The 144,179-nt window shown below is 37.1% G+C and overlaps 8 protein-coding genes across 35 annotated transcripts in view; 5 read left to right on the top strand and 3 right to left on the bottom strand.

The window, feature by feature from the left end:
• Window positions 1-19,012, bottom strand: part of ptpn3 (protein tyrosine phosphatase non-receptor type 3) — a 32,931-nt gene extending 13,919 nt beyond the window's left edge. The window contains exons 1-10 of one of the 2 annotated variants that reach the window (XM_047808440.1): window positions 18,495-19,012; window positions 4,601-4,763; window positions 4,219-4,326; window positions 3,558-3,600; window positions 1,687-1,765; window positions 1,482-1,526; window positions 1,163-1,215; window positions 744-861; window positions 459-546; window positions 240-328 (exon numbers count right to left, since the gene is read on the bottom strand). In XM_047808440.1, the coding sequence (XP_047664396.1) occupies window positions 240-328; window positions 459-546; window positions 744-861; window positions 1,163-1,215; window positions 1,482-1,526; window positions 1,687-1,765; window positions 3,558-3,600; window positions 4,219-4,326; window positions 4,601-4,744 (767 nt within the window). In that variant the 5' untranslated portion in view covers window positions 4,745-4,763; window positions 18,495-19,012. The remainder of the gene's footprint in view (window positions 1-239; window positions 329-458; window positions 547-743; window positions 862-1,162; window positions 1,216-1,481; window positions 1,527-1,686; window positions 1,766-3,557; window positions 3,601-4,218; window positions 4,327-4,600; window positions 4,764-18,494) is intronic. The other variant, XM_027172379.2, reaches the window with a different exon arrangement.
• A 6,999-nt stretch (window positions 19,013-26,011) lies between these two features.
• sgk2b (serum/glucocorticoid regulated kinase 2b) lies at window positions 26,012-30,342 on the top strand. Of its 4 annotated transcripts, none has more exons than XM_047808370.1 (12): window positions 26,012-26,204; window positions 26,571-26,646; window positions 27,237-27,300; window positions 27,564-27,601; window positions 27,707-27,764; window positions 27,885-27,968; window positions 28,051-28,182; window positions 28,290-28,402; window positions 29,301-29,520; window positions 29,652-29,807; window positions 29,891-29,980; window positions 30,106-30,342. In XM_047808370.1, the coding sequence occupies exons 1-12, from the start codon at window positions 26,138-26,140 to the stop codon at window positions 30,247-30,249; spliced, it is 1,242 nt and encodes a 413-aa protein (XP_047664326.1). In that variant the 5' UTR covers window positions 26,012-26,137; the 3' UTR covers window positions 30,250-30,342. The 4 variants fall into 4 exon arrangements, with proteins under 4 accessions (XP_047664326.1, XP_027026458.1, XP_047664325.1 ...); XM_027170657.2 differs by having other exon boundaries at window positions 27,561-27,601; XM_047808369.1 differs by having other exon boundaries at window positions 27,234-27,300.
• Window positions 30,343-32,989: 2,647 nt separating this feature from the next.
• On the top strand, window positions 32,990-48,388 carry l3mbtl1b (L3MBTL histone methyl-lysine binding protein 1b). Of its 7 annotated transcripts, none has more exons than XM_027172304.2 (21): window positions 32,990-33,142; window positions 35,785-35,901; window positions 37,155-37,326; window positions 37,485-37,659; window positions 38,473-38,587; window positions 38,682-38,733; window positions 39,580-39,674; window positions 39,782-39,886; window positions 40,951-41,086; window positions 41,411-41,502; window positions 41,601-41,752; window positions 41,835-41,911; window positions 43,348-43,433; window positions 43,528-43,638; window positions 44,037-44,151; window positions 44,332-44,431; window positions 44,825-45,061; window positions 45,146-45,207; window positions 45,471-45,619; window positions 46,874-46,936; window positions 47,048-48,388. In XM_027172304.2, the coding sequence occupies exons 2-21, from the start codon at window positions 35,791-35,793 to the stop codon at window positions 47,174-47,176; spliced, it is 2,334 nt and encodes a 777-aa protein (XP_027028105.2). In that variant the 5' UTR covers window positions 32,990-33,142; window positions 35,785-35,790; the 3' UTR covers window positions 47,177-48,388. The 7 variants fall into 7 exon arrangements, with proteins under 7 accessions (XP_027028105.2, XP_027028113.2, XP_027028078.2 ...); XM_027172312.2 differs by having other exon boundaries at window positions 37,482-37,659; window positions 45,474-45,619; XM_027172277.2 differs by having other exon boundaries at window positions 37,482-37,659.
• A 2,795-nt stretch (window positions 48,389-51,183) lies between these two features.
• On the top strand, window positions 51,184-56,085 carry LOC113659507. Of its 3 annotated transcripts, none has more exons than XM_047808446.1 (2): window positions 51,184-51,437; window positions 53,901-56,085. In XM_047808446.1, exon 2 carries the CDS (start codon window positions 53,911-53,913, stop codon window positions 54,688-54,690), a length of 780 nt encoding a protein of 259 aa, XP_047664402.1. In that variant the 5' UTR covers window positions 51,184-51,437; window positions 53,901-53,910; the 3' UTR covers window positions 54,691-56,085. The 3 variants fall into 3 exon arrangements, with proteins under 3 accessions (XP_047664402.1, XP_047664403.1, XP_047664401.1); XM_047808447.1 differs by having other exon boundaries at window positions 51,184-51,455; window positions 53,898-56,085; XM_047808445.1 differs by having other exon boundaries at window positions 51,186-51,437; window positions 53,898-56,085.
• A 431-nt stretch (window positions 56,086-56,516) lies between these two features.
• Window positions 56,517-77,432, bottom strand: epb41b (erythrocyte membrane protein band 4.1b). Of its 14 annotated transcripts, none has more exons than XM_027172246.2 (31): window positions 77,286-77,432; window positions 75,850-75,922; window positions 75,662-75,766; window positions 75,443-75,485; window positions 75,275-75,350; window positions 73,927-74,145; window positions 73,617-73,704; window positions 73,355-73,507; window positions 73,164-73,258; window positions 72,830-72,954; window positions 72,398-72,502; window positions 72,165-72,302; window positions 71,846-71,965; window positions 70,538-71,266; window positions 68,584-68,754; window positions 67,708-67,917; window positions 67,476-67,637; window positions 66,850-67,020; window positions 65,892-66,101; window positions 65,648-65,809; window positions 64,847-65,191; window positions 64,040-64,201; window positions 62,834-63,004; window positions 60,483-60,686; window positions 60,009-60,212; window positions 59,823-59,915; window positions 59,468-59,640; window positions 59,166-59,195; window positions 58,948-59,010; window positions 57,604-57,786; window positions 56,517-57,481 (listed from the first exon to the last, which is right to left on the bottom strand). In XM_027172246.2, the coding sequence occupies exons 2-31, from the start codon at window positions 75,910-75,912 to the stop codon at window positions 57,452-57,454; spliced, it is 4,803 nt and encodes a 1,600-aa protein (XP_027028047.2). In that variant the 5' UTR covers window positions 75,913-75,922; window positions 77,286-77,432; the 3' UTR covers window positions 56,517-57,451. The 14 variants fall into 14 exon arrangements, with proteins under 14 accessions (XP_027028047.2, XP_027028021.2, XP_027027990.2 ...); XM_027172220.2 differs by having other exon boundaries at window positions 62,813-63,004; window positions 65,904-66,101; XM_027172189.2 differs by having other exon boundaries at window positions 62,813-63,004; window positions 65,892-66,098.
• Window positions 77,433-82,221: 4,789 nt separating this feature from the next.
• On the bottom strand, window positions 82,222-87,913 carry trim35-28 (tripartite motif containing 35-28). The gene is made up of 6 exons (XM_027176975.2): window positions 87,237-87,913; window positions 85,886-85,981; window positions 85,533-85,763; window positions 85,343-85,365; window positions 85,144-85,265; window positions 82,222-83,085 (listed from the first exon to the last, which is right to left on the bottom strand). The coding sequence occupies exons 1-6, from the start codon at window positions 87,660-87,662 to the stop codon at window positions 82,559-82,561; spliced, it is 1,425 nt and encodes a 474-aa protein (XP_027032776.2). The 5' UTR covers window positions 87,663-87,913; the 3' UTR covers window positions 82,222-82,558.
• Window positions 87,914-92,773: 4,860 nt separating this feature from the next.
• On the top strand, window positions 92,774-132,308 carry megf8 (multiple EGF-like-domains 8). The gene is made up of 44 exons (XM_027172171.2): window positions 92,774-93,181; window positions 96,070-96,244; window positions 97,088-97,251; window positions 99,307-99,522; window positions 99,934-100,114; window positions 100,661-100,749; window positions 100,845-101,058; window positions 101,628-101,808; window positions 102,106-102,251; window positions 102,932-103,042; window positions 103,470-103,621; window positions 105,841-105,942; window positions 106,064-106,211; window positions 106,423-106,586; window positions 106,759-106,962; window positions 107,167-107,370; window positions 107,524-107,766; window positions 108,390-108,508; window positions 111,067-111,198; window positions 111,874-111,987; window positions 112,471-112,554; window positions 113,510-113,755; window positions 116,426-116,610; window positions 116,716-116,929; window positions 117,061-117,301; window positions 117,452-117,584; window positions 117,692-117,945; window positions 118,139-118,249; window positions 118,587-118,705; window positions 119,131-119,368; window positions 119,464-119,635; window positions 119,721-119,884; window positions 119,970-120,105; window positions 120,304-120,535; window positions 120,703-120,829; window positions 121,317-121,527; window positions 123,368-123,582; window positions 124,933-125,128; window positions 125,397-125,565; window positions 125,692-125,884; window positions 126,054-126,224; window positions 126,309-126,439; window positions 128,585-128,717; window positions 128,985-132,308. Exons 1-44 carry the CDS (start codon window positions 93,158-93,160, stop codon window positions 130,443-130,445), a joined length of 8,619 nt encoding a protein of 2,872 aa, XP_027027972.2. The 5' UTR covers window positions 92,774-93,157; the 3' UTR covers window positions 130,446-132,308.
• Window positions 132,309-136,600: 4,292 nt separating this feature from the next.
• On the top strand, window positions 136,601-140,222 carry LOC113662146 (zinc finger protein 501). Of its 3 annotated transcripts, none has more exons than XM_047808780.1 (3): window positions 136,601-137,009; window positions 137,135-137,594; window positions 138,248-140,222. In XM_047808780.1, exons 2-3 carry the CDS (start codon window positions 137,144-137,146, stop codon window positions 139,651-139,653), a joined length of 1,857 nt encoding a protein of 618 aa, XP_047664736.1. In that variant the 5' UTR covers window positions 136,601-137,009; window positions 137,135-137,143; the 3' UTR covers window positions 139,654-140,222. The 3 variants fall into 3 exon arrangements, with proteins under 3 accessions (XP_047664736.1, XP_027032635.1, XP_047664737.1); XM_047808781.1 differs by lacking the exon at window positions 136,601-137,009 and having other exon boundaries at window positions 137,549-137,594; window positions 138,248-138,337; window positions 138,442-140,222; XM_027176834.2 differs by having other exon boundaries at window positions 136,602-137,594.
• Window positions 140,223-144,179: the final 3,957 nt, after the last annotated feature.

Below are 144,179 nucleotides of genomic sequence, written 5' to 3'. Positions count from 1 at the left end.
TTTCTTTTGGGAAAACACCCTGAGGAAAAGCAGCTGAATATTTAATACATCCACAGTTAGATTGTGACTCAGTGTTGGTTATATTTAACATTTGACTATAGCAATAGCACAGAACTGTTGCCAAGATATATTTATAAAATGGTGTACTGTTTCTAAAAATATTAATACTCATTTATCGTAAAACATAAGCAGGCTAAAACAACGTTATCAAGAAAAGAGGCTACTAGATTATAACCCACCAGGGGAAGAAACCGGAACAAACCAAATTGCAAAACATGGCCACGCCTCCTGATGCAATCCCAACCCAGAGAGATGAGTTACTAGCATCCTAAGAAATAATCATTTTGGCAATTAGTCATACGCTTTTAACTGTTTTAAATATATTCTCTTTCTCTCTTATTATTGAGTAATGAAAGCACTGAAACAAAAGCTTTAATACAATGCGATGGACGTGCTACCTGTGCACTATGAAGCTCTACTCCATACAGGTCTAAAGTTCTAGCTGTGTTCAGGTAACACAACTCTGCCTCACTCTGAGATATGCCTCTGAAATAATGCACATGAACATACAGTTAGTCACTCTTGCACTTTCCTGCATACAAGTGGAAAACACACCAAGTATTTGCACATAAACATCTATAAATGCAATCACTATTATTATTATTATTATTATTATTATTATTATTATTATTATTATTATTATTATTATAGTACGAGTTCTGCATACATGTACATGTACGTACTTGTGCTGAGGATGCAATGACTCTACTTTTAAAAGGAAGTCCTTGTCTTGATCAGGAATAAAATGGATTTGGTCTAGATATCCTGGAGGAGACTGAGGAACATGGTCTCCAAATTCAGCTGTTTATAAAACAAAAAGTGTTATTAACTAGCATTATTAGGGTTTATTGTTCAGCATTCATTTATCTTCAGTAAACAGTTATCTTGATGAACACTATGCACACATATTCACACCTCTGGCTATTTAGTCATGATCATCCTAAACAATCCAGAGGAACTGAAAGTGGACATAAGGACCACATGCAAAACTCTGCACAGACAGTAACCCAAGCTGAAGATCAAACTATGCCTCTACTATAGGGTTGAAAACTAGGAAATACAACTGATCATTCAATAAGCATGTTTAAGATTTCAGACTTACACTGAACCGCATAAGATGCCAGCACCACAGCAGAGCTTAATGGACACTTTAACCTGCAAGTAAAAGATATTAAAATTACATTTAAAAATACAGATATTTCTATGATTAATACTTATGGTGGATGTGCAGCCTTTACTTTAAGCTTAAACTAAATCCGATTATGTAAAGTATGTACTAAGAATTTGACTACTATGTAAATGTATTATATGAAAGCCAGCTATGATCACACAGAAAGAACAGGCTGACCTGAATCAAGTTCTATGGAGCACACTGGATTCAAATAAAGTCAATGACAATAAAGTGATTGAATCTGAATTACCTGCCCTCCCGAATGTTTTTCTTAATTTGCAAAAAATAAAAGTGTCTGCAAAGAAAATGTACAAGGTTATAATTAATGTCTTTAGATGAAGACTCCAACAAACTGAGTAATATAGGCAAATATAAATACACACACATGTATATGTAGAGACCAGTACATATGTATGTAGGCACAGAAACACACACATTTACGCACATACACACACCTGGTCTGTTCCTGCTGAAGAGAGTTAGGGTCAGAGATGAAGAACCGTACTTGGAATATTAAATAGAATGGGGGAGAACCTGAGAGAATGAGAGATAAGAAAGACCTATGAGAAGAAAATGACTCAGCTGTGACAACATTTATATCCATCTATTCAGTTCAGTATTGATTAACTAAAAGGGATTCTGATTACATCTATGCTTTTATGAAGTTGATGTATGCTGCCGTGCTCATGTTAACATGGAAACATGTTAGCTGAGTTCATGCTTTGCTTTCCTCCAAAAGGTGTGCTAGATATTATTTTGTTTCATTGACGATTTTTTTTTGTCAAATTACAAAAACTGTAGAAGCTGTTAATGTTCAACCACTGAATTGACAAAATATTAGGTACTGTAATAGGATGTTATCCAGGCATCACTTATCTAGATGATTAGGTTTCTAGTTAGGTGTTATTCATGAAATAAATCTGCTATGGTATATGCTTCTATCTCAGCTTTTATGTTTCAGCTTGCAGACCCTCCAGACACAGCAGATAGTGAGGACAAGCTGAGAAGATCATCGGAATCTCTCTTCCCTCCATCATGGACATTCATAACACACGTTGCGCTTGCAAAGAAAACAGCATCGTGGATGACCCCACACATCCCACACACACACACCATCAGGCTTCTCAACAAACAGAACTGAACTGTACCAAACACACACACACACACAAACAAACACAAACACACACACAAGTATGAACTACAGTGGACTGTACAAATCAATCACTCACTCAATTGTTGTTTTTGATATACTTTCAATACCTCATTTAACTGCTGCTAGTACATACGTTTGTATACTGTATGTTTGCAATTGGTGCACAATGTGCCATATAAAACAGTATGCACACTGGTCAGCGCTATTTTGTGTACTGTGTGTATTTTGTCTTGTAGTGTTTTGTTTGTCCCTTTGCACTGTCTTTGTCTTACACATGTTGCACTTCATGTGGCTAGGACTTAAGTCAGCTATATATGGTTGAAATGACAATAAAAATAAACCTTCCTGACTTGACTTAACTGGATGTTGTTGGTGTTTTTAGCACAATACTAAGGAAACTCCAGAGACAGTTATGTGTCAAATTCCTTGGAAGTTCAGCAGTTATTAAAACACTTAAACCTGTATCAGCATACAGAGATCACACTTATTCCCAGATTGAATTTTCCAAACATTAACTGAAGGTCTTGACCTGTATCTGCATGTTAGATGATGATGATTGTTTGATCATATAACTGCATGAAAGTTCCTAATAAAGTGGACAGCATTACATAGATACAGTATTACGTAGATGTATTACATATTACTTTTTAATAAACAGGACTGTGATTCTACAGTTACTGACTGACCTTCCCATTGATATTCGACAGAGAGGAGGGCTGACAAATGGCAAATCGATTAGCTTCAGTAACAGAAACTGTATCCATATAAAATGCACCTTAGGTACAAGGTATCTGTTACCTAATAAACTTTAAATAAGTGCATGAACAATTAAATAGTGTATAAATACAGACCCCTCTAAAAATATTGAAGCAGCAAAGCAAATTCTTTTCTATTTGGTATACAATGAAGACATCTGGGTTTCAGGATCAAAAGAGGAATATCAGCATTTCAGCTTTCATCTTACATCAAACATAGATATGTTAAATGACATAAAACATGGCACCTTTTAAGGAGAGCACCCGATTTCTTTTGTGCACAAAATGACCAGAACAGATAGTTTTAATGAACATTAAATTAAATAACACTTCAGTGACCCAGTGACATCACTGGGCCTTAGGATATCTGGAAGACAATTTTTACTTATAGAACTATGGAAGTGTGTTTTGTTCTTACCTTTAAGCTGCTTTTTGAAAGTTTTGCTAGAGTCCAGCCACCTCTGAAATGCAAGACGTCAAATTTAACCACAGTTAAAGGTGGGGTGCACGATGTTTGAAAGCCAATGTTGACATTTGAAATCACCAAAACAAACAAACACACCCCTAACTCAAATGGGGTCACCCCAGTTTTGCTGCGGCAGCTGGCCTAGGGGATATTTTTATTAATAAATGAACTCAATGAGTAATTCTATGGAAAATGTGTTTTTGTAGTACTGTGTGTTGTACCATGAAAGGTTTAGCTCCATTTCTCAAACACTGTGCACCCCACCTTTAACTACTTTAACAATATTGCTACTGCCTATGCATAATCATTATGAAATTTTGATATCTCTGAACCATAATAAACATACTAAAAATTTTAACCCCCAATAAAATAAATAACCACAGCAATTATTACCATAGCTACTATAGGATATATCGCTCCTTATAGTTGGTGCAAAAATTCTCTACATAAAAGTTGCCTTCTGAATGGTATGAAGGTAGCAATCATTGAGTATAAAAGCACTGTACATAATATAAGTGATTATCAATGCATCTCCAACCTGTATCAATAAACTGAATGATGAAAAGATTTTAAAGCTCCAAGTGTCTACAGTTTAGCACAAATACATACTCACAGGTGAACTAGAAGTATCTTCCTTGATCTGGAGACCAAAGTACTGCTTCTCGACTATGCCCAGGTGTTTAAAAACAAGGTCAAATAACACATGTCCAGCATCATGTTTCTGTACATAAAAAGGACATATATTTTAAGTTTGTTTTGAAGCACACAAACAAAATAAGAAATTCAACTGTATTTTAATAATATAGCCAAAGTATTTAAGTACAGCAGGTGTCACTGTGTGGTAATGTGTGATTGTGAGCTAAAACACGAGTGCATCATAGAGTTATATAGAATATAATGTTCACCACTATAGAAATGTCGGCTCTCATTCTTTTAATTACACTGCACTCGTGTCTTAATCCCTCTGTACTTAATCACTTAAAGTCTGTACTTACGCTGACTGTGAAAGTGTGTGTTTTGCTGTCAGGGAATATCACTACACAAGATATGCCAGAGCTTGACACATGTGTAAGCTTGGGGAGGTCAACCAGACCCAGAGAGGTGATTTTGTTTCCAAGAGCACACCATGCGGAATTCATCTTCTACACTCAAACGGACCTGCCAGGACATAAGACAATACATGGTTTATGGCTTACTTCATACAAACACATACACAAACAAATACCACAGATTATATCATCCAACCTACAATGATCACTGTATTTACTTTTATAAAGTTTCTAAAAAACTATCAGAGAACTTGAGCTTAATTGCCCTTTATAAACTTAATTTATCTATCTGTTCTATTTTAAATTGAGAATTTTAATGATCTGACTTGCCTATATAACAAAATATTCCTTGTCATTTCCATATGCTATAAAAAGCTAAGGTATTTGCATATGATAGAGAAGCATGAGCATTGCAAAACAGGAAACAACAAGGTATTTCAACCTGTATAAAAATATTTGAACAATGTTTTTGGGGGACAGCAGAATTGCATTAGCCTGACATTTTTTTCCCAGATTGTGATATTACTGAATGAGCCTTCTGGACAAAACAAATGATCTGCACAGTATTCAAGGTCACCAGAGCAATTTACTTTTACTGAGTTTAGTTCATTTAGGAGTGCTTATTATTTGTTGCTTATATGTAAAACAAAATAAAGTGCAGAGTAAAAAGAAGTTACAATATGGTTTGCAGAGCCATGTCTTTACATTATACATTACAACTACAGCGTGCTGCATATTTATTCACCTCCCTTGCATGTTTCCACATTTTCTAGTGTTACAACATGGAACTGAACTGGTCTTTAACTAGGATTAAGCATGCTGTCTTTACCATAATTAGTGTACAGGGGTTGTACAATAAATCTGAAAGACTTTCTATCCTGGTCACAAATGTGCCAGCAAAATGCAGACAATATGTCCTCATTTGAACTCTGATGCGTCTCATTAAGTTGTGTGGATTACAGTCTGCAAATTCGACACTTGGAATGTGAAATCAGTGAAGACACTGTGTGTGTGTTTGCATGAAACCTCCAACACTACATTAACCAGTGTTTCGGTTTCTTGTAGTCGGTCAAATTCAGTTAAATATTTGCAATTGTATGATTGTATTCGCACCCAAACAAAATGGCTTCTAGTGCAAGCAGCTGCAATTAGAAATCATAGAATAGTCAACTGTGGGCATTTAAAACAGCACAATATCCATATTAATAAACCTGTTCATGAAAAACACCAGAGTTGGTTAGAGAATTTTAACAAACAGGATCATGAAGGCCAAATCATCCAGACAAGTCAGGCACAATATCAGTTATAAGTATAATCATTAAAAAAAATCTGACCATCCTGCAGAAGAGCATGACATCCATTATTAAAGATGGAAACAATATGGCATAGAAAACAACTGCCTAGAGGAGGTCATCCACCAATAGTCAATTTAAGGAAGGCATTAGTCAGAGAAACAACCCCATGGCCAAGATTAACTCTGAATAAACTGAAGAGATCCACAGCTCATGATACACGCTGCTCACAGTACATATTGTAGGACTTGATGAAAAAGTTGCACACCATATAAACCCATTTGGAGTTTGCCAAAAGACATGTTGGGGTTCAAGATGTTCAAGATGGTTCAAGCAAACATGTGGTTCAAAATTTGGTTGTCTGATGAGACCAAAATTGAGCTTTGTGGTTTTTGGTATAAAGTACTACATTTGGGAGAAACTCATTACTCGACAGTGCTCATCACCCTAAAAACACCAATGCTACAGTGAAGCACTGTTATGGTAGCATCACTCAATGACTCAAAGTTCAATATTTAATACACCTCAGGTAATCATATAGGGCTAAATTTAACTTGGCTAGCTGTACATACCAGCGTCTATGTATACCGACACCAGTGGCACCGATTTTCAAAGCAAAACAAAATTATATATCACACACTTAACCCAAGTAATAAGTAAACAGCAAACATGAACAAGTTACACTCTTGTTTACAGCATGTTTATGGTACAAAATTCAATGAGTACACTACCCGTCTGAATCACATCACTGAACGTGCTAAAGGGCAGTAAGACTTGGAGAAATTTCAGTAATATCGAAGGTCTGACTCACAACATGCAATCCAATCTGGGTTAACACACCTCTCTCTCTCTCTCTTTCACTCTCTCAAAAGGCCAGAAAATTTCCATGTTACCATTTTTTACCATCACAACTTCTAAAATCATCTTTCAAAATGGTTCATTTTCACCAACAGTTTAATATACATTACAAAACAAGACATTTCAAGTGAATTAGTTTTAAAGTATGGCACAGTTTAAGAGTGTATTTGTCCAGATTGCACAACAATAACGCAAACACGCCTACATTTTAAGCCTAAACTTGTCTCTACGTTGTTTTTAATTCTACCCTTCTCACCAAGTACATCTCAGGAATGTAAAACACTTTACTACTGAGTCAGTGAAGCTGCTAGCAGATATCTGTTATCACAGATGAGCAGAGGATCTTCAGTGATATAGGCTACATGACCGCAATTGTCTTCACAATAAACAAACAAACAAACAAAAATAAATAAATAAATAAATAAATGGTTAATTTCCAAGATATATCCTTATCGTGAAAAAATTCCTTATCCGGACATCAAAATTCAACTACAAATGCTACAGCATTTTCCAGAAAAACAAAATGTGACTTACTCGTATTTATATTTACTCACGTAAAAACTTACCGAAAGTTGTCACCTATTAGTATCCACTATGATCAAGCTACTTATACATTTTGCTAACGCTTTGTCCAAAGATAAAGGCTAATAAAAACAGATTAAGATGCATATAAACAAGAATTTTTTTTGTGACGTAAAAGTGTAGCTAAATATAGCAGTGCGTTATAGCATACCTATAACAATACAAAAATACCCCAAACCAGTTGAAGCACACACACCATTGTTAAACAGCCTATAATGCTTTACCATCATATATCAGTGGTATATATTCATAGTACTCCTGCCAGTGAGAAAGCTCAAAAAGCCTTCTTTTTGTGTTAAGTACTTACATTTTGTTGGTCAGAAGGTGTTGATTAACTTCCTTTAATTACAGCTATGAGACCTGGATGACTGTAAGAAGTATAACAAGTACATTAGGAGTAAAACAGCTTGTGCAAAGAAAGTCTAATTTAATAATATGCTGTGCTCCCAGGTTAGCCTTGTGTTCCCCTTTGAATCCTGGTGTGAAAAGGTGCAAAGCCCTGCGCTGCTGCCCTGTTTATGTCCTCATCCCCTTCCACATGTGCTATTTTAACCAAAGGCTTGTTGTAAACTGCATGTTGCAGTATGCACAGAACAGCAGTACTGCACTGCTCAATTCACCAGTGGCATCACACGGTCATAGCAACATTGCTGCAGGCTTTTCCCGATCCACCCGTCTATGCACAACATTTCTCCCCCGGATAGTATGATTCTCTAATATGTTATCTGAGGTTAGATCCATTATTCCTTGTTGAAGCAGGGCATCAGTTTGTGAATAAAGAGCAGGTACATTTGTGTGTTCAAAAAATACAGAATTAAATGCCTTTTAAATTATTCGAGCTCTCTCATTCCCTTCCCAAACCTGGGAAGTGTTACACTGGTGCTAAATGACAGGATAAACTGGATGAAAGAGATGCCATCATGTAGTCCTCACTGCTGGCTAAGATCTCATGTCCCTCACCAACCTCCACCAGACCCAGCATCAGGTACTACTTTAGCTGTGCTGCGATCAGGAGCCGCTAATTAAAGACCAGCTCGATGCATAGATGCATGCATAGCCAAGATTGATATGGAAGCTTTTTGTGTGCGTGTGTATGTGTGTATGTGTACACGAGAGGAAATAAAACCGCTGAAAATCCAAAGGAAATAGATAATAGATAAAGAATAAAGAACCTTTTGATTTCCAAGGCTGCCTCCAGCTTCCTCATTCCCTAGACAAACTTGGGAAGTGTTACACTCCTGTACTAAAAAACACATCTAATAAATCATATCGAGCTCAAGTTAATTTTAAATCAATTTTGTCATGAAGTAGGTACTTCGGAGCATATATAGTAATAATGTTATGTGGCTTATCAGGAAATGGGCCTAAGAAAAAACCCCTTCTCTCCAAAAAGAACATGGCAGCGTGACTTTGCATGATTGCAAAATAGCATCTGAAGCAGAAAAGTTCAGGAACAATAGCCTTTTGACTGATGAAACCAACATGGTGACACCTCACGTCAACTATCAAGCATTTTGGAGGAGGGGTGATGATTTGAGCTTATGGCTTATAGCCAAGTCCAGACCACAACCACACGGAGATGCTGTGGTAAAGGGCTGTGCATAAACAAATATCAAACGTCACTGAACTAAAGAGATTCAGACAAGTTCATACAAAGCTTCCTTCAAGTTTCTGTTGCTAAAGATTAATCCATATTACTGATTTATAAGATAAGACCTCTATGTTGTGATACATGTATGAACATACATGAGTTTATGTATCAAGCACCGTAGAAACGCTTTCAAGAATTATTATACCAAAGTAAACAAATTATCGAGCAACACACTAACTAAAAAACATTCTTAAGATTAAGTCAAACAAAACAAAAACAACAAAAATGAAGAACAATTAATAGATGCATTATATAATAAAGTACATGTTGTCTTTCATTTACATTCACATTTCAGGTTGAATATTAATATATAACATAAGAAACCCATTATTGTTTCCAGCTGTACATCTTTTAAATTTTAAAGTGATATATCTTTGATGTAGTACATAAATAAAAAATACGGAACTATACACCCTTCAAACTGTCTCATAACATAATTATCTTGTTAGGACTTAATCTAACTGAATTGTTAGAAATTGTTACTCAAATCAAGAGCTATCATTGTAACATCATAAATTCTCTGACTCTTCAAACCTTATGCCATCGTTCAAGAACAATTGACTCTTGTATGCAGCTGACTCTGAATCTAAAAATGAATCTAATTGATGTCTACAAAGCAGGAGTAATCTATAAAAAGATATCTGGCACGTGCAGCTCAAATTTGAAATGATGGTGGAACGCAAGATCAGGAAGACCAAAAACTCTAAGATAACACTATCTGTGTGCTGTCCAGACAATTAAAGATAATCCTTAAAATGACAGCGAGAAAAAGCAGAAAGTTTCAACTAACACAGGAGTTGTGGTTGGTGGTAGATGAGCCAGAGTCATTTTGAAATAAATTAAAATAAAGTATAAAAAAAGGAATATAGTTTGTTTACAATCAAAGGTAAAGAAAATTAGCATTTGATAGAATATATTTTGAGTGATAAACATAAGGGTGGATGTACAATGTACTGTGGTTGAATGACAGCCAATCTCACAAGAAACACTGCACTGTTAGATGGAATAATAACGATTCAAGAACCTGAAGCTGAAAGAAGGCTGATGACAATAAAAAAAAAAATAAAAAAAAAAGTGACCCAAAGCATACCTCAAAATCCACCATGAATCATTTGGAACGGCCATCACACACTATAAGAAATGATTGTAAGGCTTAGTAAATAAAAAGTTTTGTTTCATTTAAAGTTAAACTTTAGAATATTAAGTAAATGTAAAAGTGAAAACTTTAAAATATTAAGTAAAATCTATACATGTATTTAATTTAGACTTGCAAACATTAAACAGTCAAGTAAATTTTACTTAAGATTCCTTGACAAACAAACAAATTAATAGAGTACTTGTGTTCCTTTAGAATATCAATCAGAATTTAAGACGACTAGTGAAAAAGAAGATAACCCACGATGATCAAAAAGGGTTTCTCCATTTTCAGGTAAGTTATATTTTATTTTATTTTGGAATTTTTATTTAATGTATTTGGTAATTGTTATAACACTGAACAATTGAGTTGTCATCATTTAATTCTGTATATTTTCTACACATTTGGAAAGTCGAGTCTTTGATGATCTTTAGCCTAAGCCATACGACATCTTAAAATCTCTATGTTTTACTTAAAGATGTGTTATCTTGAATGTGTTACTTTACCCGTGATGTGTTTTTCTTTGATTACATCTTGTTGATTCCAACGATATATACGCATCTTAAAATCTCTAAGTTTTACAAAAGACATCTAAAACTCTTGAACATGTGACTTGTCCCTTGATATATGTCATTTTGTATGATTGTGCAGTGATTCTTGAATAAAATATAAAAATATTATGCGCATGCTTTTGCCTGGAGATGTTGGTTTAGACCAGTCACCAGAGCCGATCCGGACCTCCATGGGACCCTAAGCAAAATTCTGCTAACGGGCCGTCCTACCTGACCCATGAGCCATGTAAACCATTTGCCACACATTCACACTTGCACTGGCAGCACTGCACAGCTAATTTACTGTAGCTAGTCAGATAGAGACTAGAGACAGAATCACATCAACTTAACTTTACTGTTATTTGCCATTGCTGACATCAAACATGAAGAGAACACAAGTTTACCTGATTGAGGTTCTCGCATTTCACTCTCATTTTGTTTCTTTTTTATCTTTTCATGGCCAGATGGATAGCTCCATTTCATATTGTCATCTACACAGTAAACTTGCACTGTAAAATGAGGCAGGGGGAGGCGGGGCCTCACATAATTTGCGTGGCCCTACGCAACTTGTGTAATGAGCGTATGGGACGATCGGTTCTGCCAGTCGCGACTAGCCAGCTTGCACTCGTGGATTTGTGGACTGGATTATCGACAGGGGAATAAAAGGTTTTGTTATATTTTGGAGCTTTTAAGGATTGAAGTCTGAGTAGTGGTGGCTATACAATACATTTTGCATGAGCTCTATAGTATACAGTGTCAAATTCCTCTGTAAATTCGTGTTAGCTGCAGACATGTTCTGTGAAGCTAGCATGTTAATTTTAGAAAACAAAACATTATACGGTACTGGGCTCAAAATGCCACAGAGTCTGGTTTTCAGCCTGAATTAGAACACAATCTTTTAGGAGTAGGGAACTGTGTCCTTAGTTCAGTGTCTGTTTCTCTCTCCTTTTCCTTGGGGAAACAATGCTCTTTCATCTCCTATTTATGACAGCACCTGTTAGTTGAAATCAAAATGATGTGTTTCCATCTCATGGACTCTTACTTACTGAAATTATTCAGACGTCTTTAAACTGGTCACATATTTTAAAACTATTTAAAATTTCAGAAAACGCAAAGGTTGTTTGGACAAAATTTACTATCTAGGTTTTATAACGAATATATCTGAGGTTCAGTCTTTCAATATTGTTTATTACAAATCTCCTAACAGGGCCACAGGATTTAGACGAGACGAGATATAGTAATCCACAGTCTCATTGTGTATCTCGGAGAACCTAGTTCTCAGGTTCTCCCTCTTGGAGTGTTCAAAAAGCAGATACATTCATCACAAAAGTAATCCCTGCTAGTGTTGGGTGATATTCTCCATTGTGAGCTCTTCCTTTCATGAGCCTATGCGATCACTTTACTTGCGAATTACTTGCAAAGGGTAGCGCCGATATGTCAGACTATTTATCATCAGTATGTCATAAGATGTGGGGATTACTTTTATGATGCCAGTAAATGATTCCAGGATGCACCACAGGGTGTGCATTTCATGGACCACCTAGGAACGTAGTCTCAGCTAAAAATCTGTTCTACTGAAAAAACAACTACATCTTGGAGGACTTAGATTGAATAGATAAACAGCAAATGTCCATGCTTGGATTAACTATACCTTTAAGCGATATAATTTCTGCCACATAAGCAATTTAAAGAGTCAGCAAATATTCAGATTTAAAGATATTTACTCGGCTCACTGTCGTTCCATCACTTCTATGGCAGTGGTTCCCAAATTTTTTTAAATTTTCTTCTTTCCCTTTATCCTCCTAATCCCCTCATCTAATTTACCCTTATCCCTCTTGTAAGGATGGCAATTAAGAAGACTGCAGTTATGATGTCATGACAATTCTTGTCCATGGAGATGAGGAGCCAGTCATGTCCATTGTATTAGAGGAAAGCAAAGTCCTAACAAAATGTGAAAATACTGCAAAAGCTTTTGCTCCTATGATGGGTCTGATTTATGTCCTAAATCTACAGTATCCATCAAATCTGAAATACACTTTTGAGGTTTTTCCAAAAACTCTTTCTGGATCTCGATGGACTTAAGTTTTCTCCTTAAGTACGCTCTTTAAAAACCAAGCTGTACACTTGAAATTGTTTTGTTCTCGCTCATAGGCATTAATCTGTCTTGTTTACTCAACATTGTTATATTGTGATGAAATGTATAGCCTAAAATATGCAGAATGATTGTTGCTGTTACCATTTACATTTTTTCTGGTTTCATGTAATGGTTTTATATTTTCAAATACTGTACAAGAGAGTATTTCAAAATAAGCAGTTTGTTAAAGAATCCTTTAACAGTCCTTGATTTCTTTCTTCTTCTTTTTTTTTTTTAAAGAGCACTTGGCCGTAGACTTGCTTAATTTAATTTGAAGATGTGATTTATTTGTAACAGTAGTCTGTTAATATCAGTTTTTTGCTCAGGTTAAGATTATGTCCAGTGTTTGCATTAGGATGGCTTGAATAAACAAAAGTGTCATAATCAAAATTGTCATTGCACTTTACTGCTGCTTGAGCTGTTTAAATTCTTAATCTTATTTTTAAACTTTGATCTGTAAGGGAATCTTAATTCCTTAAAATGAAGATCTTAATAAATAACTCTTGATTGTGCATTTACTGTCACTATTACAGAACTATTTTGTCATATTGTAACAGTGACTTATTTTATTTAACTTAAAATCATTAACAACACTTAATAAAACATGTAAAATTTAATTCAAAGAGAAAATAAAGTTTTACTTAATTATAACAACTAATTACATCAGATCAGTAAGTAAACACTACAACATAATTTAACAGGCCATGTTATGTTTACTTATTTACTTTGTTAATTTTACTCAACTTCCTTAAGTAAATTTAACTTAAGTATAAACTTTACATGAATAACCTGGGCGCAAAAACTTGCAAAAGAAAAATTTAGTAAATGTTACTTATGTTTTCAGTGCAGTCCCCTGATCTCTAGAAACATCCTTCAGGTACAGTAATAATGCTTGAAAATAATTCCCTGATCAAAATAGAAAGACTGTCTGTCTATGGACTTGTTGAGAACTTTTACAGATGCCACAAATAGTTTTTTTATTTTAGTTCATCAGTTATAACATGCCCTAATGATTACAGAAAATGTTAGTGTTCTTTTCACAGCAAAAAAAAAACAAAAAACCAAACAGGTAAACATGTAATTTATAAAAGGGAACAAACTGCAGACTGTTGTAACATTCCCTAACCTTTCACACAAAACCCATCTGCGTGTGTGTGCATATATTAATGTAAACTCTTGGCTTTTTCCATTAACTTTTACACTCGCACATGCTCTGTGCCAACCTGTGGAAGTTAATGTTCATGTTACACAAGGTCTCTTACGCTAGAAGAGATAGTCCATTGTTTCTGATGTGGATATTTAGTCTGGTGCATGTTTACCGAGAGGATCCATCCTTCATGACTGATCATCACAAGGAGATAAATGTAAACAACACCAAATATGACAAATAACATCGGCACTGTTTAATTTCAACATCTTCACTGATTCTAAGACAACCAATGACAAACTCACACATACGCTTACAATTACTGCACTGTATCTACTGTAGTGGTAGCAAGGAGAGACAATTCTAAGTTACACATTCCATGCGTGTCATACTTTCTATGTCCCAAGTAAAGGACAGCTAAATGCAGAGCCATGTCAAGGTAAGGCTAGGGCAACCAACCCTTAGGGGGACCAAAACAAGCACATAACTCATGTCAGTAAATTATATACATTTAAAAAAAAAACCTTGGAGAACTATAGCATTGGAAAATCTAAAATAATAAAATTGTAAATAAATGAAGTACAATAATAAAATAATAAATAAAACATATAATAAAATAATAACATATTAAGAAAGAAGGATTATGAAGACAACCTTTTATTGATCATTAAGGACATTCCCTTACTTACTCATTTAGAAATAAATGATAAGATCACCTACATTTGTTACACTAGGGAACATTACCTTAAAAGCAGAAAAATACCTCTCTTGCATTAGGGTGATATAACTTGCTATGAGAACTAAATACTAAATATAGCCTACATCTTGTTAGCAGAGATTACATTTGAAGCGCTCTATCTCAACTAAAACAACAACTGTGCAGGTTGGTTCAATAAATAGTCTTGCTATTGAATAGTTATTATCAGCATGGCTGTGTTGGATTATAGAAAACTAGCTAGAAGTTTAGCATCATGAAAGCGCTAAAGTATGTGACTGGGCTGGGCACTTACAGGATTCCCACATGATCTCCTTTCTGATCCTGACTGAGGTTGGAGTGTTATGGGTTATGTCTATAAGTTATGGGTTACGTCTATAAGAAATGGAGACCCATTTAAACTTAGAAAAGCATTTTGTCCTGGGAGTCAGTTTTCCAAACAGGTTTTCTTAGACATATAATGCACTTGTGCTGATTTCATTGCTTGTTTTCTCATATTTTACATATTTTTCAGGTTATTGGTTGAAGAAAATGGATGTACACCGATCAGTCTTCAGTCATCGAATTAAAACCACGAACAATCGAAGTGAATAACATTCATTATGTCATTAATGTTACCTAGAAGAGGTGAGATGTTTTGAGAAGTGTGTTGGAAGCAGGAAAATGTGTGTAAATATCTGAGCAACTTTAAAAAGGACCAAGATGTTACTGCTTGACAAGTGGAACAGAAAATCTCCAAAACAGCAGGTTTTGTGTGGTGTTTCCAGAATGCAACGGTTAGTGTTTACCTAAATTGTAACCTATGACAGGTCTATAAGTGCCCAGAGCTCACTGTTGCACATGTAGAGCAAAGGCAAGTTCATCTAGACCAGTCCCACAGAAAAGCTACTATAGTACTGATTACTGATTATGATAGAAAAGCATCAGAACACACTACGCATAGCAACTTTCAAACCAGTGTGCATGTGTAAACATGACACTGGTATTCATTTAACAACAATGATATCAAGCTCATATCATGCTTAAAGTTCAGATGAAAATGCTGACCATCAAAAAAGAGGGTAAGTAATAAAATCTTTGGAAAAATAGATGTTTACCGCCAGTCAGGATCTGCCATTATCACATCCTTGACCATACCATGCCTTAGTCTAGTCTTCCAGTACAATATTGCCAAAGAACCCCATGCTGAAGCTGCCTTCACTCACAGAGGTTATATTCATTTCTACAGCACTGAAATTTCCAGCTCTAATCTTCATGGCGATCACATTTAAGTGATCACTGTTGCCCTAGTGATCCTTGAAAATCTTGGGTCCAGAACACACAAAAGCCTGCTTGGCCAGGATAATTGTCATGAGAAACATGAGAACAATTAAACTCTATATATTTTCTTTTTTTTCTGACCTACAAGTGGGGAAAATTGACTCACACAACTATACTAAGAGTCATACTTGAAACACTGTGCTGTAAGAGGAATTGGTGGTTCATGAGTGAGTCAAGAGGAAAAATGTATGTTCACAGACAGTCTGGATACGCATATGATGGTGATGAGGATATTATTATTATTATTATTATTATTATTATTATGACTTTAAGGAAAAGTCATTTTCAAGGAAAAAATGTCTGTAGCACAAAAGGTACAAAGAGTTACACATGTTGCCCATATCACACCCATATGTGCTCAAATGTTGCCACAAATTTAAAAGCATACATCTCTGTAGGAAGTCTTTGTATACTGTAAACCTAAGACTTCCCTTAACTGGAAAAAAGGTGCTCAAACCTGTTCTAACATGTTAATGCCCCCATCCACAAAGCAAGCACAATGAAGATAGGTTGGTGTGAATGAACTTAGCCTGCACAGACCTAAACCACACTGAACACCTTTCAGGCGAACCGTAATGGTGAGTGAATGCCAGGTCTATCTCAGTGCATCAGGACAAGGAGCCAGAGCCAATTTCCAAAATCTAGTGGAAAATCTTCCCAGTAGAGGAGGAATAACTTTGGAATAGGATGTTCAAATTGTGGTAAGTGGCTGTTAGTGGAAAGTTAAAACACTAACTGTTTTCACTTTACGTGACCCTGTTTTCTGTACAAGCCTGGACCATTCAGACCGAAGACACAAGCAGTAATTGCTATAAAATTCAGGAGAATTTTCTTGTCAGAAAGTAATCTTAATTAATGACAAGTAATAAAGCTTTTTGCATATTTGAACATATCCATGTGTATCCTATTTGCCCTAAATCTCGACATGAATTCAAATAAAATATGTTCTTAATAATACACCCACTCTGTTCTTCACATCCTGTTTCTCTCCCCCTCAGAAAAGAGTGCAGCAAAGTCTTGACAACTACGTACTGTTCCTTACTGAATACCAAAACAATATTTCTATGACTATGAATTTTACTGGATTCCTTCTATATAGCTGTAAAAATCATATGTTGTTTGTAGCTTTGAAGGCTGGTTAAAAATCATAAATGAAAGTATTGCTGTCCGTTTTCTTCACTTTTCTTTCTCAAGCACTCTAATGTGTATATAAACAGATGGCTCTTTAAAAGTAAACCTGAAAAACACAAAATGTGTATATTAAAATGTTTGCGATTGATGGGGTAATTTTGTTAATCCTCTGCGAAGTCAGTGGAGGTTCAGAGAAAGGTTTTAAACAATTACAAACGGATAGAGTTCAGGTTCATGAGTCCAATGTAGAAGAAGTGAAGAGAGAAAACACTTGACTCAAAAGTATGTGGACACCTTACCATCACACCCATATGTGGTATAAGGATTTCCCTTCACTGAAATTCCTTTAACGACCCTAAACATGTTCCAGCATGACAATGACCCTGTACATAAAGCGAGCTCCATGAACACATGGTTTGTCATGATTGGAGTGTAAGAAAAACAAATCTAGTCTAAAAACAAAAAAAAGACTTTCATTACAAAATAAATGACAGACACCACTAAAGAACACACATCATTTATAAGGCTTTTTAAAGTTAAGTGAACCACATTTGATTTTTTTCTTCATGTTACCCAGTCCAGAAACGTTATAGGTAGAATAAAAATCATAAATGGGTTTAAATTAAGATCCAATACCACTTTTTAGTCACTCTTTCTTAATGTGACATGATAATATATGATAATGATATAAACCCAAGTCCCTTATGATAAAAAACAAACCATATATTAACAATAAAATATACTATGTGTAGATTAAAAAAATATTCAAACTTTCAGTATATCAGCTAACTTTAAAAAAAAATCTACCATAACTAAGTATAAGAAAATTCATTTCCCTGAAGTAGATTAATATCTTGCATTTTTATCACAATTTTCTGTTGGTGTTGGAGAGTGTGGAAGAATCCCAAATGTCTCCCTTCTGCCTATACACGTGGGAGACATCGCTGGTTAAGTGTTGGATTCTCACACCCTATCTAGTGCACGATGTTTATAAACGGTTCCCATTTGAAACGCAGCCCATTCTTTACGGTTGCTAATTGGAACGAACCAACCACGCCTTCAAAATGTTCTGGTCCATGGCGAAGAGTTTGACATGCCCCAGTATTTTAACAACACAGAGAATAACTATGAATTAAGAGTCTGTCTGTGTGTGTGTGTGTGTGTACGAGTGTTTTTGTTTTAAATACACTGACTAACGGATGAAATCCCGACCTCGGTTCGACACCATTTGGAATCGTCCACTGCACTTTTGTCAGTAAACTTGTCAACTTTTAGCATGAAGCTAACATGACTATTTTTGATCTGTATGTCTCAAACGACTTACCTGCGTCCACTCCCTCACTTTGCTTTGCGCTGTATCGATATCGCTCGAGTAAAGCCAACTGTTCCCATGTTTAAGAAAGCGTCGTCTCAGGTGTTGGTAAACTTCCGGAAAACGCAAAGTCTTTTTTTACGGCTTCCTTCGGGAGTGTAGTTAGTGTAGTCGTCACCGCGCGCGCACTCGATTCACTGATATCTGACGCGATTCAACGACATTTGACTCGATTCGCCGATATCTGACTCGATTCACCGACATCTGACTCGATTCACCGACATCTGACTCGATTCACCGACATCTGTCGCCGATATCTGACTTCATTCACGAGCTTAGCAATGACTGATTTTATAGCCCGACCCTCGGTCTTTTTACTAAAGCCAGCCTATTTAAATGCTTCCTTAAAAAAAAAACACTTACGGCTGAACATTGTGTACGTTTTTTAGATTAGACACTGCCATTACAAATGAACTTCAGATCATAAATAAGAAGGAATCTGAGGTGCGCGTGCCAGTTTAGGGCGCTGGCTTCCTCGAGTCAACAAACCACGCCCATGTCTACCTGAAGATAAACACTGGCAGCAATAATATAATAAATACCTTGTGTGTAATGGGGTACGTTATACATACAAACCTCTCATGAGCTAGTCCTAAAACCTGCATAATCAAACTGTGCATAATGATAGGTAATAACGATCAAGTCATTAAAAAAAAAACAGTTAATTGTTATGCATCACAGAAGCAAAGATAGGTTTCTTCTATTTACACATTTAACAATGTTGTGAATTGCTATTACGTATGTAATACTGAACAAGTACAGGCACTTTTCACTCACTGTGACTGGGCTTGTGTGTCACACTGCAGCGTATCGATCAGGGGTTATATTTTAAAATGCTCATGTACACATATGAGTGTACGCTGTAAAATAGAGCATTAATATAGTGTTTCTAGCAAGAAGCCATCATCACGTTGCGCAAAGAATGAGCAGAATTTAGTGTAAATAGCACATTGCCAGTGTCTGGTGTAAAGGTAACTTTGATTTACATTAAAGCTTCCCTGCAGTCTGTTGCAGTTTAAGATTCAATTAAATTTGATTTAATTTTATTTACATACTGGTTTTAACAATGGCCATCACAAAGCAACTTCACAGAAATCCAGATGCATATAAACTCAATTTTAAATTATACTCCTTAAATGCAATTTATTGTGCATAAATGTATAATATTTCCTGCCACCCCATCAGCATCTTAGACTAGGCTGAAAACCTTTGAGCTACCTTATGTTTGCATGTAAATATTATGAAAGTACACAAGACAACCCCTATTCAAATGCATCACTCGTTCGTTGCGAAATTACCATTGAGTGATGCAGTAGCCCAGTGGTTAAGGCCTACAGATTGGAAGGTCGTAAGTTTGAACCGTAGGTCCACTTAGGCCACTACTGGGGACTTGAGCAAGGTCCTTATCCCTCAATTGCTCAGGTGTATATAAATGTATGTCACTAATGGTGTCTGCAAAATGCTGTAAATCAGTGAAGAGTAATCTCTGTAATTAATTGTCAAGTTTCAAGTATCTGTTAATATAATTTTCAGCACACTCTTTCAAAAGATTTTAAAAGGAAACATCTAAAAGTCCTAAGGAAAACACTTGGTTCCCTTTTTATAAAAATGTATCAAGTACTAAATCTCTAGAGAAAGGTAGGAAAATTAATAATCCATTTTTAATGTGTAACAGCACAACTAGTGTTCATAATGGGAACAGTAGTTGCAGGAGTATGTTTTGTTTTTGTTTTTTTTCTTTTGGGAAGAGGTCACCTATGACAAAGCAATACAGCATTATAAGTGAGGTCAACATTAGTGAGGTCATGTACTATTATGGGGTAAGGAGTAAGGGGTAAGGAGAGCTCAGTCTGCTTTCAAATTCATCTCCAAGGTGTCCAGTGGGATTGAGGTCAGGGCTCTGTGTAGGCTCAGGTTCTTCCTCTCCGTCCTTGAGGTACTTTGTCTTCATGGACCTTGCTTTTGGCTCCAGTTTTAGGAAATTCCACTTAGAGTAAGGTGTCAAAAAAAATTGGGTTATATATAGTCCTCTTCAAAAGTATTGGAACAGTAATGCCACAAACTCCCAATTAGATGCATTTCACTGTAAGTTGGCAGGCAGTATGCTCCTCTTCCTCAGCTATATCATCAATAAAGTTTCATGAGCTTGTTCCAGAAGCAGCCATGCAAACCCAAGCCATGTCACTACCTCCAATATGCTTAACTGATGAGTACATTTGTTTTAGATCATGAGTAGATTATTTCTCCATACTCTGGCCTTTTCATCACTTCAAGATTGATGTTAATCTTGATTCCATCTCTGTAGTTCTTTTCAAAATCCAGCCTGACTTTTGAGTGGTTTGCATCTTGTGGTATGGTCTCTATATTTTTGCCCTTCAGGTCTTATTAGATACCCTTATCTGTTGATGCCACTGTTTTTTTTCTTCAGGATTTTCTTCCCAGCACTCACAATTTTTCTATCATCAGTTGCTGATATTTTGTTTGAGCAAACTGTTCTGATTGTTGTTACCTTCTTTTTTAGAACTTCTTGTTCTGGCTATGCTCATGCTTGTGGATGGCTCTGACTGATTTTACCTCTTTTCTCTGCTTTAAAATGATTTGCTTTTCTCATACAGGCAGCTCTCTAATAGACACGTGGAACCCACCCAGACCATAAACCAAGACCAGGTGATTCATCCCCAGGTCATGATCTTGCTATATCCTTGCACAACGATCTGATCTCCCCTTCAGCCACAGCTCGCAACCTTGGGGTAACCATGGACAATCAACTGTCCTTTTCCTCTCATGTTGCTAATGTGACTCGCTCATGTCGGTTTCTTCTCTACAACATTAGAAGGATTCGGCCATTTTTGTCCACACAGACTGCTCAGGTACTTGTTCAGTCTCTTGTCATTTCTAGACTGGATTACTGCAATGCACTGCTGGCAGGTCTACCTATGAACGCAATCCATCCTCTGCAAATGATCCAAAATGCAGCTGCCCGGCTTGTTTTCAACCTGCCAAAGTTCTCGCATACCACCCCGCTGCTGTGATCCCTCCACTAGCTTCCGGTAGCTGCACGCATCCGATTCAAAACACTGATGCTGGCCTACAAAGCCAAAAATGGACCAGCTCCCTCTTACCTCAAAGCCCTCATCATTCCTCGCACTGCACCCCACAACCTCCGATCTACCAGCACTGCTCGACTGGTTCCACCATCTCTCAGGGTAAGAGGCAAGTATACTACAAGACTCTTCTCTGTTCTGGCACCAAGGTGGTGGAATGAACTTCCCCTAGAGGTCTGGACAGCTGAGTCACTGGCTATTTTCAAGCGGCGGTTGAAGACCTACTTATTCAGGAAACACTTCAACTAGCACTTCTTTCCTTATCTTTTGCATTAAAAAAACAAAAAAACAAACAAAAAAAACTTTGACACTTTTTCATTGTAACTTTGAACAAATGTTTTAAACTCATGGTATCTTAAGTATGTAACCTAGTGAACCAGCATTAATGTATTCAATGTTAGAGATTTAAGCACTTATGTACGTCGCTCTGGATAAGGGCGCCTGCCAAATACTGTAAATGTAAATGTAAGAGTAAGAGTAAACATTCAGAGCTATTAATTGCTTTGACACTCAATGTAACAGGGAACATATTCAACTTTCGTCTAAAACCCAAAAGTCTCCAGTCTATAGCAAAAACAATAAAATTGGTTTGTAATGTAAAGTTCAACTAATCTTCAATTTGTTATGGTCTAAAACAATTGTACAGTATTTTTTAATACAGCACTGTCAATTCTGATTAGTCAAAAGGTACTGATGGTAATTCTGGCTGCAATTCACACTGGCCTATGTGACCAACATTCAACATAATCCAGTGCTAATAATAAATGGATCATAAACCTGTATAGTTAAATCCATTTATTTATGTTTTTGCTTGTTTGCTTGCTTGCCTGTTTATTATTATATTACTGATTTTACTTTAAGACACTAAAAGGTTGTTAAATTGGATACATTAAGATACTCAAAGGATGTTAAATAGGAATCAAGGAAGGCACATTACTTCTCTTCTTCTTCTTTTTCTTCTTCTTCTTCTTCTTCTTCTTCTTCTTCTTCTTCTTCTTCTTCTTCTTCTTCTTTCAACTTTTTCCGTCTCCACAGTGAAACATCTGTTTCCACCAAACTCTAACCTCGGCATCCTCTACTCTCGCACCAATTACCTTCATGTCCTCTTTTAACACATCCATATATCTCCTCTTTGGCCTTCCTCTTACCTGCAGCTCCATCTCCAACATCCTTCTACCAATACAACCATCTCCCTCCTCTGTACATGTCCAAACCATCTCAATCTATCCTCTCTGACCTTGTCCCCAAAACAGCCAACCTGAGTTGTCCCTCTGATGTGCTCGTTCCTAATCCTGTCCATCCTCGTCACTCCTAAAGAGAACCTCAACATCCTCATTTCTGCTACCTCCATCTCTGCCTCGTGTCTTTTCCTCACTGCTACAGTCTCTAACCCCATACAGCATAGTTGGTCTCAGTACTGTCTTGTACACCTTTCCTTTGATTCTTGCTGGCACTTTTCTGTCACACAATACTCCTGACACTTTTCTCCATCCACTCCAACCCGCCTGCATGCGCCCCTTCACCTATTTTCCACTGTTCTACTACCCTCCCTCTCATTCATACACATGTATTCTGTCTTACCATGTTTAAAATTGGCACTTTTTATGCCGGATTCCCTTCCTGATGCAACCCTCTCTATTTATCCGGGCTTGGGAGCGGCACAAAAGTCACTGGCTCGCAACCCCTGTGGTTAGAATCAAGGAAGGCATGTTATTCTTTGTACCAAATACAGTAAAAAAGTATGAAGAAAAAAGAAAAAATGTGTTGTCAGTCAACAAAGAAAAATATTTAATCATTTATTGAACATTAATAGACGGCATCTCAGGTGTCAGCATGTTATAACAGTCCATGCGTTTTCTGCCATGACAGAAGTTTCAGGATAGAGAGATTTGTGGTTTCCAGTGTTTTATTAACACATATCATTCATAACTAAATTGAAAACTGTAGTTCCTGTCAAATTGCTGTTGTTTGAAAGGAATAAAACATGAGGATGTGCTGTTTTTAGGAAAATAATCAGCTTTGGGGTAGTAACAGAAGCTCCTGTCTTGCATTTGCCCACATTATACCACTCTGTCTTTAATAGTAGGTCCCATTATGTTTAATTTCTTAATTTCTTTCATTTCAAATATAGCAAATTCAAAGCTAAAACAGAGAAGCTGTCATTTTTGTAAAAGCTGCAAATGTGATTAGGAGGCTAATCTAAAACTAACACAAGAGGTCAATGCTAGGTAACATTTACATATGACATGTTGCTTGTACCAAATTAACAACTACTGTTTAACACAGTTTTCAGTATTTATGTTCTTCCTTCCTTGAATTAAACTCATTCAAAGGGAGAAAGAATACAAGCACAGCAAACGAATGCAAGAATTACTTGTTTTTAAGAAATGCCATGTGCTTTCTAGCATTTGGAAAATAAACTATAGCAGTTTTTAATTCATAATTCAAGTTCATAATTAAAACTGTGAATTTTTGTTTCACCTCAGTTACTCTAGAAACATCCAGTTTACTAGCAAGCACGTGAAAGGAAATGCAAATATCAGCATCCCAATTACTCAAAGTGCAATGGAGTAGGCTAATAGTATAAACAATGTTATGTACATGGAGATTTGTCCTTTTAAATTAGCCATAGTTTCTCCGGGGGTTTGTTTCACAACTGATTTAATGTCACCTTTAATGTCAACTTGCATGACACCTCATTAATAATGAGAATAAAAACAAGTCAGGACCAACACTGACACCGTCCTGGCCACATCCATGGAGTAGTAATTCAGGAAGGTTCTTGCTGACAGCAGTCGTGCTGATATGCTACAGAAGCCTTCATGACCCAAGTAAGATTTTTAATAGATGTCGATTGAAGAAATCTTACAAACGTTTGTAGAAGTATAGTCCTACTGGAAAGACAAGTATGTTGTGTGAAAGAATGTACAGTATCTGCTAGCTTAATGAACATATCTGATGCTTCGGCTCAAGTGCCTCTGACAAGAAATACCATCAACGGGCACTAAAAATATTTATGTCCATAAAGCAGACAGTAGTGTTTCAATTCATACAACCATGTCATGTTGTCCAGTCTTAAAGAAGATATATTATAAATATATATACATAATAATCCAAAAAAAAATCAGGAATAAATTTCTTGAACCTCTTGAAAGATTAGCAGATGTCTGACTTTCTCAGCCACACTTTACCATTCTGTGGAAAGTCATGAATTCATATTCATGACTCGCTTAACCGTATTGTGCAGATTGTTTCTACGTGCACATAAAAATTATTATAGTAATAACTATTTGCAATTTATTGACCAGTCAAAATTTCATTTTTAATTTAATTTATTCCTTCATTTTTTATTTAATCAGTCCCCTCTCAATTAAAACAAAACAAAAGAATTAAAAACAACCAAAAACATGGATCCACATGGATCGTACTGATTACATTTTAATGATGTAATGTGGGTGAAATAAGCTTACTGCATGGAAGCAGTCTATATAAAACATTTTCAATCATTTCTTCCACACAAGGTGTAACCTCAATGCAATGATCCTCAAGAACAAGTTAAATTAATAATAATAAACACTGTAGGACTTGTCTGCCATGCTGCTCTCTGCTCATTACAAACCCAGTCACTGTAATGGCTCTTTACTAACAGTTGTAGGAGACTTATGAGCCCTAAATGAGAGAACGACTAGGACACTGCAAGTGTACTGTGTAGAATGGGTGAATATTTTCCAAATGCATTAAAAAAATATTTACACAGAGACATACAGTCAAAAGGGTCTTCTAAATTTCCTTATTGATGGCATGGTGGCAAAGTGGGTATTGCTTCTCCAATCACAGCTCCAGTGTCCCCAGTCAGCTTGGAGTTTGGGTGTCTTCTGGGTTTCAGTGCCAGTAAGTGAACTGGTTGCTAAATTGCCACTAAGTGTGTGACTGGGTTTATGCATGGCAGCCTGTAATGTGCCAGGAATAAATTACAAAGGCAACACTAAAGGTCATTTTTTATTTATTTAAGTATTTTATTATTATTATTATTATTATTATTATTATTATTATTATTATTATTATTATTATTATTATTATTATTGCTTGTATTAGTAATAGTAGTCATAGTAGTATGTCTTCCATTAGGTTGTGTTGATTGCAATATTGTAATACTGTAATATGTACATCTGTGCCATTGCTCATCTAATTTAACCTTTACACTCTGCTCTTATTATATAATGTGAAAAAAAATAGAGAGAGAGAGAGAGAGAGAGAGAGAGAGAGAGAGAGAGAGAGAGAGAGCATGAAGTTCATAGTATGTACACGACCCCATTTGACGTCATGAGCTCGCTGAATGTCCACATGCCCTGCAGAAAATAACCCCATCGTCAGAAGACACTGTGTTTAACCAGAGCAGACCGGTAGAGCGCGAGCCAGACCTCCCAGTGCGCGCGCGCGCGAGCTCATTCACTCATTCAGACATTACACTCGCACCGACTGAGACTCAGTATGGTGAAAAAGAGCAGGAGCCCTGTGACATACTCTAAAATGAAGGGGATCATATCATACTTTGCTGGTAGGTTAAACAATCCGTATTTTTTTATTTTTATATCAAATTTTTTTTTGACTTTTTTTTTTACTTCAACTTTAACCACTTATGAATTTTATTTATTCATTTATTTACCTTTTTTGTACTTCAACTTTAACCACTTATGAATTTTATTTATTCATTTATGTACCTTTTTCGTACTTCAACTTTAACCACTTATGAATTTTATTTATTTACCTACTTATTTATTTATTTACTTTTTTTTACTTCAACTTTAACCACTTATCAACTTTTAACTTATTTGTTTGTTTGTTTGTTTGTTTGTTGTCTTTTAAGCTCAATTTTTTAAAATTTCTTACTTAAATTCTTAATCATATTTCATCATATTTATAGCTTTAATCAGAGAGAGAAAACATGGTTCGACTGACCTGCTACAGAAGATTGGGACCCGAATTACAGGCTATCAGAAGTAAGATTTATTTTAATATTCATTATTATTATGTAATGTCACTACTATCATTTTACTATTTAATATCATGATCCAATAGAGGCTCCTTAGATCAGGAGATCAGACTCCTTAGTTTTAAAGAACATGACCTGGGGTTCAGTCCCAAATGCTCCCTACAAGTGAACTACATAGCAAGTGAAGTACCAGTCTGTGTAGTGACCAGTATGGGTTTGAGTGTGTTGCTGCTTACTGATTGCTACAGATTGTATTATGAGGGTATGACCTAGGCTGACTTTCATGTGGCTGTCAAGTTCCTAACTCTTATACTGTACACCCTGTTCTAAGTCTAATAACCGATAGAGGGACATTTCAGTTTTAATTCATACAAAGAAAGTTGCTGTACTATGCCAGAGGTATATGGAGATTTAAAAATGTATTTGTTTTTGTGTATTAAATTTGAAGGCTTTAAATATGATATGCTGGGTAATTCTTAAAACAATGACATTAACTACACCAGTTGAAGTACAGTATAATGTCTTGTGGCATGCTGGTTGACTGTTTGACTCTTGACTTGGTTTGCACTAATGTTAGGTTTCCATCTCCCTCAGCAGTACGGATTCGGAGTGGTTTCTGAGACCAGAAGCCAATTTATCTGATGAGTCTGCAGCAGCTGCAGTAAGTGAGACACACAGGATCCCTTCAGCTCTCTTTACTGTTAAGACGTATCACATTTGACTTGCAGTTGACGTAGACAGGGACATATGAGGTTCAATGTTACATATAAGGGTCATTAGATGTATAGTATTGCAGAAATGTAGTTGGAAATGAACTGGTTGAAATCTTAAATGGAGTCACTACTCCCTATACAATGCACAACTTAATGTCTTACGTTTGAAATCATCCTCATCTACGCTTACTGTTCTGTTCTACAATAGCAGTGCTTCCGCAGTACAGAACAGGAGCTGCAAATATCTCAGTAAGTAGGTTATATATTGTGTTTCTGTGCATGAAGGACATACAGTATATAAGTTACTTGTAGTATCAAAAATACACCCATTTAAATGTATTTCTATGGGTGCAGGGTTTCGGCAGCAGATTTTGACTACTTGAAGGTGATTGGAATAGGCAGTTTTGGCAAGGTAAAAACATGATTCGAGTTCCATCACAATAAATTAAACATTGTCTTATTTTTAATAATATAATACGTCAAAAACACTTGTTTGGTAGATTTGAACAGTTTTTCCTTTATCAATGTCTAGGTTCTTTTAGCAAAATATAAGAAGAACAATGGATACTATGCAGTCAAAGTTTTACAGAAGCACATCATCCTGAAGAAAGAAGCGGTGAGTTTCACTGTGCATGTCTTTCACTTTCACGAGTGCTGGTGATGTTTTGTGTGTATTTTGACTCTGTTGTTAATAACAGGAAGGAAACATTATGTGTGAGCGTAACGTGCTAGCGAAAACTCTGAATCATCCGTTCTTGGTGCGGCTTCACTTCAGCTTTCAGACCAAAGAGAGGCTTTGTCTAGTGTTGGACTACGCAAGTGGTGGAGAGGTATGGGACACACTTACGGTTTATGATTTAATGATTGTATTTAACGAAACCAAGTGATAGCAGGCTTTATTATGATGCTGATGTATACTGTGTATTCACGTTCACAGCTCTTCTACCACCTCCAAAAAGAACGTGTGTTCAAGGAGCCCAGAGCAAGATTTTACGCTGCAGAAATGGCCAGTGCATTAGGATACTTACATTCCCTGCATATTATCTACAGGTAAACACATACATCTTTTAATTACATTAATTGCTTCAGTTTTTCTGCAGACCAGCAGACATTCCTTACAGTGTTTAAATCTTCACATTGTCCTGTCATTGGACTGTATTCAGAGTTGAGGCTTTAGCTTAAAGCAGACTAATAGAATGTGCTGGATCAAGTGCTTATTTATAAGATGAATTTATAAACCAGATTTGCAGTGTTTAATGAGGGAATTAGGACGTAGTATGTAGCAATTTATGGTCAATATAAAAGATTATTAGATTTATTTCAATACTTGTCATATTCTTATTCATATATCAGAATATTGAGGTTTTATTTTTAAATTGCATCTTGCTTTACTATTACTTATATATTTGTTTGCTTTTTTTCTTCAGTATGAATTTTCTATCCCTGATTTTATCAGGTTTTAAGAAAGGCACTTTCGATGTGGTGGTCTAATCACTGTAGAAAAAAAAAGAAAAAGAAACAAATGTTTCTTTGCATAATCTGTATAGAGTGCAGATAAAATCTATTTATCTAAAATCTATTGTTTTTATATGGCACTTTTATCAAAGGACATTGTCTTAAAGCAGCTTTAAAGTATTATAGAAATTCAGAATAAAAATGACAAAGTTTAATATTTAAATTTATTTTTAAGCACATGCTTAGACTATATCTGGATATGCACAAATTTCCTTTCACAAATATTAATGGAACTTTTGGACATAATTTCCCAACTCTGAATATGGGCCTTTGTGAGGACAGTTGGTCTGCCATAAACCTTGTGATACCATAACAAATACAAACAGTTACATACATGCTGAGCACTTAAGTGTGATGTGCATATAAGCAAATCTATTCAATAGATGTTCATACACTCACAATGAGTTCCTATACCTGTCCTTGCATGCTAAAGGGACCTGAAGCCAGAGAACATCTTGCTCGACTCTGAAGGCCACGTGGTCCTAACAGATTTTGGCTTGTGTAAAGAGGGCATAGTGGGACGTGCAACCACCAAAACCTTTTGTGGAACTCCTGAATACTTGGCACCTGAGGTTCTCCAGCAGCAGGAGTATGACCGTACTGTGGACTGGTGGGGGCTTGGAGCTGTTCTGCATGAAATGCTTTATGGTCTGGTGAGTTCTAAAAACACAGCAAGTGCTTAAACCAAATGCTGTGCAGAAAATGAGATGCATGATCTGTACATTAAAAACACATTTGTCTACAGAGAAACACGCTAATGGACTCTCTCTCTCTCACACATTAGCCACCCTTCTACAGTGCAGACCACATAAAGATGTTAGGCAATATAATTTATCAACCACTGGTCCTAAAGGCTGGAGTTTCGAAGGCTGGAAGAGATTTTCTCAAAAGCTTACTCAATAAAGACAGATCTAAGAGACTTGGTGCTAAACATGACATGGTAGATTTTCACAAACAGTAGTAACAATAATAGCTAGACATTTATTCATTGGCTAAATAACACTCTATTCGTATCTCCTTTAGGACGAGCTGAAGCGGCATTCGTTCTTTTCCTCTATTCAATGGGATGACCTTGTGGCAAAGAAAATCCCACCTCCCTTCGTTCCCTCACTGGTGAGTCCAGATAAAATGGTTTTGTCTATGTACTTCTGAATGTGTTCGAAACAAATAGAAGTCAATTATAAAATACATTTGAGACCAGTCTGTTAAATCTGTTCATTTCTCTGAATCATTTTCAGTCTGGCCCTGATGACTTGACAAACATTAACCCTGCATTCACAAGACTTCCTGTCCCAGAGTTTCTGGGTGTGTGTGAGGAGGCTGGGCTGACCTTCCCTGGCTTCAGCTATGTGAATGCAAACATCTCATTGATGTCCACGTAGGTGTTCAGACGTGTGATCAACGAAGTCAAATCGAGTCTGCGTCCTGGAAAACTGACCACGATTATACCTCACAGAGTGGATATGGATGTTTACCTTCAAGATTTCTTCTTCTAACTTTTGTTTTGTTTTTATTTTCAATTTTCGTATTGATTATTTTCTGGTTGCCATTTGGACCACTGCATTGCTGCTGCGCTGAGACTATCAGTCCTGAAATCAGTGAATCAACTGTGTTAATTTATTTACATTTTTTATATTTTCATATTTGATTTTGTATTTAATTTTGGATGATTATGTGTAGTATCTTTAATGTATTCACAGATTTGTACATAAATTCTGCAGTTATTTGTTGCATCAATTAATTAATTTATTGATTTATATATTTATTTTTAATATCCTAATGTTGTTTCTTTGGCAACTATAACACAATTGGTAAATTTAATTGTGTAAATTAAGTAAAATTGTGTAAATTATGTAAAACTAAAAAAAAAAAAGTGTTCCTTGTTGCTATTAAGGTTCTTGGAAAAAAAAAATGACCTTCCTCTGAGCTTGTTTATGTTTCTTCATGGGCAACCTTATAATTAAAGACAACTATCACTTTATTGCACAGATAGGAAGTATCAATATGGTGGTCAAGTTGCGTCATGATGTTGTGTGTAAAAAAAAACAATCATTATTAGTCATCCTAGACATATTAAAGAGAAAAAAAAAGAAAAAAAAATTTGTATAACGTTTTACTCTTAGCTCCCTTTTGTTTTTCTGGTCAAGGTTTGTTCCCTAGGGCATATGGTGGTGGCCGAAAAACAAATATAAGAAAGGAAAAATTAGGCTGTGACTAATTCCTCATCCGTCCTATTGTAAGTGAAGGAAAGGCCCTTTGTGGGGTCTTAATGTAGGCAGCCTTTACTGCTCAGACAGGATATTGATGTGACAAGCTCAGTTTGCCACTGTTCCCATTGTATGAAATATGATTGCAAATCTGATTATTTGCTATAAATAAGATCTCAGCAGATGCATTTTATTTTAAAAATCTAAGTATTTTAAATGGTCTTATCTGTTGCTCCTCCAACAAGTAAGGATGAGGGTGATTCTAGCCTTGTGCTAAAGAACTGCATTTCTATTCAAACATGCAGAGATTTTATTGCTGTAAGTCGCCAGTTGTTCAACTGTGAAGCTGCCATAGTAATAACATTTATCAGTGGGTGGTGCAACTAGCAGTCCACTTGACAACAAATCAGTTTTCTTGATGATAAGATGAAACATTTTGGAGGGAGAGTGTTTATATATACGAGATAAAGGAGGAGCAGTGTGCACACTACAGTCTTCACAAACATTGGTAGTGACTGCACTATGTTGATCCATGTTTGCATAAGCTTTCTCAGCTTTGTCATGTCGCCGGACGTGGCCGCAGCTTGTCGTCAACTGTCGCTGTCCCTCATGTCATCACTGAAATTTATTCTCTCAAGTCACTTTGTCACTGAGTCATTGTATGTTTAAATGTAGCACGAGCTCAAAGAAGATGATTGGAGGATTTTTTTATCTGGTATCAGACTCCACAACACGTAATGCTGTGCGCTGTAAATGATTATTTACTCATTCAGCTTCAGTAAATGATTTATCTAGATATTGCAGTGGCTATAAAGCAGGTATACACCATAGGATTGCCTAACCATTACAGGGCATTACAAGCACACATACAAACAAATATTTAAACACTCCTTCACACCTAAAAGCAATCTACTATAGCTAATCTAACTACTGGCATGTGTTGAAGGAAACAGTTCTAAAAATCCACTGTAGTTCATCCTCAACAACCTCAACATCCTAAATAATGCAAAGGTAAATGTTATGGACATGCTTTGAACAGGCAGTTGATGTAATAAAACACCTACAATGGGCACATGAGCATTAGAACTGGTCTGAAGAATTACATAAAAATAATGTCGTTTAGCCATACTACAAAAATTGCTCAGGAATGGTTTAACAATATAAAGAGTCCAAGGTATAGACTTGACCTCCAAATTCTGTTTTTAGCAACGCTTGGTTGAATTTTCTCAGTTTTGTAGTCCTGGACTACAGAAGAAGCACAAATACTTATCACAAATTCAGGGTATTAAATCTTTTTATAAGTAACAGACTTTGGTTCATATGAGCTTGTCTCATTTCAGCAAAACATTTAAATGGCATCATGCAATCTATAAACAAAGACTTGAATGTACAGGAATAACATTTGTGTGCTTGGGTCTCCATCTAGTGGTGGTATTCACGAACTGCAGCTGCCAAGCGCCATTAAAGCCTCAAACCTGACAGGAAAAAAAATGCATTAACTCTCACATAAACGTTATAAAGTAAATTCTACGACTTAAACACCCAAATAACGGCGTGTGCTTTGACTGCATGTTAGATATTAGTGTGCAGATCTGATCAGGGACAGAATATAGAAGAGCACGTGATAGAAACAGGAAACCAAAATCACTGGTGTTCCCACTTGCATGATGCTTTCGCTTTGCACAGGTATAAACCGAGCAGTGCACAAGCCCAGGTTTAAAGCTTGTTGTTTATAGCACAGACCACAACAAAACACAATAAAAAGTTAGACACACGTGGAGATCAAGTGAAGCTGAATCTGGGTGTTTTATAGCGCGTGCGGTCATCAGATCGCGTAAACAAAAAGAACCCAAACAAACACAGAGTCCACGTTTATCAAGAGCAAGAGTAATAATTTGTATTGTACTAAAACTTCGTGTCCTACAGAGATCACGCGCGTTATCAGTTTTTAAACCCATCGATCGTGTTGAAGTTTATCGAGCCCCGAAGTTGGCGAGAGGCGATACCTTGCGCATGCGCAGTACGTTCTAACCATCCTGCTCAAAATAAGAGTTAAAAGAGAAACGAGGTGAGTTGCAGTTTTTCTTAAAAAATACCGTCGTAACGCACGGATTAATAACAGAAACAGTCACACCAGCGCCGAGGGAAACGTCTGTTTAACAGGTTGCCTGGAACATAACTCTTTCCAACGACGTTTTTTTAAACGATAAAGATTAAAAATCGAAGTGATAAGTTTGTGTGGAAGAAATTAAACGGCTGGGTTTTTTTTTTCTTGCACCTTTTCTGTTACCTCAGAACTCGATTAAACCACCCGAGTGAGTTGTTTTAAACCCCAAACCTGAACCTAAAAAGTGTTTATTTCTCGTATCGTCCGCTTGCTAGCGTTTACTAGCGTCAGTTAGCCGGCTGTGCGGTTTGAATTTACCTCAGAGGGGTTTAGACGGTTGATGCTAACCGTGTTAGCTTAACGACATTCCGTGACAAGGGGAAAGTAAGGAGTTTGTCAGACCTGAGAAAAACATTTATTTACAACAGAACAAGTTGTACTCTCGACCTTCGTACGGCGTTTAAAGGTCGTGCTGGATTACTTATAGATGAAACAACTCGGATAATTTCAGTAGTTTTAACCGTCTCGGCCGCCCTTTGCTATAATCTCCGCCATTTTGTTTCAGGCGAATGCTAATCATGGGCGCTCGCGCATTGCACTTTATTTATGGATGGAATAAAATTCTTTATTCGACTCTTTAGACTCGAGAAACAAACATCTCGAACAAGTCTGACGGTCGCGTAAGGACGCGTTGTCACTAAACCTACAGCTTCACGGAGACGGATTTGATTTAAAATGAGCGACGGGGTCGTGAACGTTATTATTACAGCGTTACACGCGTTTATACGGATGTTTACGCAAACAAACGTCTAGTTTTCTGTTAGGAAACATGACAGTCTGTGATTTCCTCTTTTATTAAAGCTACACAACTATGTAGACGTTTCCGAATCGTGATTTTCTACGAGATTATTTTAAAACAACGTAAAGCTGAACTTGTTCCTCTAACTTTTATTTTACTCCGTTTTTTCAGTTTTGGGTGGCCTGGACGACACGGTGACGTCGGGAAGAGTTTGTTTTCACGCGTGTTTCTGGATAAATCGCGTTGTAAACAAGTATAAATCCGTGTTTTATCCGTATTTAAGTGCTTGGTGCAGTCAAAGCCGCCGGTGAGTCGCCCTCTTGTGGACGAGCGCGGTACAGCAGGCGACGCGCAGATTATTTCGTAAGCGAGTTGCGGGCGTTTTGGTGGATTTGTCTGATTTAGGAGAACAAGATCTTGTGCACGTTGTTGAGACTGTACGATCCATAGATGATCTGTCACTTCGTAAAGTGTAGAGAATGTAACCAGGGTCGTACAGAGCGATGCGTTTTAGGCCGGTAATATTATTTTTACATTGTTTACTGTCCAGTTTCACACATGAGGATAAGGAGGCTGGTTCTTAAGGTTTCTTCGTGTCATCTCAGGGAGTTTTTCCTTGCTCATTGGGGATGGGGATAGATACATAGTATTTAAAATAAATATTAATTATATTAATAAATAGTGTATATATTTATATAAATATTGTTTACATTTATTTTAGACCTTAATTGTATTTTTATTTATTTATATTTATCCTTATTTTCTTTTTCTTACTATTATAATACTATTTCCATATTTCTGTAAAGCTGCTTTGAGACAATGGGGAAATTGTTAAACGCTATCGTTAAACGCTGATCTAGTTGTAAAAACGGTGAAAGATAAACAGAAAGTTAAACGATATGTGCTCCTTATTAGCTCAAAGTTTTGGATTGCTGTTCTGTCTCACTATAGTCTCTCTCTCTCTGTCTCACTATCTCAATAGCCTCTCTCTCTCTCTCTCTCTCTCTCTCTCTCTCTCTCTCTCTATAGCCTCTCTCGCTCTCCCTCCTCCCTCTCTCTCTCTCTCTCTCTCTCTCTCTCTCTCTCTCTCTCTCTCTCTCTCTCTCTCTCTCACACACAAACACACACTATAGCCTCTCTCTCTCTCTCTCTCTCTCACACACAAGCTATAGCTTCTCTCTCTCTCTCTCTCTCACTATAGCCTTTCTCTCTCTCTGTTTCACTATAGCCTGCCTCTCATTCTCTCTCTCTCTCTCTCTCTCTGTCTCACTATAGCCTCTCTCTATACTTTCGCTATTTCTCTCACTATAGCCTCTCTTGCGCCCCATCCCTCTCTCTCTAGCCTGTCGCACTATAGCACCCTCTCTCCCTCTCTCTCACTGTAGCCTCTCTTTCTGTCTCACTGTAGCCTCTCTGTATCAATATAGCCTCTCTGTCTCACTATTGCCTCTCTCGCTCTCTCACTATAGCCTCTCACCCCCCCTCACTATAGCCTTTCTCTCTCTGCATCTCTCTCTGTGTCTCACTATAGCCTCTCTCTTTGTCTCACTATAGCACCTCTCTCTCTCTCTCACACACACACACACACACTCTCTCACTCACTATAGTTTCTCTCACTCACTCTCTCTCACTATACCCTCTCCCTCTCTCTTGCACTCTCTCATGTTTCTCTCTCTCTCTCTCTCTCTCTCTCTCTCTCTCTCTCTCTCTCACTATAGCCTCTCTCTCTCTGTCTCACTATAGCCTCTCTCTTTTTTTTTTTTCTCTTTTAGTTTAATCTTTCTTGTCTGTTTTTCTGTCTCAGGGGAAAATGACTGACACACCTGCCAGCAATAGCTCAGCTTCAGGAGCAGAATTTGACATGATGGCAGCTCTTGATTGGAAGGATGGCATCGCTACTTTACCTGGCAGTAATATCAGGGTACATATCCCCAGTGACCCAGCCTATGGATGCACTAATTCCATTATTTATTTTATTTTTTATTTTCAGTACAATACAAATATCAGGGATGTGACATACCTGCAGTAACTCAGCTAAACACTTAACTTTTGCAAAATGTCAAAGATGGCAGCATGCTTAATAAAATAATAACTGAAATCTGAATATATCAAATTTGACCTGGTATTGACACAGGAATCAAATCGCTTCACTTTAGATACATTTGACAATTACAGGGAATGATTGCGTAGTACTTTATTAAGCATTTAATTTTTAATGGAGACAGTCTCTTGTATGAGGATTCACTGTATGATAATGATGAATTTTATGGTTAAAATTATGGATGCAAACCTTAGAGAAATAAATCACAGGTAACATATAAGCTCTGTCCAAATTCTGATGAGAGGAAAACAGAAAACAAATGGATTACATTGCTAATACAGAGAATTTGTATAACCAGGCTTAAAATGTCCAGAAACTGTTAAAATGTTCAAACTTTACAACAGAAAAGGACAGATTTTTATTGCTGCTTTATAAACTATTTTTCTCAAAGCATGCAAGAAGTTTTTTCACTGATATGGCCTTTTATTTTGTCATTCTGTTGCCATATGTTCTCCATGACCTTTTATTTCATTTCAAGAAATTTCTGTATAATATGGTGATGTCTCAATACAGTATGTGATCAATACATGATAGACATTGATATGTCTGTTCCATATTTGGTCAATTAAAACATCTAGCAAAATAAAAGTAAAGTACGTTTAGAATAATAGTATGACCTTTAGACCCATTCAGATCATTAGCAATATGTTGCATAAAAACTGTGGATTAGAAAGAAGCAAAATTAAACATGGAAAAAAAACAAACGTCTGGAGAAGCTTTCTATTCTCGAGTTTCATATCAGCTGTAACAGTGTATTGTTCAATATGTCTGTGCACGGAACAATGCATTCAACAGACTGCGTTATAAGCTAAGCTGTTTTTAAATAAAATGCTTATCTTACATGAGGTAAAATAAACATTTACATTTTATCAGAGTTTGTCAACATTCTTGCTAAAAGTGTCTTTTTTTTTATTTTATTTTTTTTATGTAGAATCGATGTACATGGTCTTTAAAAAGATAGTTCTCCTAGCCAGCTCTCAGAACACTTTAACCCTGACTGCAGGCATATTTCACAACAACAAAGACTATGTGAAAGTATAGCAAGTATTTTTATTTATTTATTTATTTTTCAGTTCCGTATGACAGAATTCGGGACACTTGAGATTGTAACGGATCCAGAGCCTAAAGACAAAGAAGAGGAATCTTCATGTCCACAGTCGGAGCCTGCAACCTCTAACGGCTCGTCAGAGCCACCCAATCATTCAAAGCAGTCAGAAGCATCAACAATACGTACATATGATGGGGGTGAGTATACACATGGGAAGTCACATACAGTCAGCGTCTGTATAACCTATAGAAAATCTTTTATACAAATCTTTGCATGCTTTTACACTGTAGAATTCATTTGAAATAGTGGTTTATCCTTTTCTTTTTTCTTTTTAAACCCATTTCTTCTTTAGCAGCTCCATCTGGACTGCAGACACAGTCAGGTAGCTCGGGCACAACAAGCAGCAGCAGAGAGGATCGCTCCAATGTGGAGATGGTCAGCTGCAAGTCCTGTGGCCAGTCTGGTTCCCGGGAGTCTTTTCTCCAGGGTAAATTCTGCAGTTCTGGCTGTGTACAGCCAAGCAGTGGAAGGTAAGCACAATTGCAAATGTGAGACAATCACTTGTAGGCAGAGCGCATATTATTCAGATGGACTGTGTTGTTGGTTCATATGATATCTACTTTGAACAGGTGCACCTTGAAATTCTGTTTAGAGTTCAGTTTTAGATGACCGATAAGCTTACAGCTAAACTTGGGGGTCAGAGAAGGATTTTGAAGTTTATATCCAATTGCATGTGAGCTTCACCATAATTAACAGGTTGGGGTTATATGGAGATTTAAGAGAAGCTCTTAGCCAGTGAATGGCACAAGCCATATATTGTCTAAAAGTTTGGTTTTTACATCATTATAAATGAATCAATAACCATTTCTAGTATTTGTTACATTGCAGTGGTAAATGACCAAAGATAAAATGTGGATTAAAATCTGCAACTTTTTGCTCATTAGCAGCACAACAGTGGTGTGTATGTGTGTATGCATATATACACTTCACCTGTCAGAATGTAGAATTGTCACTAAATGGAAAATTTTTTATCTATCTGTCTGTCTGGAATAGGTAATGTTGATCTGTCAGCAAAATAACATGGTGTGAAAAAAGACCCTATTTACTGTACAGTACCTTTTTGTAAAATATAACATCCAGAAATGCCTTTAGCGTTTTGGTAGCTTATAAATTACAACAGAGTGGCCTCACTAGAGGGCAGTAACATTTCTGAAATAATGTGATTGTCTTACAACCTGGACGCCAAGAAACATTATCCACATTCCTGCAGTGAGAGAGAGAGTGTTTGTGTGTGTGTGTGTGTGTGTGCGCGCGCGCGCGCGTTTGTGTGTTGGGCTGTGAAGGTCAACTCCAGGTGATACAGGAGAAGGTGAGCGTTTAGGTAAACGAATTCGTAAGAAGAAGAAGATGTTCATGGAGTCTGAGGATGATGAGGAGGACAATATTGAGGAAGAGGAGGTAATGTGCATTCACACATTAACATGTGCTCACACAGACCTCATTATGTGTTTGTAGCAGTACTGTGGCTAATAATCTATTCTTTGCTTTATAGGAGAAGTTTAGAGTCTCAAAAGGCAGAAAAGCAGCCAAACTTGCCAGATTGGGTAACTGTCCATCATGCATGCAAGAGTCAAATCAGAATGTGTTGTAGAGCTCTTTGTTTGCGTGCCTTAGTGTTAATCTTAATACAAATTGTTTTGGTTTTACAGTCAATTACATCCAGGACAGAACAAAAACGATTCTGATGAGTCATTTGTTATGAATATTGTATGTGTTATAAAATGCTCTGTAAAGTGATTGTCCCTTCAATGTTTACAATACACTAAAACCTGGTTAGCAGCAAACGTGGTTTGTTTGTGCATTTGTGTCTGTGTCCTCACACACAGATTGTGGTTATGTGACAGGCACGTTTTAGTGACTTGATTTTACAAACTTGGGGCTGTTGAGTCTGAGAATGTTTTCTTACTTTTGACAGCTTGAAAATTTATATTCCGTTCGTTTCTTATCTATACAACTTTGGAGTAAGAGAGAATTTTTGCCAAGTATAATATATTGTTTTGGAAAATAATCCATTTTATACTCTACAGGTATAGGCAGCAAGAAATCCACTACAGCTGATAAAAAGGATTGTCCCTAAACTCGTCACTGTTCACCATATTTAGCTTGGTTGCAAACTTACTATCAAATTTGTTTAAATTCTTTACTTTCAGCCACTGTTGGCTGTTCTGTTAATCAGGCCATTGATTAAACATGTAGTCACTGATGTCCTGTTTTAGAAGGAAGATTATAAAATCAAAACTGCCTGTTTTGTAACCTGTGGGAATTTTTTTTTTTTTTTTTTTTTTTTTTTTTTTTTAAAGAGTTTAAACTGAAAAATTTCATGAAGATTTTCCTAATAAAATGACAAAATATGATTACCTCTAATGTATGGTCTTGTACTATCGCCGTAGTAACAGCTGCTCCTGTGAAGAAGAAGGCTTGGAGCTGGCCTGCCTTCCTAGAGGAAGAGAAATCTGTGGCTGCCCCGTTAAAATTATTTAAAGAGGTAGGATTTTTTAATTATGAGTACAGTTAAAATATTTTCAAACTGTCTACTTGATAAACTTCCTATCCAAGATGGTTTGTTGAAGTGCTGGTTTGTGTGATTTGCAGCACCAGGCTTTTCCGCAGAGCAGGAATGCATTTAAGGTTGGAATGAAGCTGGAGGGCCTGGACCCCTGCCATCCTGCTTTCTTCTGTGTGCTCACCGTGGCAGAGGTATAGCACATGATCAACAGTCACTGCATATGTTGGGAGCATTTGAATGTGGTTGTTTAAATTAAGACATAGAGTCTGTGAAAAGCTTACATGCAAACTCCTTTATTGCTGTGCATATCATCCTTAGAATAGGGAGCAAGTAAATTATACTATTGTAAATTTTATAGTGTGTATATCTTTGAAACAAAAACTGCAGCTCTTCCCCTTAAAGTACCTGCTGTTTACTGTAAAAACAAGCACGTGTACAAACACACACACGTACTATAGTTTCTGCCTTAGACAAGTGATTTGTGACAAGAGCATATAAAATCAACATGATTGCAATCAGTCACCTGGAATTTAATACACGCTGTCTGATGTTATTAATCCAGTGACTCAAATTACAGAAAGCAAATAACAAAATGGTTCAAAAGGGAGATTCATGTCTTGGAATGGAGGAAAGTCAGAGTCGAAATCTTAATCCAAATGTGATGCTGTGTTTCAACCTGAAGAGGGGGCAGTTTACAGGGAAACATTTTAAACCTTACTGTGGAACGCTCGTTTGGACAAAAATGTGTTAGTCACAAATGCAGCCCATATCACAGACTATACTAGAAACCTGATTATCTGTTTGATAGTTTCACTCCTCGCATCCCAACAAAGGAAAATCAAACTTAAATGGCTTTGAATGATTACTGGGACATTAGACATGTTTTTTCTCTAACTGCATTTTCTGAGAGTAACATCAGCTACTGTGGTTACTTCTACAAGAAACGATTTGCCGCAGGTAAAATAGTTCACAGGAAATTCTTGAGTTTTTTTTTTTAAGCCGATAAAGCAGCAAAACTAATGGCGAAGGATTTGTGCAGGATAACTGAAGTTTCTATTTTCACACAATGACGTCAGAAATGTGCATGAGAAACTTCAAAGGAACAAATGCATTGTTGTATTTCCTGAGAAGCTTGTATTGTTGAATCTAAACACTTGCTTATGTGAAAAAGTGAAATTATTTTGTTGGCAAAAATCACGTTTCATTTAAGTGGTTATTCCCTAAAGAGGCTGTGATTGTGTTTTCTTCATCTCAGGTACAGGGTTACAGAATAAGACTTCATTTTGATGGTTATCCAGAGTGCTATGACTTCTGGGTGAATGCTGATTCATGGGATGTGAAACCACCAGGCTGGTGTGAGAAGATGGGCCTCAAGCTGCTGCTGCCCAAAGGTCCTTAATAAATTAGGCAATGGCCCAAAGAGAGATTAACATTAGTCTGTCACTGAAATGGCTGAAAAGAGGAAATAATGCTCTTGACCTCTTTTTTTCTTTATCTTAAAGCAAATCTTTTTCAAATAATTGTACATTTGTGCAGTGTTTTGGAATAAGTCTTCTATTTAGTTGGTAAATAAGATGTAAATATAAACAGTTGTGATTAGAGGATAATGTTCTCAATATGTGATGAGTTCATCCTTTTCAAAGCACAAGCATTTCTTAAAAGCATCTAATGCAAAAATTCTTTTTAATTTCAATGTTGTATATTTGTCCTTGTAGGTTGCAGAGATGGAGAATTTAATTGGAGCACTTATGTAAAGAATTGTAGAGGCCAACTGGCACCAAAACATTGCTTTAAAAGTCTTAATACCGTAAGTTGCTCCCTACCACACGCTCCTCCTGACATACGTAGCATTTACTTGTGGGGGTGGTTTGCATATTATAACAATTGTCTACTGGCATCTTGCAGTCAGTGACCCCCTCAGGCTTTCGTGCTGGGATGAAGCTAGAGGCTGTCGACAGGAAAAACCCATCGCTCATCTGTGTAGCTACAATTTCCGCTGTTGTGGATAACCGTCTTCTCATCCACTTTGATAACTGGGATGATACATATGATTACTGGTAGGCAAAAGTGTGTATTGGTCTGTGTGCTCACCTGTATGTGCACGTACAAACTTAGAAATCTTTTTGTATGGGTTACCAGGTGTGAAGCCAGCAGCCCGTATATCCATCCAGTTGGGTATTGTGAGGAAACAGAGTTAACCCTCACCACACCTGCAGGTAAACAAAATATGTACACATGCGGTCCACTTTATTAGGATCACCTCTACATGTGCACGTTCATGCAGTTTTATTATCAGCCAATCATCTGGCAGCAGTACAGATCACATCAGATACCATAATGAAGAAAAATGTGATGTCACTGACCAGCAATTGCATGGTTGGTTGTAAGAAATGGGCTCGTTTGAGTATTTCAGAAACTGCTAATCTTCACATACAACAGTCTCAAGAGTTTATAAAAAGTTCTGCATTAAACATCCTGTTTAATGATGCCGATGCAGCTTATAGATGACAGACATCAGCTGAGAATGACTAGACTGATCTGAGTTGACAAGAGGTCTGTAGAACTTTAATCACTCTTTTAAACCATGAAAAGCTTTACAGAACACACAATGCACCAAACCTTGATGTGGAGGAGCCACAAATTCAGAAGAAATCGAGACATCTTTCCACTCCTGTCAGCTGGTCACATTCACAGACTGATTGAAACGTGACTAATGAAGATCGGTAAAAGACCAGGTGATCATCAACTGTTCAGTTTTGATGAGTCTGTGCTTGTGTTCTTGTCTGGCAGTAGGGGAATCCAATGTGGCCTTCCACCTCAAGGTTTGATGTTATATGTATGCAGAGATGCTCTTCAACTTACCATATTCATAAGGAGTGTTTAAGTTACTATATCCTTTCTGGCAACTCGATCCAGCTTCCTTGCCACAATCAAAATCACTTAATCACACTATCTTCATTCTGATATCTGATATGAATTTCAAATTATTTGCACGATATTTTCTGCATTGTGCTGCTAATGCATGATTGCCAGTTTAGATAATTGCAGGACTACACAGGTGTTTATAATGAAGTGGTTGGTTTATTTATATATATATATATATATATATATATCATTTTATGGATGCACAACTTTCTAACAATTGTGAATATCTACATTGCTCACACACAGCACGATGTTTAGACTGCGTGCATATTTATAAGTTGGACACCTTTATCAGCTGTTAGACTGACTTTTAACACATTACATATTTAGGGTCAAGTCATTAATACAAATTTGGCTTAATTCCATGTTAGCTAGTGTAGAAACAGCTAAATCTGTAGTTCCTTAATGCCTATTTATGGCTGAAAAAAGTTTTTTTTCATAAAAAACAATATTAGTAAATTCATAAGCAATTCATTGTTAACATGCGTTAATGCAAAGACTAACATTGTGCATTTTACACATATTGATGAGTATAGCATTTTTGGGTTGGTTCTATTTAACTCAAGAATGAAGGTTTAGATGTTTATAAAATTTATAAGGAATTATCATTGTAATCAGCAGATTATTATCAGCAGAACTTATTATATTTTGTAATTGGTCACTTTTATGGAATGGATTAGATTTAGTTGTAGAACATGTAACAGCGTATATCTGATGTGTTTATCAGAGTACAAGCAACCAAACTGTTTCTCATGGGAGAAATACCTGGAAGAGACTGGAACCCAAGCAGCACCTGCTAGAGCCTTCAAACAGGTCAGCATGACTGAGTGTGCTCACCTCAGTGAATGGAGGAACCTCTGATGTTAAAATTCTAATGCTAAAACTTCTACATGTTCTTACTTTTCAGAGACCTCCACATGGCTTTCAGCTGGGGATGAAGTTGGAGGCAGTGGACAAACGCAACCCCATGCTCATCCGTGTTGCCACAATATCAGACACAGAGGACCACAGGGTCAAGGTATACACTCTACACCACATGATAGATCACATGTTACAGTTACTTGATTCCCTGAAATGTCTGGAATAGCTTTGGGAATTGAATCATCACTTAATGTATTCATACACTTTAACATCTGTGTCAGGATGCCAATGAGGCAGTGAATTAACTTGTAAAATAATGTAAACTATTATTTAATGAGCAATAATTATTTTAAGTTCACTATATATTTAAATTGTGCTTTTTAATTTGCCACATTAAATTGTCTAATAAGATTATGAAAATTCTGTTAATGAACGTATTTTTTTTCTCTGTTTATTAGAACACACACAACACACAACTAGTACACAACACACACAAATAGTGACTTTTTTATTTAAACATTGTATACATTTTTTGTGTTTTATTATTTTTCTCAGATTCATTTTGATGGTTGGAGCGATGAATACAATTACTGGATAGATGCTGACAGCCCCGATCTGCATCCTGTCGGATGGTGTCAAAAGACTGGTCATCCTTTGCAGAACCCCAGTTGTAATGCAGTCATCCATTTCATAAATCAAAACATAAGCTGCATAACAATACACATCCTTCTTTTAGCTGTTTAATGCAGCATGTATCATGTGTATATACCTGTATGTGTTTAAGGTTAAGTGCTAATTATATATATATATATGTGTGTGTGTGTGTGTGTGTGATTTATTTATTTATCAGGTTCTAGTGATTCACAGGTCCCTCCAGGACAAGGCTGTCCTACTACAGGATGCAATGGTGTTGGACACATCAAAGGACCTCGCTATGGAACACATTACACGTTAGTTTCCACTCTTTTACCTATGGCATGTTAAAGGTGCCAGGTTTGTTTAATCCTTTTACCTCTTGTTGAAACTCACAATCAACTGGAGTGGACAAAATGAATCCGTGTGTTGCATTGGCCTGTGATTATTGCTCTGTGTTAACAGTATTACCACACAATTCAGGAGTAACGTAGCATTGTAATAATGCCTTTAACAAAGGTAACACATGTATCAGTAATTCAATGTCCTTATATAGTTCTAAATGGTCTTAAAATGATTAAATATTAAATTTAGTGCTTTAAACAGGCCTTACGATTGGAAAGCAAATATCATTAACCATCAAATAATCATTTGTTAGATTTCATATTCATTAAACTAATAATACACAAAAAAATGTTTGTCTCTCTCAGGGCTGTGAGCTGTCCTTACTCTGAGCTGAATCTGAATAAAGAGGGACTGCTGCCTGACAGGCTGAGTGGAGAGAGGCCGGTGACACTGAGTGGACCTTCACGGCACAGGCGCACAGAATCGGTCACGCAGACTCCCTCAGGCACACCCACACCCACACCTACACCCACACCTACACCCACACCCACAGGCAGCAATCCTGAATCCAATGATAACATGGACAACTCCTCACCAGCCAAGTAAGGACATGTATATTCATACAGGAAAGAGTGTAATTTAAAAATGTGCTTGGTTCTATATATAAGTGAAACGTTTCTTTGCAGGACTGCCACTGCAGCGAAGTGCCCTAAACCGAATCAGGTGAAGAATGAAGGAAATGGAAAAGGTAATCCACCACTTTATTCATAATTTCTGTTCATCTGCTCATTTATATAATTATTCAGAGAGCTAAATGTGTCAGCACCACCATGCATAAAAACATTCTGTTGCAGGTAAATTTCCTCTTTCCATTGTTCACTCATTTTAAAGTGTTTGATGTGAACTATAGCTGAAGGTGATGGATAAAAATCTAATTAAAAAAAGTCTAATTAAGTGTAATTATAAATTGTGTAGATCTCTTGAAGCATCTGTTTGGTGTGTTTCTCTCAGTAGACTCCCTGCAGCAGTTCTTGCATGACTCTGTGTTCTGTGGCTGGGAGCCACCCAAATTTCAGCAATGCTGGGAGAAACATGGAAAACTGTTACCCGAAGCACTGGGTCTCAGTGCAAAGACAGTGGCCAAGTGGAACACGGAAGAGGTAAAAATGCAACTGCCAGCTGGATTTCATGTCTGGGCTATTAATTTTATTTATTCATAGTTGCTTAGTGGACACCAGTGGGGGAAAAAACGTCTCGATCACTCATTTGATATGATTAAGGCTGACTTTATAGAACATCGGCATGTCTGGATACTGTAAACTATTGCATAAGCCCACCACTTGCCACGTTACAAACATTGTCTGAGGCGTAATGGTAGAACATTTTTTATTAGGTTGATTAATTACCTTGCAGAATCAAGACCATGCAGGTACACTATCTGGTCACCTAATCATATGTGGGTCTTTCCAAATCTGTTGGCATGAAGCAGGAAACACACAATTGAAAAGCATGTCTTTTATATATATATATATATATATATATATATATATATATATATATATATATATAATTATTACACACACTCACACTGTAGCATTACAATTTACTTCTACTGGTAAATGATACGAGGCCCATAAAGGCCTGGTTTGCTGGTATGTGGTAGCCTACCATTCAGAAGGTTGTGATTTTGATTCCTACGTCCATCAAGCTGCAACTGCTGGGCCCCTGAACAAGGCCCTTAACCCTCAATTGCTCACTTGTATAAAAATAAGATAAAATGTAAGTCGCTCTGGATAAGGGTGTCTGCTAAATGCGGTAAATGTAGGAAGAACTCGTGTCCTGCACGGATCCCTGATTTCAACCTGACTGAACACCTTTGGGGTAAACTGGACCGCAGACAGACAGACAGGATTTCTATCACCTCATTAGATCCTGACCACAGCCACAATTCATTCCAGAAAGAATTAGGTTATTTTAACAGCAAGGGGTGGGGGCTAAATTTGGAATTGGATGTTCAGAAAGAACATTTCAGTGTTATGGTCGGGTGTCTATGAACTGTTGGCCGTATACAATAGTGTATAGAGTCAAGATAAAATTTCTTAACTGAAATTTTGCACACATGAACACATTAGATTAGAAACTTGCCGTATAATAAACATAAATTCATTTGTTTTTCTTGGTCTGTATTAATGCACTACATTAGCTAACTTGCTTGCTGTTTATTATAGTAGCTACCACATTTTAGTCTAATCTATTAGGTTTTCAAGCAACAAAAACACGAGGCTGGCCAACATATTTGTAGCTTATAGTAGCTAGGTGAGCTATCTAATCGCCTATGGTTATTCAGCCCTACTGTTTGCAGGTGAAATTCACTATTGTTTGCTCTTGATATTTTACATGCAAAATATTTTCAGGTTGCAAGTTTTGTGAGAAAGCTACCAGGCTGCAGGGAGCATGCTGCCATTTTCAGGAATGAGGTAAAATAAGATGACTATTCTTTAGTGATTTTACTCTCAGATCTATTACATGTTGTTTTGATTTCTTGGGCAGTTGATATTGATCCATTTTAATGTTTGTCATTCTTCTAGCAAATTGATGGTGAAGCCTTCCTCCTTCTCACCCAGTCAGACATTGTAAAGATCCTAAGTATCAAGCTGGGTCCTGCTCTGAAAATCTATAACTGCATTCTTATGCTGAGGAGTGTAGATGAGGAATAGTATGCATATGCCCAGAACACCTGCCTTAGTGCTTCTGTACTATTCAGCAACTTCAAGGCAATCTTTTTTCCCTTTTTCTTCTTTAAAAAAAAAAAAAAATTCTTTCCCAAATACATGACTCATCTTTGCAGTGGTGATAAGTCCACGTTGTATGTAGTCACTGAGGTTGCCCTATGATGAGCAAGTACTTCAGAAAATTGAACAGACTGGAATTTTATCTGCTTAAAAAAGCAGTTTTCTGTGATTGTCTTGTTCTAGAACTGGGCATCAGAATGTACAGGTTGGGTCTAAATATAAATGTCTTTGGAGGACTATGCTGCTAAACAGGCACAAAATTTATTTTTCTTCTGTTTACTCATGTATTTTTCTTGTATTATCTGTATTTAGTCCCAACTGAAGTCTGCTACTTTATTCAAAAGTTATTTGATAATTTGATTCTTATTAACTTATTGTTAATTGTTTTGTTTTTTGGTATTTTATTTTTATTAACTTTTTGGACTCAAAAGTGCATGGTTTTGAGGCACTGCAATATTAATGCATTATTATTTATGATTTTTATGGCTATTTGTATAAATAATTGGTTTATGAAATGTGAACAAATTACACATTGGTGGACCTTTTACTTGAAATGTACAAAGTAATTTTTAAATTGATGCAAAAAACAGTTTTGTATATGAACCCACATCACATCCACATAGTCAGGATGGGTGTATGTAAGACCCACTAGGAAAGGGATATGCTTGTGGGTGTGTGTGTGTGTTGACGTGGGTGTGTCTGTGTAATCCAGAGAGAAAGAGACTATGTACAGGTTTTACTTTGCATCAGGGATCTATATTAGTTCAGTCAGATCTTAAAATGAATGTCTAATTTGTTGCTGTGTAGTAGTGTCAGAATTGTGCATTGTGAAATCCATTTAAAATGTTGTAAATTGATGTACAGTGAAACTGAAGTGGGTGTATTTTGATCTTTGAGGGTGTGTGTATGTGAGCGAAAGATAAACATAAAGGCAGATTCCATTTGAAATTAAGATAAAATGTCAGCCGTAATTCTTGAGTCTTAACTGATTAAAGAAAATAAGCTCTAAGTTACATCTTAACACCAGGCAGCCTGTCGGCTTCATTTATTTGTGTAATTTTGTTAATTTGCATAAAATAGGTCATTGTATTTTTTTTTTTATTATTAATGTATTACAAATATTTTTTACTCTATCAATTTGGGTATATTTTTCTTTTATGTTCATTTACTCAAGCAGATGCTTAATATAACCAAAGAGCAAGAAAAGCATGTGAACACCTTACCATCACACCCATATGTGGGAGCCACAACTATGAAAACGTTTGTTTTGTTCCAAAGAATGATTATTCTATAGCGTTAAAATTTCCCTTCACTGTAACTCTGGAGATAAATGGCCTAAAACTATTCCAAAAGGATAGTTGCACAAATTAAGCTCAATAAAGAAATGGTCTGCCAACATTTGTGTGGAAGAATTGTGGCATTCACAGAGATTAAATTGGAATGAGTTGGAACATCAAATAGACACAAGACTTTCTTCCAGTATTCCTCTTTACTAATGTTATTGTCATGGAGCCTATGTGGGGGTAATTCTGGATTGGTATGTTCATCATATCTTTAGCCATAAAGTGTAGCTCCAGCAAATCTACCACTGCAGCCATGATGAGGCCAAGTATCCTCTATAGAAGCCAGTAAGTACTTCATGGACTGGTAGAATCTGACTTCCTCAATTAATCTACACTCACACTGATTACCTTTGTGACCGGTTTTGATGCTTTTTTTAATTTCTCTGTGAATAGAGTACTGTAATAAATGCAAGATCTTGTGAATGTCTAACATCAGAATGATGGGCTTCTTATTCAGGACACAATGGAACCAATTTTGCAAATAAAGCAGCCTCATGAGGGAAGAAAAGGCTTCTCGCTATCTCAAAAACACCCTGGGTGCTATGAAATGGACAAGGATGGGACCTGCTCAAGAATCACTGTCTTTCTGAACAAGAAAATAGGTTGAGGAGAACCTTTGGTTTAAACTACAGAGTCTAATCTTTTGTTCACATCTCTTCCAAAGAGTGACATTGATGCATAGGGCTGATTATGTAGGGTTGCTTTGCTCTCATCAAGCATTATTGTAAGTAATTTCATTTATAGCCAGGAGTAAGGTCCTCCCTTACACAGAGCTGCAGTAGATTGGAGGGATTGCTCCAATGCTGCAGTAATACAGTAATAAGAAAGTAAATCATTGACAGTCCCTGCCACATGTAATATCCTAGAGAATTATTCTCAGGTTCTCTATAGAGCATAAGCAGTCAACACTGACTGTGCATTTCTGAACATAGTGTTTGGACTGGTGAAGCAATACAGACATCACCGGCAGGCATCTGGCCTGGCCTGACCTGTTTGTTTAAACACAATCAGGACAGTTAGAGCACAGGCCCTAGTGTTCAAAGATGTATGGGTTATACAAATTCCACTTTAAAACAAAAACCATGTATTATGGCATAATTAATACTGCTGCAACCAGCATTGTGTGAGAAAGCACAATTGGTCCAGTAGGTGGCTTGGCACCATACAAATTTGTTCATATGAGTGGTTGGCACAGCTAAATTTAGAGCCTAGTTTGGAGCATCTTAGACCCATTTCTGGATGTTGCTGAGACCAGATTTGAACATAGTCAAGTGCTAAATGATTGGCAATTTATTGGCTTCTAAGAAGTTTTTCTTTTTTCTTTTTTTTTTAAGAAGTCGAGCATCAGCTCCTGTATCAACTATTTTGCTGCCGATTGGTAGTGGTATGAGCTGTGGCTCTTTGATTAAACCCTGCAGCCTTATCCTCCCTTTGTGGTTAAGTTTAAATACCTCTGCATTAGGTGCTCAGTGCCAAGGCACTAAACCCATTATTGTGCCCAACTATAGCTTTACCAACAGTCTAAAACCTTTGGAATCCTGTCTGAGTCTTGCAGAAAGTTTCTTTGCGCTAAATACTCGGTGTCAGATGTCAACTGTGAAAAAGGAGGGTGGGTTACTGGTGGGAACATTGAGATTAAAGTACTCAGAGGAGGAGGGGGGCTAAGAGGTGTGTTCTGTGATACCTAACAAGGCAAGCAATGCTCATCAGTAAAAGCCCCCATGAAGCTAGCAAGAAGTGTCATGGAGTTCTCTAGAATTCTACAAAAAAAAGGGCAGTCACTAAAGCAAGAGATTAGATTAGAGGATTCTATCCCCAGCTTTGAAAGACAAGAACCCGTAACTAACTATAGGCACAAGCTACCAAGAAGATAACTCCATGAGTAATTGCAAAGATAAAGATAAAAAAAAAAAAGATTTACGTAATTACTAATTTACAAACAAACTAATGATCTTACACCGACTTCTGAATGAGATGTCACCTGTAACAGAAACTTCCCAGCAATCTTTGTGTTGTGAAAGTTTATGAAGGAATAGACTCAGCAATGCCAAAAGATGCAAAATGACCTTTACTTGCTTACACCAAAGTGTTCTTTAAAAATATCTATAATTGTTATTAGATGTTAATTGAATTATAATAATCATGTGTTTGTGATCTAACAGACTAAGCACATAAGGAATTCTGCCTGAATAAGCATTTTTTACTGATTGCCTTTAAGTAGAACACTGTGACTTTTACGCTAATCTATGCACCAATCATATATTTGTTACAGCCATCCAAAAAGAGCTATACCTAAAGACTGACATTTTTTTTTTAGTTCAGGGGTAATTTAATAAACAGTGACCAAGAAGAACTGATGGGGGAAAATAAGGCTTAAGCCCAAATGAGTCTAAGAATAAGCCAGAAGCTCACCGTGGGAGCACACAGACTTGCGCAAATCTTCCCATGACCCCAGTCTCTCTCTCTCTCTCTCTCTCTCTCTCTCTCTCTCTCTCTCTCTCTCTCTCTCTCTCTCTCACTCACTCACTCACTCACACACACACACACACACACACACACACACACACACACACACACACACACACACACACACACACACACACACAGAGTTCTCCTCTCTCTTTTTCACTACACCCCTCCCAATTCTGACTCTGCGTCACTGGATAATTAAACTGTCAGACACAAACTCTGAGCTCTAATACTAAGAATAGTGGAGACACCGAGCAGAAGCGCAGGGTCAAGGATCCGCTAAATGGAAATCGGATCTGATTCTCGGGTTCATCTGAAGAGAGAAGACCGAAAGTAAAGCGACATCAGGACGCGGAACCCCTGAGGCTCAGGAGGTAAATTCACTACATCGGGTAGGGGGAGAAATTAGTATTCAAACTACTGAATGTGTGCGTCCTGGCCGTGTGTTTGCCTGCGTATTGTGTGGAGAGACAGACGAAGGACTCGATCGCTCTATAGTAATAAACGTGGACACATGCGTCACAGGCTATTGCAAAATTTCAAACAGCAACAAGCATCATTCCTTAATTTTTTTTTTTTTATCTAGAAAGCTTTATCCTAGATCAAGATCCTATCCCATGAACACTGGGCATGAGACAGGAATATATCCAAGATGGGACTCCAGTCCTTGACAGGACACCATGCACACACATTCATTCACTCCTTCACACAGTGTCAATTAATGCATTTCTGATTCAATTTATATTTTATTTTCATCATTTTTCTTCACAGTCCAATTGTTCAGAAATAGGTGTTAGTCATTTGGGTTTTTTTTTTTTTTGGCACATGATGGACAACACTACCAGAGTTGTGTTTAATATACTGTGGATTTCTTAGACTTAATTCAATTCGATTCAATTCAAGTTTATTTGTGTAGCGCTTTTTACAATCGACATTGTCTCAAAGCAGCTTTACAGAACATAAACATAGAACAAAGGGTTATTATAAGAATAATATAAAGATTAATAGAATACAGAATTCAAGATTAATATTATATTTAGTTCACAATGTGTATGTATTTATCCCCAATGAGCAAGTCTGAGGTGACTCAGGCAGCAGTGGCAAGGAAAAACTCCCTTAGATGGTAAGGAAGAAATCTTGAGAGGAACCAGGCTCAAGGGAAACCCATCTTCATATGGGTGACACTGGAGGGTGTGATTATAAATATACAGTCTAACAAATGTTGTATAGATGCAAAAGATCACATGGAGTTCACATCTTTTTAGTATAGCAGAATATAAGTGTAGCTGGTAGATCTCTGTATGCCTCAGGGTTCGCTGGGTCGGCCTCATCTCAGTGGTCCAAAATCTTCATCGCACGGAAGACGATCAGGGCTGGTATAATTTCTGCATGCCTCGGGATGGGTAGAAGAGCTAAGCAATGAAAAGGGATTAACATATCTGCTGTTCATAAAATTTGCACCTAATAGCCGGTTTAACTGGTCGCTTGAGTTTATCTCGTTAGCAATGGACCTGATGTGTTCAATCTCTGGAATTGTTTGGACTAAAATGTTTTATGGCTTTAATAAATAACTATAATGTTATTGTTAACATTTAAACAGTGCACCTAATGTTCGAATAGTTATAGTGAAATTAATGTGCACTGAAGGTGTCTGTAGTCATTATTTTACAACTAATTGGCTCCCTGAGAACTCCTGCTATCTGTTAGACACGTGTGATTTTGCAGACAGTGGAGTGATGATCCAGACAAAGTCATAAATTGGCCTAGAATTGATCCAACATTACTCTTCATTTACAGTCTGTAAAACTCACAGAAATTGTGACTGAATATTGCCTCAGTTCAAATTCATCTCAAAGCTGAGTACGCCTACATGATGTACTGTGTGGGGATAAATTTAATTTTGAAATATTTACCCACAAGAAACTACGCTAAGCAGGAGAAACTCAGAAGGGAAATGCATTTTTACCGTAACAAACACATGTAACCATAGGCTATTGTTTAACCATTGTCTTGAAATGCCCAGATGAGTTCAAGGATTCAAACCCAAATAGAAAGGTCAGATAATTTAGAGTGTGTATTGGTCAGGGTTGCTATGGTTTGACAATGACATGGCCAATCAAAATTAACCTAAATTCCACCCAGTACCACAACACAAAGCACACCATATGGCCAAAGTTTTGTGTGTACTTGACCATGAAACCTATAAGTGCATGTTCAACATCCCATTCCAGATTTAGTTCCCCCTTTGCTGTTATAATAACCTCCAATCTTCTGGAAAAGCTTTCTGCAAGATCTTGAAGCATAGTTGTGTGGATTTGCTTGTTCAGCCACAAGAGCATTAGTAAGGTCAGACACTGATGGGACCAGTTTATTCCATGGATATTCAGTGGGGTTGAGTTCAGGGCACTGTGCAAGACACTAAACTTCTTCTTCCACATTAATCATGGCACATCATGTTTTCATGGAGCTTGTTTTGTGCACGGGTTATTGTCATGCTAGAACAGGTTTGAGGCCCCTTAGTTCGATTGATGGAAAATCTTAATTCTAGAACATACAAAGATATACTACAAATATACACATATTTACCTCAAATACGTAAAATCTGTGGCAACAATTGGGAAATTTGGGAAACACCTACAAATTTGTGTGATGGTCAAAACTTTTAGCCATGCATTCTGTTTAATGAACTGAAATGTTACAGTAGTTTCTATTAGTTGTTTGACACATAATGCTAAAAATACAACACACAAGAAGACCGTCACAGCATCTTTTTTAGTCACAGACCTACATTGGATCACTTTCACATGGTATTAATTGAACCTCTTTTTTATCAGCAGAATATCGGCGATGGATGGACCCACTGTAACAGGTGTGAATGGTTTAGAATCACATAATTCACTCCATGAGAAGGATAAAGGGCCAGTTATTGGTGGTTTGCGTCTTCGGTCTGCTCCTGGAGCTTGTGTGCTTTTTGCTGGTGTGTTGCTACTTGTAGGCATTGGAGTGGCCATAGGTGGATACTGGCCTCATCGTAATAGGAGACAAGTGCTGAATCATGCATCCTCTGGCCGAACTCCCACAGAAAAACTGAAACTGGTTGGCCCCATTATTATGGGAGTGGGCCTTTTCATCTTCATTTGTGCAAACACACTTCTCTATGAGAATCGAGACCACAGGCTGAAGCAAGCCAGCCAAAAAAATGTTACGCCAGAGGGACAGCGAAATTCAAAAAGCTGCTCACAACCTGAAACAAACACCAGCACACACACTCTGGCCTTGTCAGAACTCAACATTCACTGCCTGCAAGAAGGGTTTGCTGTTCCAGCCCTTAACCGTTCTTCCTCTTCCTCTGCCTCTTTAAACTCCAGTCAGGTGAACTTTGGCCTTGCAGATAGCAGGGATGGTGTTATGTTGATTCCTCCAGTCTTCAAGCTGAACAACTGCCTTATAACGTGCCTAGACACGCCACCCCTTCTACAGCAAGTACTGGACCATGGTGAGAACGGCCAGTGTAAAATGGTGGGGCCAGTAATAACAGAGCATTTAGCTCTAACAAGAGAGACCAGGGCAGAAATGAATAAGGGACAGAGTGGACCAATAAAATATATACAGACTGTGGATAAGTAGCCACAAAGTCACCCTATGATTCCTGCTGCTATCAAATTGAAACTAGAAAAAATGGCCCTAAAGCAGCCTGGAGTTTTTTGGTTTGTGTGTCTGGGAAAAAGCCTGTAACAACATTGTTTTTCAATCCCTTTGAAGACTCCTTTTTAAATAAGTTCATATATAGAACACTTCAGTTCTCTGTCTAGTGAAACTATATAAGGTGCAAAGTCAGCTTCAAACTGAGTGTCTCACTGTCAGATTCCATTTTCAGAAATCTATTGAGGAGCTAAGAACCGTTAACTATCCAATCAAATGACTCTTTTATCTGCATGCAGAAAGTGTTAAGAAAATAGATGTAGAACCGTAAGTGGTTCTTTGTTTGTTGCTCTGAATTTTTAAAGATTAAGTGTAGAACCCTTAAGGATTCTTTTTTTGGGCGTAAAACTACAAATGAAACAGACATTAAAATAAGACTTGAGTAACCATTTTCCCAAGGGTTTATGGTTTTAACGTTGAATGTAATGTTAATGTTTTTAAATCTTAATGTCATATTAATGATAATTCCACCTACATTTCAATGCTTTCCAAGCACCAAGTAACATTACAGCTGACATTTTCCAGATTATATGTACAATTTGTCCCTTAAATGAGGGTCTCTAAAGAGATATAAATAAATCCAGGTCCATGTCACTATCTACATTGTGAAACCCTTTATTGTTGTAGCTGGACTCTGGGACCCTTCATTCCCGAGCACTCAGTTTGGCCTGATCTTGGTACAGTAGTGTTCGGGTTGTGCCATAAATAGAGATACTTATTGTGCAAGTAATCAACTGGACACAAAATGTTTGGTGTCTTTGGAAGAGAGACACTTTAAAATAATTCTGTTCTAATATACTTAAAATGTTTTGTATTACAGCAAAAAGACAAATTATCATGGGTGGGTGAATACTTTGAAAGTTAATGACTTAAGTTAAAAAATGATGTTAATATTTAGTAAAGGAGAATGCTTTCTACATTCACATATTTAGCAGTGTATGTAATAGCACTTAATCCAGCACAACCTATTTTGATAGGAGGTACAACAGCTAAAAATTCAAGCTTAGACAAGTGTGGTCTTTTTTAATGGTGGTCAAATAATGTTTTATTTTATCTATGTATATGTGTGTGATTTAGGCTATTTGATCACACAATTTATTCACTGTTTTGTCTGATTAACCTAATGATGTTCTTGCACAATTAAATGTGCCCTTGTACTCATAAGGCACTCATCAGCTTTCAGTACAAAACATTTTAATCAAGTTCAAGGTCACATGAACTTGATATGGGAATAATGTAATGGCATTTCAAGATTAGGCGCTCCACATATATATAGTGTATGAGTTTTTTATTTTCATATGTAATTTGTACACAGTTTTCTTTTGTATTCATATTTCACATGATTAATTTATTTTCATGTTCAATTTTTAGCTGATTTTCTCATGTGAATAATGAGTTTTCACATGTTCACAAGCTGTCGTTATTATATAATAATTCCCAATAAAGCTGGGCATTATTTTCACAATGGATCACACATTATTCACATCATCACATGCAAAATGTATGTATTGTTTTCCCCATAATGTGTCCCGAGTAGAACATATTTCTGTAGTAAAATCAGAGATGTAAAAAGACAAAATGCAGGGTTCCAGTGATAACTTCACACTAGACTACTATTTTTATTTGTTACTGTTACTTTTACTGTTACCTTAACAGTTCATTATTCTTGGGAAAATGTTGGTCTTGTTTCTTTTGTTCTGGATAGCTTCAAAAAAAAAAAAAAAAGAAAAGAAAAGAAAATACAGAAGGAATGATTATAAAATATTTGTCACGTTTATTTTGGACGTCAATCTGATTGTCAGAGATCATGTCCTGCCTGCAATACTGTCTTTACAAACTTATATATAACAGACTACTGCATTTGTGTGTCTGTGTATACATTTGTTCAAAAGGACTGACTTTGAAGGAATGTCAGACAGTGTATAAAAGAGGTTTTAACCCTGAGAAAGAACACTTTTAGTACCTTCCCTATTACATCCTGGGTCATACTGTATATATCAAAGCTGAGAAGTACAGCAGCAATAATGTTTGAGACAAATATATATTTATATATAAAACATCATGACTTCGTGCCAAATACAATATTGTCATGACAAGATTTTGAGTTATCTCCATATACAGACTGTCAAACTAATAAACAAGGTATAATTGTACATTTATAAAGTGAATCCAATTTTCGTTTTATGTCTTTTTTTCTTTTTCTTTTCTTTTTTTTGTGTGTGTAACCACACCTATACACAGCAAAAGCAGTTCAGCAACATGTCTAAGAACCTTATGACGCTGTCTTTGGGGTTTGTTTCTGATCATTTTATTTCTTCTCCAATGAATAATATATTACTCAAAACTACCAACACATATTTTGCTTCAATTGTCATTCTTTGTTGGGTTTCCACACTTTTCAAAATCTGGCTAATAAACAATCCTACATTGACAGTGATAAGCTCACATCTGTTACCAGACATTAGACATCTGCATTCAGGCAACAAACCACTGTAATGCTTAGTTGTACAATATAAAAGTCCTATAGTATTTAATGCACATAAAAAAAAATCTTGTATACAGGTTATATTACCAAATAACAACAGCAATGTATCAATGACAAAATGGTGCAGTAAAGGAAAGAGGTTCGGTGTCCTGATCTGTTGATAAGACAAAGGATTCGCAAGGATAACAGGGTGGAGCGATATCACATGGCTGATAATCCTTCTGCTCCCATCTGGAATATAAAATCATCTGTCAGTGATGGATGAGAGACAAACCCTTGTTCTGCTTTGGGCAAATAGGACCATAAATTTCACACAGTAATGTGGTTCAATATTTGTGAGGAGTGAGACTCACTATGTCTATGCCATTAAACAGCTCGCCGATGGATAATTTGGGGTAAATGACAGGAGTGTATGTAGAGAGACGCCTGTCCCACTCAGTGGGACCAAACACAGGCATGTCCTCCATAAAGATGCGCTTTAACTCACTGACACTGGCATGATGATTCAACACAATCTCCTGAGTCACATCAGAGTCCTGAGAGAGAGAGAGAGAGAGAGAGAGAGAGAGAGAGAGAGAGAGAGAGAGAGAGAGAGAGAGAGAGAGAGAGAGAAGAGTTCATAAGTTCATAATAATGTATCACACAGATACATCACTTTATTAAGAACAGCTGTACACTTGCTTTTATATGGAATTGATATAGGTACAGGGCAGGAGCTTCAGTTAATGTTCACTTTAAACATCAGAATTGGGAAAACATTCTTGGTTACATTGATTGTGGCAGTGAAGCTATTCTTAAAAGGTCTGGTTTGAAATATTACATGGTCTTTTTGTAGACTGGTGAGCTTGTGCCCACTGTAGCTTTAGAGTAATTTTCTTTATTTTCATATGTAGAATCCAGTGTGGTCTTAATAAGACTTTAATTGAAAAAAGTGACCGGGATGTGAATACTTTCTGAAAGCACTGTACATGCTGTCATTTGTCCTCATCCTCCTTAACCTTTTCTGGCAGCATTTGAACACATCAACCACAAGACTCTGTTGTCCATCCTCAGGATTCTTGGAATTTATTCTTGGAATGGTCGCCCTTATCAGTTAACATGGAGGGGATTGACATCTCCACTGGTATAAGACAATGTTCAGTACTTCTATCCTCTCCTTTTCTCCCTATATACTTTCTCTTGGCAAAGTTATATCCTTACATGCGTTCTCCCACCACTGCTATGCTGGGGACACTCAACTTCTCCCTCTCTCCCTCAGAGACCATGGCTTTTTCTCAGATCTCAGCATGTCTGGTGGAAAATCATCATGCATGATGGCTCATCAGAATCTTACGATATCTCTGAAAATCTCTCTGATCTCCCCTTCGACCACTGCTCACAACCTTGAGGTAACCATGGACAATCAACTGTCTTTTTCCTTACATGTCACTAATGTCACATTCTCATGTCTGTTCCTTCAGTTGGTCAGAAGGTTTCGACCATTTTTATCCACACAGGCTGCTCAGGTGTTTGTTCTCTTGTCATATTGAGACTGGACTACTGCAAATCTTAACCTTAAACCTTAGTTCTCACACACCACACCACTGCAAAAAAAGTTTTAGGCTGTTGGTATCCTATGTCTGCGACTTAGTAAACCAATGTTGATGTTGATGCATTTGTTCTTAAAAAAAATTAACAATGAGGAAATGTTCACAAACCTCTAACATTAGAATGCTGTGACGGATATAAATGGATTCACCCTCAATTCTCTTCTCTCTTTTCTGTAGAAAGACAAAACGTGAAGCAACAAATGTAAAGTATGTCTTTGTACATTGTCATACATGAGAAATATGTCTTTGCACATTTATCTTGGGATTGTATGCAATTTAGAGTGTACAGTAAGAAGTATCACAAATTCAAGGTATGATTGGCCGACCTTTCTCTTAATGATGGACTCTGATTCCACCTGCAGAGGCAAAGAAAGGTGATGTTCACTGGTACAGTTTGCAGTTACAGGTTAAAATGAATCTTATTCATTTTTAAACAAAGGATCCCTCTCTCAATGTGTACGTCAATGCAATATAGACATATATTATTCACCTATTCATATATTGACATATATGCATTATTATTATATTATTATCTAGATACTGTCCTGCTCACAGATAATACACATTCAATAATCACATTTTAATCATTTGTTTGCTATTGTTCTATTTGTAAGTTCAGGTTTTAGACCTTAGATTCTTGCTTTATATCTTGTGTGATCTCCTGTGTGATTTCCAGTCTCTTTAGACTCTCCTCTTGATAAGTGGGTCTTGTGATGCGAACAGATTGTGCAGTGGGAGTTGATGTCATTGGCTGATCAGCTGGAGTCAGTGGGATGACAGGGACTGATGGATGTATGAATCCTAACAAAAAAAAAAAAGAAAATAAGAGAAGTAGGCATTCGATCATTGCACATTATTTATCATGGTGGCTTTCAGTCAAAATCACACCACTTTCACCTATCAGGTCATTCCTATTAATCAGTTTCAGCATGTTTCCTATGATAATCGCAAATGCACTGTATGTTCCCCATGCAATGTTTTACCTGCCACTTTTCTTCTGTCTTCTGCCAAGGCTTGCTTCTTAAACAACTCGTCCTTCCTACGCTGGTCCTCCTCAGCTCTCTTGTAAATGTTCACTGGCAATAGATATTCAAAGAGAAGAGACAAGAATAAGATCTGAGAGCAAGAGAGAAAGATGACTCAAAAAGCATAAGAAAGTCTTTTTTTACCTGATATTTTAGAAACAGGCTCCAGCAAGAGGAACCAATCATCAATCACCTCCTGATGACGCTTTTCTGCTTTTGGTCCAGGCACATATGGATGAAGTCTTTTGTCCTCCACCACATGGCTTCTCTTTACGTCCTTACGGAGTTGCCCCTTCTGCACCTCCCTTAATCTCTTTTCTTCCAGAACCCATGTGTCTGACACACCCGCTGCAGTACAATCAATCAATACACACATTGTCAAATCCTATTAATTTAAACCATTGTTGTTTTCAGTATGTAGCAGGGCTTTACATTTTAGGTTTGTCTCTTAAATGTAAATGAGACCAGACACAAATAGATAATAAAGGATGAACTGAATCATTTGCAATCAAGAATGGTTCGCTCATTAGCAAATCTATACTATAATACCATCATTTTTCTGATTCATACCAAAAGACAGATATAATTTAACCACAAATTATAATTAGTTAAAAATACCTGTGGCAATGACCTTCTTCTCAATTTGTTCTGGTGTGAAAAGCACAAACCAGTTGTCTTCATCTTTGTGCATTGTAGCAGGAATTTTCTTTTCCACTCTTCCTACTATCACTTGCTTCTCATTGATGATCATGGGCTTCTTGACAAAGGTTACTTCCTTTTCCTTGATCGTGACTGTTTGCCGTGGTATCAGACTTGCCACATCTTCAACAATCAATACCATAGGCATTATAATCAACAAATATATTTCTCTGTTTTGCTAAAATCTTCAAACTTTTTGAGACAATTGGACTTTTTTCTTAGTGATATTAATGTAAAAAATGTAAAAAGTGTAAACTGCAATCTGCGATCACATGATGAAACTGCGCTTTATATTACATTTTGTGATTGTAGCTTCATTCAAACTTAAACATTATTCAAAATGCATTTAAATAATCTATTCATTATTAGTAAGTTCTCAAGCTTATAGGACACATTTCTTTACCACATTTTTATCCCTTATTTTTAACTTCATTTACTCTTTAATTCTGCACTGAATTAAACATCTCCCCTTTAGCATACTTGGTTTAAATGTTATAATTTTATTGGGAAAGTTGTATACAGTGTTTAAAAAAAACTTGTGTTGTCTGATTTATCTATGTGCCATTATTATTGTGGAAAAGTGTAAGCAGCTGTCTCAAATGCTTCCCCTTTCCCATCACCCTACTCACAAGAAGCCATTATACTCTACACACAAACCCAACAAAGTCCTGAATTATCCTATAACAGACTTGTGATGAGAAAATATTTCATTAAGAATGTCTAATCAGAAGATTTCCGTTCCACTGGCAGAACAAGTGTACTAATTAACTGTGAGAAAGGGTTAATCGAATCTCTTAACCTCTACCTGCAGGATTTTCTACATTATGCTGTTGTCACACGACCGTGCCATAGATAATTGGATAAATGAGCAGCACCATAGGTGGTCTTGTTGATACAGCATCTTTGTTCCTTTTTGAAATTGAGTCAAAAAGTTATCTTACTATCTGTGGTCCCGTTTTGAGCAAAAGATTCATTCATTCATTCATTCATTTTCTACCGCTTACCCGAACAACCTCGGGTCAAGGGGAGCCTGTCCATACACTATGGACATTTTTCCAGAGATACCAATCAACCTACCATGCATGTTTTTGGACCGGGGAGGAAACCGGAGTACCCGGAGGAAATCCCCAAGGCACGGGGAGAACATGCAAACTCCACACATACAAGGCAGAGGCGGGAATCGAACCCCCAACCCTGGAGGTGTGAGGCAAATGTGCTAACCACTAACCACCGTGCCCCCTGGCAAAAGGTTCATGTCTTGATCTCTCATGCAAATCAAGCTATAATAATTTTTCTTCATTGTATTGATGTTTATTTATATTTAATATTGTGGTGAGGAATACCAAGAAACCATTTGGCCTTTCATGAGGTCCCAAGATTGCTCAATTTATAATCATTTCAGTATGAGGTTAAGAAAAATTGCATACAAACTTAAATGCAAAAATTAGAATATCATAATAATTATTTAGAATTAATACTAAATCACCGAAGGCAAACTATAAACAATTAATAATAAGCTATGAAAGCTATGAGTAGGTTATATGAATATATTTTATCGTTATATACTGCTTAATATGTCACAATTCTATTCATAAATGTACAAAGATATCAATGTTTTTTTCCCATAGAGTCATCAGTCTGAACTAATAGCTACTGTACACATACAGTGTTGCTTGAACCCTTTAGAAACTCTATATTTGTGCATAAATATGACCTAAAACATCATTAGATTTTCATACGTTTTAAAAGCAGACAAACTGAAACCAATCAGACAAATCAATAATTATATTATAATTGCTAACTTTGAACAAGCCAGAGGACTAATTTGTGGAGGAATGAGACCAAAATAAAACTTGAATGAGAAAAAATAAGCAGCATTATTTTTGGAAAAAGAAAAATACTATATACAAGGACCACAAGCTCCCAAATCGGTCTATAAAGACTAATTAATGAGGAACAAAGATGTTTTGGAATGGCCTGACCTTAAGTCAAAAGAAAAATTATAGGACCTCAAGCAAGCAGTTCATATGAGGACACTGTTCTGTACTGATGAATGGAATGAAATACTTCCAAGCCATTCTGACTGATCAACAGTTACTGGAAACTTTACTTGCAGTAATTGGTGCATAAAGGCTCACACAGATACTGAAAGCAAAGGTTCACATACTTTTGCAAGTCACAGATATGTAATTCTGCATCATTGTTCTCAATAATTAAATGAAAACTTTCAAGCGACTAAAATACTGTACCTGGTGTGGTTATAGTTGTACCTGATGGAGTCAGTGCAGGTTGTGTGGTCTGTGTAGGCCGTGGAAGGAAGTCCAGCAAAATGTACCAGTCGTCTTTCATCTGGACAGGTGGTAGAGTGTTTGCTCTTTGGAGTTCCTCCCCTATCCACGGTCTAATCTCTGCTCTTTGCTCTGTTGTATAAAAGGTAGCACCTTGTATTTGTAAAAATACAGAAGTGATGAAGTAGATGGATTTTACATGGTTGCACAGTACATGGGATACAGCACTGTGCAACATTGTTTTCAACACAATTGTTAATAAAAAAAATACACATTAAAGAGTCAACAAAAACATTTCATTTTATCAGACATTTCTTTTCAATGATAAATTAAATTTATCGCAAAATCTTTGTATATCAGTAAAAAAAAATGTTATCAGTTTTTTATCTAACGGACAACTTAAAAGTGGTATAAAATTGAGTGCTGACTGTCAGGGATTAGCTGAAAAAACAGAAGCAAGTGTGACAAGCAAAAGCTCCTGAAGAACTGTCAGATTTTCCGAAGATTCTACCAGCCAATTTCCAAATAAAACGGCACAGCATGTATCTGAGACTACTGATGTACAGTTTGATGTAAAGATAAAGGCTTATCACACCAGTGTGTATGAATAATCTTATAATACACTTGATAAAATAATTCATATGTTAATACTGATTGAACACAGCCAATAAGACAGTTTTAACCAAGGGACTTGACCTGTAACTGCATGGTATTCTGGATCATGCTCTACCACATGTTTGTTTGACTGAAAATTGCATGAATGAGCAGGGTCACAAATTTAAATTTTATAGTGGACAGTAAATGCATATTGCTCACATAATTACATGTTAAATTATATATATGGCAACAAACTGTTTCTGCTTTGGTTAATGTTATTTATCTGGTTAGTTAAGTTGCCTCCACAAAGTGCAGGTAAGGCGGCTAATATTAAATTTATATCAGAATGTGTAATAAAAATTTAAATATGGGAAAAGTCATGCTGTATAAACTTTGGTTTCTGTTTACAGGCCTCAACTGGGTCTTATTTTGCAGATGAATTGGTCAGTGATTTCAAGAAACTATAAAATAAACAAATCCACTCAATTTCTCTATTTATTGTAAAGGAAGAAAGATAAAGTAAGCTGTATCAGCATGGATAAATGAGAGATGCAAATGTCACACAACAAACTTTACTAACATATTCCTTACCCGAAGAAACATCTCTCTTCTCGAAAGGAATTGGTTTCATCTGAATCACCTCATGAGATGTTTCTTGCATTTCTCTTCTCTCCTCCTCAGATTTCATCATCTTTACTTGCTTTTTTATTAGCTGTACTTCCTCCTCTCTGGTCTCTTTGTGAACATCTACAGCTGTGGCAAAAAATGAAGTAGACAAGATGCAACAATGCATGTGATTTTGCCTTTATGTACAGTACATGTGCTTGAGTGTTCATGTATCTCTGCTTCTTTAAGTGGAACGTACAGCTGGATAAACCAGTCATCATCCACCTTTTTCTGTGTCTGTTCTTCTCATTTTGACCTTAAGCCACAGAATTAACTTGATTATCTGTAGTCACTATTTAAACAACTGAGTACCATCTTGATACTGTACTCTATTTTTTTTATTTTAATCCTTGATATTTACTAATTTTGTGGTAAGGCATGCCTAACATGCCTAACCTTTCATAAGGTCCCAAGATCAATTCGTAATAATTTCAGTATGTTGTTAAAAACATCTAAAATGATATCATAATAATTAGCTATTCTAAATGACTGATGGCAAACTATAAACAAGAAAAAAACAGATGAAGATAAGAAAGCTACAAGTAGGTTATATAAATACATTCTATAAATATACTGTATAATGTGTGTAAATATATATTGTATACTAAGTGACATGTCACAAATTTATACATAATTTCCAAAGAAATCACTGATTTTCTGCCCCATAGAGTCTAACTATAACCCTAACCCAGTCTAAAGTAGTAGCTACTGTACAAACTGCATATAAAATACCTGGTGTGGTTTTAGTTGTACCTGATGGAGGCAGTTCAGTTTGTGTGGTCTGTGTAGGTCGTGTAGGCAAGTCAAGAAAATTGTCCCAGTCATCTTTCATCTGGACAGGTGGTAGAGTGTTTGCTCTTTGGAGTTCCCCCTCTATCCACTGTGTAATCTCTGCTTTTTGCTCTGTTGTATTGAGCAGTGCAGGTTTTGTAGTCTGTGTAGGTCGTGGAAGCAAGTCCAGCAAAATGTACCAGTCGTCTTTCATCTGGACAGATGTTAGAGTGTTTGCTCCCTGGAGTTTCTCCTCTGTCCACTGACTCATCTCTGCTTTCCGCTCTGTTGTGTCCATGGTAAGACCTTGCATTTGGAAAAAATACAGAAGTGATGAAGTGGATAGAATTTATACACCTGTATCTATATATGGTACTGTAGAAAATTTGTAGGCATTATAAAATTTTTATTACAAATTTTATCTAAGATGATTTTTAATACTAAATTAATCTAAGATGAACCAAAATCAAATGTAAGAGAAAATTGGAGCATTTTTTTTTAAACGTTAGTGCTAAGTGCCTAAATGTTTGTGAGGTAGCTAATATTAAATTTATGTCTGAGTTTGTAATTAAAAACAAAATATGTGACCAGTCATAATGTAGAAACTTAGTTATAAAAAAGTTCTGTACAATATCCAATGCCATTCAATTTCTCTGCTTACTATAAAGAGACTAGGAAAGAGACAGTAAGGTGTGTAAGAGGGTAGAAATGAGAGATGTACTGTAAATGTCACACTGCAAACTTTACTAATACATTCGTCACCTGCAGGAACATCTCTCTTCTCGAATGGGATTGGATTCATGTGAACCACTTCATGAGCGGTTTCTAGCATTTCTCTTCTCTCCTCTTCAATTATTATCGTTTTTACTTGGGGTTTGATTAGCTGTACTTCCTCCTCTCTGGTCTCTTTGTGAACATCTACAGCTGTGACGAGAAATGAAATAGACAAGATGCAACATTGCTTGTGGTTTCGCATTTACGTACATGTGTTTGAGTGTTCTTGTACCTGTCTGTTTACCGGCTTCTTTAGGAGGAACGTACAGCTGGACAAACCAGTCATCATCAACCTGTTTCTGTGTCTGTTCTTCTCTTTGTACTGGTAAAATTGGTTGTGTTTCTCCCACATAAATTGTTCTCTCCTCTCTCCATTTGGACTCTTCATCTAAGTTTTTGTGCTCCTCTACCACATTCACCCAAGATGACTGGACAGTCTCTACTAATGTAAAGGGGGGAAAATATATATATATGCAATATATATAGGTAATAAATAGCTGTCATTCAGATCAATCAGATCAGAAATAGCAAAGTAAGCACTTTATTGTTTATCATTTATTTTTCAGACAAGATGCAACAATGCATGTGATTTCGCATTTACATACTGTACATGTGTTTGAGTGTTCCTGTACCTCTCTGTTTACCTGCTCTTTTGTTATTAATATACCTGTTATTATTTCTAGTAGTAGTAGTAGTACCATTTATTAATTAATTCTTCTGGGTAATAACAATAACAATAAAAATAACAATTATTATTATTATTATTATTATTATTATTATTATTATTAGTAGTATTAGTATTAGTATTAGTATTAATAATAATAATAATAATAATAATAATAATAATAATAATAATAATAATAATAATAAAACCCATTAAACATGGGCAATGAGAGCACTCCCTGTGGCTACTTGTTTGAAGCTAAATAATTTTTTATTTAGCGATGTATAATGAAGAATAAAAAAATGTAGTGAAGACAGTAATGTCGCTAGTTTTAATTAACTAGCCCGAAAAACTGGTAGGTTAAATTAATATATTCTGTCCTTCTATACTACACTGATATACTGTGTCACTATTTAATCATATTCCACAAAGGTTAAACAAAGCCCTCTAATTCCATCTAGAGTCATCATTCTGAACTAATAGCTACTGTACATATATAAAATACCTGGTGTAGTTTTAGTTATACCTGATTGAGGCAGTGCAGGTTGTGTGGTCTGTGTAGGTTGTGGAAGCAAGTCCAGCAAAGTGTACCAGTCGTCTTTCATCTGGACAGATGTTAGAGTGTTTGCTCCCTGGAGTTTCTCCTCTGTCCACTGACTCATCTCTGCTTTCCGCTCTGTTGTGTCCATGGTAAGACCTTGCATTTGGAAAAAATACAGAAGTGATGAAGTGGATAGAATTTATACACCTGTATCTATATATGGTACTGTAGAAAATTTTTAGGCATTATAAAATTTTATTACAAATTTTATCTAAGATGATTTTTAATACTAAATGAATCTAAGATGAACCAAAATCAAATGTAAGAGAAAATTGGAGCATTTTTTTTTAAACGTTAGTGCTAAGTGCCTAAATGTTTGTGAGGTAGCTAATATTAAATTTATGTCTGAGTTTGTAATTAAAAACAAAATATGTGACCAGTCATAATGTAGAAACTTAGTTATAAAAAAGTTCTGTACAATATCCAATGCCATTCAATTTCTCTGCTTACTATAAAGAGACTAGGAAAGAGACAGTAAGGTGTGTAAGAGGGTAGAAATGAGAGATGTACTGTAAATGTCACACTGCAAACTTTACTAATACATTCATCACCTGCAGGAACATCTCTCTTCTCGAATGGGATTGGATTCATGTGAACCACTTCATGAGCGGTTTCTAGCATTTCTCTTCTCTCCTCTTCAATTATTATCGTTTTTACTTGGGGTTTGATTAGCTGTACTTCCTCCTCTCTGGTCTCTTTGTGAACATCTACAGCTGAAATAGACAAGATGCAACATTGCATGTGGTTTCGCATTTATGTACATGTGTTTGAGTGTTCTTGTACCTGTCTGTTTACCGGCTTCTTTAGGAGGAACGTACAGCTGGATAAACCTGTCATCATCGACCTGTTTCTGTGTCTGTTCTTCTCTTTGTACTGGTAAAATTGGGTGTGTTTCTTCCACATAAATTGTTCTCTCCTCTCTCCATTTGGACTCTTCATCCAAGTTTTTGTGCTCCTCTACCACATTCACCCAAGATGACTGGACAGTCTCTACTAATGTAAAAGGGGGAAAATATATATATATATATATATATATATATATATATATATATATATATATATATATATATGTATATATATACATACATACATATATATTTACATACATACATATAATATATATATATATATATATATATACAGTATATATATATATATATACAGTAATATACCAGAAGATATATAATATATACTGGTAATGAATAGCTGTCATTCAGATCAATCAGATCAGAAATATCAAAGTAAGCACTTTATTGTTTATCATTCATTTTTCATGTGTACATATTAAATCATTTGAACTTTAGCCTGTATGTCCATCCTTTGAGCTCCATTCATACCAAGCTTGTTATAATCCTTCTCAGAATTTTCATCCATGATCTTTGGTAGTATTGTGGTAAGACATATGCTGGGAAGATCATTTGACCTTTCATGATTGCTCAAAGTCGTATACAGATTTAGAAAATTAAAATGTATCAGAATAATCAGCTTTACTAAATCATTCAAAACAACTAGGTAAGAAAACTATACATAGATCATATTAATGATTCTATACTGATCTATATGATTTTCCCACAGTCGTCTCTCTGAAGTAGTAGCTTCTGTACATACAAACAATATGTATTGTTTGATTATACACAGTACGTGCTGTTTTAGTCGTACCTGATGGCGGCAGTGCAGGTTGTGTGGTCTGTGTAGGTCGTGGAAGCAAGTCCAGTAAATTGTACCAGTCGTCTTTCATCTGGACAGATGTTAGAATGTTTGCTCTCTGGAGTTTCTCCTCTGTCCACTGACTCAGCTCTGCTTTCCGCTCTGTTGTGTCCGTGGCAAGACCTTGCATTTGGAAAAATACAGAAGTGATTAAGTGGATAGAATCTACACACTTGTATCTATATATATGGTTTCACATTTACGTACATGGTAGGTTTTAGGCACTATAAAAGTTTTAAAACTAATTTTGTCTAATGTGCCTTCTGTATTTTTGGGTCAGTGGAAAAAAGTCACTTTTGCAAGCATTATTTTTCTAACCTAATTTAAATGCAAGAGAAAATCAGGGCAGTATTTTATTTTTCCACAAAAACTTTGTGCTAAGTTGGCTGCCTAAATGTTTGTGAGGTAGCTAATATTAAATGTATGTAATATGTGAACAGTCATAATGTCAAAACAGTTATTTGATTGCAGGCCTCAGCTGGATCTGGTATGGTAGGACAAATTGTAATTGTAAAAAATTAGATAAATTAGAATTTATACAGTTGTATATGGGTTATAATGAACATTGCCACTATAGAGTTTCTACATAAAGTCCTGTGCAGTCTTACAGTAAACTGTAAATTTCTGTAATACTAATTTTGTCTCTATGTTTATTTTATGACAGGCATTGAGAATGTAAGAAATGGAAATGAAATGAAAGAAGAAATTGATTTTCTTCTATTTTTACTGTAGCTATTATTTTTATCATGCAAGTCATCAGTTTGTTTTTAACAGCACTTTCATGAAGCTATAAAACATCTCTGTGATGGACCCACTCCATTCCAATTAATTTAACTGATATACAGGTAACTTGAATATTACTAAAACTACATATTGGGGCTTCATTACAGTGTTAAAAGTGAAAAATTACCATTTTAAAATTAGTGTTCTGCTGAAATACAGGATTATTTTAAAGTTTCCATGATCTGATAATGACATGATATAAATACAAAATAAGATAACCCTAAAACACAATGCTCCAAAGCATCATTAATGTTCTTACAACTATTTGAAATCACTATTTCTATACTTTTGCTGTCAACTTTAGTATGAACGCCTATGATCTTGCTCATTCATGCAATAATCAAATCAGCCAATCATGTGGCAGCAATGCCAATCATGTGGCAGCAATGCCAATCGTGGCAGTAGTAGACTTCCTGTCAACTTGTTGAAGTCTGGCCATTTTCCTCCCACATGTTCTTTGCTTTCTCTTGTTCATGAGGAGAAAATGGCCAGACTTGAACGAGTTGACAGGAAGGCTACATTGTCTGAAATATCCACTGTTGTACACACCACAATGAGAACAGAACAGAAAAACATGCCAAAACTTGAGGAGGATGAATTACAATAGCAAAAGACCACATTGGGTTCCCCTGCTGTCATCCAAGAATATGAATCTGAGGCTATACTGCAAACAGGTTCACCAAAATTGGACAGCTGAAGTTTTGAAAAATCTTGCCTGGTCTTCAAAGACCGGGTTTGATAAACTTGCTCAAAGTAGCCTCAGATTCCTGCAGTTGGAAAAGTAGAGAAATAGCTAAAATGAAGTCTTGGACATATGTCATAAAGACAGATATGTACTAGATAAAAACCTCACAAGTTGCTGTCTAACATGAAGTCAGTAGTACTGCTTTATAACAAATTTATGCAACGTACATGAATATGTTAAGGCCGGCAATGGCACAAAAAGTGTTTCCAATCATTGCGTAAACTAGCAATTTGCAGTCAGTTGCTTACTGCTTTTACCAGACTCTTGATAACACTAATCTCAAATCAAGTATTATGTGAGCTATAACTGCACACATAATTAGCATGATATATATGACATACTGTCCTGTATAACACAGATCTGAATAAAGTTGCTTACCTGCATTTGCTGAAGATACCACTAAGGGTTTGCGATCCAGCATAAGGTACCAGTCACCTCTGTCTCCTTGTTCAGGTTTTTTCTGCAGCTTTTTTTCAGAAGTTTCCACTCCTAGAAGTCTCACAGGTGCTGAAGATGCCATCAATTTGTTCTCCAGCAAAATGTACCAATCATCGTTCTCCCCAAGCTGTCTTCCTGCCTGCTGAACTTCTTGTAGTTTTTGCTCCAATAATTCTACTTCCTGTAATTTCCCTTTTAGCCTTTCTATGTCCTGCAGTGTTCGTTCAACACTCTCCACTTCTTGTAATGTTTCCTCTAATTCCTCTATATTTTCCTCAGACACCACTTCACCTGGCTTTAACATCAGTTCATGTTCAGTTCTAATTCTTTGTTCAACAAAAGCCTCCTGAGGTTGTCCAGCATAAGATTCCACCACCTGCCTTCTCTGTTCATACATTACTACTGTTTGTAATTCTTCTCCATCCACCTCACCTTCCATCATTTCCCTCATAACTTTCACTATTTGCTCACTGCCCCTAGTCTCCAACTCTAGATTTTTGCCAACAACATCTGGACTTAAGTTTCTTTCCATTTCCAGTTCCTCGTGTTGCTCTGTCACAGCATCATCCTCATTTCTTTTCCAGACAATATTTATACTCTTCTCTGAGTTTCCTTTTATATATTCCAGCTCTTCTGTCTGCTCTTCTGCTTGAGAGGACTGGAAAGACACTGAGGATAAAAACAGAAATATCATAATATGAATGCTGTGTTGCCAGGTCATCAAATTCCCACAAGCATTATGAGTTTTTCTTACCAGCAGGTCTGCAGTTGGACTGTCTGTTTTAATTGCGTTAATGATGTCATATGCCTTGCAGACTAAATATATGAGTTGATGATTTTTAATGCAATCCAGATGCAACAGTAAACAAACCTTGGATACACCTTTTATTATATGACTGCATTGGAGAATTGGTCTGATTATTCACATTTTAATGAAAAATATTTATCTATAATATGGCTTATTTTTAAGACATATTTCATGCTATTACTTTCATTTTGTAAATATTGCCCAATTTGTACTGGTAGCCATGATTGTATATGGTTGAGATTATATAATTTTTAAGCTTTGGTATTGGTATGGATTTATTGATCATTTAACCTTTGGACTAATTTTGTCAGACAGATCTGATAACTTTTCCTAATGATAAAAAGATGGAGAGACTATATTTGGCCTCTGGTATGAACAAACGCTCTGAAATTTTATCCAAGAAAAACGCTTTAGTAACAAGCAACAAAATCAGAACTCACATAGTTGGGTCTTCCAGTGCCTTACACCGGGCTGATATGTGTGGGGTTCGAGGAGAACAAACCAGTCATCAGCTTGCAGTTTCCAAACCTGGAATTTATCACTTTCCAAAATGTCAGAATCTGTGCAAGACATTTATATGGCAAAACTTTTTAAATGTAATCAAACCCAAACAAACCTAATTCAGTCCTACTGTATTTTGTTATGCTAGAACAACTAAAAATAGCCATGAATAAAGTGGAAAGAAAATGTTGAAAAGGAGAAATAAAAATTGTAAGCACTGAAGTATAATGTGAAAAGAGAAATAAAGATTAAATTTACCTGAAGATAAGGATGAGTAAGGATGCTGAGTGGGAAAGGAGCGCCCACCCAACAGCTGAAACCACTCATTATCCAGCTCATCCACTTCCTCTCTTTCTTTATATGCAAGTGTCTCTCCAGCTGTCACTTGGTACTTATCTGTGTGCACATCTGGCTTAATAAGTGATTGTTTCTTACAAAATTCTTATTCAGTGTATGACACACAGGTTATAGATTGATTCACTGGACTCTACCTGGGCTATAAGCGGGCCATGTTTCATCAGAGCTAAGCAGTTGAAACCAGTCGACAAATTCGGTTCTGTTTGGGCGCTTCATATCCACACGAAAGCTTTCTTTTGCTGAAAGAATAATTAACAACAGCTGTTGACACACTGGACTGTATTGAGTGTTGGCAACTTCAGTCCAAAACATAGGGAGTTAGTGATATTTATGCAGGAAATATTTGGATTAAGCATCATAGCATTAAATTGATATTCTGGGTGTACCACTTAGATCATGCAAATCACCTACATGTAGTACAAGACTTTGTGGTTGCCAGATTTCTTGAATTTTTTCAATAACCTCAAGACAAGTGGCATTACAAACAAGTACCGCTTTTTTAAGCCCAAAAAGGATTCAGTACACAAATTCAGTATTTAATTTTACTGAACATTTCAAACATGCACCTTTCCTCTTGATGGTTGAGCGTGCAAAGCGTGGAGCTGCTCGCTTGATGGTGGTGCTGACCTCTAGAGATTCCTCATTCCTTGAACCCAACTGGAGGGGAGCCTTGGCAAGGTCCTTCAAATTCCTAAGAAATTAATGAACATATGATAAAAATGTATTTTTAGGGTTGTCTAGAAGTTTGTAGCATGTCATCATTTCTGTCATTTAAACTGCAGGAGAAGCTTGATTCAGTTGTATTATTTATTATGTTGTGATCAGAGTTCCCTGATGTTCCAACACATTATGATACTTATAGCTGTGTATAACTGTACATAAGCAGATATAAGCTGCTACCTGAAAAAGCCATGATGCTCCACAGCAATTTTCCACAGGCATTTGCATGCACGGTAGCTGGGAAGAGTGAATTTGATGGTATTTTCAGATGCATCCTGGATAGAATCCAAAGAGAATCACTTAATCAGATTATGCTCCAGAAGATTTCCCTTATTCAGCCCACATATTAAGTGTGTGAGACACATGTTTACCTCTGAGTGAAAAATCCTGGCTTGGAAGTTGCTGCGTTTGTAAGATATATTCAGAACTGTGGGCCAGCTGAAACTCTGTGTGTTTTCTTCATCCTCATACACTACTAGACCCTCAGCACACACACCCAGCATCACATCTCCACCACTGGCATCCTATACACACAAACCATAAGCATAAACAAATCAAATAATTAATGTACATATCAATACTAAGAAGGAGAACATTTCAGCATGTGTAAGTGCAGTTTCATGCTCAGGCTACCTTAGCAGGATGCAGATGTACTCCGTACATGTGGAGCGTCTTGACATTCTGCAGGAAACCCTGATCTGCTTCAGCAGGACTCATGGATCTGCAGTGACACATACAGAAAAAAACAGTGTGTGTATGTGTGTGGATGAGTATTCAGAAGAATCCACCCATAAAACTTATTTTTTAATTCAGACTGACTGAAAAATGCTTTTGTATTTTACTTAAAAATTCTAACATATTTTATGACATAATATACATTTTTTTTTTAAATCATTTTAAATTTCATCAAGAGGATGACGATGCTTGTGGATAACCAAAATACTTGAGTGTTTGATGGAGCTCTGCCACATCCTCCTCCAGCTCTGGAGTCTGATTGGGTGCAAGAGGAATATTACTGAAGAACTCTTTCCTGTGTAGTTCAGGATTATAATCTCCAAATTCTGCCTGGACTGTGTATGATCCCAAAACTGCCAAAATATCGGATGGACATGGGAGACGGCTTGCCAGGATGTCTGCTCTGAGCTGAAGGCACAGTAAGTATCTGAGAGAAAATAATAATGCATAAGGAAGTAAATAAATACATGTAGCATATTGCTCGCACAAACATATATAAACAATAGGCAAATATTCTCAGGAACCGAAACATGTTAAATCAACTTGAACAACTTTTTTTGAAGCTTGATGAGTGTGTGATGAGCTTACAGTTTCTCTCTATAGAGAGGACAAATATTCTGAGAATTATACAAAACAGACATTTTGACAATTTACTGTTTTTTTTTTTTTTACTGTACATAAAAGGCAGCTGTTGTCATATAAATGAGACGAAATATGCTTTATTGGTTAGTTTTCTTTTCTAATTTTTATTCATCAATTGTCTATACTGTACACTTTAGATTATTGACAACATCTTGCATGGACAGTAGATTATTTTAAATGATGACAGGAATTTTTTGTAGTGATTGGTTTGTCCTCTTTTTGATTTAATGAGCATTTGAGCTGTCTGTACTCGAGCTAGCATGGATACCACGACTTTGTGCAAAATATTTTTAGTAATTTTACATCCAATTCATTACTGAGGCGTCAGTGGAAAAGCTATTGGTGTTGAGTGCAGATTGTGTGTGGGGTGATTATTATAACCATGCAGGTTACAAGTATCAGAATAACTGCCAATTTTGAGTTAGGAGTAGGTGTGTAGCATTAGATATAGAAATACACTATATGGTCAAAAGTATGACCATCACACCCCATAGTTGGAGGCAGACAATGAAGGCCCCTTAGGCCTAAACCTGTTTTATGACAGTGTCCCTGTATAGAATGTGAGGGCCGTAAAGAAATGGTTTGCCAAGGTCAGAGTGGAAGAACTCAGGTTGACTGCACAAAGCCCTGACCTTAACCCCACCAGAAACCATTGGGATGAAGTGGAACACTGACTGATCACCAGGCCTCGTCATGCAACTGTACCTTGACTGTAACCATGCTGAAATCCGGTGGAAAGAATTTATAAGAGTTTATACCAGCTAAGGTGGATTCATGTGGAATGGGAGGTTTAAAAAGCAAACATAAACATGAGGCTCAGGTTTCCTCAAAATTTTGGCCATACTATGTACCTCTGTCAGTAGAAGGAGACAGAGAGAGAGAAATAAAGTGAGCGAGAGAGAGATAGATTTTACCTCGTTATGTCCTCAGCCAGTAAAGAAGGGTCAGGTGGGTAGAGCTTGACACTGAATGTAAATGTAGTATCATGACCTAAAACCACAATCAGCAGTGAACCTCAGGATAACTGCAAACAAACACATAGATCTAATACGCATTAAACATAACAGAACAAATGCACTCACTTATGATCTGCTTGTGAACCGGTTTGGAAAATTCCAACCACACCTGAAGAAAGATCATAAAAAATCAGTTAATATAATAACTGATAAATATGCCTCTAATTGAGCTACTATAGAACCATATTTAAAGCAAATAACTAATTAAATATGAGGCTATGTTGTGTTATTAATACATGATACACGCAAATTTATATTCATTCTATCTAGAATTAATTTTTTCACCTTATTGTTAGATGAATCCCATGCTGCCAGGCCAAAATAGTCCCTCTCTAGAAGATTGAGATACTCACAGACTTCATTAAACAGAACCTGACCAACTGCTTTTTTCTAGAAACACAGATACAAAAAAATTCTTAACAACCCATGAAACTGCAGATTGTTGACAGAACGATAAGGAGGTAAATACTGACCTCTAAGTCGCGCTCAATGACAGCGCCGTCCAAAAGTATAACTCGGCAACGAAGCGCTGTCATCTTTACTCTCCTTCAACAGATTTTTATAAACATAACTGAATTAATTGCCAGATTCCCCAATGTTATCAATAATAAACATGCATGAATTACACAAATTATATTTCAAAATAATTTCTGGTAAATCTCTGATTCTGGTGAACTCTACACTATTTATGCATTTATGTGTTTATTGTAGAATTATTGACACCCTTCCTAAAACAGAGAAAACATAATATAAACTAAACATAACACACAATAAGTAAAACTTCCAATCAGTCAGTAGGAGAGACTGTTAATCTATGTACAAAAAAATTTGCTTTAAATCTACGTCTTTAAATGTGATTGTTTTTCCCTCCAAAATGTGTCAACTTTAAGCAATATATCAATAAATTGAAATCAATTCAATATATTCTTATTATTATTATTATTATTATTATTATTATTATTATTATTATTATTATTATTATTATTATGTGTATTCATGTTGATCAAGAAACTACAGAGATGGACCTTTACCTCATCCATCGAGTTTCTAGAACAAAACTTCATAGAACAATTAGCATATCTTTTTTCCCCCAGGATTGTTGAATAAAACCGTAAGAGGACTTAATTTGTAATGTTTAGTGAGTGCATTTGTATTAGTATCTACGCATGTGTGAGGGATGGAAAGTTGCCCTGTCCACACTGCACTGTTCTGTTAAAAGATAGGGCTATGGGTGTTTTTTGGAGATAAACAACACCCCACCCCACCCCGAGCCCACACACACGTACATGCAAGACATATTCACAAAAAATAGCAACAAAGTCCAGTAATTGTGGAATACTGTATAGAAATGCTATAAATAATCCTTTCCGTTAATCAAAATATAAGCAAAGGTGACTTAAAAAAATTAATTTTGGCAGATTAATACTTTATAGACACGAATATTTGCTGCTACAAAAAACAAACTGTCATTTATCCTGCTATTTTTCTTATAATTAAACATGTTTTCTAATCTAATTGAATTAACATAAACTTCCAATTTTTTTAATCTGTCTTCTGTAAAGTGATTTTAGATTTTTAGATTTTAGAAGTAAATGAATGTATTTGTTCTTTGCATGTTGAAATGTTTACTAAAAATATAGTAAAAAGTTTTAACATCAGATCTATCTCGTATCCTTAGTTAAATCTTAGTTTCACCCGTAACACTTTAATTTAATCACCTATTTAGATTATTTAAAAGGTAATAATCTTTACATTATCTGCAGAACATCATAGTTTACAATACTGTACAGTGCTACATGAGTTAGAATTATTTATATTTACTTTGTATTTACTGTAATATTATTACTTTTTTACCACACAGATCAGACTATTTTTCTAAGCAAAATCACTGAAACTAATAAAAGCTTACCTGATCAAGTGAAATGTTTGTCAGCTCACTTCTTTTGCTTATTCCAGAAGCAGTGAGGCAGGAAACAATTCAAGCGAAGCTTCCATGACGTTAGAGCTGAGATAAGGGGAAGAGGAGCTTCAAGAGAAAACTGGACTAGCTTTTAATATGCATACAGTAAATACATTGCATTTCTGAAGGCACATTTGGCCCCACTTTTTGTCATCAGGTATCATGGTACATCAGTCTAACAAACATGAAGATAACAATGTCCAAAATGTCAGGACAATTAGTCAATGTTGACACTAAATCTGTCCAATAAATGTGAGGTAAAACTCACATGTACAATTTAAAACCGGTTGTCTCAGGTTAAAGATTTTCTCAACTGAACTCTCATCCAGAAGGTGTTTTTTTGACTGAGTCTCAGTTAATGGAAGAAGGTATCTGAGTTATCACTGAGTATCTTTCAGCTATTGACCTGTTATACAACCACTTAAATTAAATTGATTTAATCCATACTTTTATGACTTAAAAAAAAAAACCAACAACATTGTCTTGTTTGCATAAGGTTCAGTAACAGAATGCTCTAGGGCTTCATTAAATATTCCTTCAATTAAAGAGCAATTATTTTTGAATTAATATTTCAAAAAAAAAAACTGCTCTGTGTAATCTATTTGGTAACACTATACAATCACAGTGTATGAATAATCATGTGCCAATGCCAGATTTGATTCTTAAATACAAATTGTAAATGTTGAGTTACAGCATGTACTAATCACAAACTAATGAAGAGCTCACTTAATGTGATGTGAGTCATGAATGCATGCGTGATTAACGACCACCTCAAGTACATGTTAGTACAGCATTAATTAACATATGGGGTTAATCTCGATCAAACATGCTCTGTAAGGAAGAATATGAATTAGACATGCATAATTGAAATGGTTCATACTTGTAGATAAATGTATAGAGCATCAGGCCCGAACCACCCAAACCATGTAGAGGTACGTCAGTTGGATTTGAAGAGAAATGCATGGAGAATGATGATAAATGGGTTGAGCTGAAATTATCGGTGTTTGCTAATATTGTGTTTAACATTTCCTATTTTTTCTTATACAGCATGTTTGACTGAGTTCACCCCTATGTGTTAATTACTACATTAACTAACACACATGTACTAACATACTTAAGGTTATCATTATTCAAACATGATGGATAGATCCCTTCATTAGTTTGTTATTCTGAATTAAATGTGCATTATGTTTCTATATCCAGCTTGCACACAAACATCATTTTGTGGCACTGGATTACTTTCACAGTATATAGTGATCCTTACTACTGAACACACTAATAACAAACACTAGTGCAATAATGACAGACAAAATACATAAAAAAAGGCAGGTATAAATAGAGCAACACATTAGGAATAAAGAGACACTGGTGATGACAGGTGGGAGAACACATGGCCTTGAACAAGGAAAAGGGCCTGCCAGCGCCCCCTCTGGTGATCTGGAAGAGAATTGTCCCAGTAGTTCCTAACAGTTTACACTATGAAATCCATGCACATATGGATGTATGCACTGATCAGGACATATGATTAACAAACAAATATTTTGTATTTTTAAATAAAAATATGTACATTCTTGTCATCTTCACAATCAGCTTCATGAGCTTCACACATTCTTTATAAAAACAATTTAATTTTACATGAATATTGAATATACACAAGCAAAAATGGAAGTACGAACATTCATGTTAAAGCATTCACTTTATTAGAAACATCTGTGAATGAACGATGTTATCTGATCAGTAAATCATGTAGCAGTAGCACAATTAAAAATGCAAATACAGTTCAAAAGCTTCAGCAAATGTTCATATGCAACAAACAGTTAAGAAAAAGTGTGATCTTAAATCAAGGTTTGATTGTTGGAACCAGAATGGGAGGTTTAGGTTTTATAGAAACTGCTGTCAGATTTTCACACACAACAGTCTCTAGAGTTTACGCTAGAATAAACTTGCAGGTATACAGGTGTTCCTAATAAATTGGACAGTAAGAGAATGTCTATACTATAGTATATTGCAGTTGAAATAAATAATGCATGAGCCCACAGAGCACACTATCAGCTATATTGTGAGTACAGTTAAATCCATTCTAAGCGAGAAGCCACAGGACAGTTACATCTGTCTACAGGCTGTATTTGATTTGTGGACAACTGTGCACATGTCTGGATTTGTATTCTTCCTGAAATCACTAAACAATCCTCCTCCAGCTTAACAATAATGAGCTGTTTCATTTATAATAAATGAATATACCTCAGCAAGCATGGGAAGCAAATAAGTCAAGCAACGCCAGTGAGATTGTGTAGGGCTGGATTTGAGTAGTTAATATTGAAAAGTCATTCTTTATTTAATAAATCTATTTACAACTAATTCTATTTAAAATAATGAAACTATGACTCTGTGGCATTAATATGTTGTTGGTCTTCTGGGGGAAAAAATTCTCACAGACACCTCTTTCATGTTTATAAACAATAAATTATTAGTAGTTCTTCTCAGTTAATACTTAGGATTTTAATACTCTAGTTAATATATCTATACACACACACACACACACACACACACACACACACACACACACACACACACACACACACACACACACACACACACACACACACACAAAGCATTTTAATCCTCAATCTGAACTTAGAATACATTCTAACAAGATGCGCAAGTGTGTAGCTGATTATGTTTAGAACTCATTACACCTTCTGTTTTTTTTTTTTTGCTGAACATGAATTTTAGTTTTTTATCATCCTCATCTTCGCCCAGGGATCTTCATGTAGATATTGGTGACAACTTGGGAGCTGGGGATTGTCTCAGCCTTGCTTCTCACTCCTCATGTTGATGATGTTTTATCCATCTATTCAGTTTCTGTCCTAAAGTTCACTGATATCCTGAAGCTCAGGGAACTCAGGAAACAAGGTTGAAGACACCCCAGACAGTGTGCCAAACCATTACAGGGCACAATCACACACAAACTCATTCACACACTACATTTACAATTTAGGCTAACACCTTTAAGATGTGCTGTAATACAAGAATTTTCCACTTTGTGGTGTCTTCATACCATCCGGTCATTGATATTTATTCTTTTAACAGTATGCCCTGTGGTGTAATTCTGTCAGGATACGGAATAAGCATCCTTTCATTCATTAATTTTCTACCGCTTATCTGAACTTCTCGGGTCACAGGAAGCCTGTGCCTATCTCAGGCATCTTTGGGCATCAAGGCAGGATACACCCTGGACGGAGTGCCAACCCATTGCAGGGCACACACACACTCTCATTCACTCACGCAATCACACACTACAGACACTTTTCCAGAGATGCCAATCAACCTACTATGCATGTCTTTGGACCGGAGGAAACCCCCGAGGCACGGGGAGAACATGCAAACTCCATACACACAAGGCGGAGGCAGGAATTGAATCCCCAACCCTGGAGGTGTGAGGCAAACGTGCTAACCACTAAGCCACCGTGCCCCCTACAGAATAAGCAGATATAAGATATATATTAGATATAAAACACATATAAGAAATGTGTCTTATTTGCACAGTGAAACTCTTTTCATTTTGTATTTGAGAAGACATTCCAAACACTTGGCTAATTTATGCATTTTGAATGACATGTTTAGCTTTGACTTGGGGTGAACATGATGTTCTCCAAACCTTGACTCAAACAACAACTTTAGAGAAGGTACAATAAATACTGCTGTGCAGACTATCTTTCTTTGATAAGACTTCCCAATCTAAGGCTGGTTAGTCCATTCATAAGCTACACAAAGCCTATTCATGCTTAACAGATGCACCTAAATATTAATCTTTCTTGTCATGTTAAACCTGACACCATTTAACTAATAACAGAAATGGTGTTCAAAACTATTCATGATGTCACCTCATATTTTACAATATTTTTCAAATAAATAAAGGCCTAAAAAATATCCCACAGAGGGGATCACATGTCATATTCAACAAGCCATTAATAATCAATGCATACCAGATTCAATGTATATCAGAAACACACCACAAGACCTGCTGTTGTATAGCCGTTACAACTTGATCACTCTGAACCTTACAGTTGCCCCATTGTCCTGCTTCCAAGAGGTGCCACTGAAACGCGATAACTCTGGTTTTAATGTTATGACGGGTTGTTATATATCTTTGTGTGTATATATGTAAACATATGTATGTATACCTTTGGTTTGTGTTACTCAAAAGCATGACACATCAGTTCACACAAAGCATCACTGGCTCTTCACATCCATTGAAGGTATTTATATTGTGTGACCTGTACTTTCGTCTTGTCGATGCCCTGCATAGCCTCGTTTTCATGAATAAAACTAGGATTTTTTAATGCATACGTCATAGTTTTCAACCCAAGTGTCTAATGAACAAGCTTGGAATGTGTGTGTATGTTAAAATCTCTATTCTTTATTTAAGAGTACTTCAGGAAGAACAACACATTAAGTGCAGCAAAAAACCCCAAACAAACAAACAAACAAAAAGAATTGTGTAAACTGGTGCCAGAGGAAAAGCTCGAACACTTACAAACAAAAGAGAGGAAGTCCATGGTTTAAGGGATAAGAACTGTTTTGGTGGAAAACCTACATAATGTTAATCCTTTGTTTATTTTAAAGCTGATTGCTGTATGCATGATGAATATATTTGTCATTACAAATATATATCATTATTATTATTATTGTTGTTGTTGTTGTTGTTGCAGCTATTATTCTAGGACTTCTCCAGAACGGAAACTGACCTTAGAAATAGAAAAATCTGTGGATCAGTTAACGTCTCAACATTGGCTCTGCAGGCCAGACTTTGTACATCCTGTTGTAGATTTCTGTAGATTCTCCTCTGGGCTGTAATCAAAACACATGAATCCAAACGAGCAAATAAATGAGAACTGATTTATTTAGCCAGCTCTGCTTTCGGCAGAATAATGAACAACGAGCAAAGACAGACTATACATACCGGCCCACTTGAACGATTTTCAACAAAATAAACTCTTATTAGTGTAGCGCTGTAGTTTATAGATGCAGGCTTCTTGATATGATACATTTTCAATAGAGTCAGCATTTACGAGCATTCAAGGATGTAAGAGTCATTAAATCATAAAGGAATGGCATTATAACAAAGTGAAACATGACTCAAAACATATAAACATGACTAGTTGTATTGTCTACACATTTACATGTCACACAGTATTGTTACATCCCTCTGTGTATCGTTGCTATTTTGTGAGCTTTTCAGGCTGGATAGTCAGGGGAGTTTTGTGGAGCCCAGGGCCAAAGAGAGGAAAGAGCTTTGCAGGGAATTCATCGTTGTAGGTGATGAGGTGTGCTCCACTGTCAGCATCCCAGAAAGACACCTCTCCTTTATTCATGTTGAGTTTCACCCTGATGTTCTCGGGCCTCTTTTCCACATTTAGTAGTGTGCGAGGAGAGGTCAGACCGCTGTACACTCCTTTACTTAAGCCGATGCTCCATACACCTCCTGATGTAGTCACAGTGAACTTCCTCTTGCGAGCCACATTCTCCTTACACACTCCGAGGACCCACTTCGGGCTATCGCCTACAAAGACCTCCCAACGATGGCGTCCTGTTGTAAAACCCTCCGAGCCCAGGACAAAGACGCAGGGGTCAAAACGTTCAGGGTTGTCTGGGACAGATTGCCTCTCTGTGTTCTCTTTTACACTTGCATAGTCAGGGGACATGGATAGCCATGGTGAAATGGTGTTTGGATCCATGAGCACTGGAACTGTAGAGAAGACAGAGATTTAGATGATAATCAAAGTCTGTAGCCAAATTCAAACATTTTGCACCTGTCAGTGCATTTGTTTCTTCTTATATTATATATATATATATATATATATATATATAGATATATATATATATATAGATATAGATATATATATATATATATATATATATAGAGAGAGAGAGAGAGAGAGAGAGAGAGAGAGAGAGAGAGAGAGAGAGAGATTTACGGCAAATGAGAGGAAAGGTTCACAGTCAAATGCAGGCCACTACATGCTGTATTCGGGATTCTGATTGGGGGTTAATGTCTATGAGATATTTCACATTATCTTTCTATGATCTCTCCATCTCTCTTCTCAGGATGATTCACATAAGTTAGACAGCTACAGTAGCTTCTTTTCTGCAAATATGTTAGCCACTAAACGCAGAATTGATAACAGTATAATAGTGTTAATTTCGTCAAACGAGACGAGACACGAGAAGAAAATATTCAGAACGAGTCCGCGGCTTCGCACTGTTTAGTGTGTGCGTACAAAGAATTTGTCCACACGCCGCTCAAAAAAAAAGATCCTGAGCACAAGTCCACTGTCTAGGCGGCTTTTTATGTTAAATGACATTTCCTGTCACTGCGCAGGTGCTTTTATTGTACATGACAGCTTATTTCCCGGTGACCGGACTTTGCATTACGATTCTCAACTTCTCACTGATACTTTTGTGATTCGCGAACTGTAAATAGGTTGTATTTTAGGCCCACAGAAAAGTAGGTTGTATTTTAGGCCCATTCTTTTCAGTTTTTCTGAGTATATTTATTTTATTTCTGATTTGAACAGAAACATGCGACACAAGGCAACCAAAACTGTTGTAAAAACCTTTGTAACTTAAGTTGTCGGTCGGAGTCTGTTGGGCCCCAGCTTTTGAATTGTGTTGGTTAGAATAAATTACTCTTCAGAACAGGTTAATCATTTGTGAATGTGTCTCCTAAATCAGAAATTGAAAACCAGACATGTTTAACATTTGCATTCAACAAAAATCATTCAGCAAGTGTATTTTGTCAGGTAATTATGACATTTAACCAATGTTTGAGATATGTGAAACACTTTATTTTACCGAAATGTTTATCAGTAATAATCTCAGTAATGTGTTATTTTAAAAAAAGACTACAATTTTTTTTACTAAAACTAGACTAGAATTAAAAGACTTTTAGTCGACTAAAACTTGACTAAGATACCTTGAGTTTTCTTTTGACTGAAACTTGACTAAAATGACGAGACTTTTAGTCGACTAAAAGTTGACTAACAAAAAAAAAATATGTGAATGACTAAATATGACTAAAACTAACAAGGACATTTGGCACAAGACTAAGATTAAATTAAAAGTGATGAAATTAACAGTACAGTATAATTGATTAAAAAGTTATAGGAATGTATATATGGCATGTATACAGTAACTGGCATACTGGAAGACACTATATGGCCAAAAGTCTATGGAGACTTGAACAACGCACCAATATGTGATTGATAAACAACCCAATCCAGATTTATCCCCCTTTCATTTTTTAATAACATTCACTCTGGGAAAGCTTTTCACACTAGATTTTGAAGAAATTCATCCCTGTTCATCCCAATAGGTGCTCATTGGACCACATCAAGCACTTTGCCCACTTGACAAATGTCATGCTAGAACATGTTTGAACCTCTTAGGAAAAGCTTAATGCTTCAGAATACAAATCCATTCTAAATAATTGTGAGCTTCCAGCTTTGTGGCACACGTATGACTACATGATGGTGTGATGGTCAGTTGTCCACATACGTTAGGCCATATGGTGTATTCGTGTTGTGCTTAGCAACCTCTCAACCCTGGTGCTAATCTATTGGTTGGTGTTGGGTTTTTTCCCACTCCTGTAAGGTTTCTTCACTCAATATTTTCTGGGGACATTATCTTAATTAATAAAATACAGTGTAGAAGTATGGAGACTGAAATCTGGACTCCAAGTTCCAGAATGCAGTACAACTATACAATTCGTCCAGGGTCGTGTTTTCTGAATAAAAAGAACACTTACAAAATTTGACCTTTGAACGCATGCTGTCCCAGACTTTATAATCCAGTGCTCCGACATGTGCGGCCATGTTGATGAGAGCTCCAGAGGGAAACCTTTGGGATTCTTCTTCTGTCCACTGGGCCCTAGGACACATCAGCATAAATAAATGTTGCATGTTCAAATTATCATCCGAAGCAAAATGGATAAGCACAAAACTTACCTAAGTTTAAGACTCTGGTAGTTCTGGAAGAAAAAAATAAATTAACTATTAACAAGTTTATTATTAACATGCTTTGTCTATTAACAGACATATTATTCCTAATACTTCCTAATAATAAAAAGTTAGATCAGATGGCATGCACTCTTTTTAACTAATATAAATTTAATTTAATACAAGACAAATTTCATACTTGTAGGATAACTAAATCATCTGCACTCATCTCCCTCCGCAGTGACTGAACCAGCTCAGTGAGATGGGTGATATCAGAGCTGATGCTTTCAATCTTCTTCTTCATCATCTCTTTCTTCTGAGTCTCTTCTTTCTTTAGAGCTAAAATTCTGGAATCTTCTTCTTCTTTTAGAATCTGACGAAGCCTCTCAAACTCCTGTCTAATTTGCTTCTCCGCTTCCTCTGACTGGCTCTGTGAAGTGAGAAGTTTTAGATTAAAAAAAAAGTCTACCCATAAACCATGAGCAGCATTAGGTATAAAAGCGGGAAAGAGGGTGGCAAAGAGGGTAAAAGTTGGCAGCGAACATAAATTACCTGAATAAAACTGACTGTCTCATTATATCGTTTCTTCATCCTCTTAAATGACTCCAGTTTGTCAGCAAGTATCTTGACTTTGAGGTCTAGCATCTCCTAGAACAAAACAAATTGGCTACTATTTAGACTTTTACTTTTATCATACCCATCATAATGCATCAAAAATAGTTTTTTTGGAATATATTAGTCGTAAATGAGAAGGTAGATCTCTGCGATTTTAATCCCATGTGATTCTGAAATTCCAGTCAATTTGCAAGTTCTGCATGTGCATTATAGTGTATTTTACCTCATATAGTGATACAGATATCACTGTATTTTACAGTATATCCCATCTAAATGGGCATGTTGGTAAATAATTACTCATGTTCTGTTCTCTAACTAAAGTATTGAGAAAGCATGCTCTTCTGTTGTCTGTCGAAACCAATTATCAAGATAGACAAGGTTAAAAAAAACATGAAAATTTTGTAGACTTTAGGTAAGTATAAGTATAGTCAACCTACTGTACATTATAATATGATCATGCATGTTTGTGTACTCTTTGTTTTACCTCTCTGCTAAATCCTATATTTTTGCACAATGTACTGTATAATACACAGTATGCACACTGGTCAAGTCAAGAAGCTTTTATTGTCATTTTAACCATATACAGCTGTTACAGTACACAGTGAAATGAAACGTTTCTCCAGGATCATGGTGTTACATAAAACAAAGACAGAGCTAAGGACTTGTAAGTTATTCCTAGCCCCATAAAGTGCACCTGTGCAACCTGTTGTACACGGTGCAGGACAAAACAAACAAGACAGACAAGACAGTGCAGGACAAAAGACCATATTTATGCACTTTATGTATCTAGTACTAACTTACTAAGTCCTTATAGCTCTGTCTTTATTCCATGTAGCACCAGGTCCTGGAGAAACGTCGTCTCATTTAACTGCGTACTGCAACAGCTATATATGGTTGAAATGACAATAAAAGCTTCTTGACTTGACCCTTGATACACAGCACACTCATCCCCTGCTTTGTGTACATACACAAACAGTTTATGGCTGCTTTACCAAAAACATCATCAGTCTTTATAAAAAATACAAAAAGCTGCTCGATCTTTGTCACAGGAAAACCTTGCACACTTGTAAGGAACACGATATGAACCCTCTTCCGCATACATGAGCTCACATCCGTCAAAGATTGGCTAGTGTGACTCTATCATATGCTATTACTGCTTGCACAGACAAAAACAAATCTCTAAGACTTCCAATCATGATTAGCTGTAACTTCAATCATATTAGGAGATAATAATAATAATAATAATAATAATACACTGGTCAGTGTCAATAAAAGGCAGATGACCAACCTGGCAATACTTGACTCCATGGTCTACAGGTTTGACATCATGATAAGAATGAAGTGTAACACACTCGGCACATATAGGCACTTCATCCTGAACGCAGAACAGATGCAGATCGCGTTGGTGTAAGCCGCATATCACTTGTGGAGCTTTGGTATATTGCCATCTTCTCTCTTTTTGAAAAGATTCAGTCGAGTTCTTCAGGCCTCGGTTCGGAATCGGAGTCTCTCCCTCGCAGTTCTTACGACACACAGGACACGTCTTCGGGGTTTTGTGCTTCCAGCTGCGTTCCAGACACTCGCTACAAAAGCTGTGGCCGCATGAGAGCACTAAGGGGTCTCGGTAAAGATCCCTACACACCGGACAGCTCAGATCAGACTCCAGAAGAGATGGTCGGTCTGTAATATCGTCCTCGTCCATCGCAGACGCCATTTTGAAAAGATCCTCGTACTTTCACTTTCAGCTATAGGTTTAGAACTTTAAACGTACACGTTTCCGGGTTTTACCCTCATATACACCTACTCACCCGGTACTTGAATCCCAAAAGCGAATTATTACTAAATTGTTCTCGGTAACTTTAGCTTTAAACGGTTCTTTCTAATCTTGCTGAACTTCCTTGTTATCCAGGGTTGAGTCTGTTAGCTGTAGTGCTAACATCCAATCAGCGTCCTCTACTCGAGCATGCGCAGATATGTTTATATAATATTCGTCTTTTACGACATTACAAAACGTTTTGTGTCCAAATAATGAATTTTTTTTTATTGCAAAAAGACAAAACATAAATACACACTTTTTGTTCAATGCCATAAAACAAGAGGTATCAGTCACATTAGCTACCAGAAAAGAAAGGAAAAGAGAGAGTTACAGAAACTTGAATTCTTTTAAAATATCACGTTTTCTGTGCTTTTTTGCTTTTTACTTTCTCCAGAAGATTACTGTATAACTTGAAATCATTAATAAAATGGGATAGATTTGGTTTACAAAGGGCCCACTTTGTTTTGTTTATATGGTACTTCCCTAATACAATGAATAGTTGTATAATATATTGTTCATTATTTTCCAAATTATCTCCCTCAAAATAAAAAAACACATCACATACCCCAATTTCTACCACACAACCCAATTTTCTACTAATAAAATTTTCCATATCCTTCCAAAAAAGTCTTGAGTAGATACAATGATAAAACAGATGCAAAATCGTTTCCTTTTCCTGTCCGCAAAATTCGCAAGCATAAGATATATATTAAGCTTAAATCTTTCCAAAACACGTTTAACAGGATAAATCCTATGTAGAATTTTGTAAGACACCTCCTTAATTTTATTGTTGACACAAAACTTATTCAGTATTTTCCATGTTTTGTCCCAGTATATAAGGAAGACCAAAAAAAACCTTGCTGCCGGGAAAGAAACACAACAGAGGGCATTTCTTATAATATTATTGCTACACTTCTGTTTCAAGATATTAACATTGCCGATGTATAAACTACCACAGAAGTCATCTATATTAATTTGCAAAGAACTCGAATTCTTTAAAAGAAATACAACACTCTTTGGAATTGCATCAAAAACAATAGCAAAATCTCTTGGTTTAACTGGTAGTTGGAATTTTTCAAGAAACTCTGTGTAAGACAATAAATACCCATCAGAATTTAACAGCTGTTTTACCAAAATAATCCCTTCATTAATCCAGTTTTGATAAAAAAAAGTGATTTGTTTTTAAATAATATGTCTTTATTATTCCAAATGCAATAACTGTGTGGTGAAAATTGTGTTTATAGATCAAATTCCTAACAGGGCAAATTGCTAACAGGGCCTGCCTATGGAAGCCAGCCAGTTTAACAGGAATTTTATCAACAGAAAAATTGCATTTCAACAAAAATGTTATGCCACCAATAGAGTTAAATATATAATTAGGAAATACATTACAAACACTATCTTTATTTTTCATAAATTCTATTAACCATCTAATCTTGAAAGTATTATTGAGTGTACTGTAATCCAGAACCTCTAGCCCCCCTTGTTCTTTAGTATTGCATATGACCTCCTTCTTTAAATAATGGGGTTTTTTCCTCCAGATAAAGTCATACAATATCTTATCCAAATCTTTCATCACAGTAGAGGGCACATCTAATGATAAAGAAGTGTATACAGATCTGGAAATACCTTCTGCCTTGGACAACAACACCCTCCCAAAAATTGATAAATCTCTCATTAACCACAAGTTCAATCTCTTTTTCGTTTTTTCAATAATTGGTTCAAAATTTAACTGGCTTCTTTGTTTATCATTTTTGCAAATGATTATACCCAGATAAGTTGTTTAACTGGAATACCATCTATATGTGTAAGTGAGCAAGCTTTTAGGGGAAACAATGCAGATTTATCTAGATTCATTTTAAGACCCGATGCATCAGAGAATGCCTCAATAACTCTAATTATAACTGGAACCTCAATTTCGTTTTTAAAAAAAATAGCCGTGTCATCAGCAAACTGACTAAGTTTAAATTCTGTACCTAAAGCACTGATACCATTAAACTGACTTTTCTTAATATGAACTGCCAAAATTTGAGTGACTAACAAAAATAAAAAGGGAGAAAGAGGGCATCCTTGTCTAATTCCACACTTGATATCAAACCTTTGTGAAGTTCCACCAGCGAGTTTAACCGAGCTATTACATCCGTTATATAATGTTTTAACTGCTTTTAAAAACAAATCACCAAAACCCAACAACTTAATAACTTTGAAAATAAAATCATGATTTACAGTATCAAAAGCTTTATAGAAGTCAATAAATAAAATAAAACTGTCATCATTTATAAGGTGATTGTAATCAATCATATCCAAGACCAGCCTAATATTATTCCTAATATGACGGACTTGCATAAAACCAGACTGTTCTTCATCTATGATTTTGTTTAAACCTTTTTTCAATCTTCTTGCAAAAATCATCGCAAACAATTTACTGTCATTATTGAGCAAACTAATTGGTCTCCAATTATCGATAAGTAATTTATCTTTGTTAGGTTTGGGAATCAATGTTATAATGCCTTGTTTTAATGAAGCTGGCAATTCACCTTTATTTATTGCTTCTACAAAAACTGATAATAAAAATGGTGAAAGTTCCTTAGAAAAAGTCCTGTAGAAATCCCCTGTTAGTCCATCGTTGCCTGGTGATTTATTGCTTTTTAGCAGGTTAATACACTCTCTCAACTCCTCAATATTAATTTCTTCATCACACAAGTACAGAAAATCCTGATCTATTTTTTTGACGTTACTCATAAATTTTATTAAAAAACTATCAATAGAAGTGGTCAAGGTGGAGGAATACAAATGACCATAAAACTGGGCTACATACTTTGAAATAACTAAATGATTATCTACAATTACGTTGTTGATCATTAATTTTTAGACTAAGGCAAATTCACTGTTTCTCTTCTCAAGGCCAAAAAAATATTTAGTATTTTTCTCCCCTTTTTCTAACCATTTAAGCCAAATAATGAATTCGATTATGTATTAAAGTAGCACGTGAAATCATATTATTATAAATACATCTTCCAATCTTACTAGGTTGCCTTAGAAGAAAATTCACAGCTCCTTTTAGCATCTTGATGTGGTTTGGGTCCTAAATTCGTTTTTCCAAAACTTTTAGACTTTCAAATAGAATAAATATCTAACATTAATCTTGAATTTTTGTATTACATTAATCTTTATATTATTCTTTATAATAAACTTTTCTTCTGTGTTTATGTTCTGTAAAGCCGCTTTGAGACGATGTCAATTGTAAAAAGCGCAATAAAAATAAATTCAAATTGAATTGAATTGTGTGCAGAAGATCATTTTCATTAGATTTCAGCCCAGTTTAAGATGCATGGGAAGAAGCTTCTGGCAACATGTCCAGGTCTTGTAGCTGCAGAAAAAAGCCCCCCATCTCCAACCCACCATCACCATCACCATGCTTGATGTAAATAAAATCTGTACTATGTAAGAAAATCTGGGAGGTAAGCACATAGAGCTACTCAAATACAGCCTAATATGTTTGCTTTAAAACCATTAGCAAACTTTACTTCAAGACAAAAGACACGAATACAACGAAGGCAGGACTACAAAGATGATTTAATGACTACTCATATAATTAGGGCATGTGGTAGCCTAGTGGTTAAGGGGTTGGGCTACTAAACAGAAGGTTGTGAGTTCAAACCCAGATCCACCAAGCTGCCACTGTTTTGGTCCTCTAAGCAAGGCCCTTAACCCTCAATTGCTCAGCTGTTGTATAAAAACGAGATAATGTAAGTTGCTTCGGATAAGGGTGTCTGTCAGATGCTGGAAATGTAATTAAAGTAGTCTTCAGGTGTTCAAGAGAGACCTTTCCAAGCTTGTGTACCATATAAGCAAGCTTGAGTGCCAAATTCAATTGTTTTTCTGAAACAAAAGTAAATAAGCATTTCATCTATGTTGTACATGTTCATTTGGTGTTAACATGAACAAGAATTAACTGATTTAAATTATAGTTTAGCCTTAAAACATACAACTTCAAATGTTAAACATATTGTGTAAATCACGTGGTTGAAACTTCAATTAATTCCAATGCCTAAATCTTTATAGTACAAATGTAGAAAAGTTCAAGGAAGGAAAAATGTATTAAAATTCTCTCTATATTTTACAGCTATAAGTATTCATTTAACATTGTCAGCGATTAAAGCCGTAACTTTCAATGACATTGAAGGTTCAAAGTATGCACTTTATCATATTCAGTTTAACTGCTAAATATTTTATTTTTTATTCAGACTGATGTTTTTGTCCAACTTGTAACAATCCAACTTGAATGTGAGCCACAGTTTTTGACTGTACTTGCCTGTAATGTTTTTAAACATGTTTTCCCCCTACTACTAGTTACTACTAGTGAACTACCAGAATTAAACAGATATATGTATTAGATGCATCACTCAGTCCTTTATAAGCATCCTGTACATTCTCATGTTACCACCACAGCCTTCATTTGTCCCACAAGCTTCATATCTGACTGCCTGTATTAAAGAGCATTTTTGTACAGATGCAAAACTGTCTGTTCGGATGAGCTGTATAAGTGTTAATTCGATTGCAACAAAAAAAATTTGAATTGAATTGAACTATACATTTGTACTCCATAAAAAAAAATAGGTGGCATTTATTGAGGTTTCATTTTAAAATCTTTTTGAAATGTATTTATTGTGAAATTAATCGTATACTTGATATATGTGAATTCTTTTTAGAGCTAATGACTTTTTTCTGTGAATATGCCTTTTAGTATCTTATTTCATTCATATATTTATTTTTTAATTACAGTCATATGCAAAAGTTTAGGAACCCCTGATTTCCATGATTTTTTTATTTATAAATATTTGGGTGTTTAGATCAGCAATTTCATTTTGATCTATCAAATAACTAAAGGACACAGTAATATTTCAGTAGTGAAATGAGGTTTATTGGATTAACACAAAATGTGCAATATGCATCAAAACCAAATTAGACTGTATATGGTAGACGAAGTGCGGGGTCTTTTATTATGTAATGGAACCAGTGATGCTGTGGTTTGGGGGACTCTGAAAACGCAAACAAGGCTAACGTTGCTAATGTCGGTTTCAAGCCTTGACCGTTTTATAAGGTCTTCGAGCTGCAAGTAGAAAACCGTGATAATATTTTTTGTGAATACGGCGACAACGGTTATTATTATTAACACTCGATGTTCTCGCCGTGAATCATCAAAAGTTTACAGATTGCTCGGCTGCTAAGCTAAGCTAAACTGCAAGGATATTTTTTTGCTGTTCGCTTCGCCTCTCTGGAGCTACTCACAGCCACAACAACAACAGCTCAGTTCCTGGAGTAATTCTGTGGATGTTTGGTACTAATATTTCTTCAAAATGTAACCATCAGCATATGTGTACTTATGAAAGATGGAGATAAAGCACCGGGCTCTGGTAAGTTGACCAGAACAACAATGTTTCTGTTGTTACAGCAGATGTGGCTAGCTGGCTAAATAATAATAATAATAATAATAATAATAATAATAATAATAATAATAATAATAATATCAATAATAATAATAATGTTACAGAGTTAACGGGTTGTGCTGCTTTGCTAATTTTTAGCGGCGATCATGGTGTATTTACTACTACTACTACTACTACTACTACTAATAATAATAATAATAATAAAACCCTTAGTTTATGTAGTTAGGTTAATGAAACTGACTGAAACAGGACGATGAGGGTTTATTATTTGTCTTGTGTTAGCGAGGAAGCTAGCAATAAACTGGCCTTCTGCGCAACCGTTAGCTCTATTTTTGTGCTCACTCGTAGAATTTGTCTGTTTAATTCAAGAGGAAGTAAATTATCCAGTTTACTGACAACAAAGGCCCAAATATTGATCACATTGTTGAGTTAATGAGTCTAAATTTGGTTTATTGGAGAGACGTCGAACAACCTAAGATAAGCAACTGATACTGTATATGCAAATGTAACGTCTGCACAAACACACGCACACAAACAACAGTGTATGTAAAGGTAAAATCTGCACACTAGGGCAGCACGATTTAGGGAAAATGTTATATTGCGATTATTGAGGTCAATATTGCGATTGCGATATAATAAACAAATGGTATCATGAGTCAACTTGCTTGGTTCTGAAGGAAAATGCACACACAGATTACTGATAATGCTGAAATTTGTATTTCTAAACTCAAACTAGCAACAACAAACAAATGCAAAACGTTTTCAAATTAAAATATAAAATATCACATTAATGCTGATTAATGAAAAGCCTAAGATAAAAACTGTAGGTGTACAGTATATTATATATATATATATATATATATCTATATATATATATATATATATATATATATATATAAAAATTACCACCTTAATGCAAGTTATACATGGTATTGCACACACCATTATAGATGATATTTGGAGCAATATACATGTAATTGTCAAACTTGATTCCCTTACATATACATTTGCTTTTAAGCCTAATAATTATTTTGATTATGATGTGATTGTGATAGGGGAAGAGGTTTCAGGTTGGGGGTAAAGAGTTTTTGAATAAGAAACAATATCAAGTCTATAAAACTTGTCAAAACTCGACGAATCACAAAAGTATCAGTGAGAAGTTGAGAACACTCGTTTAAACAGTGCATACACTCGAACTTGACTGCACATCACATTTTTTGCTTTATTGATACTGCTTTTAATCGTAATGCAAAGACCAGTCATCGGGACATAAGCTGTCATGTACAATAAATGCGCCTGCACAGCAACAGGAAATATCATTTAACACAACAAGCCGCCTGGACGGTGGACTTGCGCTCAGGACTTTTTAAAAATTTTTTTAAATTTTTTTTTTTGAGTGGCGTGTGGACGAATTTTTTCTACGCACACACTATTTTATTTCTTGATAACAGACTGCTGCTAACTATAACACACCGTTGCCATGAAAAACAGAGCGTTGCCATGAACACACAGGATTCTAACTGTAGAGACGGAGCGCACTATTTTCTTTAGCGGAAGCAATACAATTGTTCAGCAGTTTCGTGTTGCAGCCACAGGCGTATGAGACCTGTAACTTGAGCAACAGCGTGAAGCCGCAAACTCGTTCTGAATATTTTAAAGGCGTTTAAAACACACACACACACACACACACACACACACACACACACACACACACACACACACACACACACACAAGTGGTGTGTGCAGTGGGGCAGTGGTGGCTCAACTGCTTAAGGCTCTAGGTTGTTGATCGGAGGATTGGGGTTCAAGGCCCAGCACAGCCAAGCTGCCACTGTTGGGCCCTTGAGCAAGGCCCTCAACCCTCTCTGCTCCAGGGGTGCTGTATCACAGCTGCCCCTGCACTCTGACCCCAACCTCCTTAGTTGGGGTATGTGAAGAGAATTCCACTGTGCTGTGATGTATATGTGGCGATAATAAAGGCTTCTGTGCCCCTGTTCTATTCTGTTCTACAACAGTCTAAATAAATGTAACATCTGCACACACACACACACACACACACACACACACACACACACACACACACACAACAGTGTATATAAATGAAACATCTACACACACACACACACACACACACACACACACACACACACAACAGTGTATATAAATGTAACATCTGCACACACAACAGTGTATGTAAATGTAACATCTGCACACACAACAGTGTATGTAAATGTAACATCTGCATACACAACAGTGTATACAGATGTAACATCTACACACACACACTTAAAACAATTCTAAACTCTCTGCTGCATTTCCAATTTTGGTTTGATTTGAAGTTGTTATATCATCAGTTTTGTAGCCTATAATTTACTCAGAGGAAGTGGATAGGAATGAGGCAGTCAGAGGCTTGGCACTAATTTCTTCTATGATAAATGATTAAATGAAAGACGTCCAAAGTGCTTACGCAAGTGTTGTGTAAGAATGACTGCCCTATTTCTGCATTACTCTTTATGCAGAACAGTGAAATACTTCGGCATATTATTTTCAACAAAAATAAAATGTGTGTATGGTGTACATTGAGTCTTGTTATGATGCAGTAATTTCTATGAATACATTCTCACTGCATGTTATGTTTGTTAAGTAAAAAATGTTTGGTTTGGTTTGTAACTGTTGCACTATTTTCTGTCACTGGTTTACATATTTAACAGTATAAAATGGGGTTATAGGGTTATAAATATACATACGGTTTTGATCCTGCATCTTATTGTAGAGCATATGCCTTTTAATTGCTTGTTGTCTGTCAAAGAAAGAAAGACCTCCATCTCCTACTGTTTACCTTTGTCACATGCAGGAGAAGAGAATGGGTTCCTGGCCTGGCCTTTTCCTGTTGCTGCTCTTTCTGGCACCTGGATGTTGGGCAGGAGATTGTAAAGGTCATAGGCAGATTCTGCGAGGGCCACCAGGCTACGTTACAGACGGCCCAGGAAATTACTCTGTGAACGGCAACTGCGAATGGCTCATCACAGGTGAGCGTCAAACCAAAATGAACAGAGGTGCAACTGGAGCAATTGGCATAATTGGCATAAATTTCACCAGAGGTGCAACTGGAGCAATTGGCATAATTGTAAAACAATGACATGAAAGAATTGCAGAAAACATTTGAGAAAGAAAAGTGTAAAAAGAATGAAGTAAAGGAAAGATTTTTTCCCCGCTAGACTGACTGGGATAACAAACCAAATCATTAAACATCAAATAGAATTTAAAGGAATAATGAGTGTTCTAAGGGGTGCATTTTTTTTAACTATAGAGACCTAACTTTATACACCTTCTTTGTTATGGTATTAACACCTATGAGTTATGTAATACTTAGTCTGGGTGATGCAGGAATAAATTACATCACATATATCACCTCTCAACAGTTCTTACAGCACTTTATTTATAGCTTCAGAGAGCCATTAGGGTGTTTTCTTGGACTGTTTAGAATCATCATTGGAAGCATGTTGATTTGTTATACACGGTTGAGTCCATGGAAAGTGGCACGATTTTTGTAGCTTTGACTTCAGCTTTAATTCAAGGGATTTAACAAAAATATTGCTTTAACCATTTAAAAAGTACAACCCCTTTTACATAGTCATTAAACAGTCGTTAAACCCCTTGAATTAAGGATGAATACACTTCAGCTTCACGTTGATTACTTCATTTCATATGAAATGTGGTGGTGTACAGCGGCAAAAAACGGTGTCTATATTCATTCATTAGTGTACATATACAGTATACAAAGTGCTCACCTTTGAGTTATTAAAAGGTGTCTCATCATTTTGTTTCATATGGCCCAAAATAATTGAAACCAGTACAAATTCTCTTTTCAGCTCCTGGCAGCAATTATCGCATTGTGCTGAACTTCACATTCATGGAGACAGAGTGCACCTATGATTACCTGTTTGTGTATGATGGAGACTCCTATCAAAGTCCTCTCCTTGCAAGTCTAAGTGGCAAGACCCTACCACAACCAATCGAGGCAAAGTCTGGCAAGGTGAGTGTAAGATAACTGGTGTTTTTGGTATTGTAACACAAAGCTTTTGTTAAGTTTTACAGCTGGCCTTTTGACCTCTATCTCACTGTCTCCCTGCATGTCGTAAACAAAGTCATTAAAAAACTCTGCAGACGTTTTGTAGTTTACAGAATTAGGGCTGAATAAACAGATGAAGCTTTGGATTGGTGGTCAGCCTTATGGGGGGCGATAACAAAAATTCAGTCTGCCATTGGAGCAGTTTTGTTCTACATCGGCTAGCAACGTAGAATTACTTTTTGCTCAAACTATAGTTCCTCTTAAAAGAAAATTCTATGATGAAATAAGCAGCAGATATGCAGTGCAGTTGTGCTGAGTTATTGGGGTGTGTTCAACGAGTAGCTTGGCTAGTTGGTGATTTATTAGTTGACCCGCATGATGGCTGTGATGGAAGACTGTAGTTTTATTATGAAAGTTGGAGCTGTAAAGCTGTAGAATTTAGGAGTTTATTATAAAATAATTGTTGGACTCCATTGAGTATTAAATTAAAATCTTGATTAGGGCTGGACGATATGGCTGAAAACTGTATCATGATATCAGTGTTTCATATCGGTCGATATAGATGATTATTGATGTTTTTTATGACCCATTTAAAATAAGGACCAGGAGAAAAATATATTATATTTAAACATTATTTTAAAATTAACCTTCCTCTGATCATAATACCCTCAGTTATTAAGACAGAAATGTCAACAACCAGGAAAACTCAAATAAATAAAGTCACAATGTACACTTAACAATGATCTCATTTAAGGTGCAAAGTGAAAGAAAATGTAAGAAATGCTTAATAAAATGTAATAAAATAGTGTTAAATATAAACAGAGAAACCTGAGAATTTACTGCAAGTTTAGTGTTATTGCATAATTTGCAGACGACATTGGTCTGACTACGGTCAGACTTATCCCAAAAAATTGCCATACTGGTGAGCTGACTTTCCTAAATTTTTCTATATTAACACAAGTTCTACTTCTTGCCTTATCGTAAGCCTTTCTTCGCTTTCTTTCTTTTTTATCCGCCATGTCCATGTTAAAACCGCTTTCTGCTAATGTCACACATGCGCACTGAACACTCCCCACACATATTGACAAAACCCCCCCTTTCTGCTCATTGGCTACATATTTGTTTTGATCTTTGTTAGATTTTTCATTCCGACTCATTTTCTGAAGTATTTCTCAAACATTGGAGACCCTACCTTTAAAAGAACGGTAATAAATATTACATTTTTCTGCAAAAATAAAAAAATAAAAATTATCGAACGTTTTATCGAACACATTTTATATTGATGTCGATCACATGTCTATTGCGATACATATCGTTATCGTTAGGGCTGGGCGATGAAACTTGATATGAAAATCATGCAGAGTGTATTTTAAACACTGTATAAGAAAAGTAATGGACAACAGATGCAAACAGGGCTGGTCACTGCCTGTATATTGTGTCCCTAGGGTTAAGCAGAAGGTTTTTTGTTTGGATTTGCTATATGGATATTGTGCATCGGTTCTTCATACCCTTCTCTGGAAACCTTGGTAGTTTTATTAGCATGAGTTTCTTATTTTGTACACCTTGCCAATTGCTAAATGTTTCAGATGTATGTGTGTTTTTTTTAAATCTTATTTATCTATTTTTGTTTTATTTTATTTTTTTATCTCAATTCAAATGTTAGTTTGATGTTTTGATGCTTTTTATGATGCTTTTTTATGACTCAAAGCAAAGAGTAAATGGCTCATCTCCTCGTCTTCAATACATGATTTATTGAAAAATATAAACATAAGATGGTTTTCTGAAAAATGTTCTGAAATTCATCATCTTTCATGTAATGACCTGAGCCATATTTTAAACATGGGAAGACACCATTAGCTTGGTATATATATATATATCCTATGCATTTTATTGTCCTTAAAGTATTATTAATGTTAATTTCTAAATGTAATTATCTAAATATTCATTATAACAATAAAGTATAAAAATAGTCATACTTGTATATTAATAGTAAAATATATATATATTAAATTCTTTCAGATGCTACTTCACCTCTTCAGTGATGCCAACTACAACTTGCTAGGCTTCAATGCCACTTACATATTCTCGCTGTGCCCCTGGGACTGTGGAGGTCATGGGCGCTGTGATGCAGTCTCCTCTCGCTGTCAATGCCATCAGGGTTGGGGCGGGACAGACTGTTCTTTGCCTGTCTGCTCCACAGACTGCACACAACATGGACATGGGCGCTGTGATGAGGTCAGTTTGTTTGTTTGTTTGTTTGTTTATTTATTTGTGATTAAGGCAGTGTTATTTTCCATTTCCAGTTTTGATGAAAGGCTTTTAATTTATTATATTACATTTTATGTTCTTCAACAGCAAGTGAAAATTAAATACTGTTACATGTGTCCTGATGAGATCTTTCCATTATGTTAAATCTCCTAAAATCGCGTTACATTTTCAGACTGTAATCTAGGCTTTGTAAGATATAAAGGGCAAATATTACAGGTATATGTTTATTAAAACCTAATATGACATTTAATAATTTTTTATATATATTTGTTACTTTTGGTTTTATGGATGTAATATGAAATGAAACAGAGACTTTCTGAATCTCTTTGTTTTCTAATTACGTAATGTAATATGTACTTTGTCTCACTGTGCCCTCAGAGTGGAGACCACTGCTTATGCAGTACTGACTTTGTGGGGCAGAGCTGTCAGCTTGGCCTGCGTGATAACAGTGGTGTGGGTCAGTGGTGGGACATGAGCAATAGGGATGAGAGTTTTTCTCCACGGACTGCATCAGGTGGTGTCTACCTGTCCTCCACCAGAACCTTCTACCTGTTTGGAGGTAAGTAGAAGAAAACAGGGATGTTTGTTTTTGTATGTTAAGTTCACTTCACTTCAGGTTGCAACTGTTATATATAATATTTAATATTCTTATCCATGAGATGGTTTTGTGGAACTGAAGACATATTTTCTAATATTAGGCTACTTGTTATGGAATTTGGAAAACGGATGTCAGTATCCTTTTGCTGAATATTCTGTGTCTTAATCTAGCAATTTATAAGCAATGAGAAATTCTTTCAAATGTTTAACAATTACATGTGTCCGTGGCTTTATTTATCAGTCGTGTGTATGTACGTATTTATGGGCTTCAGAGGCTGTTGTGTGTGACTAGCAGTTTCTAAAGTCCTCAAACCAGCACTGTAAAAAAAAAACAGAATTCTGAGGTGACGGAGTCCTGTATTTATAAATATACTGATTACTAATTCAAGCTTCCACAAAATTGTTTTCCAAAAAAAATTAGTTAGTTAAAAGATGACCTGGAAAAGTGAAGACATTTTTTTGTGAAGTGAAGACAAGGTTTTTGACACTGAGTTTTTCTGACTTTCAGGTTTTGACTTAAACAAAGCATTGGGAGACGTTGTAGAATACAACTTTGTAACCAATCAGTGGGAGAAGAAGCTGCACTCAGTTGCTCCTGTAAGTTCAGTGAGACTTTTTCAGTTGCATCGATTTTTATCCGTTTATTTACCTATTTTTTTTTTTTTCTATTTGTCTTTCCTTGTTCCACCAAGGCCCCAAGGCACTCTCATACAGCAGTGGAATGGCAGGGTAACATGGTCATATATGGGGGTGAGCTTTCTAACCACTCACTGGCTAGTGATGTTTGGTTGTACCGCCCAAAGCACAACGATTGGCAACAGCTTGGCCAATCAGAAGCTGTAGGTGCTCCCAAGCTAGCAAATCATGCAGCAGCTCTGGTGGACAATGATCTGTATATTTTTGGGGGTAAGTATCAGCCTTCAAAAAAAGTCTGTCTAACATCTGAGAGAGAGCAGACTACTTCATTGCATGCCGCTTTTTAAAGATCATAATAAGCCTATATAATAATATAATATACATTATTACATACACATGTGATATATATACAGGGGTTGGACAAAATAATGTGAAGATGCATAAATATGTATTATCTCTTTATTAAAAAGATGTTGGACCACTATATTCATTTACTCCAGATTCCAACCTTCTTGGAATAGATTCATACATCTTTTGTGAACGTATTCTAGTTTGATTTTTGTACCATTCAACTAGCAGAATATCTTCTAGTTGCTTAAGAGAGGTTGAAACAGGGAACCATTTTCTCGGTCTTCTCTCAGAAATGTCTTACATTTACTCGATGATATTCAAGTCAGGTGATTGAGCTGGTCAGGGCAGATGTTGAGGCTCATACTGGTGCTTGTCAAACCAAGACTTGTAGGCTATTGGGAGTATCATCTACTAATTACAAATTATGCATTATGTTTTTTGCCTGCAACTCTGTCATTTCTCTTGTTCCTGTGTGTGTCTGCCCTTAGGGCGCACAGAGAAGGACATGTTCTCTTCCACTCTGTATCGCTTTCGACTGGGAGACAAGGTTTGGGAGGAAGTACAGCCTCATGGGGGAAAGCCGCCGGCCACTGCAGGTCACAGCATGGTCTTCCACTCTCCATCCAGGACCCTGCTGGTATATGGAGGACACAGACCGACTACAGCTAGGTACAGGGATAGTAAATTATAGTCTATAAACCAGGTTATCACATAATTTTTGCTTGAGCTGTAGACAGCTGACCACAGACAGCTGCTCTGACGACTTTGTATCAGTGATCCTAATTACCTCTATAACAACAGCAAGATTATGCCTCGTCTGATCCAGATGAGTCAGAAGCGATGGATTGATTGATGCATGAATGGAAGGAAGGAAATAAAGAATGAAAATGAATTTTTGTTCCGAAAAGCATTACAAGTTGTGTAAGATGTAAGATTTAATGTTGTGCTTCCTTATCTCTTATACAGGTTCAGTGTGAGGGTCAACTCCACAGACATGTTCCATGTGGACAAGCGTTTCTGGACTTCTCTTCGCTCACGTTACACTGCTAACGGACCTCGAGAGAGAGCCTTTCATTCAGCAACTATAATTGGCAATTACATGGTGGTATACGGTGAGTCTTGGTTTTATTATTTTGAAGCTACTTGACAAGAAGATATATAAGTTGGCATATATTGTGATTGGTGTGTGATTTTGATTCTGTTAAGTTTAGTCATTTATGTATAGCACTTTTAACTAGGCCATGCTTAAAAATATTCTTGTTTGCCGTAACCCGACCGACCCTGTCAATTTAGGACCGAATCAAATTAAAAAAAATTTTTTTTGCTTTAAGTCCGACTGACTTGTATTATAATAATATTAATTATATTTTAGTAAGTATTGTAAATATATAAATTGCCTAGGCCTACATACAAATGAAGGCTACGTTATTTCTTTTAAGTAAAAACCCATGACGTCATCTATGTTTACACTATTGGTTAATGGATGTCACACTATGGCCTGTGCGTTCGCTTCGTCTCATACTCTCATTCACTGTCAGAGTCGACGGTTCACCCTTGGTAATGATGGCTGCAGCTGCAGTAAACAAAATGTTTGTGGTCCCCGCTCAAAGTCATACGGGTCCGGGCACCATAATACATCTAAAAAAAAATCATTAAAACAGCTCGACACCGTTTAACTTGAAACCTTGTGAGGATCCAGACACCAGATTACTGTTTACTATAAAGACAGTCACCTCAAAGGCTGTTGGGTGTGTTTTTTTTTTTAGCTTGATTAAATACTTTCTTCCTAAAGGTGGAAATGTACACATCCATTACCTGGAGGAGAAATGTTACGATGAGGAGATCTTTTTCTACCACCTGGGCTGCCACCAGTGGGTGTCTGCTGGGGAAAGTCTCATACACGGTAAGTGGTTTACATTTATGTATAAAAAGTGCTTTTAAGTCTCAATGAATACATTAACACTGGTTCGCTAAACATCCAAAGTGCCATAAGGGTCAGTTTCTGACCATAGGACATGATGTACATTAGGAATGCTGTTGCATCTAAAACCCTAATAACACATTACGATTTTATTGTTGTTGCTGTGCTGGGGATAAAATATATACAGGAGTAGAATGCAGTCTTGGCCTCACTTGACTTATAAATTGAAATCTTAATTATTTTTTACTGATCTGAAAAGTTTGCCAGTAGCAGTGATAGTTGTTGTCTTTAGTGAATGAGCTTCTAGACTAGTTGCATAACAGATTATTCTTACGGTCTTGTATAAATTGACTATTGCTGGAAACATTGTATTTGTGGTGCTCAGACCCCTTCGTATATCCTCTAATAGGAAGCCGATCTGTGAGAGGCCGGTACTCTCATGTTGCGGCTGTCATGGATGGTCGTGTGTTGCTCATCGCTGGCGGCTACAGTGGTGTTGCCCTCGGGGACCTGGTGGCATACAAAGTCCCACTGTTTGTCAGCAGTGACCCTGGTGACAGAGTGAGTTGGTTAATAAGTATTTTGTGCATGTTTTTTTATACAGTATACACACACACACACACACACACACACACACACACACATAGTATCTCACAGAAGTGAGTACGCCCCTCACATTTTTTTTGGGCCCAAAGTGTGAATATTATGTGTGCCCACTATTATTTTCCAGCGCTGCTTTAGCGCTCTTGGGCATGGAGTTTACCAGAGCGTCACAGGTTGCGACTGGAGTCCTCTTCCACTCCTCCACGAGGACATCACTTATCTGGTGGACATTAGAGACCTTGCGCTCCTCCACCTTCCGTTTGAGGATGACCCACAGATGCTCAATATGGTTTAGGTCTGGTGACATGCTTGGCCAGTCTATAACCTTTAACCTCGGCGTCTTCAGCAAGGCAGTGGTCGTCTTGGAATTTGTGTTTGGGGTCATTATGTTGGAATACTGCCCTGTGGCCCAGTCTCCAGAGGGAGGGGATCACGCTCTGCTTCAGTATGTCACAGTACATTTTGACATTCACGGTTCCCTCAATAAACAGTAGCTCCCCAGTGCCGACAGCACTCATGCAGCCCCAGAGCCTGACACTCCAGGCCATGCTTGACTGTAGGTAAGACAGACTTGTCTTTGTACTTCTCACCCAGTTGCCACCACACAAGCTTGACAACATCTGAACCACAATAAGTTTATCCTGGACTCATCAGACCACAGAATATAGTCCCAGTAATCCATGTCCTTAGTCTGCTTGTCTTCAGCAAAGACAGTCTTTCTTGTGCATCATCTTTAGAAGAGGCTTCCTTCTGGAATGACAGCCATGCAGACCAATTTGATGCAGTGTGTGACGTGTGGTCTGAGCACTTACAGGCTGACCCCCACTCCTTCAACCTCTGCAGCATTGCTGGCAGCATTCATACGTCTATTTCCCAAACACAACCTCTGGATATGATGCTGACCACGTGCACTCAACCTTCTTTGGTCACCCATGGCGAGGCCTGTTCTGAGTGGAACCTGTTCTTTTAAACTGCTGCATGGTCTTGGCCACTGTGCTGCAGCTCAGTTTCAAGGTCTTGGGAATCATCGTATAGCGTACACCATCTTTATGTAGAGCAACATATCTTTTTTTCAGATCCTCAGAGAGTTCTTTGCCATGAGGTGCCATGTTGAACTTCCAGTGACCAGCGTGAGAGAGAGAGAGAGAACCAAATTTAACACACAATTCACACCTGAGACCTTGTAATACTAATGAGTCACAAAACACCGGGGAGAGAAAATGGCTAACTGGGCCCAATTTGGACATTTTCGCTTAGGGTGTACTCACTTTTTTGGCCAGCGGTTTAGACATTAATTGCTGTTTGTTGAGTTATTTTGAAGGGAAAGCAAATTTACACCGTTATACAAGCTGTACACTCACTACTTTACACTGTAGCTAACATTTCAACACTGAAGAATAAACACACACACACACATATATATATATATATATATATATATATATATATATATATATATATATATATATATATATATATATATATATATTCATAATATTCTTCTCCCCATTCCTCCTCCACATTATCAACTGTCTAATTTCTGTGAGCCTGTGCCCATGATAGCCTCAGATTACTGTTCTTGGCTCACAGGAGTGAAACCCAATGAGGTCATCTGTCCATCTACCTCACTATAGCATGTTTTGTGCATTCTGAGATGATTTTGGTTTATTCATCTTGACAGCTTAAACCAATCTGGCCATTGTCCTCCGACCTCTCCGTTTCCTCCCAGATACATTTGCTTCACTCAGTGTTTTTTTGTTGTTGTTTGTTTTTTTTGTTTTTTGATGCCGTGTCATTCTGTAGAGACCCTTGTGTATGTGAAATATCATAGGAGTTCAGCAGTTTCTGAAATTAAACTAGCCTGTCTGACACCATACTAATTCCCCTAATGCACTGAATAAAGCTAACTCTTATGTGCTGTCAAATTATTGCAACAGCCTTATACCTGTATTATTGGTTAAATACTTTTGTTAAAAAAAAAATTGCTTGAAGTTCTGGTCCAATCTGATTGATTGTGGTGCACTTGGAGGCTACAGCACTCCTGTAGAACAGGAATGAAACTTTTGTGGTTTGACCAGCATAAATATACACACGTACTGTACATCTAAAACAGGTCACAGTGGTTCCATCTACAGTGAGGGAAATGAGGACATCTTGTATATGTTCTTTTTGGACAGGATGCAGTGTGTGCTGAGGCCCCAGATGAAAGAATGTGTCTAAAAAACCCAGAATGCAGTTGGTGTGAAGGTCGCTGTAGGGAATACCAGCCAACTAACCCGGTAACACATTAAATACCCACATGCTTCTTTTTCTCTTCTTTCAATTCTCTTTTGTTTTTTTTTTATCAGTCTATTATATCTTATTAACTAATGCCATTATTATAATTGTGTGTACCCACAGTGTGGCAGCACTGGCTGTTTAGGTCTGGCTCGATTCCTTTCCGACTGCCAGTCATGTCTAGTATTCAGTGGCGTGCCCAACTCTCTTCCTCGTGCCCCCGGTGATTTTGGATGGTGTGTCCAGAATGATTCCTGTTTACCGGTCTCAGGTATGAACAGCAGAGAAGAGAGCAGCATGAAAGAGTGATTACTGTACAATGTGCAACCACAGTTTTTGTAGCAAATCAGTATCTCATGACACTCCTAATTTCCTGTGTCTGTGGTATACTGGCTTGTTTTATTGTTCTGTGGTTGTAGTTTGGTTCTCGTGTCAGAAATATAATACAGTCCTGTGTAACAATAAATTCTAACCCCTCACAGAGCATAGTGCATGCCGCGTGGACCAGATCTCGGGGGCGTACGGCTGGTGGGGGGAGCGGACGAGTTTCCTGACTTCCCTCCCCTCCTGTCGCACCGAGAACTATGTCCCAGGACTGCACCTGCTCACCTTTCATCACCCACGCAACGACTCGCAGCCTGACAAGGTATGACTTCCCCACAGGCAACCTTGAACAGTCACAATGGACCCATGACTTTCTACAATTGTTTAATTGTAAATTCCTGAAGCTAAATGTATTTAATATATATTAAAAACTTTATATATAGTTGTTTCAGATTGATTTAACATACTTGTTTACTTTCGTGTCTCCTTTCCAGGTGTCTATTCTGAGGAGTACCTCTATAATACTCAACCCCTCCACCGAGATGGACATTACTCTGCAGTTTCGCGGTTTTATTCACCCTCTTTTAGGGGCTCCATTGACTGCATCTCCTCCCCAAGATTCTGTTGCCATGTGGGCCAGGATTCAGAAGTTTCACTTCACAGTGAAGATGGCAGCAGGGCCCAACTCAGTCCACTTGGTAAGAGGACAGTCCATTATGATGTTTGTACTGCTTTTGATTTTAAGACTATGCTATACTATAACTATCAGCATTTAATATAATCAAATTTACATGTATGCTAAACATGCTGTCAGATATTTGTATGGGAATAGATGGAAGAATAAGTGTCAAAACTATGTAACACTGATTTAAATTATATGTACCTCGCTTTTGTGCACACAGACCGATGTTCTTGGGCGCTGGTCAGCTCAGGAGGAAAAGGAGAGCCGATTGCTGTCCCGTCCAGATGGTTCTCGTCTGTTTCAGAATCTTACCCGGGGGAATCGTTATTTGGTGCAGGCAGAGGGTTACCTGAACAGTTCTGCCTCAGGTCAGACCAGCGAGATGGCCCTTACTTGGAACCGAACTGCCATTCCTGGAGGAAGTGTAAGGGCTTGTTCATAACTCTGGAAGTATTATCATCTATCAGTAGTAAACACTAGGGACACCATGTGTAAATCAAGTGAAATCATTTTCATCATTGCTGTAGTACTGCAAGTCAGGTTGCTTTGACTCATGGCCCCTTTTATTGTTCAACAGGAGATCTCATTTCTGTTCCTGGAGCCATATCGTTCAGGCTCATGTTCAGGTTACTACTCTTGTTTGGCCTGTCTATCTGATCAGTCTTGCGGCTGGTGCCCTACTACAAATGAGTGTATGCTGCGCTCCAATATCAGCCTCGAGCGCTGCCTAGAGCCACATGGAGAAGAGCACCACCTGTTGCTCAACCCCCTGCACTGCACACTGTGTGAAGAGTACAGAGACTGCAGGGCTTGCACTCAGGTACAGAAAAGGTGGCATGATGGAGCCCATGATGCAAGAGTATACTTGTGATTTATCAGAAGAGATATTTAGTTGCGTGTTCGTAAATTTAGGCCACAGAACCTACAATATATGGCTATATAATAATAATAATAATAATAATAATAATAATAATTCAAGATTGTGAACACAAAAGATCATCACACCCGTATGTGCTTGTTAAGCATCCCATTTTGTTGTTTTAAGAATCTCGATTTTAAGTCTTTCTTCTAGATTTTGCGGTGTGGCTGTGAGGATTTGCAGGTTTAGTGACAAGAGCATTAGTGATATCAGGCGTGTTGAAGAATTTTGCCATACAGCATCCACTCTAGTTCTTCCAATCCATGGTAAATCATGCCATCACAGAGCTTGCTTTGTGCACAGTGGCATTGTCATGCTGAAATAAGTTTGAGCCCCTTAGTTCCAGTGACCGGATGTTTTAATGCTACAACATATAAATATGCTGTTGTGTAGTGTGCTTCAAACTTAATGGCAACAGTTTGGCAAAGAATCACATATGGGTGTGATGATCACATGTCCACAAAATATTGGCTATATGGTGTATAATGACACTGAAATAAATTATAATTGTTGTTTCCCCATAGGACCCTTACTGCGAGTGGCAAATCAACTCCAGTAAGAAGGGGGATTACTTATGCAGTCGTCGTGGGAGACTGGAAGGCTCTATTCGGGATCCGGTGGCCTGTCCTAAAGTCTGTAACCAGTAAGTGTAAATTTATAATTTATCACCTGAATTAATTAGGGCTGGGATGCCATTCTATAGTGAACTAACATCACTATACGTTCACACTGCAAGTCTTAATGCTCAATTCGGATATTTTGCTCAGATCTGATTTTTTTTTTTGTTTGGCTGATCACATTACCTTTTAAAATGTGGCCTATATCAGATACTCAGATACCAGTGTGAACAGTTTGCTGTTTCGAACTGACCCGCATGCGCAAAAGAACAATAACAATGACGTCACACACAGCACGCCGTTGCGCTAAAAAGTTGGCGAGGTTATGGAGGAAGTATTGTATCATCTGTTGCAAGCAAACATATCATGTAATGCTTTAATGTGATGTATTCAATGCAAACATTATGAACTGGTTCACGTAACCACTTTATATAACACTCTTAACACACACATTATCAGTCATGTTTGGGTCACGTTTTCGAAAACTTTTTTTTTTTGCGCCAGCGAAAACAAAGACACAAACGTGACTGATAATGTGTGTGTGTTAAGCAAAAAAAAAAAAAGTCTTCACCGGCGCAAAAATTGTGATGAATGTCGATGTAGATTGACGCATCAAATCCACCTTGGCTGTTCACACTGCGGCCACATTGGAAAAAAATCAGATTTGGGTCTGATTCAGGACCACATATGGAAGTGGCCCAGATCTGGGCCACTTTTACCTGCAGTGTGAACGTGGCCTAAGTTCTAGCTTATCTAGTCATTTACATGCTCTATTCTTACTTATTATTGTTCTAATACAAGGTCTTTTATATAAATATATACAGTGCTCAGTTTAAATGAGAACACCCTGACAGATTTCTCAGAAAAACCTCCATCTTGCTTTAAAATGAATACTTTCTATGGGATTCTATACAATGAGATATTTGTGCAAATCTGGTTAATTTGTTTTAAATGTGATTGTCAGTACCAAAGGTAAAATTGGAACTATTCTGACAAAATAATTTAAGATCATGCTGCAAAATGAGTATACCACAATGAATATTTTAGGAGAAAGCATAAAATAAATTTGTAATTAATTCACCAGCAGATGAGTCTAATCGATCAACACACAGTTGACCACAGAATAATAGACGATTAAGAGTGGTATTTTGTAAGAAAGATTCCTCCTCGCACTTGTCCGCGTCTCTACCTCTACAAAACAATAGGAGCTCCGGAGCACTGAGAGAACAAACCACACGAGTGAAATCAAATCTAGTTTATTCCAAACAGCTGCTCAAAGAACTGAGCTACAGAACAGAATATATACAGCAAAGAGAGCAAAGAGAAACTGAGTGTCCTGCGAGTAATCTCACAAGCAGGTCAACCTATCTTGTCTTCTTCATCCTGTCAAGAGCACTAAAAGAACAGGATAGACTCAAATCAAGAACATTAAATCAGAAGAGGTGAAGATGACGTAACATAACACAGAAATACATTTTTACATGACAGAGGCTTCCTCGTTCTCTATTCCCTTCAGATTATGGTTACGTTATCACCAAGCCTTACCATCCTGCTTATGTTTGCAGAAACACAGGGTACAAAAACAAGAAAACATGAACACACTTATCACAGGTCAGCATGACCAGAATGGGGGGGGGACATTCCTTTCGACAGAGAAAGTGAAATGTGGAAAGAAAATGAAATAAGCACAAAAATTAATTACCATAAATAAAATTCATTTCAGCATATTTAAAGACAGAAAATCCATTCTCATATAATGCTGAGAAAATGGCAGCACATGGAAAATAAATGTCACAAGAAAATATTTTTTGGCACAAAAAAAGGTCAAGATAAAATTAGTAAAGTATTACTGATAAGCTTGAATACTGTCACAAAAGTAATCCAAAAATTTAAAAAGGATGGAAGTGTCAGAAGCTCTCCAAGACAGACAGGCTGTCCTTGCAAGTCACTGCCTTGTCAAGAGCATTTTGTGATGATAAAAAAAAAGTTCACACTGGGGTAAGTGTTTGGCGCGACACCATAACGGAGTACGCTGCAGTGGAGTGGCGTGCATGGCTGTCGTCCACTGAGGAAGCCACTGCTGAAACCCATGCACAAAAAAGCCAGTCTAGAATTTGCCAGGGCTCATGTTGACAAGGGCGAAGACTTCTGTTTTAAAGACGAGACAAAGATTAATGTTTTTGGCTCTGATTGGTCCCAAATTGTATGGCATCGCAAGAGTGAGGAATACAATGAAAAACGCATGGTATCAACAGTAAAGCATGGGCAGGCAGTGTTCTTGTGTGGGGTCGCATGAGTGCTGCAGGTATGGGGCGTTGCATTTCATAGATGGCATCGTGAAATACTGAAAGAGAAGATGCTATCATCACTTTGTGCCCCTGGACATTGGGCACTCTTTCAAAATGATAATGACCCAGAAGATACATCTAAGATCTCTGGTTTATTTCTGAGGAGTAAAAGTGATTCAGTGGCTAGTGCCAAAATCTATTGTAAACCATTTTAAAACTATTACCATGAAGTTCTATTATTGTTATAAACTTTGATCAAATATTTTATCATTACTCTTCTTTCTTGTTTTTAAAAGGAGGATGACATGTGCCGAGTGTCTGTCAAACTCTAGCCAGTGTGCATGGTGCGAGTCTGCTCAGACCTGCTTTTACTTTGCTGCTTATCTCACAAAGTTCCCCTATGGGGAGTGCAGAGACTGGTATGACAGGTAACAAAATGCATCTCCACATAAATATTTTTTAAAAGAAATGCATTTATTGTATTTTTTAAATATTCAGTTGGTCCAATTTGCCAAGTAATATGAACAGAAAGAAAATAAACAAGATACGTGTAAAAAAGTAACTTTGAGTTATTTCTATATAATCATCTAGTAATGTATTAAGCATCGTTTCTCTGCTCGGTAGTTGTTAGTTGTGATTTGGTAGATTTTAAGTGCTGTTCATCTCTTAAGCTACATAAGTGAGGAGTATTCAGATTATGGAATGAAATCTGCCTTGGACAACAAGTGAATTCAAATGAATGAAAGGAGAATAAAAAGTCTAACTGAGTAATGAGTAGATATTCTTTGTGTATTTTTCAAAAAGTTTATTTGAACTTAAGTTTAAAAGTATATTCATTTGAAAAGAACAGAGCTGGTGAATATAAATAAAACCCTAGTTTCCATGTGAATGACACAGTAACTACTGTAGTTTAGGTCTCGGTCCCATTGCCCATCCCAGACTAGGATGCTTTAATCTGAACAAAACAGCTACCCAAGTTAGTTAGTGATTAGTGTTGGTACACAAATGTGAAAAATACCACCAAAATGTGGTGAGAAACAATACATTTTTGCCTTGTAATGATGTAAGATGTGTATATACAGTTCTTTTGTTTCTATTTACAGTGTGCACTCGGTCCCTCAGTGTAAACAGTGTTCTGCTTCAGCCACATGCACAGAGTGTCTGCAGACCTTTCAGTGTGGCTGGTGTGGGGATTACAGCAACCCTACCTTTGGCAGGTGGGAAAATATCTCTTTTTGCGCTCGATAAGGGTTTAAAATGGTTTTGATAGTTGGCATAGAAAAACAAGCAAAAATATTAGTTCTGTTGGTGATCGTGTTCAACTGTATCATCCTTCCATCATGTCAAATAAAAATAATATTTCTGAACCATCAATTTTATGGTTAAAGGAGACAACGGTTTGATTAATTTTCTGGTTTTGTGATAATATGGGTGTTTAAAATATTGAATATACACATCATTGACATCTATTTATACTGTATAAACAGAAATGTGATTGCTACCATGCTAAAGCTGGCATTTGACCCGTTTCTTGTATATTTATAATTATACTTATTATATGTATAATTGGCACAAAGAAACAATGTTTTTTCCACATATTATATATAGATATATAGTAACGTATACATTCTATAGCAAGTAAATAGCTAATTATAATGTTTCCATTTGTTTTATTTCTTTCAAATCCTGTTTTACGGCAGGTGTCTAAAAGGAGACTGGGGAGGAATAATCGACTCATCCGTGACTAACTGCACTGTTGCTGTTGCTGAAGTGAAGGCCTCAAGGTAAAGCTACAACACATCTGTGTTCCTGCCTGGGTTTGTAATAGTCAGTCATTCTGATGTCACAGGGGAATTGCTATGCCAGATACAGTGGCTTTAATGGAAAAAAAAACAAACTGTTCTAACAATTTCTAACAAGTGCTAGTGTCAGGTTTCAGTGTGAACGCCTAAGAACGCGAGTTTCATTTCTCAACATTTCCAGCCATGATTAATATCGTATTAATGAGAAATCTAGCGTTAAAGTGTATGGGTTGAGATGGCAAAGAATTCGATGCAGAATGCAGCGTGACGCAATTGTGCTGAGTTACAGAAAGGCACGCTTGTCTACTTGGTAATCTGTGCAATGATGAGCAGCCATCAGTTTCAGCAAAGTGTACAGATGAGGAGGTAAGAGAGCTGAACAGACTTAAAGGCAGTATCAGCTCTGCTGCATTGCTCTCTTTAGGTTGAGATGAAACAAGAGCTATTAGCTGGTACTGGAACGGCAATGCGAGTAATGGAGGTAATAAGAATAAAAATAATAATTTTTTAAGTAATAAGTTTGACCTAAAAAGCCGTCTCAGAACTTTATCCGAAAATAAATCTTAGGTGCCACTAAAGATCCGATGAAAGCCTTGTTATCAGAATACAAAGTAAATCTCTCCAGGTATCATGTAGAGTTCACATATACTGTATGGGAGAAATTGTATTGTACAAGTGAATTTCTTGTGGACTGAATAATGCTCAATGATTAATAATTCAATATTATTTGAATAGCTCTCGTAACCATGGATATTGTTAAAAAGCATCTATGAAATTACATTTTACAGCACAGTGCAGGTGCTGATACAATAGCATGAGTATAATCATAAAGAACACTAAACTACACAAATATATTTGTAAGCCGTTATGTTAATATAGGAGTTGACTTCTTTAAATATAGCAGTAAAACATCCTTACTTTATCTTTTCACCGTTAGCCCCGAACCACGCACCCTTTCCCCACCACGGCCGATGGAAATGGAGTTGGAGATGGAGCTGCTGGAGGGGGTGGATGTTGATGGAGAGGCTGTGTGGTCCTATGCATCATGCCCTGATGTGGAGGAGTGCAGGCTGGGCCTTCATACATGCCATCCCTCAGCCACCTGCGTGAACACGCCCACCTCGTACGAGTGCCACTGTGAGAGGGGTTTTACTGGAGATGGAGAGCATTACTGCAATCAGACGTGAGTCATTATCACAATACACGCTGTCGGTTTATGCTCACTTTATAATTTTTCCAGCCAGCATTTGAATTTAATAATGAGTTAATAATATACAATTTAAGATCACTTATTAAAAAAACCCCAACAACCTCAAAATCTCATGTAAACCATTGTTTGAAGCAGATGTATTCTGTGGGTGATTACTATAATTAGATCATTTTTAATTAAAATCCAGATATTTTTCTCTCATGTAGTTTACATTGGGTATAACACACTTGGACAAAATTGTTGGTACCCTTCTGTCAATGAAAGAAAAACCTCACAATGGTCACAGAGAAAACTTTAATCTGACCAAAGTAATAATAAATAAAAATTCTATGAATGTTAACCAATGAAAGTCAGACATTGCTTTTCAACCATGCTTCAACTGAATTATTTAAAATAAATAAACTCATGGAACAGGCCTAGACAAAAATTATGGTACCTCTAACTTAATATTTTGTTGCACAACCTTTTGAAGCAATCACTGCAATCAGACGATCCCTGTAACTGTCAATGGGACTTCTGCACCTCTCAGCAGGTATTTTGGCCGACTCCTCATGAGCAAACTGCTCCAGTTGTTTCCGGTTTGAAGGGTGTCTTTTCCAGACGACATGTTTCAGCTCCTTCCAAAGATGCTCAATAGGATTGTGGTCAGGGCTCATAGAAGGCCACTTTAGAATAGTCCAATGTTTTCCTCTTAGCCATTCTTGGGTGTTTTTAGCTGTGTGTTTTGGGTCATTGTCCTGTTGCAAACACATGACCTGTGACTGAGACCATCTTTCTGACACTGGCCAACACATTTCTCTCTAGAATCCCTTGATAGTCTTCAGATTTCATTGTACCCTGCACAGATTCAAGACACCCTGTGCCATATGCAGCAAAGCAGCCCCAGAACATAACAGAGCCTCCTCCATGTTTCACAGTAGGGACAGTGTTCTTTTCTTGATATGCTTAATTTTTCCATCTGTGAACATAGAGCTGATGTACCTTGGCAAAAATTTCCATTTTTGTCTCATCTGTCCATAGGACATTCTCTTGTGGCTTGTCAACATGTAGTTTGGCATATTCCAGTCTAGCTTTTTTATGATTTGTGTCCTCCTTGGTCGTCTCCCATGTAGTCCACTTTGGCTCCAACAACGACGGATGGTGCGATCTGACACTGATGTTCCTTGAGCATGAAGTTCAAATTGGATCTCTTTAGAAGTCTTTCTGGGCTCTTTTGTTACCATTCGTATTCGCCGTCTCTTTGATTTGTCGTCAATTTTCCTCCTGCTGCCATGTCCAGGGAGGTTGGCTACAGTCCCATGGATCTTAATTTCGGAATAATATGTGCAACTGTAGGCACAGGAACGTCTAGCTGCTTGGAGATGGTCTTATAGCCTTTACCTTTATCATGCTTGTCTATAATTTTCTTTCTGATTTCCTGAGACAACTCTTTCCTTCACTTCCTCTGGTCCATGTTGAATGTGATACACCCCATGTCACCAGACAGCACAGTAACTACCTGGAGCCCTATATATAGGCCCACTGACTGATTACAAGATTGTAGACACCTGTGATGCTAATTAGTGGACACACCTTGAATTAACATGTACCTTTGGTCACATTATTTTCAGTCTTTTCTAGGGGTACCATTATTTTTGTCTAGCCCTGTTCCATGAGTTTATTTGTTTTAAATAATTCCATTGAAGCATGGTTGAAAAGCAATGTCTGACTTTCATTGGTTAACATTCAAAGAATTTTTATTTATTATTACTTTTGTCAGATTAAAGTTTTTTCTGTGACCATTGTGTGTTTTTCTTTCATTGACAGAAGGGTACCAACAATTTTGTCCACGTGTGTAATTGTCTAGTCCTTCTACACGTAGTGCATAGCATTTGATATTCACTAACAGAAAAAACAATGGAAGCACAAAGCCAAATGGAACAAGGTTCATATTTACTCATTTAAAAATTTAAAAATAATTCTGGCAAAAGTTATTGTATCAAGAGCTGGTAGTGCAGACCAGAGGATTTAAAACGAATACCTTGTGCTTACAACATTTAGGTACATCACATCACCATAAATATGATGTGTTAAACGTCACTGGTCAGAATCCCATAGAAAGCTTGGTGGATTATTTTGTAAAAATATAAAATGTTATTTTTATTAGACTAAAATGAATTATTTTTTGCAGTTGTTATTAAAGGAAGAAAGGGAAATGACAAATGTACATTATATTAGTTATGACTGTCTAGCTCAGAAATGGATGTGAGCTGTTCTAATGGCTGTTTCTGTATCTCAAGTAGAGGATCACCGTCTATTGGGTCGACCGTGTCAATTTTATTTCCCTGCTCCGCTTTTTTTTATTTTTTATTTTATTGGTTCCGCTTCATAATCTTTTCACTCTTCCACATCCATTGATTTTACTTTGCTTTTTGCGACTCTCAAGGTACTAAATTGTTGTTAAGAGGCTTTTAGCCCTTGAGTGAGGCCCTTAACCTTAAACTACTTAGTTGTATAAACGGGACAAATGTATGTCTCTCTAGAGTGGAGCGTCTTCCAAATGCCGTAAATGTAGATGGTGTTTGTATCCCAGATCTATGGTGTGTTGTCATAGGGTTTCTCTATGTGGTCATGGCTATGTTTGGTTGCCTTCTTTCTTTTTAGATGTTATAATGAATGTCGTGAGGGCAAGTGTAGTGGCAGTCCGCTGTTTGAGTGCGAGTGCTCTTTGGGTTGGACTTCAGACCCAGCCACTCTGGTGTTGAGTGGTGTGGAGTGCGACGTTGACTGCGGCTGTAACTTCCACAGCACCTGCATTACTGCACCAGGAATCTGCGATCAATGCCAGGGTGAATACCTCCTATGTTCTGTTATCAGCCTTCTTATGGCATGTACAGGCATTTATGCACCTTAGTTGAGCATCACTGTATTTATTTATTTATATTTTTTGACAGATTGGACTACAGGACCACACTGTGAGCACTGTCGTCCCGGAAGCTTCGGTTCAGCGGTAGCTGGTGGTGGAGGCTGTGTGCCGTGTGAGTGTAATGGACATGGTGATCCACTGCAGGGCTTCTGCCACAATCAAACGGGACAGTGCTACTGTACACACCATACCCATGGAGAGCACTGCGAGCTCTGCTTGCCTGACTACTACGGAGACCCTCGGTGAGATACCATTACAATTAGACCAATAAGCAGAGGAATTTTTTTTCTTAGGCTTTCCTGCATAGTAAATTCAATAAAAATAAATTGAAAGCCTTGTTTAAAATCTCATCTTTAATTTTTTTTTTTTTTAGGAACAACGGCACATGTTTCCGGCAGTGTCAAGGTCGCTCCGTTGCCCTTTCTTCATCGTCACACTCTTCATTGCCCCTTTCATCCTCTCTTGGCTGGCATGGATCAGCAGGAGGCCAGGATGGTCTATCACACTGCTTGTGGGTTTTGTCTGTCTCACCAGATCTGGCACCATGCATGCCAGGCCAGACGTGCCCACCCGTGGCACTGACCCTGCATCCAGACTCGTATACACATTGCGCAGTAAGTGCAAAGTCCTGTATCAGAGCAACACGTGAATTACATGCTGCATGACCATAGATCTAGCATTACATCATACATATGTTTTTGAAGATTTGGGTTCAAAATGACTAGATTTTCTATTTTATTTATTCATTTATTTTTATCATGTAGAAATCGTATGTGTATGTATTTGATGGCCTGCCACGTTTTCTCAACAATGGTGTGATGCACTCGGATCAAAACCTGATTGGAGTCTTTTGTGGGACAACTCGTAATCAACCAATCACAGTAGAAGCCACATCTGGTAATAGACTATGCTACATATAAGTTGCATTGAAAGTGTTTTGTCTGAAGGCCCTTTATTTATAATATAATTTACTCAGTAAAATAATAATATCTGTGTCATTTCAGGTGTGATCTCCATCTACTTTGAGGCGAATGTATCTTCGGCTCATCCTCAAGGTTTTAATGCCTCCTTCTGGGTGCGGCGTTGCACTGAGGGAGGATCTGAAGGGGCTCTTGATGGCTCATCAGAATGCCAGGGCTTTGCACAGTGCCGTGACGGAGTCTGCCAGTGTTCCAGTGGTTATGGAGGGCCGCTTTGTGATTGGCCCATCTGCCCCGGGAACTGTAGCACTCGAGAGGGCCGAGGCATTTGCAATACGGTGATTGAATTTTCCTGTTTCACAATAGATGAACAACTACTGCAGGATTTTCCAGGAAAAGAAACTGTTGCGTTTAGATTTTTACTTACTGTGATAACTGTTTTTGTTTAATGTTACCATGATAAATAGAATAAAACTTTAACATTTCACTGAATTGTATATATATCCTGACTCCTGTATTATGTTATTGCAGACTCTAGGAGTGTGTGTGTGCGCTCTCGGCTGGGCTGGACCTGACTGCTCCTCCATTGCAGATGCAAACAGCCTGGTGTGGGAGAATCTACTGGACACACAACTCACAGTGGTGAAACATCTCATTCAAACACTTCCTGTGAAGCAATGACATGAACCCTGATATATTTCCTCAAATGATCTATGACTCCAGCATAAGTGCATTGCCATATTGATGATGATCCACATACCTGTTCCTGAGCGTTAGCCAAACACAGATAATGTGCACTTGTATTGTGTGTTGCTTATTGAGTAGAATGGAGAAACAAGCACTAAAACCGTGATTTCATTCATTTGCTCATTTACGTTTCTCCAGTAAGGTGATTTTTAAACAGGACTAAAAGCTATATAGTCTTTATCATCATTTATTCCTTTCCTGAAGTTTTTTTTTCAATCCTCCATCCCCACAGAATCCATCGTACAGGTTTCTCCAGAGGATGGGGCACTCGCTAGTTTCGGGTCCCCATGGCACACTCTGGTTATATGGTGGCCTCTCTCTCTCAGAGGGAATTCTGGGAAATGTTTACAGGTATAAACAACTTATATGTTATAAGATAGATGGCAATATGATGTAAATAATGAATACAACATCACAAAGGGTGTGAGGTAGGGAAGTAATCAGGTATGATGTGACCTGTTGTGAAATGAACTTATTCTCCAACTACATCACAACATTTATTTAATTATGAAAACTAAATCATAGTTGTAACCATTAGAATGAATGTTCTGCTCTGCCTATGAAATATGCTATTTTTTGCTATTACAATCATTTGACCACTTTGCTCTTTTTTCTTACTTGATGTAATGACAAAAAAAAGAATGGAAATTATTATGAACAACTTCTGATAAATCAAAATGTGAACTTTAGTAACACTGTGGCTTAACACTGATTAGTCATCGGTTTATTCTCTGTTTTCGTGTATATATTGTAAACCGACATGTGGCTTGACTTAGGTATTTTGTGCAAGAGCGCCGCTGGACTCAGATGCTTACCAGTTCATCGGATGAAGGATCAAGCCCCTTACCCCGCTACCATCATGCCTCTGTTGTGGTAGCCATTCATGACCATATGTCTAATACTCCAACAGACAGTCACCACTTAATGCTTGTGGTGGGTGGGGTAACTCCAAACAGTGTTTTAAATGATACATGGAGCCTCAATTTAAGCAGTCTGGTGTGGACAGAGTACAAGGTATGGAACACTAGATGTGTTTTAAATGGTTTCCAGCTTTTGTATAACTTAACAAAATGAATCTGTTTTTAACTGATAACTACTTTTGTTTTCAGAGTTTGGTGCTGCCTTCTGTTGCTGGTCACACTCTGACAGTGCGCAGAGTCTCCTCTGTGCTACTGATTGGAGGATACTCTCAAGAGAACGGTTTCAATCACCACCTACTTGAGTTTAATCCACGGTCTGGAAACTGGACTGTATTGCCACACACTGGTACACCACCTACAGGTAAAATGTGGACACTGAAAGATTTTTTTTCTGAATTTAATGTAGATCTTGTTTTGAATAAATATATATATTTTTTTTACCACAGGTCTTTATGGACATTCTGCAGTCTATCATGAGCAGACTGATGCTGTGTATGTGTTTGGAGGTTTCCGTTTCCATGTGGAGGCTGTAGAGCCTTCTGGAGAACTCTATACCCTTTACTACCCCAACCTCACCTGGTCTTTACTGGTCCCTTCCCGGGGAAACAAGGTGATTTGAACAAGTTCAAAGAACTGAAACATTAGCAGTGTTTGAGAATAAAGTAGTCTGATCAGTGTGCTTTTCTGCCGAACAGCCTCTGTCGCATTTCTTCCATGCGGCAGCTCTATTGAAAGACACCATGGTGATTGTTGGAGGGCGGTCAGGAGCAGAAGATTACAGCAACAGTGTGTACCTCTATCAGATCAATTGCAACACCTGGATACAACCAGGTATCCCTATCACAGACATGTAACACAATCACTTTTTCTCGCTCCACTTTTTCACAAATATTTATTAAGGAGCCCTTAAAGTTATGAAAGCTGCCTTGCTTTTGAAGTGCATCAGTTGTCCTATTCACTACCAGCAGACAAATGCGAATGATTTTTTTGCACTCTGATTTTTTTTGACTTGCTTTATTCTTACTGCAGTATCTTCAGTCGGTGAACCTGTTAATCAATCCATATCCTTGGCCATGGCAAGTTCAGGGAATCGTCTGTTCATATCAGGTGGATTTAATGGTATCATGCTGGGACGTTTGATCACTCTCTCGGTGCCATCTGACCCCTGTGCTTTACTGCCTACGCTGGAGGCCTGTAACAACAGCACAGGCAGCTGTGTGTGGTGCAGGGGTGCCTGCACTTCCTCAGACACAGCAGAGAGGTACACATTAAAATTTACAGAAGTTGAAAACTTTAAATTTAGCTTGATTAAGTACATTTTTAAAGCCTCATTGGTAGTTAAATCGTTTAATATATATTCCACTGTAGATGTTTTCTTTTTAGCAGTTTCATCAGTTTAACTTCATTTCATGTAACTTCTTTTTTCAGAATCGGCTGTCCTGTAATTCATTCTCCATGCTTTCCTACTCCCCGTGTCCCTGATCAGTGTCGAAGGCTGAAAACATGCAGTGAATGTTTGGCCCGACATCCCAAAACATTTTCCAGCTCAGGACAGGTAACAGGGATGTGCCTCCCAGCAGTTCTCTAGTTTTATTCATACCGGCATACCCTCTGAACGTTTTTCAACAGCAAGGCCAATTCTTTTATTTTTGGTATTTCATTTCTTGATATTTACATCTAGATATGTTTGGCGCCAAACCGCCCAATGTCTTTGCTGAACAAGAGCAATTTATCATTTTTGGAAAAAGATACAAGTACACAGTAATTTATTGGAAAATATATTTCCCTGTGATTGGAAAAATAAATAACCCCTAAATGGTCACATATACCACGCTTGCAATAACTGCATGAAGATGGTGAACCAGATGTGTTCAATAAAGAGTAAAGACAAAAGTATATAGTAAAAACAAAATTAGCCTTGCCAATCCAATACTTTTAGAGGGGGCTGTACCTAAAGTGTTAAGTGTACTGAGTACAAAGTCTTTTTTTTCTGTGTGTCTAGCGGTTGTTACATTATTTCTCTCGTTTTTTTATATACATAGAGCACTCTACAGTGTAAATGGTGCACTAACTGTCCTGAAGGAGCATGTATTAGCAGCTCTGTGACCTGCGCATCGGAACATGACTGCAGGATAAACCAAAGGGAGATTTTCCTCTCCAGCAACTGCACTGAAACAAGCTGTGAGGCGTCTGACTGCCCAAAGTGCACAGCATCAGGGAAGTGTATGTGGACCCGTCAGTTTAAACGCACAGGTACATGTGAACATGAACTGATTGTATTAGACTGTCTAACACAGGGGTGTCAAACATACTGGTCTAAGCTGGCCCACCAAGTTCATTTATTATTTGACTTTTAAATGAAAACCTACCTTTGTAGCTCTACCAAAATATACTAATGCTGAAATATTTCAGTAGCATTTGAGAATTTGATGCTCTTTCCAAAAGAGCTCATTTAGAGTTTTGACCGAATTGTAGTCTACACTGAATAGTCATATCATTAAAACCACCAAGTGAATAACACTGATTGTTATTACAATGGTGCCTTTGCTGGGATGGATTAGGCAGCAAGTGAACTGTCAGTTCCTGACCATGATGTGTTGGAAGCAGGATAAATGGGCAAGTATCTAAATGATTTTAACAAGGGCCAAATTGTGATGGCTAGACAACTGGGTCAGAACAACTCCACAACAGCAGGTCTTATGGGATATTCCCAGTATGCAGTGGATAGTGCCTACGAAAAGTTGTCCAAGGAAGGACAAATGGTGAACTCGTGTCAGGGTCATGGATGCCGAAGCCTCACTGATGCCGTTGGTGAGCAAAGGGTTGTCTGGTTTAGTCTAGCATGAGCTACTGTAGTAACTTTTACAAGTTGCTGTAAAAGATAATGCTGGCCTTAATAGAAAGGTGTCAGAACACACAATGCATTGCAACTTGCTGTGTATGTCAGTGTGCCCATGTTGACCATGGTCCATGACTGAAAGTGGACACAATAGGCATGCGAGCATCTGAATTGGATGACGGCGCAATGGAAGAAGCTGGCCTGCTCTGATGAATCACATCATATAAATGGCCAGGTCACTTACTGGGGGAAGAGATGGCACCAGGGTGTGGCAAAGAAACTTGGCAAGCTGGCAGAGGAAGTGTGATGCTCTGGGCAATGTTCTTCCTTGAAAACTTGGGTGCTGGCAGTCATGTGTATCTTAAACACATATCAATGTCACCACCAAAAGTAAACACCTTCATGGTAAAGTATTCCTGAATGGGAGTGGCCTTAGTTGTTCATACTGTAAATAGTTAAAGGAACATGACGTACATGACAAAGAATTCTCCAAATTCCCAAGGTATCAGTTTGATCGATCATCTGTGGGATGTGATTGACAAACAAGTCTATGGAGATCAGAGAACTAGCCACCTTCTGGACTGAATCTGTTGCTGAATCTGATGCATTTTGTTTTAAGGCTATGACAACATTAAGAAATATCTGTAGTCTTAAACATACTGTATAATATATACATTATAGTCTCCTGCCCCGCATGCACATGCTTTGTCGTTGAGCATATTTTCTGATGAAATAGACATGGACAATTTAATGCACAGTGTTCAGAATCTGCTGATTATCAGGATAGTTAGAAATACAGTATACATTTCCAGTTAATAATTTTGCAGTGAAATATAATCTAATTTAGGAGTATGCATGGTGGTGTTTTTTTATTATTCAGATTATTTCATTCAGATTACTATCAAATCGTTAGGACATAGAGTAGTAGAGTGTATCTAGATGTCACATGGTATGTATTTATGGAACTCTACTGTTATTAAACATTCATGCATAATTGCTTGATCAGATAATACAGGGCTACATATCAGCCTGATCTTGTGGAAACTGCAGTTTAAACATTTGTACTCATATATACTACTTTCCTGATCCTTATGGCACAAAATATAAATTGTCCTTATACTGTACCAAATATTACATGTATTCAACATATTTAAAAATATTAGTAATATCTGTTTTTTCCTCTTTATTTTAAGTAGCACAGTGTTTTATTATTTGTTGATTTATTAAATGAACCAAAAAAAAAATTCTTTCCAGGGGAGACCAGACGAATTCTGAGTGTCAATCCGACGTACGACTGGACATGTTTTAGCTATGCGCTATTGAATGTGTCACCCATGCAAGTGGAATCGTCTCCCCCTATGGCCTGCCCTACGCCCTGTCACCAAATCCAGAACTGCAGCGATTGTCTCAGCTCCCATGGTTCAGATGGGGGTTGGCAGCATTGTGTTTGGAGTATGGCTCTGCAGCAGGTGAGAGGCTACCCACACTTACCACTAATAAGACCTACATCAGCTGCTTTCCTAAGCGTTTACAGTCAGTGTTTTAATAGTTTACTAAGTAGAAATGATTTTATTCCACGTTATAACTCAACGCATGTTAAATTTCATGGTAAAATTTCATGTTACCAAATATTTTTAAGTCAATTATAGGTTATCTACTGTCATTCTATAATGAATATTTTTAAAATAATAGCTAAGAGTCTGATTTTTCATGTTTATTTACTATATCAAATTTGCAGTGGATCAAAAGTTGATATATACCGTGGTAGTATTCTGTGATGTCGGCTTTTCATTGTTCCACTGATTGGAAGGTTGTGAGTTCGAAACCTTCAGTGATGGGCCCTTGAGCAAGGCCCTCAACCCTTGTTTCCACGGTTGTATAAAAATGAGAGAAAATTTAAGTCGCTTTGGATAAGAGCATCTTACACTTAAAAGAATTGATCAAATTTACAAATATGTAAAATAGGTAACCTTCCTATTTGAACCATTCTTGTTTACTGTAACTTAGTCAGATCTCATTGCTCAGATCAGTTCACAGATTTCTTTAATGGACTTGGGTCATGGCTTTGTGATGATCACTCCAATACTTTCACTTTGTTGTCTTTTAAGTTATTTTGATAGAACTTTAAATGTGTGTTCAGGAACATTTGTCTTGCTGTCAGACCCAGTTGTGACTAATTCTTGTTGATATCTTGAAGTGTTGCATAGTATTTACAATATTTCTTGATAACTCATCTTCCTCATGAAACCATCTTTTTTCTGAAGTGCACCAGTATTTCTTTTCCAGTACAGATGTTTTACAGTTCAGATGGTGCTAGTGTAGTACTGACTTAATGGTGTACGTAAACATTTGGTCCATAATACATCCAACTCCTCCACCATTTCATTTGTTAATATTTTGGGTTAACAAAGTTAACACATCCCTTTTAATTAAGCTCTGCCTTGTTCCTGATTGATGCAGTATTTGTGTGATCTCAATTTTTTTAATGAGGAAGCAGACTTGTGGGGGGCCACAATTTTTTCTGCAGTCTTGGTTGAGTTGCTTTTTTATTCCCACTTCCCAAAAAGGCAATGTCTATAAATTTAAATTATATATTCCCAATTTAACCCTAATTTTGACTATTGGAAAATCAAAAGCTCGTCATCGCATCAGTTTCTGGAATCTGCCAGACGTTTTTAAGGATCCAGTCAATTTGGTGCAATCAAGCGTTTAAGCCACTAGGATTCTGATCTAGAAATAAATAGTCTGTAATCAATTGTATGAAAATGACCTTTTGTGTGAAGAAGATCTTCACAACATCCTCCGTCTCTGTGTGACAGTGTATGAGTCCTTCATTTGTTCCGTTGCGCTGTGAAGCTGGTCAGTGCGGTCGTCTGCTGTCTGGGGGAGACTCTTGCTCTCCTCAGTGCTCCCAGCTTACCCAGTGCTCCCAGTGCATTGCCAGGCCGCAGTGTGGCTGGTGTGCCACCCGTGGAGCTAATGGTGCAGGACACTGCCTACAGGGAGGTCTGAATGGTAAGTATTCTTCACTAGTACCCCAGCTCTAATATTCATGTAATTTATGTTCAAACTGTATACACTGAAAAAAATTGTAACTTAAAATGTAGTCTTTTTGTGAAATTTCATTTTGTGAAGTTTCAAGATGCTACATAAAACAAGGATTAAAACTTTGTACACTTTTCTGCACGTTTCAGTGTTTCAAATGTTTGAAATATGTGCCTCTAAAAGAAGACACAACATACTAGTCACCCACCGAGTTTTTCACTTTGTTATCATTTTGTAGGTGTTAGCCAATCTCTCTGTCACCACTGGAACAGCAGCTGGTCCTTCCTGCACTGTCCAGAAGAGGATGAGTGTGCCAACGGCCATCACCGTTGCAATGTTACCCAGGACTGCCATGACCTACATGATGGTTACCACTGCACCTGCAGAAAGGGCTACATACTCAGCAGGTACATTCAAAGGCATAGACAAGTTATTTTTAATGGTAACAAACCCAGGGCAATTGTAGAAACACACAATTCATGCTTATTCATGTATGCTTATAAATAAATCCTCTTTCCTTCTCTCTTTCCCAGTGTATCCGGGCAGTGTGAGCCAGTATGTCTGCAGGGCTGCGTTAATGGCACCTGTGTGTCACCGGGAGTGTGCCAGTGTCACTTTGGCTTTGTCGGGGAGAACTGCTCAAGTCAGTGCCGTTGCAACAAGCACAGCAACTGTATGGGCGTCACTCAACTGGATACATGTCTGGAGTGCCATAATCACACAAAGGTATTGCAGGTCTTCTCATATATTGCCAGTTCCTTAGTAGGGTAATGTTGATTGTTTTATAGATCCTATGTATATATAATAATATAACATTTTTCCTGAGATATATATGAGCTGGTTTTCTCAAGTGTGATTCATTAATTCATTCAATAATTTCATTCATTTCACTCAGGGTCAGCACTGTGAAAAGTGTAAGCCATTGTATGTAGGCTCTGCAGTAGGTGGTGGTGTGTGTCGTCCATGTCGGGAGTTTTGTAGAGGAAACAGTGATGTATGTTTGTCCAAAGACGAGCTCAAGTTGGCACTGGATTACCCAAGTGACCACCCACTAGATCCTGAGGGTGTAAGTCTGCTTTGTCTGTTTCACTTTTTGATTTGCTTTTCTTTTTGATATTCTGTAACTCTCTTACTTTTTTTTTTTCCTCAGATTGTTCATTGGGTAGCAGAGGGCCCCACTGAGGATAATGCCGTGTGTGTGAACTGTCAGAACAACAGCGTTGGGGACAAGTGTGAGAGCTGCCTTAGCGGCTACTTTCTGCTGCAGGGGAAGTGTGAAAAGTGAGTGAGCTGCAGTGAAAAGCGCTAAAAAAAAGTTACAATTTACAAACCGAATAACACACAGAGATGACAGAATATTTAGTAGGGAAACAAACATTTGGATTGGCTAGTGGAAGAAAATTTAAGTAGCTCGAAATATCAATAACAAAAAAATTATAATAATTATTGATTGATTCATTGATTCATTGATTCATAGCCTTTGTTTTATTGACTTCATATCTTCCTGCTGTTAAAAAATAATTTAGATCATGTAGACATCTGCATACAGAAAAAGCTCAGATATTTCTCAAGCCTCTTCATCCTGGCCAGGCACCCAGTAAAGCATAAAAAAAGGCTGAAGGAAAAAATTTTCCCTAGATGGACCTAGACCTATTTCACTATGTCTTTGTGTACCTTCATCTTAATGTTGATTTAAAATATTGGTCTGAATCTGAACCACACAACACACATGCTTATACTGTGTATATTCAATTTATATTCAAAATTATTCAATCAATTTGAAAAATTAAGTTTATGCTTCTTTACTACAACAGTGCTGTTGCCAGCTACCACATCATTGCCTAGTGCAGTGCTGTTTAAAGTTAAATGGCTAAAGTAAGGTGTTATGAGCTGATAGAACACACTAATGAATGTATGAATGTATTGCTTCTAAATAATTACAATTATATAGGGCTGTAGCTATCGAATATTTTAGTAATCAAGTATTCTAACGAAAATTGCATCAATTGTTCTCTTAAAATGAACAAATATTGTTTCTTTTTTAGAAAAATGAACTTTTATTTTTTAATGCATAGTATGCAATGTATACAACAATATTTTCTATCACAAATAAACATTTAGATATTACCCATTGTTTCTTTGTCTGTACTTGCACTGTGAACAATGACAAAGTTGACTGAGAAGAATTAAGTACATTTAAGTGCCAAACATTCTGGGTTTTAAATGAACCCTTTTCTGAGATGCAAAAACAAAAAAATAAATTACTTTCAAATTATTTTTTTAAAGTATCAAAACTAAGGCATACATTAAAATAAATAAATAAATAATACAAAAATACTGCCTTTAAGTCATGCAACTTAACTTTCAGAACTAAAAGATTCAAAATCTACAGCTCAGCCATAACATAAGCCTTTATTGTCTAATTTGGAATGCTTTGTGGTATTTAAGAAGCAAAGACATGGACAGGAACTTGGACCTTTCACACTGAGTGCTTTAAATATATATATATATATATATATATATATATATATATATATATATATATATATATATATATATATATATATATATTAATCATAATATAAAAGTTTCTTTCAAAGTGTGTGTGCTTTAAAAGTCTAAAGGAGCATGTGATTGCAATGAAGAAAGGTAAGCATATCAACATATCAACTGAGGCTTGCCCTGCGGTTTGAAGCGATGTTTCCTGCTGCTGAAAACAGACGCTCTGATGGTGTCCTGAACTTTGGACATTTTCTGTCATTTTCTTCTGTTTGATTCTTCTCTTTGCTCATTGCTTATCGCGCCCGCGACCTCAAATCAAAAGACCACTAACTCCACGCATCTCCTTCCGCTTTGACGTACGAGCGTTGTCACACACACACACACACACACACACACACACACACACACACACACACACACACACACACACACACACACACACACACACAATGTACACAAAATTTGCCTCGATTAATTTTTGTAATCGAGTTACTCGAGGAATCGTTTCAGCCCTACATTTATACCATGACAGAAAAAAAAACCAAATTCTCTCCATGTAATAAGTAACTTTTTTACTTGCACAAGTGAATGACAGATTTACTTATCTGAAGGACAACAATATTGACAGTCAAGATGTCAAGCCCTGAATGTGTACTTTTTTCTTTCATACTACATACTACTGACGATGCAAATTAAAATGTAAAATGTCAGGATGAAGATTCCCTTTTAGTCATTTTCCTCCTTTTATATTACAACAAAGCAAGCACTCATCGTCTGTACGTTGAGATTCATTATTTTGGCACCGTCTTTGTAGACAGGTATAGGAGAAGAATGTGAATTTATACACTGGCACAAAATACATCCGATAAAAAAGTAAACATCGGTAGTTTTGTTGCAATGCGGGTTTTTATTTGTGTCTTTTAGGTGTCAGTGTAATGGCCATGCAGACACTTGCAATGAGCACGACGGAACAGGCTGCCCCTGTCAAAACAACACGGAGACATCATCTTGTCTCAGCAGCTCACAGAATGATCGCAAGGAGTGTTACAGACAACAGGTATTATTAGATATATTGGTTTGTTTTATTAATGATAATTAGATTTTATTTTATTGTCACAGTCTAGCCTGTAGTTTTTGGGAATCCTACATTTTTTGGGATAATTTCCAAGTGTCTTAAAATGTTCAAAATGATATTCAAAGGCTTGTACTGTAACGGTTTCATTAATTTTGTTAGCATCCTGATAGCACTGAACATATAGGAAATATGTATAACTAGGCTGGAGGAATTTACTTCCCTTACTCTGCAATGTTTTTGTTTTCCCAGTGTGCAAAGTGCAAGGACGCTTTCAATGGCACACCAATCAATGGCCGTCAGTGCTACCGGCAGTTCAACGTGGACAACGAGTGCTGCTTTGACCCGACATCACAGGTCAACTGTTTCCATGAGCCTAATATCCGAAATCTTCCAATGGGACGTACAGTGTTTTTTGCGGCCCAGCCCAAGTTCACTAATGTAGACATCCGCGTCACTATTGATGTTACGTTTGGTGAGGTGGAAGTGTATGTGTCTAATTCCCATGACACTTTCATTGTGGATGTTGACCGCCAGACGGGTGTACACAGCATTAAAATTGCAGACGACGTAGCCTCCGTTCCCATGACTCGAGGAGACAAAGAGGTCCCTTTAGCGCTGTCACCATTAAAAGTGAATGCAAATTCATCTTCCTCTGCCATCCTTGGTTTACATGCCAAACCCCACAGTGCTGAACGGGAAGTGCGTGAAGAGCGAGCAGAGGGCCTCATCACTTACATCACGGTGTGGAAGCCTCAGACCGTGCTGATTGTGCGTGTTGTGCGCGATCGTGTCGTCATCACCTTCCCGCATGAAGTGCACTCGCTTAAATCCAGCCGCTTCTTCATCGCTCTGCGAGGTGTTGGTACAGATGCCCATGGTGGAGAGTCGCAAGGTTTGCTGTTCCTACGCCAAGACCAGGCACACATAGACCTGTTTGTTTTTTTCTCTGTCTTCTTTTCCTGCTTCTTCCTCTTCCTGTCTGTGTGTGTTCTGCTCTGGAAGGTCAAACAGTTCCTGGACTTCAGGCGTGAACAGCGGCGTCACATTCAAGAGATGACAAAGATGGCATCACGCCCCTTTGCCAAACTCGCTGTCTATTTGGAGCCTGATGAGCCGCAACTCATCTATTTGCCCTCAGCTGGAGGAGGAAGCTCTGTCTCACTGGCACATGTTAGGACAGGCAAAATAGGGGGCATGGTCAGTCGAGGAAGACCTGGAGCTCCATCCTACAAGCATGATCCTGGTGTGACTCGCCACCATCACCACCACCCTGCCCTTGGAGGAGGCAACAGCGGGCAGCACCTTTCCTTGCACTACCTGAATATGCATCAGTACGTTCCCAGTTCTGCCACCAATCCAACATCACACAACCACCATCACCATCCAGCTTCACATGGCAGCTACCAGCAGTTCTGCCGCTCTGACCCCTTCCTCTCACAGCTCTTGGGCTTCTCCTACTCCTCCTTTAAAGTGGGACCTATCACCCTAGAGCCCACTGATGATGGCATGGCAGGAGTTGCCACTGTCCTATTCCAGCTACCTGGCGGTATCTTGGCACCTAACCGAGCATGTCTAGGCTCTGCCCTGGTCACCCTGAGACAGAACCTGCAGGAGTACTGTGGGCATGGTGGAGCTGGCACGCATCCAGGGGTTGGCATAGGCCGAAAGGGCATCCTGGGTCACCAGCATCTTACCACGATGGCCATGTGAGGTGCAGGAGGTCAGGAGTAAGAGGATGGACAGATGGGAATTTCAAGTTGAGGATGCGTAAATTAATACCATGTATAAGAGACAAGAATGGAAAAGGACGGACAACTTGAAAACTTTAAAGTGAATGTTCTTGAAAGGGCCAAGCTATGTGAAGAACATGTGAGGGTGTTTTATAAGGGATGTATTTATTGAAGCAGTGGAACAGATTATGTGGAATAGATGTGATTATTCTTGTACATAGACACAGTTAAGTATTAAGCAACTTTCATCGATTTGTCTTCTGCCCTTTGTGGAAAGCTTTCTGTGAGCTTGGCAGCAACATTTAGGAAACGCACTACATGTCTTGTTGCTGTAGCCTCCTTTTGTCCTATACACCACAGAAGTTGAAGTGACACACTGTCCCAAAGAAAGACTTTGGATTTCATTTTACGGTGTGTTGTTTCCGAACCAAAACGTGCTTTAAGACTCTAATGACAATCTGAACTGCTCTCTACAAGATCATTGCAGCTGGTTAAAATATAAACTCGATCGTCTACTAAAATGGGGCAGTTGTGGCTGAAAATATTTGGAAATATATGGAGTATTTTAATCATACTAAAATGAACAAATCATCGGCTTGAGGCTGTATCTCTTCTGAATGGTGAACCATGTGGATAGATTTACACATATTTAGCCTGGCAAAAATTGCATTTTAGTGTTTCTGGAGTTTTCCCCACTCACTGTATTTAAATGCTTTGTTCCTATAGTCATTTTGCTTGGTATCTATAGCAGATTTTGACTTTTAATTGCAATTGTATTTATGTTGACTGCTGTGTTATATTGTTAAGCCTACAAATGAAGGAATCACCTGCTGTCTGGTTATTGTTACAGTGGGTCAAGGTTAAAGTGTACAGTAATGGATATGCTTTAATATTTAATGTTATTTAAGAAATGGGTGATGCAGTCATGCATTTTAATCCAGCTACTTTTTTTTTGACTGAACAGTATTTATTTATAATGGTTTAATAATTGTCAGAAAAGGACTTGTTGGTAGGAAGTACCTGAATAGAATGAATAACGCTATGGAAAAAAATCAAGAATGGAAAAAGTGTTATATTTTAATAAGATTTTAGTTAATAAGGTAACATGGAAAAACAAGACCTCAAACCCGTTGTAAGTTTTTCCTTTTTTTGAAGACAGTGTTCTTTTTTTATTACATGGTCAGAATCGTCTTGCCATAAAGTGGCTATTTTAAGTCTAAAGGTTTAGAAGTTTTACAGGGCAGCATGGTAACACTTTCATGGCCATGGGTTCAAACCTGAGATCAGGTTACTCTCTGTAGATTTGCATATTCTACCCATGTCCACATGCCTTCTCTGTCACTGTTCAAAGAGATTGGCGAAACTACCTTTTGCCCTTCAGTAGCTGTACATTCACAATTGTGTATGATGTCCTGGGATGGACTGGCATACCATCCAGAAATCATCCCTGAAATGTATAGTGTTCCAGAGCCCCTGGCTGGAGTAATGCAGTTACTGTAAATAAATGAAAAAAATAAATGGATGAATAGATGAACAATGAAAAGTTGTAGACTCCTAACCGTATTACACCATGTAAAAATTCCACAGAAACCTCAAACAGTATCAGCTTGGGTTGACGATTCAATTCCATTCTGTCCTGGATCAATTTTGGTGCTGTTATAAAACAAATCAAGTATTTAGAAGGAGTTGAAAGACCAAAATGTGTACAGATTTCTTGAAACATGTGGATGCTATGTATTCTGTTCAGTCCTGCACACAATTATTTTATATTATGTGATTCATGTTCATGCATTCTGTGTATATACTACTTGGGCCCTATTAAAATTCAACTAATAGTGGTTAATACTGTGATGTGTTTGTTTTCTTTTTCATTTTTCGGAATCTTGGCATGAATTTTCATGTTCAAACATCTAACACTATGTAGCACTACTTTTCTTAGTCAGAACCTTTTCTTCCACCAACAGCAGAATGAAAGGAAAACAAGACCTAGACATGCCTAATGCTTGAGGGATTGCAGTCATTGTCATAATAACAAGCAGAGTTATAAGGAATTACGAATATGGGCTTCATATAACTCAAAACAATTGCACATGTGCATACTTCTGTTTGACAGATGATATACGATCATTTTGTACACTAAGACAAGAATATAAAGTTCTGCATTACAGACCTTTCACGGGACAAACTGTGCCAAGTATGATCTCCATGTTATCGTGTTCATATACTCACTGAGAACTCTTAGGAACACTTTACTAATAATTTACTTTACAAGGGATTTCCCTTGTTTTCAAAACGTTTGAAACCTTTATTTGAGATTCTTGTTCCCAAGATTCTATATCACATCAATTCTGCAGATTTTTATGTGCACTTTTAGGTCACAAATCGCCTGTTCACTGACATCCAAAAAGTGTTTTACTACATTCAGATATGGTGACACTGAATTAATGGTCATTTCTATGAAACCATGTTGAGGCAACCTTTGCTTTATGACATGGTGCATTGTCATGCTGGAAGTAGCCATTAGAATATGATGTTTAGCAACAATACTAAAATCATGTGGCATAATTATTTGTCGTGATTTGTATTGTCGGGTACAGTGTGTGCTAAAAAATAATTCCCCACATCATTTACACAAGACCGGTTGGGTCCATGGATTCGTGTTGTTGGCTCCAAATTCTGACCCCATCATCTGTGTACCTCAGCAGAAATCTAGATTCATCAGACCAGGCTACGCTTTTCCAGTCTTCAACTGTCCAGTTTTGGGGAGTCTTTGTCCACTGCAGCCTCAATTAACAAAGTGTTTCTGTCCTCAAAAGTTCTATATTTACATTTCTGTCATTTAGCAGACACCCTTATCTAGAGTGACTTATAATTTATTTCAATTTATACAACTGAGCAATTGAGGGTTAAGGGCCTTGCTCAAGGGCCCAGCAATGGCAGCTTGGTGGACCTGGGATTCCAACTCATGACCTTCCAATCAGTAGTCCAGTGCCTTAACCACTAGGCTACCACATCCCCACAATATTTACTTAAATTTAAAACTATTTACTGTGCTATTCTAAATAAACTCTAGATTCAGGGTATACAATCGTATCCTGAAAGGGCCAGTGTGAAGGTTATCCTTTCAGTATAATAATAATAATAATAATAATAATAATAATAATAATAACCTTTATTTTCTATAGCGCCTTTAAAAGAACATCTCAAAGCGCTTTACATAAGCAAAATAAAAACAACAAAAATACACACATAATATAAAGATTTAAATTAAAGCAACAAAAATAGACTATAAAATAAACATTATGTAAAATTACAATTAGTCAAATTAAAAGCTATCCTAAAAAAATAAGTTTTGAGCTGACATTTAAAAGTATCTCAGTTAGAAATTAATTCCACAGTTTTGGAACTAGTGAAGAGAAGGCCCTATCTCCCATCGATTTTAAACGAGTTAAAGGAACAGTTAAAAGACCAGATTCAGAAGAACGAAGGTCGCAAGATGGAATATAAGGAATTAAAAGATCAGCCAAATATTGAGGAGCTAACCCATGTAAGGCCGTGTAGGTAAGCATCGGAATCTTAAAATAACCCTAAACCTAACGGGGAGCCAGTGCGAGAACTCCAAAACGGGAGTAATGTGATCTTTTAACTTTGTTCTAGTAAGTATTCTCGCCGCCAAATTTTGCACTACCTGTAATTTGTGTAGCTTTAGACACTCCAGCCAACAAGGCATTGCAGTAATCAATACGGGAAAACACAAAAGAGTCGATCAGTCTCTCAGCAACAGAAAATGACAGCATTGGACGCAATCTGGCAATATTTCTGAAATGGAAGAACAAAGTTTTAACCGTATTTTGGATATGTGGCTCAAACGTTAAATTGGCATCAAAAATTAGATACCCTAGATTCCTCAATTTTGTTTGAAACTCCACATTTAAACCATCAAGAGTTAGCTTTGCGTAGTTGGTGGGGTGTATCTAATTTTCTGTCATCCATTCTTTCATCTTAGAAATACATTCAAAATGAAAATCAACAGGCACAGTTTCATTAGGTTTAAAATGAATATAGATCTGAGTATCATCTGCATAAAAATGAAATTTTAGACCAAGTGATCTCAAACCAAGCAGAAGCCACAGTCTAGTGAAAGCCAAAATTAACCGATTAACAGGTGGAATCAGGTGTGGCTTCTTTTTGAAAGAAATCTTTTGGGGTAAGATTGGACATTACTATTTAGTCCTGTTCTATACCCATGTTTGGTTATAGAAACACACATACCAGCCTGTCTGGTCCTAACAATCATTACAGTCAAAATCTCTATCACACCCCATCATTCTGGTGATTTCTTGTGAACATTAACTTTAATCTGCAGACCCTTATTTGCATGATTTTATGCCTAAAGTGCTTGGTGAGTTTTTACACTTATGATATCCTGCTTTGTCTGACTGTCAAGTGTAAAAGGGCTTGTTGAATTCCCACAATGCAGTTTATTTTCAAAATAAAAGCTTGAAATTAGTGGCAAAGAAGGTAACAAAAGTCCACAGCCATCAAGACCCAAAAGAGGCAAACTAGTAACAGCAACAGTTTCAGAACTAATACTGCTAATGCAGCATCATAGACAATGTTTTTATTTAATAATAGTAAGACAATTAAAATATATAAAATGATTATTGGTCACCTTAATCAACTAATAACCATGATTTGTCATGTATTATGAAAATGCCCTGCCCTAGTGTACAGTTATGTATCTTAGTAAAACAGTTACTATAAGTGGTTTTATGCCATTATGTCACTTATACGTGAAACTCGTGCATGCTTTATGAACAAAACACACAGATTTAGTTCCACTTTGCAGTTATAATAACCTCCACTCTTCTAGGAAGACTTTTCTCTAGTGTGTAGCTGTAGAGATTTGCTCATTCAGCCACAAGCGCATTTATCGAGTCCGATACTGCAAATATTAATGTCTTTAAGAACTATGCTTTGTGCACAGAGAAACTGTCATGCTGAAACATGTTTTCTTCTATTAGTTCCAGTAAAGATGTTCAATGCTAATAGTGATAGTGAGGACAGCCGAGAAGATCATTGGCATATCTCTTCCCTCTATCTGTACATTTACACCACACCCTGCATCCACCAATGCCAATGGATGATCCCAAACACCCCTCACACACACTCTTCACCCTCCTGCCATCTGGAAAAAAGAAGCATTCTGGCCCTCACGACCAGACTGTGTAACTGTTTATTTCCACAAGCCATCAGACTCCTTAATAACTGAACTCTTCCAATACACATCCATCAAACTGTTTACATGCTGTTTTGCACACTGTATGTGCTCTTTGCACATGCTGTCTCACATTTCAGTTGATTGATGTTTTGCACAATACTTTACAATACGTATTGTAACTGCTGCTATAATACTAATGTGTTCATTCCAGTATTTCTGCACATGCAATTTTGATTAACCATACAGTATTTACACTGGTCAGTGCTGTTGTTGTGTATTGTCTTGTCTTTTTTGTCTTGTCCTGGACTGTCTTTTATCCTGCACTGCCCTTTGTCCTGCACGTTCTTTTTTGTCTTTTGTCCTGCACTGTCTTTTTTGTCTTTTGTCCTGCACTGTCTTTTTGGACTTTGTCCTGCACTATCTTTTTTCCTGCACTGTCTTTTTTGTCTTATGTCCTGCACTATCTTCTGGTCTTTTCTCCTGCACTGTCTTTTCTTTTGTCCTGCACTGTCTTTTTGTCCTTTGTCCTGCACTGTCTTGTTTCTCTTGTCCTGCACCATGTACACCAGGTTGCAAAGGTTGCACTTTATGTATCTAGGACTAACTTACTAAGTCCTTAGCTCTGGCTTTGTTCTATGTAGCACCAGGGTCTGACAAAAAAAAAGTCATCATATACAATCGTGTGCTTCCAACTTTTGGGGAAGTGAGTGTGATGATCAGGTTTCCACAAACCTTTGGGTATGTAGTGTATATAAAGAATGTACAATGCACTAGCTATTATGCACTTTTTATGACCTCACTAACAGGTATTTTGATTAAACTGCTTGATTAAAGTGTTTATTCGTGAGCAATATGTCATGGGAAACGTAGCAAAAATTGAAGTGCAACTTTTATTTTGAAAAATAAAATAAATAAATAAAAAAACAGGTCAAATTCGGCCATAATAAACCAGGCTTCACTACAACTCTGTGGTTTTTACCTTGTATCGTCGAAACAAGGCGTTTTTTTAGCTATAAGATAGTAGCCGTTGCCTGAGGAAAGCTGAAACAAACGACTGTTTGAATCTAACGGCTCAGATTTGCTCGTGAAGTTACCTTAAAGTTGAGCTAATAGCTAACAGCTAAGTGAATTACATGTCCTTTGCTCGCTGACAGCTTTTTAGTCTTGTTTGTAATTATTTTCTACGGTTTAATCCTTCGCACCATGACGATTTATGTGAGAGAGCGAATGTGAAGAGGTTCATATTATTATCTATTGGGGGAATAAAATAAGTAATGTTACAGCTATTGTTTTTTCCATTTAGCCACGTAATGCTATTCTGAGGTAAATGCCCTTCCGTCGCTAATGTATATTGTGTACGAGCTAATGCTTTAGTCTTGTGATATAAATTTACTAGAAAATCTTTTATCCGATATAAAATAATCTTGAATGTTTTGATACTGGTGCAGTTTGACGCCATGGTGAAAATTAGCTCAAGGTGTTCAAGCTCATCCAACAACACGTCCAAGGCTACAGCAGTCACACACATCAAAACAGAGCCTTGTGCTATAGAAGTGACTTTAAACAACATGGACCCACACCGACAGCTAGTTTATTCCTGTGATGGAGCACCAAACCTGGTTTCTGATAATGTCTCTGCAGAACATCGTCATCAGATAAAACAAGAACCAAGTCACTCTGAAACAGACTTCATGCAACCAGGGAATGGAAATGTACAGCCTCAATCTATAGACTCTAGAGTATCTACAGAGACAAAGACAGAGCCGGAATGTGCTCAGGGACATTCGAGTTGTGGTGTGAAAACTGAGCCTGAAATCCATGATGTGGTAAATTTCCCCTTGAAAGAGGAGAAAGATGATGTGGAGATCAAGCTTGAGACCGGAGAAGAGGAGCGTGATGAAGGAGCAGGTAATTCAAATACTTTTCAACAGTTCAGGGGTCAAAGTGACCGTGCAGATCACTTAAATTTTTTTAAATCTTTTTAACAAATTGTACTTTTACAACGTTAGGGAAACGTGAGGAATGAAACACAACAGGGAAAGTTTTTAAAGTTTTTCTATAACCTCTTGTCATCTGCAGTGTTTATCTCTTACACTGCACCAGTTTGTCAAAAATATCTCTTTATGATATTATTTAATGTTCTGGAACATCTGTGAGACAAGTTTATTCCTGTCATCTCTTTTTTAAAGATGATGACAGTTTTTACTTGTTCGATAAATGATAAATAATACTCTTATGCTCCTGTTATTTAATGTATACAAACATAACTTTTTAAAACGTAAAAAAAAATCATTTGTAATATTTGACACCTTTAATAAATCACTACAATTGTTATAGTAAATTTTGAATTTTTTTTCTTAAACCATGGAGTTCTAAGCTGTTCTATTATTATAATCTAGTGATATATTTTAGCAATGCAGGAACTTACAAACCATTCAAAATATCTTAATAGTGCTCCATTTATCATTTAATGTCTGTTTACCTATTGCCTTTTTGTTTGACAAGTTTAACAGGTCCTAAAATATAACATTTCACAATATTTCATTTCTCTCCATTCCCAGACCGGGAGTCTTTCTTTTCCTGCCCTTACTGTGCTGTGTCCTTCACTGAATATTCGTACCTTGAAAAGCATCTCAAATGGACGCATCGAAGTAATTACCTTGTTTGGCTAAAAACTCAGAAAGCACCAAAGTGCATCAAAATATCCTCCAAGATGCTCAGCTGCTCCTCTTGTAACCATCACTTCTTTACCCAGGAGCAGCTGAAGGTGCATATGCGGCGCGCCCACCTTCCGACGCCTGCACCGACCCGGAAACGCTACACGTGTCCTCAGTGTGACCGCAGCTTTGATTACATCGGCAATCTGCAGAACCACTGTCGTCGATGCCACAGTTTGTCCACCGTGTGTACCGACGGAGAGCTGAGCTGTGCTTCATGTGGCAAAAACTTTGCAGGAATGTGGGGCCTCGGACCTCATCAGTGCCAGAAGTTAGAAGAAGAACACAAACCGCAAATAGTTGGAGATGTAACACTTTGTACAGACCGTGGTTATCTATGTCAACACTGTGGAAAGAGCTGTGCTACGCTGCAGTGTTTAACCATACACACACGCACACATACGGGCGAGAAGCCGTACATCTGCACTGACTGTGGGAATGGCTTTAAAGAGATGGGCAGCTTGCGCAAGCACATGGTCATACACACTGGTGTCAAGCCATATTCGTGCCCCGAGTGTGAGAAGAGCTTTGCTCGAATGAGCCACCTGAGCACACACCTGCGCACACACACCGGCGAGAGGCCGTACCCATGTCCTCAGTGTGGTATGAGGTTCAGTCACAGGTCCACACTGCGTCTACATTGCCGCGTCCATTCCGGAGAAAAGCCGTTCTCTTGTGTGGATTGCGAGAAAACGTTTGCGACATTGAGCAACCTGAAAGTGCACCTCCTGACACACAACCAGGAGAAGATCCACAAGTGTAATGAGTGCAGGAAGACATTTTCCAGACTCGACGTACTGAAGAAACACCTCAGAATTCACAATGGCGAGAGGCCGTACGTGTGCACTGTCTGCAGCAAGAGATTCAATCGCGTCCAGCACCTCACCAACCACCAGCGCACACACACAGGCGAAAGGCCGTACCGCTGTGAAGAGTGCGGTGCAAGCTTCGCACAGTCTGGCGATCTGACCAAACATGTGCGTGGGCACACTGGGGAAAAACCTTATGCGTGTCCCGAGTGCAACCGGTGCTACAGTAATTCTGGAGATCTGGGAAAGCATAGACGCACTCACAGTGGCCACAGGCCTTACAGGTGTCAACAGTGTGACAAGGCATTCCTCATGCCACAACATTTGAAAACACACATTCTCACACACACCGGCGAGAGGCCACATATCTGCCCAAAGTGTCAGCGCACGTTTATACGCTCGCACCATCTCACCCAGCACCTCAATACACATCATATTTAGTCTTACATTTAAAATAACTCCGTTAAGGGGTTGATTGCGTTTTTTTTTAAAAGAACTGACTTCTTAAATGTGGGTCATGACTATTTGCACATTATCCATGGTTCTGTCTTTTGAAATAGCTTCACCTGTCAAAGTAAAATCCAAATTTGTAGTAAAAAATGATATTTAATTGTCATTATTACTGTATCACTGATCCATAGGATTCATAGCTTCTGTAAAGCCAACTATTAAAATTTAAGCTTTTATTTTTCTCTGGCCAGTTCCTGTCTCATATAATCAAATAATATGAATGCAGATTATTACAGCTGATGAGATTCTTAGGCGAATTATCGGTTTTATTTGGAGCATGTCAGCCAGTCCAAAGTGTGTGTATTGTGTTTAAGGCAATAAAGGGATTTAAGGTGTTATTTGCACTGTAACTCAAAATGGATAATGTCACTGTAGATAAAATATGAAACACGCCATCGTGTAATGTGGAATATGGAGAATAATAACGGTAGTGCAGTTATATTGTAACCCCTAATGAGACCTGTCACTTACAAACAATTAATAAAACATTTCTTTTCAAACCGCTCTCAATTTCTTGCTTATTAATCTTTCTAATTAACATGCAGCAAAAATCAACATGAACTTAATAATTCTAATAATGAAAGAAAATTCTGTATATTTTCAGCAGTGTCTATACGATGTTGATGATATGCATCTTCTACTTTATAGGACCATTCAGGGACCCGTACACACTTTTGTACACCATTACAAAAGGTACAAACATTCACTGGTGCCCAAGAAGATGACATGTTACATGAAGAGCCAGGGTGTGTAAACTTTTGTTTGTCTAAGTTCATCAAATGTCATTAGCCTTCTATGTATTATTCTATACTATAAGTCAAGCATAGTGCTAATTAACTGAGAATCCATATGGCTAATTATAATTAAAAGCCATCCATCAAAAGGATAAATGAATGTTAGCATGCATCCGTGAGGCAATTGCAACACAACAGCTTCTATTAAATCAAAAATACACGGTAGGTTTTGCTTATGAAACAACAAATTTGTTTGTAAATCTTTTTTATTGGCATTTCCTCTGACATGACGGTCTTCAATAAAACCTTTAAATGTCTTCTCTTAACCAAATTTGCGTAGAATTATCGTTCCCCAATGAAGATCCACATCACGTCGAGTACGCAAATGCAGACTTATTGCAGAATGCTGCATATTAGACATGAATGATCCATTTTACTTCTATAAATATATTCTTAGAACTCTGAGATTGACTGTGAGATTTGTTAGTGCTTTCTGTAGATACGCCATGTCGGTGCAGAGAATGCCTTATGACTGCATTATCTGAATTTAAATATCAATCAAAATGAGGTTAGAACAGGAAAGGTTTTTCAAACAGATAAGTCTCTAAACCAGACACATTGAACAAAGCGTTTTGTAGCTGCGTAGAAGAACTAAAGTACTTCTTCATATCGGGTTTCATATTTTATTAATGAGATTCAATACTGTATCCCGAAACAGAATATGCTTGTGGAAAAGTTTGTGTGATGGCAGTTCAAAGCAGTTACTTTATCTAAACGGCCCCACTTCCCTTTTTAAACCTTTCCACAGGGGCAAAAAGAGAAAGCTTCTCCACACTGCACTTAACCCCAGGTTACTGGCATTTTAAAACTCGCTTTTAACCCTGTGTAAGGAATGTTACACAGTGGTAATACTGACACAGGGGTAGTTTTTGCTTTTGTTGTGTTAACCCTGCATTGTGGTGTACAGTGTGAAATAATACAGTGTTAAAAAATAGAAGTGGTATTAAGATGTAGGACAACTGTTGCCTTTGGGTCCGTTGTTGACCCAAACAGACATTGGAGGATTTCTGTGCAAAAGCAAGAGACAAGCGATTGTATTGATTGTATTTATCCGATCATGGCTGTTGATATCACAAATATGCAATTAAGAACCTATAATTTAGGAATGTACAGTGTGTAATGCCAGATTATGATGAGCCAGGATTAACATGTCAAATAGCAACAGTGTGAAACTTCGAGCGAAACGTAACCCAGGTTTCTGTTTACCTGGGATTTACAATGGTTAACTATTTCTATTAACTATTGTTACAGATGTGAAAAGGCCTATAATGAGTCTGTCAGTCAGTCAGTCAGTCAGACAGACAGACAGACAGACAGACAGACAGACAGACAGACAGACAGACAGACAGACTGACTGACTGATTGATTGATTGATTGATTGATTGATTGATTGATTGATTGATTGATTGATTGATTGATTTGAGCAATCCTCAACTCCAGGAATAAGAAATGCTAGTAACAGGATTTCAGTGCAAAGAAAAGCAGTTTTTTCTTCTTACCTGAGACTGAAGCTACATTTAAGTCTCATTTTTATAATATCTAGTCAGTAAGGCCACATGATCTGCAATTCTGCCTCATAGACACACTGCCTTAAAGGAAATCTATGTCAGGCAAGTCGCCCTCTGTTCCTCCTTAGGAGAGTCAGCGAGGGTATATTAAAATGATATTGGAATGCACAACCAGAATGAGTGGCTCAGAAAACATTGATCTGAGGGCCTTCCAAAGCCATGTTAAGTAAATAAGTAACTCATTATACATAGAGTTTGATTAACAAGTTGAAGCTCATTTCAAACACATGCTCAAATAACACCCTGAGTTACCCCTGGCATCAGGTAAGGCTATTTTGCAAGATTATTAAAAATTTAGTTATCACTTGAAAATAGTGTTAATGCAGGTTTTGCCAAATAAGAAACACAACCCCTTTTTACTGATTTATTCTTGTTGTTAGTTGTCATCTTTAAGTAGCTTCGGTTAAATTTCATTTTAGATAAAATCCATTATTTTGGCATTCAGTCGATTCAATACTGGACTTCTGTTTTTATGCTGGTGGACAGTCAAATTTTTTAAAATCATGGATTTGTATTGTTTTGCTCATTTGGAAATATTTCTTTTCTAATTAAAATAGTGAAGGTAGTAAGATGACTACTTTATCTCAATGTATCTTATAAATACTAATAAATGACCGATTTTGCTTAATCCATTTTATCTTTATAGATTTTGAATTTCTTTCTGTTTCATAACGTATACTTGCACCAAGGTGTACTTACAAGCATTTGGATTAAACCGACACTTAGAGACAACAGATGGATCACTCGGTTGGTCAAGGCCTGCAGAACAGGTCTGCTTCAGTCAATGTTGGGGGGATTGCTCTATTATTTTTATGTCTACAATTACTAGGACAGCAGTGTAACTGGCACAGCAACACAGATAACAAAGATGTATTTAGGGCTAAATAATATTGAGTGTACCTCTGTTTAAAGCTGGAATCAATACTTCTTTAAGCATGTCCATTTTTCATTTAGCAAGTGGCTCTGTCTGTTAGAGGAGGGGCATGGAGATGAATGGATGTGGTGAGATTCTTGCTGTTGCCATAGCAATAATAGCCATAGAGGAAAAACTTTAGAATTAAAAGGAATAGTTTGGCCAAAAATAACTTTCCCACGTCTGAGATTTTCCTAAAACCAAAACATGTTTGTGATCTGAAGTGTATTTTTCTTTAACTTTGTGTTAAGGAAAGTAAGGAAATTTTCAGGATACTAGATCGGCATTGTGCAAACTTTGTAAATACACAGGTTACAGAAAATAGTAGAAATTCACAGAAATAAATACATTCACAGTAATAAATAGCAACCTCTAAGCTGTTTAAATGCTCACTAAAAATTTGTTAGATGGTTTATTTTCTATACCAGGAGCTCTTTTAGAAGTTCTCCCTGCAAGCTTTATAGTATTGTGCTTATTTTTATGTTTGCATTTCTATAGCAAAAAAAGACTGGAACCTCTCGGGTGGGTGCTTCGAATAAATGTTCAAACTGTGTTGAAAAGAGTAAAAGCAGGTGAAAGAACAACTGTAATTTTTTCATAGACATTCCACAACAATTGTAAATGAATAAAAAGAATGACTCTTAATTCTTAATTATTAATTAATTAATACTGTGAAATAATAGGAATAAAACACTTTGGGAGATGCTGTTATTGGAAAATAGTGTGAAATCAAACCACAAAGTCATCTAGTACCATAAAAAATTATTTGATTCTTTCCATAAAACAAAACAAATGTAAAATATATTACCATTTGAGCCACTGTTGCTACATCAAAATGTCTATATTTTATAATATTATAATATGTTTATGAATTTAGAAACTTGCTTACATTGTTTTTAAGATTATTTAAAAATGTGTGTAAAGTTTTATGCATTGCTAAACCAGCATGTATATGATACCAACATGAGCCTTATAGCCTTATAGTATAGAGTCATTTTGTAAACGACTCTTTACAAAAATGCCTTTAAATATGTAACAGTGGCCAAGCTAATGTCGTACTGATGCTGATGTTGTAGCAGTTCCTCTTCTGAGGCACCAGGGGGAAACAGATAGCTGTCAATAGGTGCTTTGGGAATTCTGGTGTTGAAGCATGTGTGTGTGCATAATTCCTGTCATTATTCC

This window comes from Tachysurus fulvidraco, chromosome 25 (assembly GCF_022655615.1).
Source record: "Tachysurus fulvidraco isolate hzauxx_2018 chromosome 25, HZAU_PFXX_2.0, whole genome shotgun sequence".
In the NCBI taxonomy this organism is placed as follows: Eukaryota; Metazoa; Chordata; class Actinopteri; order Siluriformes; family Bagridae; genus Tachysurus; species Tachysurus fulvidraco.
The sequence above is the reverse complement of the archived record's forward strand: the minus strand, read 5'-3'. Positions and strand labels throughout refer to the sequence as shown.

Bases quoted from the DNA above. Each gene is read 5' to 3' on its own strand.
- sgk2b (XM_027170648.2), top strand. From the start codon at position 26,138: ATGGTGAAAAAGAGCAGGAGCCCTGTGACATACTCTAAAATGAAGGGG. The intron at 27,301-27,560 runs GTAAGTGAGACA...GTTCTACAATAG, and splicing joins ATGAGTCTGCAGCAGCTGCA to CAGTGCTTCCGCAGTACAGA. The intron at 28,403-29,300 runs GTAAACACATAC...TGCATGCTAAAG, and splicing joins TCCCTGCATATTATCTACAG to GGACCTGAAGCCAGAGAACA.
- l3mbtl1b (XM_027172277.2), top strand. From the start codon at position 35,791: ATGACTGACACACCTGCCAGCAATAGCTCAGCTTCAGGAGCAGAATTT. The intron at 39,887-40,950 runs GTATAGCACATG...TCTTCATCTCAG, and splicing joins GTGTGCTCACCGTGGCAGAG to GTACAGGGTTACAGAATAAG. The intron at 41,753-41,834 runs GTAGGCAAAAGT...ATGGGTTACCAG, and splicing joins GATGATACATATGATTACTG to GTGTGAAGCCAGCAGCCCGT.
- LOC113659507 (XM_047808446.1), top strand. From the start codon at position 53,911: ATGGATGGACCCACTGTAACAGGTGTGAATGGTTTAGAATCACATAAT.
- epb41b (XM_027172181.2), bottom strand. From the start codon at position 75,912: ATGACAGCGCTTCGTTGCCGAGTTATACTTTTGGACGGCGCTGTCATT. The intron at 72,503-72,829 runs GTGCATGTTTGA...TTATTCTTTCAG, and splicing joins CTCAACCATCAAGAGGAAAG to CAAAAGAAAGCTTTCGTGTG. The intron at 72,303-72,397 runs GTAGAGTCCAGT...ATGTGCACACAG, and splicing joins ATGGCCCGCTTATAGCCCAG to ATAAGTACCAAGTGACAGCT.
- trim35-28 (XM_027176975.2), bottom strand. From the start codon at position 87,662: ATGGCGTCTGCGATGGACGAGGACGATATTACAGACCGACCATCTCTT. The intron at 85,366-85,532 runs GTATGAAATTTG...TTTTTCTTCCAG, and splicing joins ATGATTTAGTTATCCTACAA to AACTACCAGAGTCTTAAACT. The intron at 85,266-85,342 runs GTAAGTTTTGTG...GATGTGTCCTAG, and splicing joins TACCAGAGTCTTAAACTTAG to GGCCCAGTGGACAGAAGAAG.
- megf8 (XM_027172171.2), top strand. From the start codon at position 93,158: ATGGAGATAAAGCACCGGGCTCTG. The intron at 108,509-111,066 runs GTAAGTGTAAAT...TGTTTTTAAAAG, and splicing joins TGTCCTAAAGTCTGTAACCA to GAGGATGACATGTGCCGAGT. The intron at 121,528-123,367 runs GTACATGTGAAC...AATTCTTTCCAG, and splicing joins CCGTCAGTTTAAACGCACAG to GGGAGACCAGACGAATTCTG.
- LOC113662146 (XM_047808780.1), top strand. From the start codon at position 137,144: ATGGTGAAAATTAGCTCAAGGTGTTCAAGCTCATCCAACAACACGTCC. The intron at 137,595-138,247 runs GTAATTCAAATA...CTCCATTCCCAG, and splicing joins GGAGCGTGATGAAGGAGCAG to ACCGGGAGTCTTTCTTTTCC.